This window comes from Zalophus californianus, chromosome 3, assembly GCF_009762305.2.
Source record: "Zalophus californianus isolate mZalCal1 chromosome 3, mZalCal1.pri.v2, whole genome shotgun sequence".
Taxonomy (NCBI): Eukaryota; Metazoa; Chordata; class Mammalia; order Carnivora; family Otariidae; genus Zalophus; species Zalophus californianus.
The window spans coordinates 70,663,034-70,807,212 of NC_045597.1; the positions used below are offsets into that span (position 1 = coordinate 70,663,034).

The following is a 144,179-nucleotide window of genomic DNA, read 5'->3' on the forward strand; positions in this document are numbered from 1 at the left end:
GACCTTCCAGCATCTGAGTTCCTTTGCTACATTTGGGAAATTCCTCATCTTACTATATGCAGAGCCTGATCACTTTCCCACCCTGCATTGCAATTAGGAAGCAGGGGCAACACCTAGAGTCTGCCAACCAGACACCCATGCCCAGGCTCTGAACGTGAAGTTGGGGTGGGGCTGCTGCGGGGTACACTCTGCAGTGAACGGTGGCAGCAGCAACAGGCTCCTCCAGTGTGGGTGCCCCCAGCAGTGGAAGCAGCAACATCTAGGGCCGGCGGCAGATTTGATGGATCAATTTCCAGCACAACTGGGGGATTCATTCTTGGCTTCCTGGCCTCCAAGCCTGGTTCCATGCCCTCACCCCATGTCCATCCCCCAACTCCCCAGATTATTTGAGCTACTCAATACTTTTGTGTCCCCTTTCTTCTTAAATCAGCCAGAGTAACTTCTGTTGCTTGCAACTAGGACCCATGGCGAATATAAGAAGTTGCCCACAATGTCAAGTACTGAAGACTATTGCCTTCAATTTCATGATTTGGTTATTCATGATTTTTAGACAGATACCTAACAATTGGAATAAAATATTATTAACAGTGGAAAAAAGACTGAGTTCAAAGATAATACTTACCTAGCCACATGTCTGAGATCAATAGTGTGCTAACAAACACTATCGATTTGGCTATAGAGTTCTGGAGGACTCATCAGAGTCCAATTGTTAAAAGCCTGAAACCTTCTCTTGTTCAGAGCTATATTTCACGTGTTAGGTGCGGCTAGAGAGTGTTTGATTCTCATTCCTTCTTCCTCCAACAGAGAGACCCACTCTTAGGATCATAGCCGAGAAGAGAATCACACAAATGAGCTAACGGGGCAGTAGAAAGGTCTGATTATCCTTCTTTCCTCCCTCCCTCCTTCCTGTGGGACAAAACACAGGTTCATGAACTTGGCATCCTCAGTTCTTCACACTCTGGTCTCAACCTTTCCGCCATGGGCTCTACCTCTCCCTTCCCTCACATGTCCCACCATGGACGCAGGACTCTCTCAGAGCACATCCCATTCATAAAAGTGACACGTTCTTTCACACATATGAGAAAACACTGCTATATTTTCCTTCTGACTAAGATGGTTCCCCCACCTTTCTGCCTGGCAAACTCACAGGCTTCCTGTATGACTCAGATCGAATATTGCTTATTTGGGGAAGTCGTCCCAAGTTCCACACTTCAGATCAAGTGATTCCTGTTTTTGTTCTCCTTTAGCACCACTCTCTAAACAATTGATTATGCAACATATCTACCTATATCTATTTATAAATTGCATGGGTGTCACCATACCAGTTATATATATCTAAAAGCACACAAAAACAGAAAAATTTTAAATGTGAGATAAAAAATACAAAACAAATTCTAGTATTTTTCCTTGTCCCTACCCCCACCCCCCCAGTCACATCCTTTGTACATAATTCTTTTTTTCCTTTGTACATAATTCTATCACGTTCATAGCATCTATTGCATCCTATTACAATTGTTTCAATACCCTATTGAATTTGCCTTTGTATCTGCACATAAACTGGGTATATATATATATATATATATATATATATATATATATATATATATATCTGCTGAGTTAGCCTAATAACATTATAAGAAACCATTTTTTTATAAATAGTTTCAAGTTCCCATAATTTCTCAGTGGTGACAGATTGCAGAAATTGGTATATTGACTGAGTTATCTCAACAACTGCAGTTTAAAGTCAAGTGAATCACTTTCCTTCACTTAAACTGCCCCCATCTTGTGCTCAGTTAGGTTTTCTTTCTGTCAGTCCTGGATTTTACGCTTTAGAGCACAAATAAATGACAATCCAATCCTGGATCTGGAGCTATTAAAAATTTCAGAATCTGAGTTTGTTTTTGAAATGAAGTATTTGGACATTACCATCACAGCTAGGACTGGGTCATTAATTTGCAAATGTGAAAGTCTTCCCAAACAAGCCAAAAGCCCACTTATTCATGCAAGACTTGAATCAAAGAAAAAAACCAATAGGAATATACTTTAAATAGTCACAATTCCTATTTTTGAAAATTCTATTCATTTTGGGCATTCAAGCCTCAGTGCTTTTTCTTATGAAAATTATCTGACTGTGAAATACTTGTTTAAAAATAGAATCTTTAAAAAGTACTATTATGTTTTGGTCCTCTCCAATGTTCATCCTACTTCTTTAAATTATATGCTGATGGCCAAGCTACATAGGCAACATATTAACATGTTAATAATTAAGTGAGTTCTGTGAGGAAAGCGAGCATGCACCTGCCTGATGGGAAGGTGGCTCAGTGAGTGCATGTTGACTCCACATGGTGTTCTATAGCTTCATTTCCCACCGTCCTTCCAATAACCCCTCCCCCCTCCAAATACTCCCATCCAAAAAAAAAAAAAAAAAAGTTCATTTGGAATAGGCCTATACAGAGTCTTGACTGAGCACTTATTCTTTATTTTGTTTGGAATATTTTTGTTTGAAATGTATTTTATTTGGAAACAGTAATATGGAGTGAGCTGCTGGCAATATTGCTTTTATTTGGGAAATCCTACAGATAAGAAATTGATAGTAGGTTTAGAGAAGTTGTTTAGCGTTTGCGTTGGTGTTTGGGGTAATCACTCATCTCTCCTTTCCTTTGGGGGTTTATTCCTGACTGTCCCACACCTGAGGAACAGTAGCCAAAGTACTGCTTGCACAATAACCCCGTTGCTGGGCTATCGTTAAACCAGACACATACGGCTGAGGCTGTACCCATGGTGAATATGGCTGAATAAAGTTGAGGCCAGGAGGCTTCCCTTCCAAATATTAGATGGCTGGGTCTGTAGAGCAGCGCAAGTCCACTTGCCCAAGCAATTGAATGGGCAGGATTGACATACTCTCCCAGAAGCATGGTTCTGTGGAGGAAGAATGTAAAAAAAGGAAGTGCCTCTTGTCTATCCCGACCTTTAAGACCAGCTCACTAGCAAAGCATAGGCCAGGAAATGCCTTGAATTCTAGTCCACCAGCGCAGCAAGTCCTCTTTCTGTAGAAGTACTAATAGAGTTGAGTATAAGGATAAATATGGGTTAAAGTATTCCATCCACTCTGGGGAAGGAGGCCTAATAGGATGAGAAGGTCTGAAAATTCCTCTTCTCCAATAATGGTAATATTTAGTTCCATGATTTGCTGGTGTTTTCTAAATTTCACGGGTTTGAGGTTATGCATCTGTCAGGTTAGGCCATGTTATGCTGCAGTAAGAAATGACCCCCAAACTCTCAGAGGCTTTACATGATAAAGATTGATTTCTCTCTCACATTACATGTCTATCAAGGGTCAGTTGTACCTCTGCTCTATGTCATTTTGACTCTAGGACCCAAGGTGACAGAACAGCTTCTGCCTGGGACATTAGCAGTTGCCACAGGAGGAGGGGGAAAATATAGCAAACTATACATCACTTTTGCTCATATTTCACTGAGCAAAGGAAGTTGCATAGACACACGTAAGGCACAGGATGTATCATCCTTTCTAGGACAGGTCGCCACAAGCAGGTCACTGAACATGATTAAACTATATTACAGTATAATGCATGCTGTTACAGTCTTATGTTTTATGTTGACCCCAGAGAGCTTTAGAAAAGTAAGACTCAAAGGAGATCTGGAAATGGAGAAATACAACTATGGACATATTCTAGCCCCAGGGATGCTTCATTGTCAAATACTCTAAAAAAAATAGGCTTATTTTGCTCACAATACATGTCCATCTCAAGGGACTCTGATCTATGGTGTCCTCACTAAGAGACAGGGGCCTCCATCTCTTCATCTGCAACATGGTGGACCCATGGCAGGGAAAGAGAAGAATTTGCACATTCTGTCTTAAAGACTTTGACCAAGAGGCAACACATGACACTTCTGCTTCTATTCTGTTGACCAAAGTAGATCACATCACCATGCCCAAATTTAAACAGAAAGCCCGATCCCACAATGTGCTTGGAAGGAGGAGAGCCAAATCACAGTTGAACCCCTCAATGACTACCACATAAGGTACTGAAGGTGGCCTAGGCTGAGCAATGGAAGAAGAATCCAGAATCTACCGACCACCTGTGACTGCTCTGTCCAGATTACAAAGAATAGGGAACAATAAAAAAAGAGTACATCTTTTGTATGTCTCCTCAACTTTAACTTTTCTTTCAGAAAAAATGAAAGGGTTGAAGTTTCATATGTTGATGCAAATTTTGAGTTATTTTATATACTAGCCCTGTATTATCTGGGCTAGGTTCCTATCTGAGCTCACCATATAAACCTGCCAGACAAATTTAGTTAGCCATGGAAATAAACTATGGATGACTCCGCAGCCCATTATAGAGTACGACCCTGGGTATAACATTATCTCACCTTGATCCAGTTTAGAGATGGTGGGAGCCACCTCATTAGGCCTGAGGGGCTCAAATACTCACCTTACAGACTTTGGGGGACATGCAGGGAAGATAGGATAATTCTGTGAAGGGGCCAGAGTAAACTCCATTAAGCACAGCAGGCAACTTCTTTCAGAAAGTTCTCTGAAAATCAGAAGAAAATCGGAAGAAAACAAAAAGATCTTTTATGTTGAAGAAAATGTTTTCACATATAATATTAATAGTCATCTTTTTACCAATGCTTTAGTAAAATAATTCTTATTTTATCATAAGGGAAGGGGCTCATGAAGACAAAAGTGGCTAAGACCCATGAAAGTCATAATGCGATGCTAGAAAGGGCACCCAGAATCCTCCCCTAACCTCTCTGGAGAGCAGTAGAAATATGGTTGATTCAACCCGATCATTGACATTGGGATTAACAAGTCAAGAAGACAAATGAAACTTGTGAAATTTGAAATTATGTATGACTCATTTTTGTGGCTCACATTATATTTCTATCAGGCAACGCTGCTCTAGACTTCATGCAACACCTAGAATCATCCTTTGGGAATCATGAATATCATGTTTCCCTTCTATTCAAAACTCTCCAAAAGCTTTTACATTTCACTCAGAGGCAAGTAACGGATCTTACTGTGGCCTGTAAGGTCTTATGTGATCGTAGATGATCCCAGCTACCTCCCTGACCCCCTCTCCTACTACTTTTGCCTTTGCCACTCCATTCAGGGCACAGTGGCCTCCTTGGTAAACATGCCAACCATGCTTTTACCCCAGGGCCTTTGCATGTGTTTTTCCCTCTGCTCGGAATCCCTTTCCCTAGATATTGGGATGCCACTCCCTCACTTACTTCAGGTCTCTACTCTTTTGTTACCACCCTATTTAAAGTAAAAGTGTGCGTATGCATGCATGCGTGCACACACACATGCACAATCCCCAGAGTCACCTGTTCCCTCCTTATTCTGTTTTAGTTATCCTCAGTACTTACCATAGCCATCAGTTTTTCTTTTTCTGTTAGAATGTAAGCTCCACGAGGGCTAGTTTGTTTGTATGTTGTTTACTGCTGAAGACCAAGTGCCTAGAACAGTGCCCGGCATGTAGTAGACGCTTAATGAGTGTTTGTTGAATGTATGAATATCAGAGCAGTCGATGTGTGTGGATCCAGGGAAGAAAAGCCCAGGATGACCCTCAGGTTTGACACTAGCCTAAGTAAAAGGATCTCCTTCACCTCCAAGAGATTTGTACACTGGGATTTGAGGCAAAAGCCTCTCAGTAATAGTGTCCCCTTCGCCTGACTTTGTTCTCTGTAAAAACTCAAGGACAGGACAGGACCTGGGGGGCTAGGTGCCATCCAAATATTATCAACCCTAACACAGCTCACAAAAATCTCTTGTGTGTGTGTGTCCTTTTTCTTTTCTTTTTTTTTTCCTTTTTCCTTTAAACACAACTAAAACAGAATAGAGTGCTTTAAAATTCTTAGGTAAAATGAAAAGAAAGCTAAGAAATCCAAACAGTATAAAACCAATTACTGTAGGGCTTGGGCTGTGATCCTACAGTAACTAGAGTCAAGTCACAGATTGATTAAATTTTCAGGGGCAAGGCCTGGCTTCCTCCAGCTTCAGCTTTCATCTGTTCCAGCTCATATGTGCTCTGGGCATTACCTCACTTCTGATTACCTAGTACACTCCTGAACATTGCCCTTAATTCAAGGAGAAATTGGAATGCCAACTTTTCTAGCCACAAACCCTTGCTTGCTAGAGACCTCAGTTCATAGTTTACAGTTTCTCCAAATGCAATTAATCCCCGGTTCTTCCAGTCAGCCTCCTCCTTGCCCTCAATGGCTCTGAGATTCACTCCTCTGGGCCCTTCTCACCCCTACCGGACTCAAGGGAGCCTTTCTGGCAAGATTTAGCAGCTTGGTCTCAATTAGCAAGGAAATGGAGTACCTGGAGGCCAAAGGTCTCAGATGGTAGAAGAGCCCCGTTGGAACTCAGCCTCGACATCTGAGAGCTGCTCCAGACCCTATCTGCCCCTTCCCCAGGGGAGGGTTAGGATCTGCTCTGTGTGAGATCAGACAGACGGGAGTACAATCCCGGGCTACACTCCAGAAACCTCACCCCATTCCATCCCCACACACTGCCCAGCACCAGATATTGTAACCTGTGCCTTTAATGGATGAACATTGTTCCATTCTCTGAGACTTGCCTGAGATGGATTTTGTGGCTTAGGCTGTGCTTGAGAGAAGGAATTATTTAGAAGCACCCTGCCCTGTTTCCTCTCATTGCCTGCACCCACACCTGCTACCTCTATCACCCAGGCCTGCCAGCCAATGCCCTCCCCCAACTTCCCCTGGACTTTCCTGCCCCTTTCAATCAAGCAAGGACTTCCATAAGTAACACATAGCTCCACCACTTACCAGCTGTCCTTTGGGAAATCACTTAATCCAGCAGCGCTGCACTCTAACTTGTAAAATGAGGATGAAATAGAAAGTACCTATCTCCGAGGGGCCTTGGGAGCTTATCCCCACTCTTCTCTTCTGAGCTGTTAGTACCTTGTCGACCTGGAGCTGCAGGGCCTGATTTCATCCCCATGACGAAGGAAAGGGACACAGAGCAGAGCCTAGCTGAGAATTGGATAGAGAAAGACAGAACAAGTCCTTGTAAGCTCAGTGGAGTGCCTGGATATGGCTGAGCCTAAACCAGATGCACCCCAAAACTTCCAAGTTGGGTGAATCAACAAATTCCCATTTTTAGTTTTATTTTGTCGGTGGTTGATTGGTTGTTTTGTTGCCTGCAACCGCAAAAGCTCAAACTAAAATACTGCTTTTCTGTGCCCTGGCTCTTAACTTTGGCAGCTTCATATAAGATTTTCATGAGTCTCTGGCTCCCCTGGGTGGCAAAGAGAATAAATTCACCTTTCTAAGATTCTTACTCTCTACATAAGCATTTTCATTTCTACAATTTATTCACACTTTGGTGCCTCTAGTCTCGGATATATTTGGGTTTACTCAGCCCACAGGTGCTTTAACAGAGATTTCTTTTTCATGATTCCCCCCACCCCTCCCTTCTGTGGTGGTGCTGTGTCTGCAGTGAGCCAGTCGAATTCTCACTGGTCCTATCTGGAGTGGCTACTGGGTTTGGGGCAGTTGCACAGTGAATGGCCCAAGTCAGGAGAGCAGAGGGTCACCCGCCTCCAGAAGCAGTCTGGACACAAAGCACCATTTTAGTATTAGTCCAGGTTTCACCAACCAACTATGTGAACCAGCCCAGATTCTGTCATGCTTTCAAAAGCCCCAGCCATGTGAATTGGCCTCATCCAAATTTCTCTGAAGGAGAAGAGTGCAGAACTGAAATTGACTTGCAGTGCAAGTGCAAGCTGATAGTCATTTTCATTATGCAATTTGTAAAGACATATTTAAGAACACAAAGGGTTGGCCATATTGGTATTATTTTACCATGATCAATTTTCTGGAAAGACATTGCTATTAAAAAGTCAACAAGGTTCTTGGAACCCTTACTCACCTTTTAGTATTCCGAGACCATCTGGAAACATGTCATTAGTGTGTGCCACTCTGTTGTTCTTAGGTTTTTTACATAATTGTTGCCCATTCCTTACTTCAACCCTTGCATTTCAGAAACACTAGCCTGCTTGTCCTTACAGGCTGTCATTCATCTCCTGTGTATTTGCATCCTCTGGCAGAGAAATGGAGTACCTTCCCCCCATCCTCCTCACCTCAGCTCAAGTGTGTCTACCTTACCCCCCATTCTTCACCCTTGGCTCAAGTTGGGCTAGGTGTCCCACTTCTATATCCAATAATGATCTATGCATAGTGTTGTCATTATAGCGATTACTTGTTTATTAATTGTGTCCTCAACTAGCTCGTGAAGCTTGAGGTGTGGTCTTTTATCTCTTTTTTTTCTTTAAAAAGTGCTTCGAGCACAGGGCTTGGCCCGAAGTTTATTAACTGAATATATGAATTAGAAGGACAGGAGAAGATAAAATAGCATTTGTTGAGGACCTACTGGCCAGATGACTTAAAGCACTGTGGTAAGAATTTCACAAGAGAGTGTAAGTAAATAACCTGGAGACATACCTAGCACCACATGGACATGCATGTTGAGTGAATGATGGTAGATCCACATTCTGAAGAGGAAAGCTGAGGCTCAGAGAGCCTAAGCTACTTCCCAAAGTCACCCAGTTACAGTGAGAAAGCTAAGATTCGACCAGAGCTCTCTCTGGCCTCCAGACCCTGGCCTCACCTACACCTCCCTGTAACCTTCCACTTCCGCCTCACCATATCCCTCATCCCAGCAGGTAGGCAAATTTTTTTCTGTTGATCATGATCTTTGAATCAACTGTAACACTTTTACGTAATGACTCTCCATGGGAAGAATTCCACAAATACTTGTTGGGTGAATGGGTGAATGACTAGACTGGGGGAAACTTCCAGTGCCGAACAAACACAGGTGGCTGACTAGTCCATTTAAGTGCGTGGTATTAGATTACGCCTTTAGAAAAGGTACACTATCACTGTAGCGATCCGTTAAGCAAAAACATAATGTGTGATAAAATAACAGTGGGTAAAAGGCTTTTAAGGCAATGTGACAGAAGTAAAGGTAAAGAAAATAAAGTCAATCTTTTCAGGACAAGGACAAAGTTAAAAATCTGTGGTATTCAGAATATTCTTAAGAATCTCTCACAACCGGGGCACCTGGGTGGCTCAGATGGTTGGGTGACTGCCTTCAGCTCGGGTCATGATCCCAGAGTCCCGGGATCGAGTCCCACATCGGGCTCCCTGCTCGGTGGTGAGTCTGCTTCTCCCTCTGACCCTCTTCCCTCTCATGCTCTCTATCTCTCATTCTCTCTCTCTCAAATAAATAAATAAAATCTTAAAAAAAAAAAAAAAGAATCTCTCACAACAGAGAGGAGGGATTTTAACCTCCCTGCTAAAATCTGATTCTCTGATTTTGAATTACCTGCAGAGATATTAACACAGATCTATCTAATGTTTTGAAATCTGGATGGTTGATTGTCTAAGCAGTTAAGCAGTATGAAGCAGCACACCGTGAAAGGTGAGGATAAGTAAAGAGTTTCAGGTTCTCTTACTGGGAGAGGATCAGGAGGGGAATGAAGCTAATTGTAGGCATCGTGGGTGACCGAGAGATTAAGTAACCAAAGCAGTAACAATCATAACTGCTGTCCATTATGCTCCCTTTCTGTGGCAGGCGCTTTGCTTATGCTATATGATTGAATTAACTGGTCCCCACAATACCACAATGCGGTAGGATTTCTTATCCACGTTTCACAGGCAAGATTTCAGAGAGGTAATTTGCCCAAGGGATGTTACAGATGAAAAGATTTACACCCAGATCCATCTGACTCCAGACAGAGGCTGGTGGATTATCTTGTGACTCTCACTGTAAAGGCAAATTCACAAACCTGGTGCCCAGGCTGTGAACCTTACCACGCTGGGTTCTAAGAGCTGCGTCCCCTTCAGTTTGCTGAGGACATGGGCTGATCACCAGCATGTCCTCAGTACAAAGTGAAGGCCTTGCACACTCATCCACTGTAGGTGATGACAAGGGCTACTGTAGGTGATGACAAGGGCTCATTCACTGTAGGTGATGACAAGGGCTACTCTGTAATAAGCAAGGTGCAAAGTCAACTTGTTACAAAAAAAGCATATCAAGCTGAAGGCTAATAGGCATTTTAATTACGTAGGACATATTTAAAGCACAAAGTTTTGACCATATTAGTTTTATTTTATTGTGATTAATTTCCTAGACACCCACTGCTATTGAAAAAAATTCAACAAGGTCCTTGTGATCCCTCCTGGAAACAGCCCAATGCTCCTCAATATTACAGTCTTCCTCCCATCATCGCTGCCAAGCCTCCCCACATTTTCTTATGTATAAACTCTGCCCCAGGGAAGAGTTCTGTTCAAGGACAAATGTAATCCTCAAGGACAGGTCATAGGTCACAGTCATAAGGGTAGGGCTTCCTGTACTCCCAAGGAACAAAAATGTCCTCTTCTTTCATCTCTGTCCCCCAAGGGTAACAAGCATAGTTGGCACTTCCTCTTCCATAGGAGGATATCCAGTGATCTTACCTTTGGAAGATCAAGCAAGGCCAGTGCAGGACCAGAGGAAATAATGTTCTGTAGTGGTTTGTTCTAGGAGAAAGAGGCCCTTTTTTCACTGCTTGGCACTTGATGATATAAAACAGGACTGGGGCTGCATTTTACTGGTAGGCCTCTCAGGCCTTGGAAGGTCAAAGAGAAATCAAATAGGAATAGAACATGCATATCTAGAGAACCTTAGCAGAGGCAGGTCAGAGATTTGCATTCTGGGCCACATATGAGACACAACCAATAGTAAATGAGGAGGCCAGAGGCAGGTATAAAAAGTCAGGGGTCAGGAACTATAGACATTCCTGACCTTCTGTTTTGGGTTGACCCTGTTCCTTCCTGTAGAGACAAAAAAGAAGACATTTACATTGTCAAAAAATTAAAAACAGTTGACAAATGGCGAACTTCTCAGAAGGGAGACTCTGCAAGTAGAGAATAAAGTGCAATAACATATTTGTGGAGTGTACTTTTTTCAGTGGAAAATAACAACACACAAACTTCCTCAGGAAAAACAGACTTAATATATCACAATTTAAATAGCTGGTTTCAGGGTGGTTAGTCAGCAATATCAGATTTCTAACCGTAATTATGGGAGGGTGGAGGGATGCATCTTCTCCAATGCTTTACTCATAACATACCTTAAGCCTTATGTTTGTTGATATAGTAAGCAGTTGGAAGGCATGTGTTATTAGTTTGAAGTGCCTCATCGTTCAGAATTGGCAAGAATTTTGGCTCCCGTTTTGCTCTTTCTCCTTTTTTATTGGGGAATTAAAGCAACTTTAATTTGCATGACTCTTAGTTCTCACGTCTCTCTCTTTCAAAATTCTAGCTGTCCACCCTTAGACAACTGGCCTTTTGTGATATATCCATTTTTGCTGAGATCTGACTTTGTAATCAAGTAGCCCGCTCTCCTGAAGGATGTAGAAAGAGGGATTTCATTTCACTCTGCACAGATGGAGTTACAGGTCAACTTGCCCCATGAAAACAAATCCTGAACCTGGTCTTTTTTCCAGCATTCCCACCCTCCTGACTGGGTTATTAATTCATTTGGGAAACTGAATATACATACACTGGTTCCATGAACCTAAGTTGCCATCTAACAATAGCATCCATAAAAATGCTAACATCCCTGGAACTCAGACACATCCTGGTCTCAGAATCTATCTGATTCATAAAAAAACAAAAACAGTAACACTTTGGTGGTTGTTTCCCACTGAAATGAAGATGCTTCCTTTCAACAGGGCAAATCCAAATAGTCTGTGGTGAAATGACTCATCTTTATGTACAAGGACTTTGAATTTACCCCATGATAGCTCAGAAAAGAGAAGACACAGGATACTAATTCTTCTTCCTTTCCTTTTTCTCACATGCGCTGAAGAAACAAAAGAGAAAAAAAAAAAAGAGGAATCTATTTCTGGCCTACAAATTTAGCTCTCAGGATGAAAAATCAGAATATTATGTAGGGCAACAATGATCCCAATTATACAAATATGAAATCTCTTATTTGTACTATCATAGAATGGTTAAGGTAACCATAGATATAAGAATTGCTTAATAATTTTCAGTAACAGAGCAGGAAATCTCATTAATAGTTTATAGGTGAGAAAACTAAGGCAAAGAAGAGTGGTGAGTTACATATATTTGTCCGAATTAATTTATAGTCACAAAAGTACTTCTCAGTCAGAGTCAAAATCAGCTCTTTGGAATGGGCAGGGCAGGCATTCACAGCAACAAGCATGTCCCGTAGCTAAATGGCAGACACACCACCCCTCCTCACCTACTGGAGGGAACACAGGATGGAGCTGGCTGTCTCATTCAGAGTGAGGTTATTGTTCTCCCATCTCTTAGCCTCTGGTTTTGGAATCAAATATCACTCCATTTTCTCTCAAAAACATCTATGCTCTATTTGTGCCAGTTAAGCTTAAATAAAATCTTATAGATATTATAGCAGTGGTTCTCAATCAGGGACACTTTTGCTTTTTTCTGCGACTGGTAAAGGCTTGGGGTGCTGCTAAACACTCTAGGACAGCCCACACACAACAAAGAATTATCTGGCCCAATATGTTAACAGTGTCAAGTGTGAGAAACCCCGTATTAGAGGAAAGCTGACAAATGTCCCTTTTCCCCAATAAGTTTGTGAGATATTTCTACCGTCCAAATCATTCACCAAATATTTATTGACCATCCATTATGGCACTGTGAAGAAAAAAAACAAGGTCACTGCCTTCCTGAGCCATACAATTTAAAGAGAGGAAATAGGTAAATAAACAACTAACTAAATAAACCCTGTAATTTCAGAGTGTGGTATAGATGATAAAGGAAATAAATGGATGACAATAGAGAATAACCAGAAGATGCTTTTGATAATATAGTCAAGGAAGACCTACCTTGCTGAGGAAATGAGGATGGTTTTAGCCGCGAATAACAGAAACTCCCAATTCAACCTGACTTAGACAGTAAGGAGAAATATGGTTTCATTTAAATACAGAGGTAGGGTGAGTCTCAGAATTGGGTTAATGCCTAGGCTCTAATTTCCATCCAAGTGTCTACATCCAGCTTCCTTTCTGGATGGCAGTTAGGTCGGTTGTAATCATGAGGTCTCATAACCTCACATAATGGGGCTTGAGGGAAGGCAAGGGAGATGGAATGGGGCACACAGGTAACAGTCACACCCCAGTGCTCTAAGCAATAGCACTGAGAATCACCTGATTGGACTGTGTAGGTCACGTGCCCACCCCTGAACCAATGACTGTGGCCAAGGGGAATAGAATGTGCTGGTGGGGTTAAGCCAAACAGTGCCCACCCTTGGCACGGGGTCAGGCGTCAGCTTCTCCTTAACAACTAAGCAAACAATGGGAAAAGTGAGGTACTGACTGGGTGACTTTCAGAAACTTTCTCTGTAGAAGATGAGATTCAAGTTGTGCCTTGGAGAATGAGAAGGAGCTGGTAGTGAGGGGCCCAAAGAAGAGCATGGGGATGGGGGAGGGACACAAAGGCTTTGAGATGGGGAAAGTGGTCCTCAGTAAGCTTGGAGGGGCAGATAGGAACATTATCCTCTAATTTGAGTTTTTGCTAACCACATTTGTTATAAAATATGGTGATCCTTTTTAGGTTGGAAAAAAAACAGTATTTCCTTCAGGATTTTTCCCTGCATTCCTACTTTTAAGTAATCATTCTTTCTAATGGCACTTAAAATTAAGGCGAAGTAGGTTTTATCAGAACTAATTAACTTCCAAAGAATAATTTTCAAGTTAATATATGAAAAGAAAAAAATCCTTTAGAAAGCAAATATTGAAAGAAACTCAAGTGGATGAGATTTCAGATATTTGAGCATTCAGATGCATGGGTATTCTAGAGAAGCTATACAAAACTCATCTTGATTTAGAACAAGTTTTACCTACCTCTGTAACCCCCGGCACCTGGCACCGTACTAAATGCAGAGGCGGCCACAATAATACTGATTCACACCAGAAGTTGAAGATCACGAGCACTTTCATGTTCATTATTCTACCTACATATCCACTGTTTTGACCATCTCTTCCTTCCTTGTAAGGAAGCCCATCACAACTTTTTTATATTGACTGCACACTATCTCTCTGAATGACACTCTGGTTTGGGCTTTTCTTCTTTTGTCTTTGCATTTTTGTTTTATTGTACTTTGGGAGCTGTTTCTGCTCCTGATTTTGATGACTCTGTCGTTCTCCAAGACAAATATATGAGGAAAAAATCCCCAGTAACTGCACTGATAGCTGCTAGCAGATTTAGGATAAAGTCACCTTAACTTCTTGTTTACCTTTGACTCCATAATTACATAATAATGATGTGTTGGAATTATGTTTATCATTCTTAGTTTCATCCTAAAATTTCTTACACCATGACAAATAGTGTGAGAAATTATATGTATTAAAAATGTAATAAATAAAATGATAAAATATGATAAAGTAATAAAAACAAGGATTCTAATTAGATAATACATGTAGCATCATCTAATTAGAAAATAAATGTGGTAGTTCATATTCCCTATTCACTTGTCTCAACAATTAATTAAGGTGATATAAAATGTTAAATAAGGTTAAATAAAAGGGGGCTATAAAAATGTACAACTCAGCATTCACAGCAGTGTGAGCTGAGATATAAGTTCTGGTACTGGCTTTTCTTGAATAATATTACTGTTGCTACAATATATTGAGTGCCTGCTACCGTATTAGATGTTTTATTTACACGCAATCCTTCCAAACTCCCAAGGAGATAGTATGATCTCCATTTTTACATATGAGGAAACCGGGGCCCAGATAAGAACTAGAAGATTACACAGCTATCACATAATAATGACATATGTTTGGTGGTTTATAGACATTTTCAGTCCTTATATACAACCTATCGGGCAGAATTCAAGAAAGCTTAATAATTACCTCAAGTTCTCACAGCTGGCAAATTAGTGAGTCTCTAGAGCCAGAATTAAAGCCCATGAAGTCTAACTCTGGGAGGCTGGTACTCTTAGAAGCTGTGCTATAAAATATCTTAGTATTTCCCAGGATTTGAACCTGTCTACTTCTAAAGACCAAGAACTGTTCCTTCCTCCTTTCTGCAGAAGTTTCCTCATATACAAAATGTGAGAAGACCAAAAAATCTCCAAGATCTATTTCTGTTCAAAAATGCTACGATTCCATGGATTTTAATATAGAAAATTTTGTTATGCAAACAACATGGAGGCAAGAGAAGTTTTTTGTAAGGCAAAACAGAAATCATCATAGCTACCAGTAGTTTCAAAGGTAGGAATACCGTCACCTTTAGTTAACTAATGAAGCATTTAAAGGTTAAGTAGCTCATCTCGGTGCCAGGCCAAGGATCATAAAGCACCTACAATTTACTTCACGTATAACAAAAGCCGGCCTCCTAGACTTGCCTCTGATACAACCTTCTAAGAGTTGTCATACTCTTCAGAAGACAGATTTTTTTTTTAATCTTTGGGTCACCACTCCTAACATCCAGTTACACATCTTTGAACTGTGCTTGTATTTCTCTGTGCCTGAGGGAAAGTGAGCAGAAAGCTATCAGGAAAACTTGAAAGACACCCAAGTGTATGAAAGACCTGATGATAGCAGCAGAGTGCCAACTTTTTTTCTTTTCATATTTGTCTCTTTACTGAAAATAAGTTGATAGCAACATCTCTGTTCAGGGAAAGAAACAAAAGCTGTTTTCTGATCAAAGAAGCAAAACTTAATATGGCTAGGAGAGGCAGGGTAGAACAAGGTCCGCTGAAGTTAAGACATCAAAAATAAGCAGCAAGTGATACCACAGCCTCCTGTATTATGCCACATCTAAAAAACGCTTGCCTTAAAAACAAATAACAAAAAACCTTTTACATTTTATTCCACAAAAGAATATTCTGCCGACCGACGAATACAAGAACATTTAACACACACCCTGTGCCTATTAGCGGCTTAAACGGAAATTCCCTCCTCTATTTCGTAATTCCCCAGTTGTGGGGTAATCTGTACAATAAAAAGAACACAAAACAAACAGCAAACAAAATGCCACTGCTAAAGCACTAGAGGGAACCCAGCCTCCTCCGCGAGTCTTCCAAGACAAAGCCGGGTCCCGGCACGCACTGCGGCGGGACCACACATCCCAGCATGCAAGGCGCACTCCATCTCCCAGCTGGACTACGGTTCCCGACATGCTCTGTTGACAGCTGGTGGGCCTCCTCGGGGTCTAGGGTCTCCGAAGAAGTGGGGTTTGTCTCCGCCCGATCAGCCTGTCAGGGCCGGATACCATCACCCAGTAGTAAATTGTGAACATTACGATTTTCCATTCTTCATTGTCCGTTTTATCAGGACAGCAAAGAGCCTGTAGGTGGGTCAGCCTCGCTGGCTTGAGCCAATAGCGCCGGAGCGGCTTTTCTGCCACTATGGCAACCGCGGCCGTCCCCAGAGGGACCAGCCACCCATTGGGTAGAATCTTTCGAGAAGGCTCGAGAAGAAGGAAGCGGAAGTGGCACGTGGAGGGGCCGGTGGAGGCGCCGGTGAGTAAATGCCGCAGATTCTGGAAAGTTCTGATCAGTGCGATACATAAGGCTGAGGAATTGGGACCTCCCCTTCTGGGTCGGTAGTTCAGCGCCGCGCCGGTGAGCTCTGGGTGCAGATCGAGGCGGTCAGCCCGAGCTTGCGGAGCTACCTGCGGAGACCGATCGCCTCTTTACCCCGTGCTTAGTCGTCTGGGAGCTGCCACTGTCCCCAGGAAGCCGGAGGCGCCAGCCAGGCCGACTGTCCGTGTGTCCGTCCGAGTGACAGGGGAGCGGTCGGACTCCGCGGGAGCGGCGCGCGGCCGGGCAAGAAGCGGCTGCGGAAGGAGCGGGCGGGGGGCCGGAGGACGCAGACCCAGACCCAGACCCAGAGCCCAGGCGGAGGCGGACCGCGAGCCGGCCATGTCGGTGGTGGGGCTGGATGTGGGCTCGCAGAGCTGCTACATTGCGGTGGCCCGGGCCGGGGGCATCGAGACCATCGCCAACGAGTTCAGCGACCGGTGCACCCCGTAAGTGGGAGCCTGCGGGGGCGCTAGGAGAGATTGTGGAGTGAGGAAAGAAAGCCGGCGGGGGCTGGGGAATGTGGGGACCCGGGGCTTGCGCGCTGGCTGCGGAGCGCCGGGCCGATCGGAAGGCGATGTGGGGAGCGCCGTAGGGTCTGGGTACCGGCGGCCGGGTAGGGCAGGACGCTTGCCCAAGAGTAGGGGTGGGGGCTTGCCGCCAGGATTGGGGGTGAGGGGGTCTTGGCGATTCACGGGGCCAAGAGAAGTCCTAGAGTGGAGTGGCCCAGGGTCGTCGCTTCGGAGCGGGCTTCTTACTGGGGGCCGGGCTGCGCATAAGCCCGCGACTTCGTTCCTTTTCTTGGCAGGCCTCAGTTCGCTCTTTCCGCGGCCGCCCCCGTTTCCCCACGCGGCTTCTCCTCGCTGCCTGTGCCGCCCCCAGCTTGTCCCCCTCCCGCGGAGCATGTCTTTGCGCACCGCAGTTGCGGGCTGCTGAGCTTTTTCTTCCGCATTGTGAATCTCGAAATGAACTGGAAGCTTCCAGAGCCTGTATGCTGCTGCTTGTCCAGTGAGCGGGCGGTCTGTTGTTAGCGACCGCAGAATCCCTCCTTTCATAGATACCTCTTCGTGCGCACTTTGGTTACTAACGCTGTCCGCCTTAGTGCCTGGGATCATTTGTGAAGATGTAAACGTTCTTTTGCTCATTTTATGAGAGCCATTCAAGGGGAATCCTAAATCGTGTTCTATTAATTTTGCACAATTTAAAGGAGCTAAAATGAGAATTGCACAGTTTTGTGCTAGAACTCGGAGATGAATGTTGTCACTGAATTAAATATTCTACAGCGGCACGGGGTGGGCAAAGGTAACATTTTATTAAAGCAACTTTTTCGAGGGGCTTATTTTCTGAAGATAATACATGCAAACATGCCTGCATGCACATTAATGAAAACAATTTCTTCTCGGGAAAATTAATGTAGGTATTTATTTTTTAAATGCCTTAAACCCAAGATAAAAAGCGTTGAATGAGACATTAAGGCCCAAAGGTAGAATGACTGTGTATGTCACAATTTGAGTACGGATGGCCATTTACTAAAGTGAATGGAAAATCAGAAAATAAGCAAATACTTGACAACGAGTAGCCTTGGGAATACTTATTCCATGATTTTACATATTTGCAAATTTAGTCTGTTCTTTAGCTGTGTAAAGGGCTCTGTAATTGGAGTATAGTAAGAAAGACACTATGTCAGGCTTTCGTGCTTAGGTACGGTTTACATCTTTGTTCTGTTTGATCCAATAAAAGGAAGAAAAGCTGTTCAAATGAGAGTAGGAAAAAATGGGTATGTGGCTGTATTGACCACTGTGAAATAAAGACAACAGATATGTCTCTAAAAAGGGTAAACAAATGGTAGTTTTGGAATTCCCTTTAGTCTTTTGATCTAATAGATGTTTGACTCATTTGCGTTGGCCAGTATTAATTTCAGTGTGGAAAATGAGTTAAGTCATTCTGCAAGTGAATAGTTACTCTGAGCCTAGAATGATACAGTGTTTTTGGAAGGTTCTAGCCTTTGCTTGAACACTCCTCTAGCTTTTAGGATGCTATTTAGCACCTGCCAGATAATTTAGATTTAGGGTGTTTTCCTTACTAGCAAATTTAAAGTTGATTTAGCCTGATGTTTAATGCCCTCAGCATATTCCCATTTTGTTCATCTCACTATTACTCCTACCTGCTCTCTGATTGAAAACCTAATTTGCTTACCTCCTCCTGACAAGATTTTGAGTTTCTCTCTGCTCTGTGCTGCCATTCCATTTCTATTGCTGAGAAGGCTATCTCACAGAAGTCATTTTTCATCTCTTCTGATTTAATGTAACTGATTACTCACTGCTTTCTCTCAACTCTGTTCTGCTGGGGTTCTTGCTCTGTGTCATTTTTAGTTGGCTTCATTAAGTAGAGTCTTCCATGTAAGACCCTCTCTTGTGCTTTTAAGCTCCAAAAACCTAACTTAGGCCCACTTGTTTGGGTTTATATAAACCCTTTGATCCTAAAGAGGCCGATGGTGTATCAGAACAGCAATGGGTATGACAGTGATACTCAGATTTGTACAGAGTTGCTAACTGAGAAGTGGAATTACACCATATATTTTGTTAATTATGTATATAAGGCCAAGTTAATGATACCTTTTATTCAAAGTATTTTCAGAGTTCATGTGCACTTCCTAATGATTGGGGATCTGGAGAATTATACTGGTACTTGAGGTATTGGAAAATGCCCCCTGACCCATGAGCAGACTTTTTTGGGTAAGATGGCCACCTAGATTGGATTCTCAGAGTAGAGATTAAGCAGACTTCCACTGAGTATCTGACCAAAGCTTTAGAGTCCAAAGTTGTGCTATAGTTATGGTGTCCTCCACCGCCCCCATGGGTAAGCAATTTATATTTTCTTGTCAGTTAAAGATGTCCACACCTATGCCTTTTAACAGTTTTGAGACATGTGGTTTGTATATCTTCTAGATCAGTCATATCATTTGGATCAAAAAACAGAACAATTGGAGTTGCAGCCAAAAATCAGGTATGTTCTTTAAGAGAATTCTGGTCATTTTTAAGGGGGAGAATTTCAAGGTAAAATATCAAGGGCATACAAGAGTATGAAATATCTAAGCCTATATATTTTTGAATTTTAGAAGTGTAATGCGAGTATTTTTTATGAGCCCTTAGATGGCTATTTTTCCTTCTTTTCCGTTCTTCTTTTCCCAAGATCTACCTTAGTGTTCTAATCTGCCAACCTTAATATTTAGTAATTTGCTACCTTCTAATTTATCTAATTTTTAAAAATTATAAATAAGACACTTGAAGTTCTTTCATGTGTAATTTCTTATACACGTTTAAGAGTTAAAGATTCCTTCTAGAAGTTCTGTATTTAAAAGCATTTTCAGGTTATTTAATAATTAAGATAAGACTGGGAGAACTTTCTGTATAGACCTGTGCTGTCTTATTAGGGTAGCCGTTAATACACTTGAAATGTACAAATGTGAAGTAAGTATGAAATACACATGAGATTTTGAAGTCTTAAAAGGAAATAAAGTATCTCCTTAGTATTTTATATTGAGTACATGTTGAAATGACAGTATTTTGGATCTATTAGGCTTCAAAATAAGTTACTGAAATTAATTTCGCCTGTTACTTAATGTGACTAGAAAATTTATGTATGCCCCTCCCACGTGGGCCTCACGTTGTAACTGGTGAGCCCTTAGGTTTGGGGAGGAAAAACTAAAGTAAAAGAACATGAAATATGAAATCTCTTCTGAGAGGCTTTTAAAGAGAGACTGAAAAAGTTCTTTCAAATACAGAAAACAGTATTGCTGAAACAGAAACAAAATTCTAAACCCTGGAAGGCTATAATAAGGCTAGTTGGAAGAGATACAAGATAAAAGAAGAAAAAAAAAAACAGAAAAATAGCTGTGTACACTCAAAATAACATACTCAAAAGGAAAGAAACACATTAGTGAAGTAACTATCTTCCGGAATCTGGCCATTTAGAATACTGATAATTCCAGACCTAAAATTCTGTTGAATTTTTGGATATTATATGAGGAGAGTCAGTAGAGGCTCAGATCTAGCCTATAGGTTACTAGATCTACCTCAAGTCAGTTTCAGAATCAGAGGGAATTTTAGTATATAAACATACTTCAATTCTGTGTTGTTTGAAAAACTAGTAGTGCCAACTTGTAGTCCTTCCTTTAAAAGAAGTGGACCAGAGAAAACAGTAAATAGTAAACTGTTTTGGGATTTTCATTATTTCAGAAGTCTCAGTTTTTAGTCTTTGAATTATTTCTGTATTTTAAATAAAGTTCCCATTGCTGACTTCTGTGAGTGAAACATACTGTGGAGTGTGGGACTTTTCAATCCAGAGCCTACTCATCAAAAATATGCAGTTGAAAGCATTAGGTCACTAAGAAACTTCTTGAATTATCCTCGCCTCTTTTGCTTTTTGGTATAGATAATTAACATTCCGTTATTGTCCCAATCCATGTATTTTGTGGCACAAAATGTTTATTCTGACCACTTAGCAATTTATTAAACTGTAACCACTTTTTTTTTTTAAATGTAATTTGCCCTGTAGTGCTTCTAGATCTCCTTATTCATTTATTCATTGGGTATAAAACTTACAAGTTTAGTGGGGGGTAAAAGGAATGAAATAAAGGGATGCAGTTCTTGGTTTGTTCAGGGCTTTAGTGGTAGTTTGACCATCTTTGATTTTATCTTGCAGATTTTGAAATCTTTTTAAAAGTCTGTGATGACAGTATTGCCTTCTGTTCCCTCTCACTGCCTACCTTCTGGTATTTCCCAGGGTTGCAGAGAAAGTTATTTATGTTCTTAATGGTTTGAGTTGTACAATTGACTTTCTATAAAATTGTAATAGCCTGATAGATGTTCCAATTAGGAAAAAAAATTTTTCTAATTTCTTTTGCAGCAAATCACTCATGCAAACAATACAGTGTCTAACTTCAAAAGGTTTCATGGCCGAGCATTCAGTGACCCCTTCATTCAAAAGGAGAAGGAAAACTTAAGTTATGATTTGGTTCCAATGAAAAATGGTGGAGTTGGAATAAAGGTAATATAACTGAGCACCCTTAGAGTCCTTAGTAGGAAATGGAATTCACCTACAGGAAAAAAAAAAAACCCTTAATTCTTAAAAAACATTTAAAGTCCTTAATTAGATGAGATCTTTTTTTTTTTGGTCAAGTTCTTATAAACTGTAAGTATGTTTTAATGTCTAAAAATTATTCAAATGATATATACTGCTATAACTTAAATTGTCTCAACTTTTTTATAATTATTGAAATTTAGGTTTCCTTTAGGGGTGGTTAAAAAAACCTCAGTTGTGTTGTTTTTATCAAACAAAAGCCATGACAACCCAGTTGCAGTTGTTTGGAGAGCAATAGTGTAATAAAACCAGAAATCTGTTTTTAAACTAGCAGAAACGTTCCTGTCTTAGGATCTACACCAAATAATATTTGTCAGTGATTCATCTCCTCAGAGTGGAAATTTACTACTTTCTATAATGTTTTGACTAGTACTCTGGGTAGAGGAAAAATCTGCCTTAGCTTTTTTCCTTCTCTTCATCTCTAAAGAAAAGTTCTTTCTTCTTTTTTTTCCTACTCTTTCCTTTTTTCTTTTCTAACAACTGTAACAATAAAGGTTTTCTGGAAGAGAATACGTAATAATATTTGGAAGTTAGTGTTAGCATGTAGCTTTAAGTACTACAATGTTTAAAACATTTTCTTTTCTCAATATAGGTAATGTACATGGATGAAGAACATCTTTTTAGCGTGGAGCAGATAACAGCCATGCTGTTGACTAAGTTAAAGGAAACTGCTGAAAACAACCTCAAGAAACCAGTAACAGATTGTGTTATTTCAGTAAGTAGAATTCAGCAAGGCAGTGTGTTTTATTTTAATTTGCCTTTTTTGCTACTCTTAAGTATTAAATGTGTGAAAGCTGTTCTATTACTAGAGATCAAAATCCTACTGGACTACATTAGCATAGTGTTTGGGAGCATTTCAGAGTATGTTTGAGTGGTATTTTTAGCCACAAGTTGCAGAGGTTCTTGACTGGAGGTGCAAATCAGAATCTCCTGTGGGGCTCCTTGGAAAAAGAGACTGATTGGTTGAATGGGGGGATGTTCTAATACACTCAGTTAACCATATCCTGTTAGTTTGTATACTTAATGAGAAGGTTTCAGAATTCTGTCAGTTGAGAACCAGTTCATTAGAAGTTTACAATGTCACCTCCCAGTAGTGACAAAACCTAAGATGTTTTAAGATTTTATTTATTTACTTGAGAGACAGAGATAGAGCACAAGTGGGGAGAGAGGCAGAGGGAGAGGGAGAAGCAGACTCTCCGCTGAGCAGGGAGCCCGATGCAGGACTCGATCCCAGGACCCTGGGATCATGACCTGAGCCAAAGGCAGATGCTTAACTGACTAAGCCACCCAGGTGCCCCAAAACTTAAGATTTTTATGGACAGTTGGTAGGTTATCAAGGAGTATTTGAAATGGACAAAAGTCATCTTTTATTTGGACACCAAAAAGGCAGCTGGACATTCTCTCCCAAATGTCTAGGGTCTCTTTTTGATCATCTGTGGTAATGCCCTGGACCAAGACAGTCTATGATGGACTTACCTGCATCATTCATGGTCTTTGCATTATAACCATGGGCAGCATGGCCTGCTCAGACCATTCAGAAGCTTTTATGGCAGTGTGTCCTAGGATATGAAAGAATAGAGGCAGAGGCTTAAAATTTCTCCTATTGCCCTTACAAGACAGAAGGTGTTCTGAAAGAGTATCTGGCTGTCTCTTGGAAAAAAATCTTAATATCTGGTAAAATTAAAGAATTAGGTTATAAGTCAGTGGTTCTTCCTTTTTTTTTTTTTTTTTTAATAAGCAATATAGAAAACTGAGTGAAAGCAGTGTTCCTGATTTGAAAGGTGAGCAGAGACCCACTTTGGCTCTTGCCTCTCTTTCTGAAGCAGCTACAAATACTTTGGGGAAAAAATGAAAGCCGCTGTACTAAGTTTTCTCTTCAGTACTTTCTAGTTAAGTGATTCTATGGCTGTATTGTTAGATGCTCCTCCTGAAGAGTGTCCTAGTTAAAGTGATGTCCTAGAAAGCGATAAAAAGAATTAACCTAGCTGGAAGCATAAGTCAGCACCATAAGAGACTTCATCCCATCCCTTGAGCTTGTTTTTGCTTTTCTTTCTTTTAAGAATATCAACAGGCATTGCCTAAAAATGTTTTTGTAATCTTAACAGGTCTACAGAATTAGAAGGTCCCCCATCATCTATTAACGCTTAAATGCAATGAATAGCAAAACTATAGGGCAGTGGCATATGCTAGAATTAGCTCTGTATTATCTTTCAGTTCCTGAAGTATTTATCTGTAGTGCAATTATAATTGAACATTAAGTGTTGACTTAACGTGATCTCCTGCTGTCAGAAATCTAAGACTGGCTTAGAAATAGTATTCATACGCATAAAGCTTTCTGTTAGATAGAAGTAATTGTCATTGTATCTTAGTGAATACTCCTGATTTTTATTTTGGATTAAAATTTGGTTACAGTAAAGATTACAATTTTGGGGCAATTTTTTTTAAAATAGTTATTCTGAAAGTTAAGGAACTTGCTAGACATTAAGTCTAAAGTTCTATTTATGTTTATGACTTCACTAGGCGCCTATTTAGTTGAACTGTTGTTAATTCATTATAAGTGGTTGTGAGGAATTTGTATGTGTATATTCTAGACAAGTTAAAATTCTTTCCTTTCTTGTTGGTAGGTCCCCTCTTTCTTCACAGATGCTGAGAGGCGATCTGTATTAGATGCTGCACAAATAGTTGGCTTAAACTGCCTGCGACTTATGAATGACATGACAGCTGGTAAGGAAAAAAAAACTGTCTTCATGTAGAAGTGAATATACTATCAAAACTAGAGTTAAGACACATCAGGTATCATAACCGAACACTTTTTCATGTACTTGTAGAAACATAGCCTAGTATAAAAAGTAAGGGTTAGATTTGAAATTAAAGAATTCTAACTTTTCAGATGCTTATGTCTAATGAGAAATTGGCACTTTGTCAGGTTTATGATTCTGTTTTCATTAAGAAATTCTTTTATGTATATATTTTAATCTTTTGAGTTATGTGTGTTGGTTTTGGTTTTTTATTTCCTTACGTAGTTTTAATAGTTAAGTTTTCTCAAAACCTTAAGATTTGGGGTTTCACAACTGCCCTGACTATTAAGCATTGATTAAAAGTTTTTCCCTTCTACATTTCCTGAATACATGCAGTTAGTCATTGATCATTCATCTTCTATCAAATATTGACTTAAACTGTATCATTTGCTAGGCCTTGTGTAGATACAGATATAGTGGTAAACAAAACAATCACTGTTCCTTCCTCCTAGAGCCTTTACTAGTTTTTTATGATTACAGGTGAACAAAAGGTCAGTTACAATTTAGTGTATTCAGACAAAGCAAGTAAGACTTTTTTCCAGTGTATATCTAATATACACGTGTTTTATATCTGATGCATATATGTCTTCCAAATCTAATACGTGTTTTAAAACTCCTAAAGTATTGATAAAGATGTGTTCTTAGGGTATATGTATTTAGAAATACAGTGGTTCCAAAGTTCAGAAAAGGGTAACAGTCTCTTTAAGGTAGATCAGTTATTTGCCTTGGACCTAAGAAGAAATTGGTAGGAACTGCAGTTGCTGTAGTTGTATATTAAATTCTTAATTTTTTTGGATAAGCAGTCTCCTGGCAGGTTGTGGTTCAAATGTAAGTATTGTGTGATGAGCCTGCTACTGTTTGTGGTTACATTTCATCGTATTCGCACCTTGTACATTTTCTCTGTCACATCTCTTCATACATTGAAAAGTGATAGAGCATTGTTCTAAAATCAGAAAGGGAAAAAGTTATTGATGCCATGAAAATTAGTTCGAAGTCAGGAATAAAAGGAATGTGTTCACCTTTAAGTGTTTGATATAGTCCAGTTTCCTGCATGTATAATTATTTTGGTAATGATGAAATTCCTAAGAAAATGTGAACCAAAGAATTAAAACAATTATTTTTTTGTAGTGGCTTTGAATTACGGAATTTATAAGCAGGATCTTCCAGGCCTGGATGAGAAACCTCGAATTGTGGTTTTTGTTGATATGGGACACTCAGCCTTTCAAGTCTCTGCCTGTGCCTTTAACAAGGGAAAATTGAAGGTAAAGTCATAAATTGGAACTCAATGACCAAAACCTATTAATAGTGTTGTATTTGTCATTACTTTAAGCAACTTTGCTTCTTGGCAATGAAGAGTTTTGGGTAACGATATTAATAAGGAATTATTCCCAAGGTTGCTCTCCATAACGATGATGTAATTATCTTAGCATACTCCTAAGTATTCTTGCTTAAGAAAGAGCAGCTTTTTAAGATTATCTTCTGTGTAATCATTAAAAGTAAATCAGAAATTTAGCATTTCGTGTGGCTTTGGTAGTAACATTTCTCTTAACTGGGATTTCATGTAGTAATTTAAGTAGAAGTCTTGATGTCTTTAGTTGTTTGAGTAGCAGTATTTAAGGTTTTAGTTAAAAATATGATGAAAATAACCAGATTATTTGTTTTAACTCAATTAGATACTGGGAACAGCCTTTGATCCTTTCTTAGGAGGAAAAAACTTTGATGAAAAGTTAGTGGAATATTTTTGTGCAGAATTTAAAACTAAGTACAAGTTGGATGCAAAATCCAAAATACGAGCACTTCTTCGTCTGTATCAAGAGTGTGAAAAGTTGAAAAAGCTAATGAGCTCTAACAGCACAGACCTACCACTGAATATCGAGTGCTTTATGAATGACAAAGATGTTTCGGGAAAGATGAACAGGTGCGTCTTGAATTCTGCTAGATTAAATAGAAGAAATTTCTTGCTGATGAAACTATAACCCAGATGTCAGTTTAGCTGTGGTGTTGAGAGTCTTGGCCCACATTTCAAGATTATATGCTACACACTAGGACTGTTCACACCATTAGAAACTAGGATCACTTCTGCAAAGAGGTTGTCTTTTATTTATTTGAGAGTGGGGGTAGGGGCAGAGTGGGAGAGAGAATCTTCAGCAGGCTCCATGCCCTGCAGGGAGCCTGATGTGGGGCTCAATCCCACAATCCTGAGATCATGACCTGAGCCGAAATCAAGAGTTGGATGCTTAACCAACTGAGCCACCCAGGCGGCCCATGCGAAGAGGTTTTTTAAAAAGATCTTTGCTAAGTGCCCTCATGATGGAGTTTTTTTGGTATTTATCATCTCTTAGTCTTTCTAGGCCAGTAATTGAATAATGGTTTCACAAAAAAACTTTTAGGAAGAAAAGAGCAGTCTTTTTTTTTTTTAATTAAAAGATTTTATTTATTTGACAGAGAGAGACACAGAGAGGGAACACAAGCAGGGGGAGTAGGAGAGGGAGAAGCAGGCCTCCTGCAGAGCAGGGAACCTGATGCAGGGCTCGATCCCAGGACTCTGGGATCATGACCTGAGCCAAAGGCAGATGCTTAACGACTGAGCCCCCCAGGTGCCCCTAAAACAGCAATCTTAATTTAAAAGTGATTTTTCCCCCCAGTAATGCCAGTAGAACTAACTTTCTCCCCCATTTCTTTTCTGCACCTGTTTTGTATATTTATATATTTTTTAAAAGTTACAGATTACAGTACAGTTAAACTTGGCCCATGTGGAATCGAGGTTGTCGAAGGAAAAAGAAATTCATTGGATTAATATTATTTAAAAAAAAACAGGCAGGATATTGGCTTTAAGATAATGTTTCTAGAGATTTATAGTGTTCCTCTTACTTGGCAAGGGCACAATTTGAAGAACTCTGTGCTGACCTCCTGCAAAAGATAGAAGTTCCCCTACACTCTCTGATGGAACAAACTCAGCTCAGAGTTGAAGATGTGAGTGCTGTGGAAATAGTTGGAGGCACTACGCGAATTCCAGCCGTGAAAGAAAAAATTGCCAGATTCTTTGGAAAGGATGTTAGCACAACCCTCAACGCAGATGAAGCAGTAGCTAGAGGATGTGCACTACAGGTACTGTTTTCTCAGCCCTTCTTTCTCTTGGTGCTCGTTCCTTAAACCATTTCTGCCGTATTTCATTGTGGTGGGGTTATATAGTAAGCAAAGCCCTGTGTCTAATTAGCTATCACAAGGGAGTTCACTTCCAAACACATCCAGAAGGCTCTGGGGAAACAAGGATCTTCAGATCTGGAGCATCCAGGAAATTTTTGATGAAAGGAAATTTGCAGCTGATGTTTTTAAACCGCAGATCAGGAGCAGGCATGATTCTGAGGGGACACAGGAAACACAACAGTGAAGCACGAATTAGTAATTCCAAAGCACTTAGAGGGGAATTAGAACGGCAGTGTGGTGTAATGAGGAAATGATTTGAGGGAAAATTTGCAGGGCTGACAGTATTAACAAGTCGTTTTAGAAAATAGCTCTTCTTCCTCCTCCAAATGGATTGTAACTTGCTCATCAAGTAAGAAGGCCACTCAGAGGCTTAAGTTTGGCAACGCGAAAGCACCAAAACTAGAAGTTATTGATAAGAGAATTAATCTTTATACTTAGGATAATATTATAGTCACCAAGTAGTTTTAACTAAAGTTTCAAGGTATCTGTGCTTAAATTTTAATCTAGTTAGCACAATTATTTTTAATACAAAACAGCAAGAGTTTCTGTACACAAAGATTTTTAGAAGGACTATATTTAATAGTTTTTTTTTAAGATTTTATTTATTTATTTGACAGAGAGAGAGCACAAGCAGACGGGGAGTGGCAGGCAGAGGGAGAGGGAGAAGCAGTCTCCCCATAGAGCAGGGGGAGCCTGATGTGGGACTCGATCCCAGGACTCCGGGATCATGACCTGAGCCGAAGGCAGTCGCTTAACCAACTGAGCCACCCAGGTGCCCTGGACTATACTTAATACTCTAAAAAGGAAGAATATGTGCTCATTATGGCTGATAATCCATTGTATCCATATGATGCATCATGGGGTTTTTAGTTTTGCTTTTTCCTTGATAATGGAGTGTACCTCCCTAACTAAGTCTCTAATTCCCCAAAACATTGGAAGTTGATCATTTTGTTAGAGAGGTAGAGCTTATTTTGGCCTCTCTCTTTTTTTTTTTTATTTTTAAAGATTTTTATTTATTTGAGAGAGAGAATGAGAGAGAGAGAGCATGAGAGGGTCACAGGGAGAGGCAGACCCCCACTGAGCAGGGAGCCCGATGCGGGACTCGATCCAGGGACTCCAGGATCACGACCTGAGCCGAAGGCAGTCGCTTAACCAACTGAGCCACCCAGGCGCCCTTGGCCTCTCTTTTGAAGGATCCTGTGCTAATCAGAGATTGACCTTTAGTTTAGTCGTGTATTTAGTCAGTTTTATGTGACTAGTCTAAATCTACTTGTCGGTTGGGTGTTTTCCACCTCAAATTTGAATTTACCACTGCTTCCTTCATAAAATTACCTGAAAATAGGAACATTTTGGGTTTTATCCTTTTTCAGTTTCTTAGACATTTGAAAGGTGATGTGGACAGAGCTGTGTGTGGATACATACACAGATTCAAAAGTGATACAGCTTGTAATTGAAATTGCTATCAGGGCATTTCTGGCAGGGCTGGTATTTTTTTTCCTAAGCTCCTATGAAACTTGTTACTAGTCAACAATTGTTGTCCTAAGATTCATTGTATTATCGGTCTATATTTAGCGATTGGCATAGTATTTAGATGTTAAATCCTTTGTACTTAAGAAGACGTATACTATAAGCAATTTTGATTTTGAATTTAAACTTACCATCCAATTTGAATTGAGTTTTATATTAAAAGGTGAGTGCAGTTATTCATGATCTTATGATAATCCTTTCTTTTTTTCTTTTAAAGTGTGCAATTCTTTCCCCGGCATTTAAAGTTAGAGAATTTTCCATCACAGATGCAGTCCCTTTTCCAATATCTCTGGTGTGGAACCATGATTCAGAAGATACTGAAGGGTATGTAGCAGAAGATAACTTTATTCAGATAACTATTTTAATATAAACATGAAAAAATTAACAAATGACTTTTACATTTGAGGGTCTGATTAATTGGGATCTTTGAACAATCAAACCTTTCGAAATACTTCTCTCGTTTTGGTGTTAATAAATGGTGAGATAGAATTGGTGGAGATTTCAGAGCATTTATTGCATTTTGTGTAGCATAGTAAGCTTAAGTGCTTGGAATACTGAATGCCTTTTCCTTTCCTCTAGGGTCCACGAAGTATTTAGTCGAAACCATGCTGCTCCTTTCTCCAAAGTTCTCACTTTCTTGAGAAGGGGACCTTTTGAGCTAGAAGCTTTCTATTCTGATCCTCAAGGAGTTCCATATCCAGAAGCAAAAATAGGTAAGCAATTAATTTTGTGGGTTTACGCTTTTAAAGACTTAGTGTACCAAAGTAAAAATTTTTCTTCTCAGTGACGTTGAGTAGAACATAATTCCATGTAAAGACACTGTCAGTTTACAATAATGGTGATGAAGAAATCTCTTCCTTTTATTGATGAATAAATTGGCCTGTAGAGATGGAATGACTTGCTTAGTGTTGCTGTTATGTCCACGTTATTTGTGTTTAGGAACATGTCAGTCTTTTTTCTCTTCTGATACAGTCTCTACTTAAAGGATTACCACCTGTTTTTAATGTTAACCTTTCTTCTAGATGGAATGTTACTTCTAATTTAAAACCTGGCTTAGAAACCATTGCAGTAGCTTCTCAAATATACCTTTCTATTGTAATCTCTCTCTTTTTTTTTTTTTACTTTTTATTTTATTATGTTAATCACCGTACATTGTAATCTCTTTTAAAAGTACATCTTTTTTGGTACGTTTTTCCTTGAGAGGTTTGGCACTATCCATCTGTTTTTACTCTTACTAACTGGAAATTTATGGGAGAGCTACAGATCCCTTCCTGAGTGGCCTTGTGTCTTTCCCAGGCTGAGGGTAAAGTTTGCCAATATTACAAGATCTGTTCAGGACTCACTGTTGCCCCACACCTTTTCATAACGAAGTTGTTTGAAGAAGTCTAACCTGACCATTTGTGTTTTCTTTCTTACCACTTAAGACTAAAAATGTTTGGCGCAGAAGAGGTTTTTTTGTTGTAGTTTTGTTTTGTTTTAAACAGTTTTTACGAATTTATTGCTAGGAAATTAGCTTGAGAAATTGTTGAATAGAGAGTGAAATTTTAATAGGTTGGATTCTATGCGTTAATTCCCCATTGTGCAAAGGATAAAATCCAAGCTTTTTAGTATGACATCAAATCCATATGTTATCACCAAAACTGAAAAGCTCGCACATACTTAAAGAACGATCTTACATCTCTCTCCGTCCTCTAACTCATCTCGGATACCCCACAGTAAATGCTGTTTCTTTAAATGGGTCTTACAGTAATCATTTCCTGAGCTCCAGTGATTTGATAATTATTGAACGTCTACTCCAACATCTTTCATTGACCTGGTAATTAAATCTGTAACTTTCTGTGTTTGTGTAAACAGCACCTTAAATATAAAAATGTCAAATCCCATATAGTGCTTTACACATACTAGATTCAAAATACTTAATTTTGGTTTAGTGGCCTCTGGAATAAGAAGGCTGTTAGTGGAGATGATATAGCTAACACATAGCACTTGGTACTGCAGTTTTACATGCTCATTGTAAACACCAACTCGGTCCACAGAAGCATAGATAGCTGAAATAACTTGCAGTAGGTTACACGGCCAGGATTCAAGCCCAGAGACTGGGTCAGAGTCCATACTCTTAACTCCTACTCAGTAATGCTCTGGGACTGCTGTATTTTGCATAATAATTTCAGGCTTTGGTAAAAGGTTTTATCAAAACCTCTCCTATTTAAGACCTAGGAAAATGTTTTGATTATTCAGTCAGAAAAACAGTATTCCCTAAAGACCCTGTAGGAGTAAAATGCATCTGGTTCTTGGTATCATTTGAGAACTCTGCCTTATACTTGCTAACAGATTTTCATGTCTAGTTTGTGCTTACCCATCTGGAGAAATAGGGTAGGAGGAGGCAGGGACTTGTCGTCTTATCTTACAGTATCTGTGCTAAATAAAAACAATCACAAGAGTGCTTTGCCTTTGAAGGTTTTACAGCATATTAAGACTAATTCCAAGTATTGAAGTAACACCGTACAACTAAGTTTATTTTATGTCAATAGTATATGTCTTAATTCAGTTAGTAGAGAAAATGGGAAGATTTGGGAACAGCAATACTGTGAAGCTATATTTCTTGGTCTTTGTCTTCTTTACAGACATTTAGATTCACTTCAAAAATTGTCAATTTCTTTTTGTTCTAGGCCGTTTCATAGTTCAGAATGTTTCTGCCCAGAAAGATGGAGAAAAATCTAGAGTGAAAGTCAAAGTGCGAGTCAATACGCATGGCATTTTCACCATCTCTACAGCATCTATGGTGGAGAAAATCCCCGCTGAGGAGAATGAAGGGTCTTCTGTTGAAGCAGACATGGAGTGTCCAAATCAGAGACCAGCAGAAAACTCGGACACTGATGTAAGTGTGTGAATAACAAGCCTTTGAGTTGGAATATATAGTTAACTCTATCGGAAAAGAGTAGGGTAGGGAAGGGTTCAAATACGGTTTTCTTAATTTTATTTAGAATTTTGGGGAATGATGATAGCAGTTGCTAGATGATGATAACATATGGCCCAGAATTTGGTGAATTATGCTTAAATTCTATACAGTTAATTTGAACTGGCACGTTACAAAATAGTAAGAGTGTAATAACTTATTACAAAATAATAAATTGTTTTTTTTTTAAAGGCATTGACCACATATTGAGAAGGCAGTTTTGACTGATGATTAAGAAAAAAAGAAAAAGACTTAAAAATATTAATTTGGAACATATACCAACTATTAAAGCTGATTCTTAAATTACTGCAAAATTGGCTTTGGTATTTCAGGACTTAACTTGCTTTTATTTACATGATTTGTTATATTATGGGAGGGAAGGAAAAGAAGTATCTGCATGGAGTATAGAAAGAAAGTTGTTACTGTGTTCATGTTCTTCCAATTAGCATGAGTGCAGAAGAATTTTAAGAAACTTTAAAATAGATTAGCTGTTACAGTTTACTTCTGGATAATCAGAAATAGCTTAAATGAAGAGGCGAGTGAACAGTGTTTTAGTCAAGATGTGAGAAAGTGTGGTATCCTGTGGTCAGACAACTGTTATCACTATTATTCCTAGAACATTTAAGGAATATTAATATCTGAGCCTTAGCTTTGTTATCATTTTTAAAAATTTCAAAATAATGTGTTAAATGACCAGTGCTGTATACTTTTCCACTTGGCTACGGACACCATTATTCTAATGCCTGTTTTATCAGTCTCTTAGTACCTTTTGGATCTGTTACATCATGAGTGCCTTGTTTCTGAATACTTCTGTGTCTGCCTTAGAATCTTGAAGCTCTGAAAGAAAAATTTGAGAGACTTCAGGGTGGACAGAAAGCAGTTAAATTAGAATGTTTCAGGCTTCTCCCAAAGATGGAAAAAGACTAGCGCAAGCACTGAATTATCGGGGATGGAGAGGTCTACTAACATGTAGCATATATTCTTTATCCTGCTGTCTTCTGAGGTGGAAATAGCTGGATCACAAAAAGGAGGTGGGGACAGGAGTCTTGGGTATCTGTAAGCTGAAATGATGAATCCCTGAACGGCTGACTGAGAGTTGGCTTTTTTATGCAATTGTTCAGGTCATTGAAATGGTGATATGTTGAGATGCTGATGGCTACTGGTGAATTTAAGTTTTGGAATCTTGTTTCTGGGAGAGAGGCCTGGACTAAACCTATTTCTTGTGCTTTTGAGAGTTAATAGCTGTACAAGGCTAGATCAAAATTTCTTAAAGGAGAGTTCTTGATTGTCATCACATCAATCAAAATGCCTACTGCTTGGTTATTTAACAATATTAACTGCTTTCATTGAAAGAATTTCTTACAGGTTTAAGATTTGTAAGGAGTTTTCAAATATTTTGTGTTTATTTTGCTTTTGTCCATTATCTTTTCTCCCCCACCTATTAAGATTTCAAAAATGGAGTGTACTGTCTTTGGTGCCCTGTAACCTTTTAAATTTATATAAGTACACCTGCTTTCTACATCCTTTGTGCCTGGGCTTTCATTTCAGAAAAATATCCAGCAAGACAACAGTGAAGCTGGAACACAGCCCCAGGTACAAACTGATGGTCAACAAACCTCACAGTCTCCCCCTTCACCTGAACTTACCTCAGAAGAAAACAAAATCCCAGATGCTGACAAAGTGAGTGACTCTTCTAGTTCATTCCTTTAGACAATGTTGCAACATGTGATCATTAATGATATCATTAAATCTGCAGTTTCAAGAGCAAGCACCAAGTTATCTTATTCTGTATAGGGTTTTTCTTTTAGTTTTTTGTGTTTTTCAATTAAAATTAGAGGTACTCAAGCTCAACTAAGAGAATTGAATATCCTGCTTTAGACATAAAAGCTTCTCTTGATTAACTGCTACTCCAAGCAACAAGAGGCAAATGCATGGCATTTCTTGTCTTCTGTAGTGCTGGAGGTGTCTGCTAATGTGAGGGGCAGAAATAGATACATCCCAGTGCTGTGTGATGAGTTTTCACTTGAATTAGTCTGATGATAAATACATGGGCTATAGGAGTTTAGTAAAACTTTCTCTCCTCTCAAATCACCTATCAAAATTAAATTAATTATGATGGTCTGCTAATAATCAGATTGTACTTCAAAGTCATTTTTCTTTGCCATGCTTCCACAATATGTATTGGAAGCTTAATTAAATATTTGTGCTTTGTCCCTTGAAAAATGACAGCTTCTAATCAAACCTTTAAAATTCATGGTCAGATAGATATTGGGAAGTTTACATTGTTACTGTAGATCATTCTGTGCTTTTCAGAACTTCACTCTTTGTACACATTGCATGTAAGTTATTAACCTTTCATTAGTGGTTTGGTTTTTTCTTAGCTTTAGATGAATTGCAGAATTGTTCTTTGGCCAAAATACATTTTCCACTTGGTGGTAAAAGTTTCCAGTCCTATGGGGATCCTAATATGAGCTTTAGTTCCTGACTCTGAAAGCTGCCTTTTTCTCCTCTTAAAAGAGTTCTGTGATGATCATGGTGGAGCAGCATGGCTTTCTTAGCGACAACAGCTCCTTAATGTCCCGCCCCTCCCCTCACTTAGTGTTGAGTATTAACAGGCTCGTGCTGTTAGTCTCAGTGCCTGTCTGGAACATGACATTGAGCACCATCTCATGTTCTTCGTTGTAGGTGGGACTGCTAGCGTCAAGCCCTTTGGAACATTCTCACACACCCCTTTGGAGGGTTCTTCATCCATCCCTTGTCGAGTGCCATTTTGTGATATATCGATTTAGTCAGTAGTTGGTTTGATGTTGTACCGTCAGAGTCTTATTCTGACTTTAACTGTCACACGTGTACTGTCATCGATCTGTTTCCCAAATATCTGTTGTATTCCTGTGTTTTGCGAGGTGTGGGTGTCCTCTAATTCATTTTCCTTGTGGTCTGTGCCCCAGGAGCATGCACAGTATAATGGGGGGTTCTCGTGTGTGCTAGAGTGAAGAAGACATGGGGACTGCAGGCTGATTGACTAGATCCTTGCTGGTGAGACAGCTGGCTACACTTCTGAGACATCTGACTTTTCGGAATCCTGAACTAGAAGTCTGGGAAGCATGAGTTCTAGTCCCATCTCTGTCTTTGTCATTTTAGGCAAGCCACTGAACCTTTTTCAAGTCCCAGTTTTTCTGTGAAGTGCCTGGAATTCTAACAACCTTTTAACTTCCCAGAATTACCCAGTGGCGGTGCTCATTGTACCGATGGGCTAGTCCTTCCTATCTGACCATCCCAGCCGGTCAGGGTATATGTTTTATTCCCTTGGTTATTTTCTAATCTGTTCTACAGCTGAGTTTCCTAAATTGTGTTCTTTGTCGTCTCAGCTAATAGGAACCTGTAGAAATGGAAATACATAGAAAAGTCTTGGAAAATTAAAGGCCATAGGAGATACTTACTTCTTTAGCCCTGTATTTACGTATTTTGAAAAACCTGCAGTAAGCTGTTAGCATTTGCTGTGTCATTTCATTTTCTATTTTAAGGTTCTTTTGTCTCTTTTTACCTTATGTTTGCTTTGAAAAGGGGTATGACTCAAAGGCAGATAGTAGGAGTAAGGATATTTATCTGCATATATACATACATGTACGTATGTGTGTATATACATAATCCCCAAATTTAGTAGGAAACTTTAAAAGGCACTCATCAGTATAGTGCTAATTGTAACTGAAGCAGGTATAATAGTGGGCTAGAGGGACTCAAGTATAGAGGAGGAATAGAAAGAGATCCTAATGTGTTTAGCATTGGTCACAGTGTATTTTAGTTACTGTTAGGTTCTAGACTGTTATTTAAAGATGTGGTAATTTAATAATAGTTTTGACTTTTTTTGGAGTCCTAGACATTGCTTACAGGGCTTAAAAATTAAAAGACCTATGAAGAAGAGTTTTAGCAGGAAGGATTGAATTTAAGTTTAATATGCAAAGAGAAAAATATTCTGGTGAATTCTTGAGAGAAAATATGACATGTTCAAGTTGTAATTGCAGCCCGGTTTAAAATGAGTGGGTGGGGAAAATTAGATGATCTTCACTCCTCCAATTTAGGATTTTAGGGATTTTGTTTTTAGTAAGTATGGTAGGGAGATTTTGTTGTTGTTTTCAAGAATTGTTTAGGAATTTTTCCATTTCTTTTTTTACCCCTTCCTAAGGCAAATGAAAAGAAAGTTGACCAGCCTCCAGAAGCCAAAAAGCCCAAAATAAAGGTGGTGAATGTTGAGCTGCCTATTGAAGCCAACTTGGTCTGGCAATTAGGGAAAGACCTTCTTAACATGTATATTGAAACAGAGGTAAGTACTTCAGGTAATTATTTTCCATCCTGGAATGTATTTAGTTGGTTGGCCCTGTTACCCATACCTCTGATAGAGAAATAGCTGTACTTCTTTCCCATACCCCACATTTTATACAGTTTTAGGACTAGGATGAATCTTCAGTTTAATTTTTTTTAACAAGTTTTGTTTACATTTTTGTATCCTTATGAAAGAGATCTATACCCTAGATCATTCTGCTTGGTATATAATTGATTGCCCAAGGTCTTGGAAGAAATTAGATGCCACTATGTCCTAGCACAGGGCACAATACAGTTGGTGTCTCAGGCAACACTAAATATTCCTGTTAAAATATATAGTGCTTCTTTGTAGTCTAGAATATGTGAAAAAATTTGAGATTCGGTTTTATTGTTTTGTTTTATTGAGATGGCAACATTGTGTTTTGAAATTTAATAATAAATTATATCTCATTAATATTTCATAAGTAAGTGGATAAATAAGTTTACCTAAAGCCCTCGATTTCAAATACGGTTGCAGCATCCTATGACGATTACATATTGGCCAATATTAATCCCAATATGAGATAAATGTAGTAAATGAAGAGCTTTGTAAGATTTGTTATAAGCTTTATGACGTATAAATTAGAACTGTTAACACTAATTTTTTTTTTTTTTGTATAATTGTTGATTTTAACACTAGAGTCTAGTTGACATTTAGTTACAAGTAATAGAAGACCAAGACTGAAATTAATCTTTTCTGTTATCTGACAGGGTAAGATGATCATGCAGGATAAATTGGAAAAGGAAAGAAACGATGCTAAAAATGCAGTGGAGGAATATGTGTATGAATTCAGGGACAAGCTGTGTGGCCCATATGAAAAATTCATATGTGAGCAGGTATGTGTAGAGCTCTGTTTTTATTCAGATAATCTCATAAAGTGTTTCATATCAAATTTGACATTTAAGTCTCTACTAGATTATGTAACGAGCTTTTTGAAAACAGAAAACTTGAGGGGTGCCTGGGTGGCTCAGTCATTAAGCGTCTGCCTTCAGCTCAGGTCGTGATCCCAGGGTCCTGGGATCGAGCCCTCCATCGGGCTCCCTGCTCAGTGGGAAGCCTGCTTCTCCCTCTCCCACTTCCCCTGCTTGTGTTCCCTCTCTCACTGTCTCTGTCAAATAAATAAATAAAATCTTAAAAAAAAGGAAGAAAACTTGAAAGAGGAATTATATAAACAGAGTCCTGGAAAGAGGCTCATTAGTAACGTGCAGTTTTATTCTAACTTGTCCCAATGACTTTTTAGTTTTTACCATCCAGAAGAAAGAACCTATCAAACATTTATTTAGAGTCTATGACACTAAATGTATGGGGGCTAGAAAGATAAATAAGAGAAATCCTTGGTTTTAAAGACCTCGGACTTTTTGTTTTTTTTTTTGTTTTGTTATGACTCTGGTTCCCTTGGTTGCTCATGGTCATTGTTTTATCCCCTAAGACTTGTTCATCCAGTCATTCCAGAGTTTATCGGGTACGTTATTCCCCTTAGCCCTTTTCTAAGCTCCCAAAGTCAGTGTGGCTCTGAGTAAATCCCAGAAGCACAACTGTGAAAATGGGGCTTAGAAAACAATTGGCTAGATACAAATCTGGGATGGTTTCGGGATTAATTCTGAAGTTAAAAGAATTTAAACTTAGGGGTCTATTTTAGTTCTAAGATCCCTGGACTACCTTGTAACAAGCATTAGTTTTTGGCTCTGCCCTGACATGTCCTGGATTTCTTATGGGTGGGATTCTGAAGGAGAGATAACCTAAGGAGGGTAGACCTCCTAAGGCTAGAGTAGAAATACATTATGGGAACTGGTTCAGAATGGCTTATTTCAGGTTCAGTGATTGAATTGTCAACTTGTCTATTTCCCTTTGATAGTTGTGGGAGTGAATAGAAAGTTACTTCATGAAGACCTAATTGCTTTGGAGAGTGGAAAGATAATTGCTCTTCCATAACCCCATTTCAGTGTATAGATTGTTCAAAACTGGACTTCTGAGATACATTATTGTTACGGCAGTAAGTGGTTTACCAAAACTTCTCACGTGTCCACATGTAAAAGAGAAGCCCAAAGAATTACTGTTCATCTCTCATGTAAAATCTACTAGTGTTCATTATTCCTTGATACTTTACAGTAAAGAGAATCCAGCTAATCAGAGTGCCTTCCTAGAAATAAGATTGGTGACTTAGTGTTTAACACTTCTGAGGATGACTCTGTTTTGTTGTGAAAACTTTTAAAGTAAAATTGCCCCTGATAGTTTCTCTTGTTTCATATACAGGATCACCAGAATTTTTTGAGACTGCTCACGGAGACCGAAAACTGGCTCTATGAAGAAGGAGAGGACCAAGCTAAACAAGCATATGTTGACAAGTTGGAAGAATTAATGGTAGGTCCTTCTCTCCCCCTAGAAAGTGGTACATGTGTTTTAGACTACAAACTTTCGAAATGCAGTTAGACAAATGTTAATTTATTATGTCTTGTTTTAGAAAATTGGCACTCCAGTTAAAGTTCGGTTTCAAGAAGCTGAGGAACGACCAAAAATGTTTGAAGAACTGGGACAGGGACTGCAGCACTATGCCAAGATAGCTGCAGACTTCAGAAATAACGTAAGTCTGTTTGTATGTTGCGAGGAAGTTACCCTAGATTTTAATAAGCTGATCCTAAGTTGAGGAACCTTCAGTGTGAACACATCTTAAATGAGAAATTTGTTTTTGGTATTTGAGACCACAGATAGATTTGAATTTCATGGAAAATTCAGGCAGGTTAGAGGTTACTGTTAAATACTTTTTTTTTTTTTTAAGACTTTATTTGAGAGTGAGCATGAGTGGGGGTAGGGCAGGGGGGGAGGGAGAAGCAGGTTCCCCGCTGAGCAGGGAGCCTGAAGTGGGGCTCGATCCCAGGACCCTGAGATCATGACCTGAGCCAAAGGCAGTTGCTTCACCGACTGAGCCACCCAGGCGCCCCACTGTTAAACACTTACTTAAGTCTATGGAATGACCGTGCCTTTTTCCATTCAGGATGAGAAATATAATCATATTGATGAGTCTGAGATGAAAAAGGTTGAGAAATCTGTTAATGAAGTGATGGAGTGGATGAATAATATCATGAATGCTCAGGCTAAGAAGAGTCTTGATCAAGATCCAGTTGTACGTGCTCAGGAAATTAAAGCAAAAATAAAGGTAAGTATTACTGTCTGATGTTTGCTGCTGTGTTTTCTTAGGGACTCAAGTTGCAATCCTGTGAACCTTAAACATAGCTTTCTTTGATCAATCTTCTCCCTCATCCTGATTGAGGCCAGATTTCTTAGTTCATTACTGATACTACAACACACAGAAGACCTTATATGTTTCTCTTAAATTTCCATTTCTTCATTATTTATTCAGTTCAGCGAATACATTTGTTGAGTCCCTACCACGTGGCAGCCATTGTTCTCAGGTTAAACTCTGAGTGTACAAAGTCACTGTCCCTGTGGTAGTCACCTGCTGGTTCGAGGAAGGCTTGACAGCAAACAAAGAGGAGAGGAAGTGTATCAGATGGGGTCAGGTGCTGTGGGCAGAAATAAAGTAGTCATCAAAAGGATTAGGGGATTCTGGGCACTGGAGAAGGGCCCAGATTGGTATTTTATCAAGGAAGGCCTTGCTGAGTGCTGTGAGGCTTTGAAGAAAGTTGAGACGAAAACCAAAGAATGTTTTCCCGCTGGAAGAATGTTGAAACACAATGAAGGTTAAAGAATCGTGAGCCTTTTTTTTTTTTTAAGATTTTATTTATTTTGGAGAGAGAGCATGTGGGGGGGAGGGGCAGAAGAAGAGGGGGAGAGAGCATCCCAAGCAGACTCCAAGGTGCGGAGTCCAGTGTGGGGTCAGTCCCAGGACCCTGAGATCGTGACCTGAGCCAAAGAAGGCAAGAACTGGAAGCTCAACCAACCGAGTCACCCAGGTGCCCAAGAATTGTGAGCCTTTGAAGTCAGGGGGCTATAATCTTGAATCCCAGTTCTTTGCTCACTAGTTTTCCTGATCTTGAGGTTAAGTTAACCAACCTCTCTGAACCATCTTTCCTCTTTCCTAGGTGGGGATCATAATTTCTACCTTTTTAATATTGTGAGGATTAAATGAGGTAGTAAGATGTGAGGACTTTTTTAAGTTCCTGACTCATCATAGAAGAATATTCACTGCTCTTTTTTGATTGGGCTTCAAGTCATCGTTTTGGGCAAGTGTAATGAGGAAATTGAATTCCTCGAGATATGTGTAATTGGAGTTGATAGAAAAATAAACAGTTCAGGTGGTGTGTTAGGTAAGTAATTGAAAATGACTGGATGGTTTGGAGTTGACCAGTTTTGTTTCCCTTGCTTAGGAGTTGAATAACACTTGTGAACCCGTCGTAACACAACCTAAGCCAAAAATTGAATCACCCAAGCTGGAAAGAACTCCAAATGGCCCAAATATTGATAAAAAAGAAGAAGATTTAGAAGGCAAAGAAAATTTTGGTGCTGAGCCTCCACATCAGAATGGAGAATGTTACCCGAATGAGAAGAGTTCCATTAATATGGACTTGGACTAGATAACATTGCATTGGCGTAGGCCTTCAATGAATAAAATATTTTTGCCATAGTATGTGATTCTACATAACATACTGAGACTATTTATATTTTCTTTTTTAAGGATGTTTAGAAATTTTGTGTATTATATGGAAAGAGAAAAAAGCTTAAGTCTGTAGTCTTTATGATCCTAAAAGGGAAAATTGCCTTGGTAACTTTCAGATTCCTGTGGAATTGTGAATTCATACTAAGCTTCTGTGCAGTATTACCATTTGCATCACTGAGGATGAAACTGACTTTTGTCTTTTGGAGAAAAGAAAACAAACTGTACTGCTTGTTCAAGAAGGCTGTGATTAAAATCTTGAAGCATTTGCTCCTGCCAAGGTAGTTTTCTTGCATTTTGCTCTCCATTTCAGCATGTGTGTGGGTGTGGATGTTTATAAACAAGACTAAGTCTGATTTCATAAGGGCTTTCTAATATTAATTCTGTCCAATAGAATATGACTTTTTGCTTTGATATTAAAAATCAACGAGTAAAGCAAAAGCTAGTGAAATGTGTTAGCAGCATGCAGAACAAAAACTTTCAACTATATCTCCTGTTATACAGTACATTGTCATGTGAAGGTGTAAATTGGAAGAAATGTTGATTCTGTTTGTAACTGATATTGTGAAGCCTTTTATGAGCTTTAAAATAAAGTTCATCTTATGGTGTCATTTCTAAACGGTTTTGTCATTAACTCAAAAATGGGATTGGGAGGGGGAAGGTGTATAAATGGTAGCAGAAATGAAGTTACTTTGTATGAAAATCCAATTTTCATTTTTTGCTACTCCTTATGTATGATTTCTCCTGATAGAAAAGTGGCATATTTTTATTACATTGAACTTGTTTTTAATATAACGTTGAATATAACTCAAACACTGGGGAAAAAACATTAACTTGTTGCATATCCTTCAAGCCTTGTCCTCCTAATGATGAGGGTGTGTTGGGACAGGTATGCGTGTTATACTGTTGTGTAGGCTGTTTTTTTAAAACTATATAACCAAGGAAAGATGTAAATTTAGTCAGGTGTTGTAACTGCACTGCTCTCCTGAGTTCCAGTATGAAGACATACAAAAAAATATTTTAACCAGTCCCAGTGTCGGTGGAGAGAGGTTTCTGTGGGTTTTGCTATCTAATGCTGCAATGAATCCTATCTATCTGCTTATTTTCTAAGGACAAGAAGTGTTGGGGTATGTGTAGGATAACAAGTAACCACACTACCCTCCAAGGGGCCACAGTTTTACGTTCCTTTAATGAGGACCAGCTTTCCCTCACCAAGGGGCGGAATTCGTGTTTTATCTGTTGCCAGTCTATTATAATACCTACTATTTAGCTACTATGTACCAGGTATTTCAGAGTTTAGTCCTCAAAACATCCTGGGCATCCCAGTCACTCGAATTTTAAAGCCCACACCCCAAACAGCCACTAAGCACTAAGTAACCTGTCTTTGTGTGTGTGGTGTGCAACTCAACATTGTAAGTTTGTTTGCCTGTTCCTATTTCCTAAATACTTTATACTTATTTGTAATGTTTGAGTGTTGATTTTTTTTATAAAATGTTCTTATTAAGGATCTTAACCATTTGCCAACATTCAAACATTTTCCCACTTTGTAATTTCATTTTTTTTTAAACCATTTAGAGTCTGTTTCTTTTGTGGTTTTCCTTAGGTTCTCTTAATGCATGTTAATATATACTCATCGGGTATATGGTCCCCCATTGAGAAGTGAAGATAGGTTAGTGTTCTGTGTACAATTGGGAAGCTCATAAAAAATGAAAGATTTTTAAAAATATGAATGGGAAAACTTTTTTTCTTCTACCCCAAAATAGTACCTGGTGATAATGATAGAATAACTACCAGTCTGGCCTAAGTCTGTTTTTGTCATTAAAGGTTAGAAATTATCTGTAGTATCACTTTTCTGTAAAGATGAAGTATTTTTGAAAATGGCTCAACTGAGGGGCGCCTGGGTGGCTCAATCAGTTAAGCGTCTGTCTTCGGCTCAGGTCATGATCTCAGGGTCCTGGGATCGAGCCCCACGTCGGGCTCCCTGCTCAGCGGGGGACCTACTTCTCCCCCTTCCACTGCTTCTCTCCCTGCTCATATACTCTCTCTCTCTGTGTGTCTCGAATGAATCAAAAAAAAAAAAAAATCTTTAAAGAAATAAAATGGCTCAACTGGGGCACCTGGGTGGTTCAGATGGTTAGGCGTCTGCTCAGGTTATGATCCTGGAGTCCCGGGATCAAGTCCCACATCGTGCTCCCTGCTCAGCAGGGAGTCTGCTTCTCCCTCTGACCCCACCCCCCCTCTCATGCTCTCTATCTCTCTCATTCTCTCTCTCAAATAATCTTTAAAAAAAAATAAAATGGCTCAACTGGCTATAGTTTGCAGACCTCAAGACTGCAGTTTTGGATGTGGGGAAAAAACACACTGTCAACATTGACTACTTTATGATATATCTAATATAGGGTCACACTATATATATATATAGTAATCACCTAGAATTCTCAGGACATGGACTAGTTTGGGTAAGTTCTCTAATAGAGCACTGATTTTTTATATTTAATTTTCACTTAAGTTGTTACTTTAATGACAATTATTTTTAAAAATGTCTACTCACTAGAGAACATAGGCAGTAACCTCTGACATTGGCTGTAGCAACTTCTTGCTAGATAGGTGTGAGGCAAGAAAAACAAAAGCAAAAATAAACTATTGGGACTTCATCAAGATAAAAAGCTTCTGCACAGCATAGGAGGAAAAACTAAAAGGTGACCTTTGGAATGGGAGAAGATATTTGCAAATGACATATCTGATGAGGGGTTAGTATCCAAAATATGTAAAGAACTCAAACTGAACACTTAAAAAACAGTCCAGTTAAAAAATGAGCAGAAGACATGAACATTTTCCCAAAGAAGACTTACAGATGGCTAACAGACGCATGAAAAGATGCTCAACATCAGGGAAGTATAAATCAAAACTACAATGACTTACTACCTCACACCTGTCAGAATAACTAAAATTAACAATACAGGAGACAACAGGTGTTGGTGAGGATGTGGAGAAAGGGGAGACCTCTTGCACTGTCGGTGGGAATGCAAACTAGTGTAGCCACTCTGGAAATAGTATGGAAGTTCCTCAAGAAGTTAAAAATAGGACTCCCCTATGATCCAGCAATCACACTACTAGTTATTTACCCCAAAAATTCAAAAAATACTGATTTGAAGAGATGCGTGCATCCCGATGTTTAAAGCAGCATTATCAACAATAACCAAACTATGGAAAGACCCCACGTGCCCATCGACTGATGAATGGATAAAGAAGATGTGGTATATATAATGGAATATTACTCAACCATCAAAAAAAAATGAAATCAGGCGCCTGGATGGCTCAGTTGGTTAAGCTCCTGCCTTCGGCTCAGGTCATGATCCTGGAGTCCCGGGATCGAGTCCCGCATCAGGCTCCCTGCTCAGCAGGGAGTCTGCTTCTCCCTCTGACCCTCTTCCCTCTCGTGCTCTCTATCATTCTCTCTCTCTCAAATAAATAAATAAAATCTTTAAAAAAAAATGAAATCTTGCTGTTAGCAACAATGTGTATGGAGCTAGAGGGTATTATCCTAAGTGAAATAAGTCAGAGAAAGACAAATACCATGTGATTTCATTCATAGGTGGAATTTAAGAAACAAAGAGATGAACATAAGAAAAACAGACACAAACCAGGAAATAGTTAACTGTAGGAAATAGTTAACTGTAGGAAACAAATGGGGGGGGGCATGGGCTAGATGGGGGATGAGCATTAAGGAGGGCATCTGTTCTGATGAGCACTGGGTGTTGTATGTAAGTGATGAATCACTAAATTCTCCTGAAACCAATATTGCACTGTATGTTAACCAACTGGAATTTAAATAAAAACTTGAAGAAAGAAAAATAAAAATACCTACTGACTTTAGTAATCATTAATGGACTTCTCGAGTCTAGTTCATCATGAACATTGGTTAAGTCTGAGCAATGATTAACTCTCATGGGTAAAATCCCTAATATCTACTTGATTTTTATTGTCTTTGAAAAAGCACAATATGGCTCTTTAAAAATAGCTCTGGAGAGTTACTTTTAGAAAGACCAAAAAGTAAACTTTAGCTGTTGCCAATGACTCACTTTTATCAGCAGTGTTCAATATTTCTATTTTGACATTACTACTTGTCAACTTGTACCCAGACTGTTGTCTTGCCTGTGGTATTTGCTGTGCGAGAGTATCTCACTATCTATATGTAATCAGCACAAAACAACGACGTCATACTTTTCTGGAGAGATTGAGTCCTGATTTAATGATATTTGGAGAGATAGGATTCCCTTTCCCAAAGAACTGAGGAGTTTGGCCATGGTGAAGCTCTTGCAGGGGCTAGGGTGATGGGAAAGTGTCTCCTATGCCTTCGAGGCTAGCTGTGGCAAATGTGCTATGGTTTTCTCTCAGGGGATCCAGCTTCGCTAGCCTTGGCTACTTCTTAAAAGACAACCAGTCAAAATTCGTTATTTCTGAGTCTGTATTTGCATGTGTTTTGTAAATAATATGAGCATGTGTGACATAATTGAAAGCTTTAGAATAATTAGCTGTTCCAGTCTCTGGTGGTTTTATTTTCTCAGAATTGTCACATGGTGCAGGTCCCTTAACAATTACTCTACTTAAGGAGAGGTGGCACTATGATATAGTGGAAGGAGCACCTTTTGGGGTAAAAACGGATTTGGTTTCACATCCAAGGGTCCAAACTGTGCCTCCCTCAGCACCTTCCCCAAGTATACTATGGTTTTTAGACAGATACCCAACTTCCCTGAATCTCCCATTTCCCCATCCAAAGCTGTATCACTCACACTTGGCAGAGTCTCTGATGTTGTACACCCCTTGGTGGCAGGGTTTCTCTACCTCAGCACCACCGACACTCGGGGCAGGATAATACTGTGTCGTGGGGGGCTGCCCTGTGCCGTGTATAATGTTCAACAGCATCCCTCATCCACTAGATGCCACTAGATGCCCCTGTTGTCACAACCAAAAATGACCCCTGCCCCTTGAGATCCGCTCTAGGGAAAGTGGCTGAACTTCAAAATCATACATAAAGAGAAGGTTGGAAATTGGCACCGAACTGCCTTGGAGTGTCCCAGCACTCTGCTAGGTGCTCTTACTCAGGCTTCACAATCCTTCCCAGTTTACAAGTGGAGAAATGGGGCAGAAGACAGTCTGACCTAGTGAAAATGTTGATCAGAACTTAGATCTGACCAACTCCAAAGCCCGTGTTCTCTCTATAGCAGTAGAGTGACAAAAGTTAGCTCTTACTCAGGTGTAAACGTTGGTCAGCGCGGTCAAAATACACCTGTATCATCATTGCAAATAGTTCATGAGAGGACTCAGAATCTGGTTTTTGAAATTATCTGTTGAACTCAACCATATTACGATTTGCTGTTTTTTTTCCACCGGACTGTATGTAGCTTTGTAAACTCATGCTTATATGAAACACCAAAGCTTTTCTTTACCAAATACAGACTCTTAATCCAGTATTTTCAACCTGGGTCAAGAGACAGACAAAGAGAAAAGGAGAGGGGATAGGGGTGAGGGGGCGTTAAGCAAAATATCAGTGTTTGATCAAAAAAGAGTCAAGATGAGTATCAGTCCTGTTAGACAATTGCAATTGTTTATCATGCTTTTGTAAGGCTATTGCAACTGTTCATTAAAAAGCAAAACAGAAAACAAAAACCAAGCTTGCCTTTCCCTTCAACTCTGGCCTAGAAACAGTGATTTGCAACACTGGCTGCAACTTAAAATGTCTCAGAGGCTTTAAAAAAAAAAAAATACACCCACCCTCAGAAGTTCTGATTTAATTGGTCTGGGATGGGATCTGGGCATCAGGATTTTCAGCGCTTCCCAGATAAATCTAACATGCAAGCTCAAGAACCACTGAGCTTAGGCCCCTGGGTGGGTCAGTCCTTAAGCACCTGCCTTTGGCTCAGGTCATGATCCCAGGGTCCTGGGATCGAGCCCTACATCGGGCTCCCTGCTCGGCGGGAAGTCTGCTTCTCCCTCTCCCACTCCCCCTGCTTGTGTTCCCTCTCTCGCTGTGTCTCTCTCTGTCAGATAAATAAATAAAAAATCTTTAAAAAAAAAAAAGAAAAAAGAAAAAAGAACCACTGAGCTGTTGACTCGATATGTGGCATCAGTGATAACTGATTTTTCAGCCCTAAGAATTTGAGGTTTCATTTTCCGAGCATTGATACTATGTTCTGTAAACTGATATATGCTCATCCATTTACCTTTTGCTGCATGTAGCCTTTTCTCGTGGGCTACGGATGTTCAGTTCTGGCTTATAGCTCCCCAATTTCCTTCTACCCTTCCTGTCCGCTTCACACTAGGGGCATTTGGGGACCGATGTGAAATGGTTGCTGCACCTTTCCACAGGTCTGTGTACATCATTTTAATGGCTTCTGTTTTCATCACTTGAGGCTTGAGTCATACTGAGAATGAGCCACTGTGCAGCTCACCGAACGTATGGTAACAGTTATTTGCGCTTGCACTCTTTTTTTTTTATAATTTTTTTTAAAGATTTTATTTATTTATTTGAGAGAGAGAGAATGAGAGATAGAGAGAATGAGAGGGAAGAGGGTCAGAGGGAGAAGCAGACTCCCTGCTGAGCAGGGAGCCCGATGTGGGACTCGATCCAGGGACTCCAGGATCATGACCTGAGCCGAAGGCAGTCGCCTAACCAACTGAGCCACCCAGGTGCCCATGGCGCCGGCACTCTTAGGGGGCCCTTCCCTGCATCACCACCACCCCTCACCCCAGCATCCACTGCATGTTATATTCCTACTCCATCCATCCCAGAGATTTCCTACAAATGTGCTCCTTTTAGATACTTTTGTCTTTTTTATTACTAAAAATAGAATAAGCCATTAGAGAGAATCAGGAAAACAGCCCCCTACATCCCCAGTCCTGGATCTGGCTCCGTTGAGAATTGTGCTGGGTAATAAATTAAGGGCTTGCATAGCTTTTAAGTCAAACATACTGGAGGTTCCATTCTGGCTCCACTTTTTACAATCAGCATGGCTTTGGCATTGACATCCCCCAGCCAATTTCCTCTGTAAGCTCAGTTTCTCCCTCTATAAAGTGGTTGTGAGGTTTAAAGGAGTATATATGCATGAAATGTTTGATGATTTGGGCACAGAGCGGGCGGGCACCCAGGAGGCTTGCCCACCAAGAGGAGGGAGTGGCTTCCTCTTCGCTACTTTTCTTCTCCAATATCAGCATATACTGTTTACTCCTCAGCTGCAATCCCTGCACACACACACAAACACATCAATATTTTTAAATTTCCTCCATTTCATGTTTTCTGTAAAAAGCATGGCTTTTTAAATAGACATAGGCAGTCAAAGCATGCCTGTCTTCCTGCTCAGTGAACCAACCAGCTGCTGTGGGGTTAGTGGAAATTCAGCCTATTTATTATTGCTGGGTGCCCAGGACTACCTCTTTGCTAACCACTTCCAGATTTGGGAATGTTCTAAAAGCCAGATGGTGCCCAAAAATGGCTCTTGGGAATCTGACTTTATAGTCCATAAGTAGAGGACAATATTTTCCCAGTTCCAAAGAAGTGGTGACTGTCAGGATTTGTGAATTTTCCTGTTTACTAGTATAAAAAATGTCCGAAAGAGGAGTGTGCCTGAATGGCTCTGCTGGTTAAGTGTCTGGTTCTTGATCTCAGTTCAGGTCTTGATCTCACGGTCATGAGTTCAAGCCCCACACTGGGGTCCATGCTGGGCATGGAGTCTACTTAAAAACAAAAGAAAAGAAAAACCTCTGAAAGAGTTGCCTTAATAATATCTGTTTCCTTTAAAACAACAACAAATACCAGAGTAGCATTCTTCTTTCTTTAAGTACCCCTACCTTTTTATTGAGAAAAGTTAACAAAATATTGCAGCGAACACTTGACTAGTCATGGCCACACTCACCTCTCTCTTCCCCACATACCTTCTCAGAACAGGGACCTCCTCTTCCCAAACCACAAGTCCATTGCCACATCCAAGGAACGCTTCATTGGCACAGTAGCATTATCAAGTCCACTTGTGCCCTAGATGTCCTTTACAGCTTTTTTTTTTTTTTAGATCTAGACACAATCATGGATTATACACTTCCTTTGGTTGTCTTAATCAGCCCAACCCCTTTTTTTTTTTTACAGATTTTATTTATTTGGCAGAGAGAGACACAGTGAGAGAAGGAACAGAAGCAGGGGCAGTAGGAGAGGGAGAAGCAGGCTCCCCGCAGAGCAGGGAGCCAGATGCGGGGCTCAATCCCAGGACTCTGGGATTATGACCTGAGCCGAAGGCAGACGCTTAACGACTGAGCCACCCAGGCGCCCCAGCCCAACCCTTTTTAAATGATGTAAATTAAGTTTTATTTGAGAATGTTGGACATTTTACAGCATACTATTCGTAAGTGTTTTGCCTAAAGAGAGCTTTATTGAGGAATTAGAAGATGATTCTTTATTAGTCAAATAATTAGACGGTACTTGTATTCACTTAGATCAACTGCATCTTTCTAAAAGCTATGGGGATGATCTCATGATTAGGGTCATAACATTCTTCCATTAGTAGGTAAGACACATCCAAGAGTCAACAGCCCTACTGCTCAACAGCTACAAAAAATCAAATCTAGAATAGCAGATCTCCAGTTTACAATCATTGTTTCAGTGGGACATAGGTGTGTGTCCCGCACACAACTGGTCCCTACATTTTCCACACACAGCTGATGTGTTGTGGTGCTGAGCCCTGCATCCTCAGGAGGAGGCACTGCCTTCGCGGTACTAATCAGGCTCCTCAGCTGTCAAGTGTAAGACACCCGACTTCGAGTACTTTGGTTCAAAGAAGGAATTTACAGGAAGAATGATTGCATGTAATTAAAGAGCACTGGACAACCAGCCTGTGGATAACCTGGGGTGACTGGGCTTCCAGAACGTCGGTACTGGCGTGAGCGCGGCACGCATCTCCTCTGTCCTTGCTGATGTCCGGACCTCCCGCACGCACGCTTGCTTCCTGGGCAGGGTGGGAAGTCCCCCCGCACACTGTGCTGACACATGCCTCCCTGGGTCCAGGAGTCGGAGGCGGGGGACACTTGTGACGGGTGCCCTCCTGGCCACCAAACTGTGCCCGCAGGTGAGCTCTGTAAGAGTATGACCACTTCCATTCAAGCCCGCGGCGACGTGGTGGGAGGAACCCTTCCCAGGGCAGGAGCTTCTGCTCCCCAAAGAGCGGAGGGACGCTTGGCTCACCAGCCGCGCTGTCTGCCAGCTCCGAACTCCGGCTCCCTGGGCTCTCCCCAGCAGCGCAGGGCATCTCCGTGGCACCCTCGCCGGGCGTGGAGGAAAGTGGCTAGGAAGCGATTCTTCAGCGCTTGGTGGGCAGCCTCAGGAGTCCACCTGTCCCTGACCGTCCCGGAGCTGTGCACAGTAAGGACAGGCTGGGATGCTGGGAGGGAAGCTGGCTGTTCTTACTCCTTTCCTGTCCTTGGGAATCAACGCAAATAGCCTAAGCAGTTCACGGCTCCCTTTCTCTGAACTCAGCCCTCGTGGTTTGCCCCAGAAGGCTCGCCTCCCCCGAAACCTCAGCGTGCTCATCTGTCGCTTCAGCTCCTCTCCACCCTGGTGTGCTGGTGGGCTCCCGATGAGCGGCAGGGACGGGGACAGGCTGACTGCCGTGTCTCTGACTTTGGTGTCATTCCTCAAAATGGAGCTCACAGGAGGAAGACCAGGAGACCGGAGGAGGTGAGGAGGTTTGTGCATGTTGAGTTGGAAATGTCTGCCGAGGGCCAGGGCCGGGGGCCGGTGAGCAGGGGGCTCCCAGGTGCGGGACTCAGGTGGGAGGTCTGAGCCAAAACCCACCGCCAGTTAGCATGGGGGCCATGCCACAAGCTCTGGGTGTAGACGAACAAGTGGGCCATACATGGAGCCAGGGTGAAGGGTGGGAGGTTGGAGGGTGGGGTGGGCGGGGCTACTGTGTCCAGTGAAATGGACACAGTAGGGTAAGGGGGGCACAGGGTCCCTGGGAGTCACTCCTTCTCTCCAGGGGAAGCCACCGTCTTGCTCCATCTCCACGTCATCCCCTTCTCCAAGGGGAGGCTGATCACGGTCTTAGGGACCCTCTTCTACAAGCCCCGACTTCCCCAGACAACTACCGGAGAATAGCCTCAGACTGCTCTCCTTGGTTGTCCAAACTGGCTATGACACCCTGACCTCTCCTCCTACAAGGAAGTGAGGATTTATTAGCTTATGTAAGAAATGATGCACCCTGTCAGGAACATGATGATCTGTGTAGGCTTCAGCCTGGAGTCAGTCCCAGTGGCCTGTGAGACCCCTCTGCAGACTTGTTTCCAGGGTCCAGTGGCAGCCCCCTGCCCCCCTGCCTGCCTTCTCCTTGCCCCCATGAGACAAGCCAAAAGCAGGATTGGTCACATGTGGATTTCTGTTTCCAGCTCTGTTATTCCAAAGAGATCTTTGTGTCATGCGACTTTATAGTGTCTGAGGGATGCAGTTTTGAAATGCGCTCTTGGCTAAAACCCTGGATAGCATGTCAAAGGGGGAGAGTCAATTCTCGGCTGCAGTTGAGATTCGGGAGGGTCCCAGGTAGGAAGCGGGCGGAGGCAATGGTGCGAGAACTGGGTGACACCAGATGGACAGAAGGGAAGACCCAGGATGCCCCGGGGTTCTTTCTGGGTTTGACACTGGTGGCAGAAACAGGTGCTTCTGATTTCCAGGGCCTGTTTAGCCAGCGGGACAAAAGGCGTACAGACAGTGGAAATAATTTAGCCTTCTGGTTTACTGCTCACTCTCCGAATTTTACATGTCGGGGAGTGTTCTGCAAACACCGTGTCCACTGTTTCCTTACACCCATTCAGTCCAACTGCTCTGCTCTCAGGAATCACCGGTGAACTTTCTGGAGCTAAGTCTAGTGATCTTTCGTGGCTCTGTAGCACTCATTGCTCTCCTCTCTCATGGGTCTGGTGACCAGAGGTCTGAAATCAAGTTGGAGGCAGGGTCCCCCCCGTCTCCGAGGGCTCTGGGGGGAGGATCCTTCCTTTCCACTCCTAGCTTCTGGTGGCTCCAAGTGTCCACTGGCGTGTGGCCTCATCTCTCTTTGTCACGTCACCTTTCCCCGCCATGTTCACCTTTCCCCCACATTCTCTCCTTTGCCTCTCTTACAACGACACTTGGGATGGCATTTAGGGCCCATCCAAATAATCCAGGGCCATCTCCCCCTCTCGTGATACTGAGGTTAATCACATCTGCAAAGACCCGCTTCCCGGTAAGGTCACATTCACACGGTCTGGGGATGGGAACTTTCTGGGTGTGGGCGGCTGTCATTCAGCCCACTGCCGTGCCCCACAGTGGATGAGAAGAAATAGTGCCTATGTCTTTCTTGCGATGTTTTCCTGTCTGTGTTTCACCGGAGAGAAATCTCCCAGATAAAATGTACTTGCTTTGTCACTGGGTAGGACTATTAAGCCAGTAATTAAAATTTGTAAGCCCTTAGTAATACCTCTGATGATCATAAAGAGGCATGCAAATGACATCTTTCTTCATGAGAGTCACTACAACAGGAGGCAGAAGTGAAAGGGGAGGCTAGAAAGTGTGTCTCAGGATGAGAGGGAGAGGGAAGTGTGATGTATCAAACCGGTCAAATTATTTCAGAGTAGCACCTAAACTATAGAATATTCTCTTTGGGATCTTGGAACTGAGGGTGAGGGGAGGACAGACCCAGGTTTAACCTGATCAGAAAGGGCAGGGGGTGGTATGAGGGATGGAGGGTGGCCTCAGGGAGGGGCCTGGGAGTAGTCCGGATTCAGGTAGAATAGAGTGGCTTCCAGGGTCTAGAAGAATGATCCTGCCCCTGTCTTGAATCTCAGAGGCAGCCCACCAAGCATCTAGGAGCTGTAGCCAGCCTCCCCCGAGCACCCGGAGTGGAGAAAAGACCGTGGTTCTTCTTTGATGGGCCCCTACCTTCTACCAGAGCAGCCTTGGAAGGCAAACAAATTGTGCTCCAAGACTTAGCCAAGTGGTGCTACGGCTGGGTTGTCCCCAACAGAGGAGAGAAGACAGTGCCATCACTCTAATACCACTGGTGAGAGACAGGGATCCTGACTGGGCTTCACCACTCACGGTGGGTCACTCACACCAGAGTCTTCAGCTCACCAAAGTCCAGTGGTAAGATTTGGGTAGGAGAAGGAAAGACCTGCTCAAGCTCTGAGCCTGTCCTAACCCCGGCTCAGCTTCCTGGAGCCGTCCATCCGAGGGACTACCAGGCATCTCAGCTAGCAATAAAATGGCACTTGCTTCCATCTTCCATTGTTCCTTGTTGCGTGTCTCCCTCTGGGATCTCACCAGAAGAAGGGGTTATGGGGGGGGGGGGCAGGTTCGGACTCCCCAGGGCCGCTGCTCGGATGCTGGGCATCATCAGCATCTCAAATCCTATCCAGTCTCACCCTTCCCACCAGCTGCCCAGCACAGCACTTGATAGTCCATGATGCCTCACACTGTCGTTGATGTACAAGGGAAAGAGGACAGATGGAGGAATCCAGAGACATCGGTCTCAGACATGGCTCTTGCCACCTTCTTGCTTATGATCCTGAACAAGTTACTCTCTGTTATGGGCCGAGTGCTGGTAGCACCCCCAAATCCATATGTTGAAGCTCTAACTGCCATGTGGTAGTGGTAGGAGGTGATGCCTTTGGGAGGTGATTAGCTTGAGATGGGGTCAGAGGTAAACAAACCCAGTAAACTGTCTTTAATCCAGCATTTCCCAAACTTATTTCTGCAAGGCCCTGCAGGTAATGGCTGGACTTGTCCCTGTTCCTGCTGTGATGGGCAGCAGGCCTGTGAGAAAGCAGGATTCTAGCAGCAGAGGTAGGAGTGGGAAGGGGCAGAAGGAAGAGCTGGGTCAGCAAAAGGTCTGATTGTTCTTCACCGTTTTGCCCCATTTTCTTCCAACAACAAGGCCAGACCAATTGGAAGTTGCACCTGGAGGGATCTGGAACCCGGCTTGGCATGATTTACAAGATGGGTTTTGTTTTGAATGCTGCTGACTTCAGGTAATGGCATTATTTCCTCAAGGGATAAGTTAATGGAGGGAACACTGCCCTCAGCAAAACAGCATTAATGCAGAGCTCTCGATTCAAAATAGTACCAAGTAGGCAGGCTAGAACCCCGAGGATTAAGCTCTAAATGTTATGGTCCAAAAATAAAGGATTAAAAATGAGTACTTCATTAAAATAAGGAGAGATCCAGTGTTTTAAAGGTTTACATAAAGCAGGGTGGGAAAAGGGGTCTGGCCAAGGTAGGCTGGTTGCTTAGGAGGCTCAAAGACTCAGAAACAGAAGGGTAAAACCTGTGTGGTGAGCAAACTGCTCCCTCTTCCCTTTTTGGCAGCTGAGGATATTAAGGCTTAAGGGATAGAGTAATAATAGGCTCTGGCCCAACAGAGCTGCGAGCAGGTCCTCTCTGTGCCTCTGGGGCCTGGATTCAGTAGGAAGGAGAAAACTCAGGATTTAAACCCATGTCAGGAAGAAGGCCAGGAGAGAGGGAGGGAGGGAGGCGGGGAGGGGAAGGCGAAGGCAGGCAGATAAGCATAGTTTGATAGTCTGAAGTGGTGGGAATCAATAGTCTAGCTTTTGGAGACATGCAGAGGATTGTTTGTGTCCCCAGGCCCCTCCTCTTCTCCAAGGGAGCAGGGCCTTTGCATCACCGTGGCTCTAAGAGACCAGCCATGTTTAAAGGAACCAGTCCCCAGCCCTCATTTAGTTTGAGCCAAGGTAAGTGCTGACCCAAGATACCTCAGCAAGTCTCTTTGCTAGGGATTTGAGACTCGGAACCCAAGAGAACTTGAAGTCAGTCTCTCTGTGGAATTAAAGCTACCGATTAAACCCAGAGACTGTTGTGGCCATGTTTCCAGCAAGGTGGACAGAACTGGTCTGCGGAGAAAGAGAGAACAGGCAGAACCACCGGGACAAGGAAGGAAGGTCAGTCCTGATGAGGTTTGTAAGTTCTTGGTCATCGTTTTTCCCATGGTTCTACGAATCAATACATTTCTCATTTTGCCTAAGCTTGGATTGCCTAACGGGTAAGCAGGGGTCTTCACTGATGGGAGCGTTTTCCACCGGCGCCGGTTGGAGGTACTGCGGTCTGGGCTCCTGCGTGGCTGGGTCAGAAAAATGTCAGAGAACAATCAGGCAACTTAGCCAGAAAGCAGGGCAGCATCTCCCCTGGGGCTGCTGACAATACAGAAACCTGTGGAATGCCCTTCATGGGAGGGGGGGACGGGGGGGGGGGCTCTAAAAAGCGCTCAGTGAGGATCCAACGTTCCTGGCAAGGGTGGAATAGGGAGTAAGGCCACAGGGACCTGGGGGTGTGGGGGACAATAAGAGTCTGAGAGATGAAAGGGAAGTAGGGGCAGGCTCACCCCCCATACTTGGGGGGCCAGGGCAAGAGTACAAATGGAGGCTCAGTCTTTAAAAGTTAAATATCAAGTTAACAAAGTGTTCAGTAAAATCTTAACAGATGGGGAGTGTTCTCTCCTCCTACCTTGGCCACTCAGAAGGCCCCAGAAGGCCAGGATGAATGTAGAATTTTTGGAGTCCTCATAGTTCCATGGGGATGTGGCGATGCAGGGAGGGCAGCCTCTGGTTGCCCCAGCTCACCCTCTTTCTCCCTCCACCTTGAGGGACATATTTCTCCTTCCCACCGTGAGGGACATATATGGGCACCCCCGACCCTGCCACTGTGTATCTGCACCCCAGCAAATACCCATCCCCTTTGCTGCCCTGCTGGGCTGGGACTCTGTGGTCTCTTCACAGATTGACAAATCCCTGAGGACACGGCATGGATCTGGACATGGATTCAGGGCCATCTGGGCATGATATTTCCAGGTCCCAGGACCCGCAGCGTGGTCCGGAAGCGGGACACTTCTCAGTCCTGCAGACTCTTTGCCCGATGGGGAGGGGCGGAATGGCCATGACAGTACCCCTCCTGCCCTTCTGAGAAGGCTACTGCTCATGGGCTGACCAAAGAGCAGGTGAGTGGGTACTGCAAAGTACTGGACTGCGGCGTCAAGAGACTTCCTGTGTTTGCAGTCGTGGGTTCTGTACTGTACTATCCTCATTTGCAACATGATGGCTTTGAATGAGGGGTGGAGATTTATAGCCCTGTGACTGGGGCCAAACTAAGGTTTGAAGCTGGAAGATTTTGGCTTGTGTGACTTTGCGTAAAAAACCCGTAATCTCTGTAAGGACCAGTTTTCTCACCTATAAAGCAGGGATGCACCTTACCTAGGCTGCTTCAAGGTTAAACGATGCCCGTGAAGAGATTGGCATAGCAAGTGCGCTGTAACTGGCAGATGCTTTGTTATTCTTTCTTTACCACGGTTGGGAGCTCTGAGAGGGCCAAAGCTTCAAAATGGCTGCTCTGGGACCCCGCTTGGAAAGGAGAGGGCAATCGGCCTTCTGATTTTATTCCCAGAGCCCGCTTTTCTCAACTCTGATGGTCCACATTGTTGGTAGTTAGGACTGTGGGCTCTGGACTTTCTTCTGCCATTTACTTAACTGATAGCCATTGGCCAGTCATCTCACCTCCCAGAGCCTCAGTTTCCCTGTTGGTGAAAGGGGACACTAACAGTATCTACTCATAGAGGTGTTACTAGGAATAGAGGAGATAATACATTCCAGCTCTTAACCGAGGCTTGCCTGGCACAAAGCGAACTTTCCCCAAATTGTCGGTTTGTTACCAACAGTCTCCCTTTCCTGTCCGCTGTCCCGCCCTACCTGCGGGCGGTGGTTGTTGGTGATATCAGGGGTGTGGGTGGAGCTGTATGCAGGCCGTCAGCTCTGTCCTGGCTCTTCACTCAATGACATCATGGCTTCCAAGGAAGAATAACCCCGAATCCAACTCGGTTGCTTCAATTCAAGCTCTAATTGCTTTGGGAGGAAGCCCACATTGGCTGAAATCATTCCTTGCTCTGTTCTTCCTTATCCCTGTCGGGCAAAGCTTACTCTCCCTCAGACATCTAGGTTAACTGGGGAAGAAGAATTTGCCAAGACAATAGCAACCTGGCCCCTGCAGAGCCCAGACACGGAAACGGCTATGTGATCAGTGCTCCTCCTGGGCAGCTTCACGTCCTTCTTTATCCTGTGCGAGAAAATTTAAATTCAACGAATCTGAGCCAATAATAGACAAGTCTGGCTTCTCCCCAACAGCGGACACACAGGCGACCTCGTGGCACCGGAGGCCCTGGTAGAGGCTGGGCCACCCCAGCTCACACGTTCTCCTGGAAGGCTGGCTCTAGTCAAGCGGCAGCCTGGAGGAAAAGAACCGGGTGAGCATGCGGATTCCTTGGGCACCTGCTGCCGCCTGCTGAAATGTAAGCCCCCCTGCTCAGCCCGGTGGTCCTTCCCATCATCCCCCAGCTTCCATTAGCAAAAGCACGAGCATGTTGGTCTCTTCTACTTGACCCTCTATCACCAGCTCATCTCCCTCTTGTTTATTTCTCAACACCTTGGAAAGCCATCTACTTCCAACCCTCAGAATCTTTTCGTAGTCTAGTCCTTGCCACTGTCACCGCCGCCCCCCCCCCCCCCCCAGACTCTGTGCTGGCGAGCTTCTCACAGTCCCCGGAACTCCTCCACCTTTCTCTCTTGCCTTGGCCCTTGCCTCATGCTCCTCTCTCTCTCCCCCTCCCTCCCTTCCTCCTCCCCCCTCCCTTTAACTTTTAATTGTGGTAAGATTCGCATAACACACAATGCGCCATCTTAGTCATTGTGAACTACAGTGTAGTTTGGTGGCATAAAACCCGTTCACACTGTTGTGCAACCATCACCACCATGCATGTCTGGAACTCTTTGCATCTTGTAAAATGGAAACTATCCCCATTACACGACTCCTTATTCCCCTCTTCCCCCAGCCCCCGGCAACCACCTCTCTGTCTCTGAATCTGACTCCTGCCAGGTCCTCCTGTGAGTGGAGTCCTGCAGTAGTCACCCTTTTGCGTCTGGCTTATTTCACTTAGCTTAATGTCCTCGCGGCCCTCCATGCCTTAGCCGCTCTTCCTTCTCTAAAGGTTCCCTTTCAAATGGCTACGTCCTAGTCAACTTTCAGGTCTGGTTAGGAATTCCATTCTTCCAGGAAGCCCACCCTACTGTTTCCATGATGCTTTGCACCCCTGCTGTCAGGGGGCAGCCAAGCAGTGAAGGGCTGGAGCCTGGAGACCCCCCTGCTTCCCCGAGTGTGAACTCCTTCGGGTCACAGACTCTTTTCTATTCCCACTGTGCCCAGCACAGAGTGGTGCTCAACAAACTGTGTAGCATGAATGCCAAATAAACTCTCTGGAAGTATTCATGGACAATTTCCAGCAAAAATCTTGAGACCAAGCCTAAATGTTCCTGATCTATCAGGGATAGGAGATATACTTCACTGCCCTTTGCTAGAGCAGTTTGTCTCTGTGGTGCTATTCTCCGTCTGCTTACTGGCTTCCATGGTCTCTGTCAGCAGCTCCTCCGTGTCTCTCAGAGTCCAAGTGTATCCTCTCCCTCTCCCTGCTCCATGCACGGCTGCTGGGTCATCCACTCGCCTTCCTGGTACCGAGTCTCCTCCCAGTCTGCCTCTCCCAGCCTCGCTTCGATCTGCACAGCCTGGAAAGCACCTACTCCTGGTCACCTGTTCACCCCTTTCTGTACAAGTGAACCCCAGCTAGTTAACAATAGCGTCATCACTCAGGCCTGCATTTGGGGGAGGGTGTTTGATTCCACCATAACCTGCCCATTGCCAACAGCTTCTACTTCGTATCTGTAGCATTATAAAGCTATACCTCCCTGGGCCGCCTAGGTGGCTCAGTTGGTTAAGCATCCAACTCTTGGTTTCCGCTCAGGTCATGATCTCTGGGTGGTGAGATGGAGCCCCACTTCGGGCTCCGTGCTCAATGGGGAGTCTGCTTGAGGATTCTCTCTCCCTCCCCTGCTGCCCTTTCCCACTGCCTCAAATAAATAAATAATTCTTAAAAAAAAAAAAAAGCTACAACTTCCTTTCTATGCTCATATAAAAGCCCTCCTCTGACGTATGGTCTTTTCACAGAGCAGTGACCACACATCAGTGGTTCGACTTTGGGCAAACTCCTAAGCCTCAGTTCCCTTATCTGTAAGTGTGGATAACACGCAGTACGGCTCCAGGATGTCGTGAGAATGAAACAAAAATCATTTAGGAATTCCTGCCTAAATATCAGAAGGGACCTGGAAGATCCTCAACATTTTTTGGTGTTGGATAATGTGCGTGCTATTTGAGAAGGCTGGGCCCCACTGAGAGAAGGTAGATGAGGTATCTGATGGGTAGACCAATGACAGGGTCGTCCCCCTCCCCCTTCCCGCCTGTGTTCTCTTCTTCTCGTCCTCAGTGCTACAGCCAGGCTGTCCAGGGAAAGCATCAGTTTGATTTGTTTTGATCCCTGCTACTCAAAGGATCACATGTGGCAGACGCCCTCCTAACTGAACGGATGGATTGACAGACTCTGTAAACACCCTGCCCGATGCCCACAGCCTCCCAATGGTCGTGATTGGTAGATGACAAGTCTGATCCCGATGGTTGAGTGTCGAGTTGTATGCTTAACAAGGACCCACTGTGTTTGTTCCCAAACCTATTTATGCCAGTGGTACATTTTATTGCGATTATAAATCAATTTACCAGATATGAAAATTAATGAAATTAGGGTGAAAAAAACTTGTAAAAACCAAGATGAATTCTTTGGAAAGACCAGATGAAGGGTGATATTGAATTGAGGATAGATGGGACAACTTTTAATTTTTTTATTTTTTATTTTTTATTTTTTTAAAGATTTTGTTTATTTATTTGACAGAGAGACACAGCAAGAGAGGGAACACAAGCAGGGGGAGTGGGAGAGGGAGAAGCAGGCTTCCCGCAGAGCAGGGAGCCCGATGTGGGGCTCGATCCCAGGACCCTGGGATCATGACCTGAGCCGAAGGCAGACGCTTAACGACTGAGCCACCCAGGTGCCCTGATGGGACAACTTTTAAAGTATGGGGAAAATTCTAAAAATCTAGGAGGCTACTGCGCTCATATTGCTTTGCAAATATCTTTAAGTTCTTGCCCTACTTAAAAAGAGCAGAAACTGAAAGTCTTATCTAATATATTTATGGAAGACTGTGTTGAACTTGTCTCTTAGTTGAAGAAAAAGTCTTGGCCTAGCATCCAAAGATTGGGTAACGAATGCACATTTTACTGTTGCAAGTTGAAATAAAACATTTACAGTATGTACATGGGTTCCCTGCCTTAAAAAACATGTATTTTTAAGTAGCCCAACAAAGTGGCGTCGATCCAGTTGGAGGAGAGTATTTCCACCGGTTCCCCTCCTGGTTGGGACTCTCTGGCCTCTTTTCTTCACTGCTCACAGCGCCCCCTTTATGTTCCAGTCTTGGATCCATTCAGCAGAGAGCAGTAGAGAATCGGTACTGAGTCCAGAGCCGATTTTCGTGCTGCCCCACTTGGCATGGACCTAACGAGCGTGATGGCATCTTCCTGTGGCTGCCTCCTGCTGTTGGTTTATGTTGTTTGGCAGGCTTGCCCCACCTCACACCCACAGCCATCTCCGGTGATGGACTGAATGGTGTCCCTCAAAACTCAGATGTTAGAGCCCTAACCCCCGGTGTGATGCTCTTTGGAGATGGGGGTCTTTGGGAGGTAATTAGGGTTGATGAGGTCATGAGGTGGGACCCTTACGATAGGATTGGTGTCTTTAGAAAAAGAGGAAGAGAGATCGTTATTGTTTCACCCCATGAGGACACAGTGAGAAGGCCCCCACCTGGAACTGAGTTGTCCAGAACCTTGATCTTGGACTTCCACCCTCCAGAACTCCAAGAATAAATGTCTGTTGTGTAAGCCACCCTGTCTTGCGTTTTGCTACAGCAACCTGAGCAGACTAACACTCTGAGGAGAGGCAACTAAAGGCCAAGCTGGTTCTATGAAGGTGTTTAAAGAATGACATTGATTCTGCTGCTGCCCATGATGACGATGATGAAGACGCTGGTAATGTGAAACCCCAGGTGTCTGTGGATGGAGGCGCCCCCTCCCTTTCCATCTCCAGACCAACACACTGTCATGCTCACCATCTCCTTAGAGTGCAGATCCAGCTGGGAGATCACCAGGTGTACCAACAGGAAGTTTAAATGACTTGCCTGAGGTCACACTGTTTTCAAAGACAGACCTATAACTATAACCTTAGTCCATGTCATTTCTAACCAGCCAAATAGTCTCCCAAGCCAAACTTTAAATTCATGGCTGTCTGCCATGTTCTGGCATGATACACACGGTAGGGTTTCCATGTGTGATGCCCTCTGATTTCAATAGCATCTGAAACATCCTACTATTTGACCCACTCAAACAGAAATTGCTAGTCGTCTCCCAAAAATCCTTTGTTGCTTTCCTCCTTGGTTACAGAACTCTGAACTTCTCTTGTAGCTTGGTGTGGCCTGTGTGACTAAGTTCTGGCCAACAGGATGTAAGAGGAAGTGTGTAGGACATTCTGGAGAAGTCCATAAAGGGATCTGATCTGGCTGGGATGTGCCTCCCTTTTGTCCTGGACCTCTGTTCTCCATGCTCCTGTCTCTTCACACTATCTGGAAGGTGGGAGGCCCTGGCAGCTGTTTGTACCATAAGGTGACAGTGAAGACAGAAACCAGATCTAAGATAGTGGGCAGAAGTACGAAGAAGGGGCCTGGGCTCCTGATGACATGGAGCCACTGCACCAAGGGGACTGGGCAGGTCAGGATGGTGTCATCACTCATGCAGCCCCACAGTCTAGATCTAAATCCCATGATGAAAGGAGCAGCAGGGGACACTATAGGCGGTTTTCAGGCCTCTTGGTGATTGGGACCCATGAAGGCTGGTACAGGGCCTGGGGAACAAAACACCTTACAGAACTGGAGAGAGGCTTTCATTCATCCTACTTCTCTGTAGAACCCAGTCACATCCCAGTGCAGGGAGACTGGAGGGCACACCGGGCCTTTGTGGTACCCTGTGTTATCTGAGCTTTGGACGCCCCAGTGCCTGCCCCCAACCCCATGCCTTCAGGAGATCAGAGCGGCTGCAAGAACAGTGGGGGGGTAGTGCCTCACGTGGCCTTGAGGGCAGCAACATCAGCCATGGAGCTGGGATGGCTAGACAAAACTGGGGCTCAGAGTGTCCAGTCATGCAGGTAGGACATCACACTGGTGAGATCTGAATGGTGACCTCATTATAGTCACAGGCTGGGGGCTTAGGGACAAGGGGCCCATGCTGATGACAGAGTGGCATAGGATGTCTCAGCCAGGAAAGCCTGCCTGACTTTAGGGGGGCCCTCACTTCGCCCTGCCTGCTCCTGTTAGGCTGACCTGCCATTGCGAAATGCACACCATCGATCTATGTCTTCTTTCATTTCAGCTTCAAGGATGGGGTCTTCTGGAGAGCAAGGGTTTGGGGTCTTTTCAGGCTGGAAGAAGAAGGAACAGTTACGGGAATGGGAACCCATGATCATACTGGTGTTGGGGAACAGGGATAACTTGTCAGTTACATGAATTTTCCGTGTTGGAACAAGATCCAGGCTGGCTGAATCTGTTAGAAAACAAGAGCATTTTCCCCAGAGCTTTTACTCAGTTTTCAAACCACCAACTCATATGTGCTATTTTCCAGGTGAATGATTTTCTGCATTCTGTCAACTTATTTTAGTTGTGGTTGTGTTTGATAGTCTGGCATTCTGGAAGAATCGCTACTGACACCCAGAATCCAATCAACACATTCAGCTTTGCAAAACAGACATTCAGAGAAACGTAACATTTTTAGGGCTGGAACAAAACTCACAGATCAGCTAATCCCCCTCTCATTTCAGAGATTAATGGGAGTGATTGCTGAAGGTCACACATCTAGTAAAGGTGAACTTGAGATCAGAACTCAGGTGACCCTACCTTGTAAAGAGTGCTGCAAGCACTTTATTCTGCAATTTCACAGTTTGGATTCCCATTGACTGGCCCAAATACACTATATAAGGGCTCAGATTCTTTTCTTTTTCTCCCCATGTATTTGTCTTGGGAAGAATTTACAGACTGTTTCCTGAGGTACCAGCGGTCAAATTGGACAGAATAATAAACACAGAAGCACCCAGTGGTTTATCTACACAAGACCAAGGTTAATCCTGGAGTCCACTGCCCCACCCCCTTTCACCTCAGAGAACAAACATCATGTAAAATTATCTATTTTGATTTGTTGAACTGAAGAGCCTTCCTCCCCTCCCCGCCTCTCCCTTCCCCTCCCTTCCTTCTTCCTCCTGCTTTGCCCTCCCTCAGCTCCCTCCTTCCTGTTCCTACATTAGACTTGCAGTCGGAATTTCTCTCTAGGACTGCCTTCCAGCCAAACTTCCGCCTGGCTTCTGCGCACGTCAGCACATTTTCCCCCTCCTGGCCTTCCTCTCTTCCCACCTCCCTCTGTGCTTTTGTTTCCAAATTGCGGGTCTATCAAAATTAATGAACTCATTTATTTGCTCTATATCAAATGCACATGGAAATTACTGTATTTCCCAAATAGGCTGATAGTGCTGGGTAGACACTTTCTGATCTCCTGAGAGCCACCGCGGTACCTCTTTATAACCTTGGGAATGCTTATGAGAACACGATCATGGAAATGTGAGAGGCCTCTGACAAGACAGAAGGTTTTCTTGATCTATGCTTGCCTGGTCCCTTTATTTCCTATTTTGAGCATGTTTGTGGCTCTACACAGAAGTCAGTGACGGGGTTATACTGTGTGATCAGTATTCTAGAAGGCTGCCAAGGAAAAACCTGAGACACATTATTTTGCTGCCAGAGCAGGTGTTCTGCTCTGAGCTGTAACATAACCAGTGAGCAATAGCTCATGAAATGACCTTCTTTTCAGCTTATTAAAGGGCAAGCATTTCTTGGAAATCCATATATTTCACTAAGCTCTAAATCAAGACTGCCTCTACCAGCGCCTTCTCAAAATCTCTTGCTCCAATTTTGAGTTTCATAGACTAGGGCACTAACCCGACCATTTCTTCCTTTCACTTGCTAGGAAGCCAAGCTTTTGTGTGTATTTCTTAATGGGGAGTGTGTGCAGTGGGCTGAATTATCAGTCTGTCCTTCTCAGATGTGACAGCGGGGCTGCACATGAGTCTCCTTACATTCCAAGGCCAGGGACAGTCGCCTTTTTGTTGGTCAAAAGGAGGACAAAGTCAAGTGACACTGGGAGAGGAGCTCCAGCTATTCCCACAGACACCAACAACCCTCACCCACACCCCGGCCCCAGCTCTGGTCAGTAGCATGATCTAGGGACACATTTTTAATCCCCATATTTACTTGGTTCTCTGGGTCATTCCTTGACTCTTTCAGGATGCAGTTTCTATTCCATGCTAATCTGCCTGGAAGCCACAAAATCCCAAAATGCAAAAATGTGAATTGGATGTGCCAGGGCCAAACTTAGCCTTTTCCTCCACCACATTGTCTTGCTCCTCCACTTCTGTGTGCATGGCAGCCACATTCCCTTCCAGCACCGGGTAAGCAGGCATGCTCTGGGGATCTGTCAAAATTTCATAGGGCACTCTAGGGTGGCTCCAGGAGGCGGGAGTGAAAATATCCCAGGAGCTATGCTGCCCAAAGGTTCCTGGAAGAATAGAGACAAATAAGCATAGTACGGAAGCTAACCTGGCTTCTAATCGGAGCAAAGCTTACTGCTAAGATTGTTAGGTCAACCTAATCAAATTTAGTTCTGCTTCTGTAGTTCTGTAAGAAACAACTCCAGGGCAGTTGGCTCTGGAGACTCGGGCCTGGTATGCCTTCTACAAAATGCATCACATGGGTGCTTAATCTACTCAGTAATATACTAAGGACTTACAGGACAAATTCTAAACAGTTTTAGCACTTGCTTCAAGGAATATCAGTTAGGGAAACAAGATGACCCGCTGAAACAGGTACAGAGTCTCTCTATGCAGTAAGTCAGGTTAATCTCATTACTTTAGCCTACTCTGGCTAGGCCTTTCCCCATGCACAGCTCCCCCAGTCCTGAAATGTTCCTACCAAGACATGACCCTATGGTAACACGGTTCCTTACCAAACACTGATTTCAGTCTGGCTGAGTTCTCGAAGTCTAAATGTCTTTGATTTTGCTAATTTTTGTGAAAGTAAGCTGAATTTTAAGGTATAGACTGAATTTTGTTTCCCCCCAAAACTCACATGTTAAAGCCCTCACCCCCCAATGTGACTGTATTTGGAGATAAAGCCTTTATGGAAGTAATTAAGGTGAAATTGAGGTCATAAAGGTAGAACCCTGATCTGACAGAGATCTGATAAGAAGAGATACCAGAGGAGTCTCTCTGCCATGTGAGGATACAAGAAGATGGCCCTCTGCAAGCCAGGAAGAGAGCTCTCTCCAGAACCCAACCATGCTAGCACCTGATCTCAGACCTCCAGTCTACAGAACTATTCTCATGTTAGAAATAAATGTCTATTGTCTTAGTCACTCGGTGGATGGTATTTGTTAGGCAGCTTGAGCTGACTAATATACTTGGCCTCAGAGAATTCATGGCTCACCAGAGGCTACATCAGAAGCCCTGAACTGGGACTGAGGCAGCAGCCAGGGGGATGTTCAATACCTATGTACTCCCCGCCCCTGCTCCACAGGCACACGGTGCGGTCCAGGGAGGACGACAGCAGAAGCTTTTCTTCTATCAGCTCCAAACTAATGAGATAAAAAGGGAGAAGAGGTGCTCCAAGGCTGCTCCAGCATGAAAGGGACATTGGATCAATATGTCAATGCTCCATTAATTAGAGTTGGAATTTAGAAGCCAGGTCACTCTCCTGAATTATTCCTGGTACCATTCTTTCCTGGCCTCCTACCACACCACACTCTCCAAAATCTCCAGCTTCAGCCCCAAGATAATCAAACAAGATACACTGGAAACCATCTTATGGATGATGGGTCTGTGGAGCGGGGGAAGCGGGACGGGGGGTGCAGGGGGAGATCAAAAGGTTGTAAAGAACAGCCCTGCCAGAGTTCAGGTCATGCCTTTAGCACTGACTCCTTTCAACTCAGTAAAAAATTAAATGAATAAATATTAATTAATTAATTTACTAAATTTCTAAACTTACAGTAAAATACCAGATCAGAGCTCGTCAAGGAAGACAATCCACCATTTACAAGAAAAATGAAGACTTCCAATCAGTCCTGCCAACAGCAGGACTGTAATACCTTTTTCCTATTTTCACTAATTCTGAGAGGCCTCTGAGAGGGTTGATTTGATCAAAGCTATGAAAAGTATTTTAACGCTTACAAATTCTTGAACTCTAAAAATGGATGGTACTCACGATATCACCACACTGACATGGGCCCGCCAGAACGTCACACCTAAACCGAAAGAAGGAACACACCGGAGGACGGTGGCAGAGTTAACCACCATGATGCCAGGTGCTGAACAAGAGTTCCTACAGGACGGGGTCAGATCTGGATGAGTGACCACAAGGGGAGAGGTAGTGGTGTGGTAGTTGTCGGTTTTGCTATATTAATTGATAAGTGTTTATTGAGCACCTACTATGTGTAAGGCCCTATGCCAGGTCCAAAGACATATAAAATGGGTCCCATGCAAGGTGCTTATGTTATGGTTTCACTCAGTGCTTTGGGTTTAGTAAGCATGCAGGAGTAGACAAGTAATCAGAAATGATTTGTAAAATAGCCAGGTAAGAGCTATGCTCCCAGTACTTGGAGTAAAGGACCCAGGCTAGGCAGGTGGCTTTTATTTCTAAATTCCAGCTTCTCTTACTATAGCATTTAAACTTCCATGGCAAACAGGAAAAGGTGACCAAATGGAAGCATGCAAATATTTACCTCTCTTGGCTTTATAGAAACGTATTTAATGGAATTTCATATAACCATTTAAATATGGTAGATATTAAATATGCTAAATATGCTTAGTTAGAAAGTTGTCTAAGGGATACAAAGAAAAAAAACAAGTCCTGAAAATTATGTCTTGTGTGTATGTAGGTGCCCCTGTATTTATATGGATAGAAACTTTCTGGAAGAAAAATAAAATTCATTAACAGTGTTCCTAGGATGCAGCAATGGCAAATTAGGTGGCAGAAGAGGTCAGAGTAACAGCTATTACTTTTCATTTCCCATTCTTTTGTGCTGTCTGATTTTTTTTTCCCAAACTTGAGCACTTTTACAACTGCATGAAAGGGTTTTAAATTCTTAAACATTTTTCTGACCGCTAATGCAATATGTTTCCGGAAAATTTAGAAAATATGGATTTCCAAAAATAAAAAAAAATAACCTCATCTACAAAGAGCTGACATTTGCTAAAACCTCGGTGTATATCTTTCCAGACATTCGGTCTTCCATGTACTTCTTCGTTTTAACAAAGACTTGTACTTTACTGTTTTGCAATCTGAATTTTTTCATTTAATAATTTACCACGAATATTTTCCCCGTAAATACATTTTCATTTACAGCATTGTTATTTAATGACTAGATGGTATCCCGGTGTATTTGTTATACCATCATGTACTGAATCAATTCTCCTTATGTTAGGTATCTAGGTTGTCTCTATTGTCTTTCTTACAAACAATGTATTGATTCACAACCTGCTAACTAAATCTTTGTGCACTTGTCTTATTATTCCTTTCGGCCAAATGCCTAGACATAGGACTGCTGGTTTGAAGCTTTAGATATGTATTGTCGACTTGCCCTGCAGATAGGGTATACCGATTTGCCTGCTAAGTGTATATACAAGTACCCATTTTCCTGTATCTGTGCCAACCGTGAATATTTTCATGAAAATATTTGTTCCTACGTCCATTCTTAAAGGGTTTAAAAGACCCCTCCCATCCTCACTGGTACAATTTCATTTTACCAATGAGAATATTCAATTAAAACTGAAGCTGTGCTCATCATAGTATTTAACATGAAGAGTTCATTGCCTACTCTTGGGGGACTGCAGCTCAGGTCCTTGCAGGCCATACTCTTTGATGTCATAGATGTGCACAAAGCCTTTCCGGTCAGCCACGTAGGCAAGAGCATCTCCTGCTGTCACCGCGATGCTGCTGACTTGCGCTTTGTCCCTGGACTGAAAGACACATGCACAGGGCCCATTACAGAGACACCCACACGGTGCATTATACATGCACACACACAAGCATAGCCTTCCACAGACAGGGACACACAGGGCCACTCCTAGACAGACAGACACACAGGGCCCGTGACACACACACACACACACACACACACACACACACACACACACACACACACACACACACACGGTCCATCACAGATGCACATGGGGCCATTGCAGATAAAGCTTACCTGTCAGACAATGGCAAGGGGAATGTTGTATCCTATCTATAGCAAGAACGAATCACCTGCGTGTGTTAATCTTTCAGTGAGATAGGAATGCTATATAGAAAAATAAAGCTAAGAACTTGGAGCCCGTAAGGGTTGCTGTGTTTCATAGTCAGGCTAGTGTCAAAAAAGAAAAATACAACAGGGGCACCTGGGTGGCTCAGTTGTTAAAGCGTCTGCCTTCGGCTCAGGTCATGGTCCCAGGGTCCTGGGATCGAGCCCCGCATCAGGCTCCCTGCTCAGCCGGGAGTCTGCTTCTCCCTCTCCCTCTCCCGCTGCTCCTCCCCCCCCCCACCTCGCTCCTGCGCGTACTCTCACATACCCTCTCTCTCTCTCAAATAAATAAATAAATTCTTTTTAAAAAGAAAAAAAAAAAAAGAGACAGAAAACAACAGACCCAAAACACGGAAGCGATTTCCAACCAACTGCCCGACTTACAGGACTGAAGTTTGCAATGGAACAGGCCCCACCGCACAGCCTCCAGAAGGCGACAGAACCTGTGAGGAGGGGACAGCTGGAAGGGCACCTTGGGTGTGCACTCTGCCTGCAGCGCTGTCTCTGAGCCTTTGCTGACAGGCACTGCAGCCTCGCCACACCAGGGCCTTTTTCTTTTTCCCTTGGCTACCCGATCAGTTAGAATTATCAGTAAATATTGGGGCAGGGGTTCCGTTTTATGGCTCAGTAGCCTCTTCTTTCTCCACTAACCTGGGCAGCTTTTCTGATGGGAAGGGCTCCAGCTTTGACTATGGAGGAAAGGTCCAGAAGTTTGGGCTACAGCAATAATCAGCGTGTGTGTGTGTGCCTGTATGTATAAGCACTTACTTCAAATATACTGTGGCACTTGCCTAGTCAAAGGGATTCCTGGGGGCCGGGGCGGGGGGGCTCTTTTTGGCCTACCAGTCACACACAATTCTTGACTGTGTTTTATATATGGGTGTTCATGTAGCAAGCTTTTGTGAAGTGGGGGCGCCATGCGTATTGCTTCCTCTTGGGAGCCCCCTAATGAATGCAGTTTCCTCTTCTTCTCTCAGGGGCAAGGGCACTCTGTGCTCCCACCAGGTAAAGCAGAAGACATGGATGCCTCAGAGTGGAGGGTGGAAAGAAGCTTCCAAGGGCATCTGCAGCTTGGGGACTGCTGGGGCCGTGAGTCTGCAGCGTCCCTTACTACTTAATGAGAAGAACACAAACGACCGAGTACCCTGGGACCAATACACACAACTCGAGCCTCCCCTTGCCACCAGAACACAGGTGGCTGGCTGCTTTCAACTCGTAATTTTAATTAAAATCCTAGAGCTTTGGAGCAGGACTGTGGCCCACTTGTTACATTTTACTAAAGCCCAGGGGGCGGGGTGGAGGGGGTCATGTCATTTGTGTAATGTCACCAAGCTAGTTAGTGGCAGATCTGGACTCAGAAGCTCATCCTCAAGCTCTCGGGAGGGCCCTGGCTTCTTCGTCCTAAAATGAGCAGGCTTCATAGCTGATCTCCACTTAGGATTCTTTGTTTTTCTTCCTCAGGCTCTTTGGTCAGACTGTCTGCGGTTGCTTGTGGCCTTCCCCGTACAGGCTTGCTTGGTGTTTACTCAGCCTGACTAAATGATGTCCTCTGTGGACCACTTCACTTGCAGAGGGCCTCTGAGTGGGCAGCTGGGGCAAGGAAACTTGATTTGGAGGAAGGAGGGTTAGGCCCTCACTCCCCTCGTGACCACCTCACTGGCTGGCAGGACTGGGCCAGAGCAGGCCGGGATGGGGGGCCTTAGTCAGCCTGGGCTCCCAGGAGAGACAGTAGCCAGAGGGAGGGATAGCAGAGGCTGTGGAGGACAGTAATGAATGACTAGGGACCCTCCCTCTCCAAACCTGGGCCTGCAGTGACCAAGTCTTAGAAAAGAGCCGCCCAGCATCTGGGGGATGCCATTCTCACCTCGGGGCCTGTTGGCGATGGAGGGAAGCAGCCACTGATTCAAACTTGGCGGCCCGAGTCTTCAGGAAGGTGAGGCAGGAAACACTCCGGTTTGGGCCTGGTGACCAGGGAGAATTTCGTTGCGCTTCCCATCAGGCTCACAGCCCTATCTTTCCCCCTCTCCTGCGGCTCTGCCCCCTCCACACCCCACTGCGGGCTGAAGCAGGAGTGGGGCACACAGGGGTGCACGAGTGGGCAGGCACCCTCGCTGGTTAAGAACCGACCCAGGTAAAGTCAGGTGTGAAGCCTAACGGCCCTGGCAGCCCAGGAACCCCAGCACCACCCAAGACCCTAGGACTTTAGGAGAGAGGCAAGGATTTGGGAGACTTTGCCTGGGACTTTACAGATGCTTCTCAAGAAGTCCCCACTCTCCAGAAATTCCTGGATTGGAATAATACGATTTAACCTTTATGTCACCTTTGACATTTACCAAGATGGAAAACCATGTGAAATCCCATGGTTTATAGGATTATTAGTCCCATGGCCAGATGAGAAAGTGGAGGCTTAGAAAGGTGAAAAGCTTCACTCAAGCCATAAAGATGTTCATGCTTCTATTCACTTGTTTTTTTTATCAACATCTGTTAAATCTCTGGTATAGCCTAGGCACTGTGCTGAGGGGAAGCAGAGAGCCGAACCAAAGCAGAAGAGCTACCCCTAGGAGTGAACAGGATGCTGATGGCACCGGCAGGATGAAGGCTTCTCAGGGGAAGCAGCATCTGATCTGGAATCTTGAAAGATAGCACGTTCCCGGGGCAGAGAGGGCTCTCCAGGGAGAGACGTCAATCCCCAATGTTCACAGCACAGCCAAGTGTTGGAATAACTTCAAAGCCCACCACCTTGCTTCACCTCGGTCTTCTAGTCCCCCTGCTAGACTTTCAGCAGGGGCTACATCAATCCCCTCACAGTGCTTGGTACACAGAACTCAACTATTTGCTGTTGAACAAAAATCCAGCAACCAACCTTAGATGCAAAGCTGTGAGAGCCACAAAGAACGTTGCTACTTGAGGTTGCGGGCAAGGAATTCTCTTTATGCTTTCCTCCTTGAGTCTGTGGGCTCCAGGGTACAAACGTTGCCCAGACTGGAGGCGCAGTGAATGGTCTCATGTAAAGAAGGGGCCATATAAATAATGTGGTTGGTGCTGGAGTTAAATACAATTGGTGCTGCTCCCAGGACTCACACCATGAGGACACCTGTGTATCAGGCTGTTAATCATTCAGCAATATTGATTTTGGCCTGACTCTGAGCTGGGCCCTGTGCTGTGCACTCAGGAAACCACAGTGGACATGGCAGGCTCAGGCCCTGCCCTCAAGCTGTCATAATCATTGTTACTGAGCTCTCTGGCCTCAGTTTCCTTATCTAGGAAAATGGGTGCAATAGCACCTCTCAGGGTCAATGTGAGCACTAAATGAGATAAAATATTAAAAGCACTCAGGAAAATGATGTAGATGATTAAATATATTATTTTTATAGTATTTATATATTGTTATATTAATTATAATATATTATTATTAAATACTAAATTATTATATTTATTAAATATTATATTGTTATAATAAACAAATATCATTAGTTATAAATAAATATTTTTATATTAGTTTCCTAGTTAAAAAGCCTTAGTATCTTAGAACTAATAAATTAACTCAGTAAATTAGCAGGATACAAAGTCAACCCACAATAATCACTTGCATTTCTATATACAAACAAGGAACCATCCGAAAAAGAAATTACAAAAACAGCCTCATTTCCGGTAGCATCAAAAAGAATAAAATACTTAGGAATTAAGGAAGTTAAAGACTTATACAATGAAAACTACAAAACATTGCTGAAAGAAATTGAAGATGTAAGTAAACGGAAACACATCCATGTTCATGGATTGGCAGATTTAATATTGTTAAATATTTAACATAAAATAAAATAATTAAAATACGCAAAGCAATCTAGGAGCGCCTGGGTGATTCAGTCAGTTAAGTGTCTGCCTTCAGCTCAGGTCATGATCCCAGGACCAGGATCGAGCCCCATGTTGGGCTTCCTGCTCAGAAGGGAGTCTGCTTCTGCCCCTCTCCTCCCCATTCTCTCTCTCAAATAAATAAAATAAAATAAAATAAAACTACACAAAGCAATCTACAGACTCAATGCAATCTAAATGGTGTTTTTTGCAGAATTAGAAAACCCACCCTAAAGTTTGTATGGAATTTCAAGGAACCCCAGATAGCCAAAACAATCTTGAAAAAGAAGAGCAAAACTGGAGGACTCACACTTCTCAACTTTAATACTTTCTATAAAACTACAATAATCAAAACAATTTGGTACTGACATAAAGACAGACATGTAGACAAATGTAATAGCATAGAAAGCCCAAAAATGAACCCTCACATTTATGGTCAAATGATATTTGATAAGGGTGCCAAGACTGTCCAATGGGAAAAGGACAGTCTTTTCAACAAACGGTGTGGGAAAACTGGATATCTACCTGCAAAAGAATGAATTTGGACCCTTATCTAACACTACATATAAAAATTAACTTAAAGTGGATAAAAGACCTAGATTTAAAACCTAAAACAGTAAAACTCTTAGAAGAAAACATAAGACAAAAACATCAGGACATTGGATTAGGCAATGATTTCCGGGATATGACACCAAAGGCACAGGTAACAAAATTTAAAATAGACAAATTGGACTTCAGGAAAATTTTTTAAAATGTGCATCAAAAGACACTACCCAGAGTAAAAAGGCAACCTAGAGAATGAGAGAAAATATTTGCAAATCATATTTCTGATAAGGGATTACAAGCCAGAATATAGAGTGAACTTCTAAAACACAACAACAACAACAACAACAACAACAACAAAACCTGATGCAAAAGTGGGCAAAGGACTTGAACAGATGGTTTTCCAAAAAAGATATACAAATGGCTGATATGCATATGAAGAGATGCCCAACATTGCTCATCATTAGGGAACTACTAATCAAAACCACAATGAGATACTGCCTTACACCCATTAGGATGACTATGAGAGAAAGAAGAAAGAAAGAGAAAGAAAGAAAGAAAGAAAGAAAGAAAGAAAGAAAGAAAGAAAGAAAGAAAGAAAGAAAGAAAGAAAGAAAGAAAGACAGAAAGACAGAAAGAAAGAAAGAAAGAAAGAAAGGAAAGAAAAGAAAGAAAGAAAGAAAGAAAGAAAGAAAGAAAGAAAGAAAGAAAGAAAGAAAGAAAGAAAGAAAGAAAAGAAAGAAAGAAAGAAAGAAAGAAAGAAAGAAAGAAAGAAAGAAAGAAAGAAAGAAAGAAAGAAAGAAAGAAAGAAAGAAAGAAAGAAAAGAAAAGAACAAATGTTAGCAAGGATGTGTAGAAATGGGGACCTTGTGCATTACTGGTGGGAATGCAAACTGGGCAGCCACTGTGGAGAACAGTATGGAGGGTCCTCAAAAAAATAAAAAATAAAACTACCACATGATCGAGCAATTCCACTTCTGGCTATATACCTCCAAATCACTGAAAAGCAGAGCCTTGAAGAAATATTGTACACCTATGTTCATAGCAACATTATTCACAATAGCTAAAATGTGGAAGCAACCTGAGTCGCTACTGATGGGGAAACAGATAAGCAAACTGTGGTATGTCCACACACGGTGGAATATTATTCAGCCTTAAAAAGGAAGTAAATTCTTTAACATGCTACAACATGGATGAAACTTGAGAACATTATGCTAAGTGAAATAAGCCAGTCACAAAAAGAAAAATACTGTATGATTCCACTTACATGAAGGACTTAGAGTAGTCAAATCATAAAGACAGAGGTGTAATGGTGGTTGCACAGGCTGCAGAGAGGGGAGAATGGGGAGTTGGTGTTTAGCAAGGACAGAGTTTTAGGTGGGGATGATGAAAGGTTCTGTAGATGGGCAGTGGTGATGGTTCATGGCCACATACATGTATCTAATACCATTGCATTGTACATTTTGCCATGTGTATTTTACCACGATAAACATGGAAGGAGGAGGAGGGGGTGGGGGGAGGGGAGTAGGAAGAGGAGGGGAATGGGGAGGGGAGGCGGCGGGAGGGCAAAGAAAAAGCCTTAGTCTCTCAGTGTGCCCACTGCTTTCCTGGATTTTAGCCTGGTTGAAATCTCTGTCTCTCTCTTTCACTGTCAAATTCTTTCTCTTTGATGTCAAGAAGATGTGACAATCCCCAATATAAGGAAGACCGAAGCTAAAATGTGGAAAAGTCAGCAGAAAGAATTTGTTTTCAGCTCATTTGGCTTGGCTTACACCATTGCCTTTCTCTCTTAGCTCCCCTCTCTACTAAAGATGACTTCAGAAGAAGTCTGGATAGTTTTCCAAATAAGATGGTGACCTCTTAACCAATCCCATGTGAAAAAGACCCCTGGGTTCTGGTTTGACCTTCAAGAAGAGCCAATACTACTCTTTCCTGGAAGGGTAGGGAACTTTCACATAGTTTCATCTCATTTGTGCAGTGTAGAGATGTGAATTATTGGTAGCTATGGCTGGCTTTGCATTTGGGGAGCAGAAAAGGAGTTTCTCAAAGCCAGCAGTCACATAACTTTAAGCAACAAATGCTGCTGCAAAGAGGGTTTTAAATTAGAGCTGCTAGCTAAAAGGTCAACATTGTATTCTTGGCCAGTAACTTTATTTTCTTTTTAATGGCAATGAAAATAATCATTTAGAAGGAAATGCCACCACTTTTTCTCCAAAGATTTTTAAAAGTCTTAGGCACTGGCAGAAAGAGCCTCATAGAAGAATCTTTTTTATGTTATAGTAAAAGGGGTAGGAAGAGACTAGATAACAAAGCTACAGGTAAGAATTTCTTTTTAATCTGATGTTCAGTTTCTAGCCACTGCCTTCCAGAGTGTCTCTCAAGCACAGCAGTCCAGAGGCTGATTGCATTGCTTTACCATTCTTTTATCTGCTGGGCATAAAAATCTTGTGTCTGAATTTAGACTGTGAACCCTTTGAAGGCAGCATCAAGCCTCACATCTTTCTCTAGTTTTTTCCATGTATCTCCCTCAGGGTTATGCCCAGAGGAATGGCTCAAAGATATTTTCTGATCAAATGAGTCATTAGAGCTCTTCCTTGGCTAATAAGTTATCAGATGCTTCAGGCAGGGGACTGCAGGGTGGGGTTCTCTGAGGGTTTGCTGGCTGGGTTTCAGGAGATGCAAGAACTCCCTGGCCTTAGGTAAAATCACCAGTGCCCTGTGTCTCCCTATTGGGGCTCCATGGGTATGAGGTAGTGGGTCTCTTGGCTGTTCACAGATGAGTGTCTACAGACTGCCACTTGGGAAGGATGAGCCTGGACTCTGGAAGTAGGGCAAGAAGTGGTAGGAAGCCTTTGGCTGTGGGTTCCCATGGTTTTCCATCCAGCACAGCCAGCCATGAATGAAGCTGACAGATAAGTGCTTTTCAAAGCGTTCATGACCTGGAGGGAGAGGGGTGTGTTTACCAGCCCCAACACCTAGCACTGGGCCTGGCACATAGCAGGAACTCAACAATGTGTTTTGAATGAAGACATGAATGAACAGGCCCATGATCACATTAGCAGACAGAGAGGGTCTTGAAGAAATGGAACCAGGGCAGAAAAATTAGGGAGAATGGGGTGGGAGGGTGGAGAAAAGTTTTGCAATAAGATATACAAGTAATACGGGTGCCTGGGTGGCTCAGTCAGTTGAGTGTCTGACTCTTGGTTTCAGCTCAGGTCATGAACTCAGGGTCCTGGGATAGAGCCCCACATCAGGCTCCATGCTCAGTGGGGAGTCTGCTGGAGATCTCTGTCTCCCCCTGTGCCCTGCCCCGCTTGTGTACACTCTCTAAATAAATAAATAAATAAATAAAATCTTTATATATAATAAACAAATCTTTATGTATATTTATATGTATTATAAAATCTTTATAATACTTTGTATTACACACAAGTAACAAGGATTGATCCATGTGGCAGAGCGTAGAGGGTCACGGGCAATGTGAGGACTCTGGGACCCTAGGGGCCACCTGAGGGGGCTGATGGAGAGGATGGCATAAAACCCAAGGGCACATAGCTGAGTAACACATCAGAAGATAATGTTTGAGGTGGGTTGGGAGAGCAGTCTTGCTAGCTGGGCAAAAGGAGCCTGTAAGACAGAGGGGCAAAATCAGCACTATAACAAAGCCCAAGGGGCTCAACAGGGGAGAGAGTCCTTTAGGTGGACAGTGGATGAGAAAAGGCTCCCGGAGGTGGTGGGTTGGTCTGAGACAGCTTCTGATGGATGAGTGCCTGGGGACGTGGACTGAGCTAACTGAACTCTTAAACTCCTTCCCAGCTTTGGGAATCTCCAGCTGACAGGTTAAACCTGAAACCAGGCTAATCCCTTCTAACCGGGAAGCTGTCCAGAACTGAGAACTCTTTAGGACGTGCCAGGAATCCAAGCCTGCTGGGGCCTGTGCAGAGCAGCTGTGGAGCCTACCCCTCACCTACTTTTTCTGTCTTCTGCACCATCAGAGGGGCTGGAAGTATTCAGCTTGCAGTATATGTGGCCTGGGATGACATTCCAAATGATGACCTCCCCATCGTAACTGGAGGTGGCAAGAAGAAAAGGTGGGCATTGAGCCACACAGAGGATGTCCTCCTTGTGCCCACGGTTCTGAGAAAGAGAGAGATGGAGAGGGACAGGGTAAGAAGTCAAATCCCCAATCACACCCAGCTAGCTCCCTTTCATCTGATGCCTACCTAAGACAGAGGATGCAGATGGGTTCCTCCTGTGCTTGCCCACATCGAAGACTCACCTGGAACCTTGTGGCCCAGCCCCAAGGATCAGGGCATCCCTCCATGCAGGAGTCTGTGTACAGTTGAGCCAGAGAGGTGCTGCCTCTCCTTGGGTCAGTTGTATTACCTTCCCCAGGGAAGTGATACTCCTAGGAGCCTCCCGACCTCCCCATAGTGCTGGCAAGCTTAGTATTTGCAAGGAGGCCTATTTGGGGCTGAAATGTTGATGGCAATGGGATAATGGAAACCAGTTCTGGCCAAGGTGGTTTGGCTTCCCAACAACTCAGGTCTAAATTCCAGAGTGTGCTGTCCCTTTACTTGATTCCGACAGGGCTCCCATATGCAGCTTATACATGTGATTAGGAACTGAGATCACCTACTCTCCTCAAGAGGAGGATTTGGATATGGATCCTTAAGAAAGAGGGGAAACAAAAATGAAGTTGTTGTGCCACCATCCTTTCAACTTTCTCTCTGGAGTGCAGTTTCCATGTGAAGAGAATTGGCTTCTTTGGGCACTGTAAAGACATTTTGTTCTCCCTTTCCCTCACCTACTTCCCGCAGAGTGCCCCTTGTGTGTCATCTAAGATGTCTCTTCTGCCAGAAAGTGGCTGGGAAGATGATGGTATAAGACAGTTGGAAAAGAGAAGACAGTTGGAAAAGAGAAGGTCAATGGCTCCCTCTTTCCCACAGTCTTCTGCCAAATCCTGCCTCCTGCTGTGATTTGTGACCATGTAGGTCTGGGATCCTCCTCCCGTGGCCCCCCACTGCCTGCACAGTGAGGCGTACATGCCTTAGCAGGACTGTCAAGCTCTAACTTAACTTGCCAACCTCATTTCCCTCCTCAAACTTTTCATAACCCTCCAAACAACATGTTTTCATGCTTCCTCACTTGGCTCATGCTTTCCCCCTTCGCTTCATCTAGATTGCTTTCCTTACCTTGGCCTTCCGGAAAAATCCTAGCAATCTTTTGATATCCTGTGTGATGTTAGAGCAAAGTTAGTACTTTCCACCTCTGGGCTTCTCCAGCATCTTATACATTATCATATCATCTGTCACATAGTAGAATTTTTATTTCCTTAGTTTGTCTCCTCACTAGTCTTTGAGATTCTAGGCCAGGAATCACATTTTATTCACGTTGTATCTTCTGGACCTATCCACTAAGCATGACACTATGAAAGTGCACAAAAATAGGTGTTGAGTGAATTAATAGTTGAATGAATAAATATTTGAATGAACTAACACTTTGCTGACTTGCATGATGCCCACCCTTGCCATCACTTCCAGGGCATTTTCTGCATAACTTTGTTCTTTCACTCAATAATCACTAATCTGTAAAGCCCAGGAAGGCAGAGATCATGAGATGACCATTTTGCTCATCATTTCATCTTCAGTGAATAAAGCACTTGGCCCACAATAGGCATTTGGCGTATGCTAGTTGAATGAAAACAAAGTAATTGGGCATTGCTATAAATTGGACACTGGGCTAGGTCCTGAGAATACCATGGTGAAGACAGATAAGGTCTGGCTTCATGGGGTTTGTATTCTAGTGACTTGTACCTTTTGGAATATTTATGGGGGTATAAGGTTGGGTTGAACCATGGCAGTTGATGTTGGGGCACAGTAACTTTCTTTCTTAGCACTTGTCTTTTATTGTCTTGGCATCCACGCAATTTTGAGGAAGAATATTCAACCGTGGGAAGCTGTAGAAAATTGGGGGGGGTGGCATTTTGCTAATAAGAATCACAAGAAGTCCCCTGCTTATGGGCCCCCCACAAGTCACAGGGCAGGAATGTCATCTCTTAGGATCCCTGGCTGCCGAAGGATGACACAGTAATTGCATATAATTTTGCATGCCAAGCAGAATCAGGAAGTAGATGCTTCTTGGAGGAAAGTTACACCCACCACATCTTGGGCTGCTATTCCTGCACTACATGAGTCCTGGCTGAGCTCACAGAGAGCTGCATGGATTGGTTTCTGTGGCCCCATGCCCCCGTCTGAACACAAGGCCATCCCTCTTCCTGGAAGGGAAGCAGCTGCTTGGCTCTCAGTGCTCCTGGCTCTACCTGGACACTTCATGAATGCTGCCACAGCAGAGGCAGGCCCAGGAGAGTCAGGGTGAGCCTCTGAATGAAGGGTATCCTCATCATGTGCCACTGTTTGGGTTGAGAGCCAGACAGTGGACCAGGGCTCACCAGGTCATCCTGCCAGTGTGGCTGTGGCTTCCAGAAGTGATGAAAGTCACATGGTGCATCCTGTGTGCAAAGCCAAAAAGGAGATGTTGTACAAGCAGTAAAATGAGCTGCCAACACACTCACAACTTCAGAGAGAAGGTGTTGGCACACTTTATAACCTTACCCCTCACCCCACCAGTGATGTAAATTTTCAAAATGTCAAAGCAAATTCCCCTAGTGCTAGTGGGAATAAAAAGCAATCCACTTCTGACGTTTGGGTGATTGCATTTCAACAAATCATATGTCAACTGACAAACTCTGCTTGGATGGTCTACATAGCTTCGCCTTCATAATAAGACCCATAGCTGTTGCATGTGTTAAAACATAAGCCTTCAGCTTAGGAACCTATAATACCAAAGGACGGATTCAACGCCAGGGCTTCTCAGGTAGTCATCTTTCAAATCATCTGGGGATGCAAGGCTTAGGCTATGAAATATGGCACACCTTCAAATGAATAAAGAACTTACAATGTTTAAAGACCGTCAGAAATCCATGACCATCCAGCATAACAAGCAGGGGAAATAAAATGTCACAGGTAGATTTAAAACTTAGTTTCAGTCAGCATTTTCAGCTTCCCCTGTCTCTGAATCCCTTCCCTATCTCTAAGCCATAACAAAAAGAATTTTTTTTTTCCCTATAGAGCTGCTTATGGATGGCATTTCATCTCCTCTTTCCACTTAGGGAGGGACCAGGGCATAAAGACAAAGTGGGAGGAAGAAGGGAGAAAGTAAAAGGCTGGACAGTTGATAGAGAGGTTAACCCTCAGTTAGGGATGAGGGTATGTGAGATAGAGCTGAAGCCCCTGCATCCTGGGGAGGAGAGCGCACGCCAGCCTGTATAAGGGGTAAGACCAAGAGGCAAGGTGTGGAGAACTACGCGTTCCAGGCACGGTCTGCTTTGGATTTCCAGGGATGCCCTCTCTGCCTCTGATAGCTCTTCTAGCTAACACTTTGTGGTATTGCGATTTATGATAAGAAATAGATATTTGGTCTTGGTCCCCATTTTTGGCAGATAGCTCCTAAAAGCTTTGGAATTTCTTTAGTGATGAGAGCATGGGAGGTGTCTGAAGTTGGGGAGCAAGAAGGGCGGGCTTGTGGGACCTGTGATCCCACAACCTGTGGGACCTGATGCCATCTCTGGGTAGATGGTGTCAGGATTGAGCTGAATTATAAGACACCAGCTGGTGTCAGAGAGTTGCTTGTTGACGTGGGAACCACGCCCCTCCCAGAATTGGGTGCAGTGATTACACTTCTTCCCATAAAAGAGAACTAGAGGGAAGAGACTGAAACAAACAAACAAACAAACAAACAAACAAAAAAAAACAAAAACAAAGTAGAAAAGGTTTTTTAAAGGGAGAAAGGGAGGGAGGGAGGAAATTCTTCTGTCTATATCATGGCTTGTCTTGTACTAGAGAGAAGAAGCATGAAGAAAATTACTACAAATGTTTTTAGTGGGAAAAGAATCCATGGGTGGGGTGAGGATAGCAATCTGAAGCAGGGTTTTGAATACCTAATTTTGTACATTTCACTTACAAAATACACATTTATTCTCTTGTCCCATCCAACAGCTATGATATACCTAGAACAGTAAAAGCGTAGTACATTTCAATACTTAAGCTTATCGTCTCTTTAATTTTTGCCTGCAGTCAAGACTGTGGTTTAATTTTGCCATGTCTATGTGATAAATGGAGAGAGCCAGAGCATTCTATCTTATGAAGAACAAGATAAAATGTGATCGGATAAATTAGGGTCAGTGTTTTCACTGGTGCTTAAGGGATCTATAATTTTTAAGATCTACAGATGCTGCTCCATGAGCAGCTGCCCTCCTGAGGGTTACTCGATCCTAAGAGCATGGTTGAACCATGGAGGCAAGGGCACAAACAGAAACTGATCAGGAATTGTTTTTACCCTTAGTGTTCAGGAGAGAATTTATGGGATTTTTATTCTTTGACTTGTGGGTGCTGAATTTCATTACTCTAGCAATCTAGTCTGTGCTTTATTCCTTAAGAAAGCATTTGGTGGAAAGATACAGTACTCCCTATCTCTACCTCTAAGCAGTTATTGAAATGGGCAGAGAATTGCTTCCAATATTCTAGAAGAGCCTAGTTGCCTAAATTACCATCAGGGAGCAAATGGGAGCCTTGAAAATTCTTTGACACATTTCCTTCTGGAAAATTCCCTTCACTGTCTTGGTGTCCTCCTCCAGAATAGATTTTGTATCAAAAAGATACCTCTCTATAGCCAAGCTGACTATAACTCACTTATGTTGGTTCATTTCCAAGTAGGTACAATCACAGACTTCATTTTCCTTTTCATCTAGAAAGATCACATTATCAAAGTATATTAGACATTTTTCTTTACATTTTCTTTACTTAGACTTTTCTTTACATTCTCCTTTTCTTTTCTTTATTGGTTCTTGAAATCAGCTTGAACATATTGACTCAACTGAACTGATGACTGGGGAGAACTTCAGTACCGACTTTCTAGTTTTTAGACCATAAATAGCTATCTTTCAAGGCACCACAGCACTGTTGGTTTCCGGCTACACTCATTGCCCTAAAAGGCTGGCCCTGCCTTTGCTCAGCTCTGGGAAGAGGCTCACAGAGTCCTGTCTGCTGACAGGACCCTTCATGGTGCCCGGCACTTGCTGCGCGAGTGAGTGAACAGTGAATGCATGCAGGTCAAAAGCAGACCTGGGAATCACAAACTCATTACCCTGAGTGATTTCTGTCTTTTTTTACTTCAACTTCATTTATATTCTCTGATAGTTGAACACTGTCTGCCTCTTCTCTCCCTCATACAAGGGTGACAGGCCAGAATTGTGGAAATTCTACCAAGATCAGGCACACCACGTGAACAAGTGGAAGAAAGTTGCCTTGGGGAAAAAAATCACAATAATGCACAAAACAGACTAGCTTTTAGTTTGTCCATCTAGAGTTTGACTTATATGATGTTTAAAATGTCTAGAAAAAGTTAAGCTCGTTCAAGAACTCAGACAAATAGACCAGGTAATAAAGGACCGAGTGACGAGGCTTGGCTGGGAGCACATACATTTATGTAAAGTATGGCTCTCCGCAATAGAAGTTTAGAGTCATTGGTAAAATGAAGTGCCAAGGAAAAAGGATGTAGGACTGTTGCATGCATTCTAGACTCTGTCTCATTTGTTTCATCTACACTGACAACAAATGCCCAATCTTGCATCATTATTTGATGGGGACCCTTGGTAGGAAGTGACTTGCCGTGTTGCAGTGTGTGCAAACAATGTCCGTTGCTGTAGCTCCATATTTTCAGACAGCCGTCTCTGCCCCCGGTGATTAGCCTAGGAAACAGTCTCCTGTCAGGAAATCATGTCAGGGATCTCACTGCCTAATGGTTGAAGATATACACCTTCTTCCACTGATGTCAAAGGTCAGACATGTGATTCCAGCATTTCCATGAGCCCCAATGAATCCAGACAACAGCCTTCCTGTTTCAAAGTCCCACACTTTTACCACCTGTATCAGGAAGTTGAAAAAAAAAAGTGACCCAGAGATTACGGTTATCAAATTAAAGGGAATTTGCATTTAGAAGTCTAGTGTCTTGGATATGAGAGATGAAAATTTACCCTGAAAGTATCCATCTGTACATCCAATGCAAGTTGGCTTACCCCGATGTATTCATCTGCTGGGGCTGCACAACAAAATACCACAGAATGGAGAACCTAAACAACGGACACTTAGTTTCTCACAGTTCTGGAGGCTGGAAGTCCAAGATCAAGTTGCTGGCAAGTTTGGTTTCTTTTGAGATGCCTCTTCTTGGCTCACAAATGGCCACCTTCTTGTTGTGTCCTCACATGGTCTTTTCCCCACACGTGCACACTCAGGGTCTCTCTCTGTGTCCAAATTTCCTCTTGTTATAGAGACACCAGTCAGGTTGGATCAGGGCCCACCCTAACATCCTCCTTTTAATTTAATCCCCTCTTTAAAGGCTCTATCTCCAAATACAGTCACAATCTTAGGACTTCCACATACGAATTTGGGGGGAACACAATTTATCCTGTAACACTCAGTGAGAAGATTAAAAAATTTAGAAATCTTTGGATAAAAATCTCCTGACTACGTAGGCTCAAAGAATAGGTGTGATTGAATTTTGAGCAGCAAAATTTATTCAGCACCAAGACAAAGCTGAGTGAGGAAGACGGCCTGTTTGGCGGGGAAGAACGTATCTTCTAAACCCTCAGCTTTAAGATTTTGCTCAGTCCAGCTAGTTCCAGTCTTGAAATTGCTTTCTTTCAGCCCCATCCCTTGAGCAACCTTTGAATGAGAATCATCTGTAAAGGGAGTGGAGTGGCATCTCTCGTGACTTCGGATAAGTAAGTGCCTACACTGAGGAGAACATCCTCTGGGGCAGGCTTTCTGGAGCTTGCACCCAAAGGCAGTGACAGTGTGGGAGGAGAAATGCTTGAGGACACCACTCTTTCCCTGAACTACTGAATGTTCCTTTTAGTCTTTTACTTTGTAAAAGAGGCTGCTCCATCGACATAGAGAAACTTCCAGATCTCCAATCCAGAAACCAGAAGGCATCGCCCCACTGTTGTTGATTTCAAATACCTGAGACCAGATTTTTCATAGTGTACACTTCGCTTCCTTCCCCACTGTCCTCTCACAATGTCTGGGTTCGTGGGGGTGTCTACAGCTCAGGTGCATCCATTTGTTCTCCTCCATATTGCAATAGACCCTTAGCATTACTGGGTTTTACTTTAGTTACCCCAACCTTTGCAAACCTCCCCAAATTTCACAGCAAGCAGTGATTTGTAATATGGTTGAGGTCCAGAATTGAATGGAGTACCAGTTGGCATGGAAGAATGAGCAGAAGGGCCCAGAGTGGGGCAGATAGCCCCAGATGGACACCCAAAGGAAACATCCTCTCTGTGGACCTGTCTTCCCATTAAGTGATTAAACAGTCACACATTTGTTTCCATAAAAAGAAATTCCCCCAAGAATGCCACAGGCTACTGCAGGTAATGAAAGGGAAAAGTTTGAAGTGAACAATTGAAGTATCTTTAAAAACGACCTTAGGGTTCTATTTGTAGAACCAAGAAAAGTCTAAACGTGCTATTTATACTTTTTAGGTGCATTTTGTAGAGGGGATTTCGTGCCCTAGCAGGGCTCCCCTAAGAACTTCCTTGCCCCAAGCAATTCTTCCTTTTGAAGTTCCCATTCAATTTAACATATTAAAATGCAATGATATCCCCAAATGAAATATAATCTTGCTATTAAATTTTAAAATATTTACAAAATATTTCTAGTTTTAAGCTTTGTTGAAAAATTATTCACTATTCTTAAAAAATAAACTTCCATATTACATATAACTGGATGTGTGGATGTGGATGTGTGTAAGTTGCAGTTCCTATGTCACACATTGTAAACATTTAATTGAGTATTTATTAGTTTACATGGTGCCATTTTCAAGCATTTTCAGAGGCATTGAAAGTTGGTGGTCCCTAGCACTCTGCTAAGCAACTCGAAGAATAAAATGTGGTATAGTGGTATTAATAACTTCAGGCATCATGAAGATCTTGGGCTACATTCTCTCCTCCACAAATATAGACTGCAATGTGGCTTAGATGCTGTGGATCGTGACAGTGGGCATGTGTTATAAAGATTTCACACAGATCTGCAAGGTGAGCAAATACGCAAATCAATAACTCAATTCAGTAAGTATCCAAGAGTTTATTACCAGCGTGTACCTAATACAGTAAGAGTTGAGAGTATTTATATTCCAATTCAACATCTCCTTACCACCCACAGGCAGGGAAGATATGCATATCAAAAGTAATGCTATTGAAGGAGGCTGACTGTGTTAGCATAGAATTAGGAGCCCAAATGCTAATGGAGCCTGTCATTCTGCCTGGATGTGGGAGTGATCTAGAAACTTTTCTTGGAGGAGCTGATATCCAGAATTGCGCATTGAAGAATAAGAAGGGTTTTGACAGATTAAGAAGGAAGAAGAGGGAAACACAGATGAGCTGCTCGTTGCCCTAAGTGCCTACTGAATAATTAGAGACACAAGGTTCACCAGTATGAAACAAAGCAGGACAAGTGAGAACTGAATCCAGCACCACATGGGAGGCACCATTTTGGGTGGTCAGGAAGAGGGAGGTGCCTGTATGAGTCCAAAGCCGTGAAGACAAGATTTGTGGAAGAGATAGCACTTGAGTTGGACCTTGAAGGATTGCTGAGGTATGTAAGAGAAGAGCAGGAAGCAGGAAATTCCAGGGTGGAGATGGGAAAAAGTTGAACAGCACCAAGAACAGGCCTGTGCACGATGCTGAGACCAGAAGGTTGGTGTCCTTGGAGTCACAGGTGATTCTGATAAATCTGGAGGAAAAATGCTTCTTTATAAGTATGAGCCCAAATGATACAGGAATCTACCTTCTTTGAGATGATTTGAGACTGAGTCATCATAAAAATTTTTTGATCAACAGACCAAATAATTTATTTCTTTCAATACTTAATAAAACCATGGTGATGACTAATCTCTAGAGCAGGGACCGGCAAGAACATATGCAAAGACAACTGTCTCACTGGGCGTGAAGCCGAAGTGAGTGTGAACATGAAGAGGACAGGTCCAGACAGTGGTGCCCACCGGGCTTGAAAACCTAAACACAGGGTGTGCCAGGCAATGGCAGGAAGAAGGAAAGAGGGTGTAGCCAGATGGCCTAGGGCACTGGCTTGTGATGCCAGAGCCTACCAGTGATTCAGAAAGTGATTGAACTGATAATTTAGGAGATTTCAGAACACTTAAGTATCTTGAGTGTACTTGGGATGTGGCCCCCACCCCACCCCCCACCCCCCGGCCCAGTTAGCTCAAGGACAGAAGTACATGAGTTAGGAGATGTGTTCTCTGCTCTCGCTCCTTATTCAAAGAGCACTGGTTATGTCCCCTCCTGTGGACCAAACACTGTGTCACTCATCTAGGAGGGGGCCAGCATGATCCTGGCGAGCCCTAGTGGAAGGGGAAATGGACGTGGAATGCTCCATACCCTCAGCTCCAGACTAGGATTACAAGGTAGGTAATAGGGTGGTATTAATTGTCCTACACCACCATGAAATAATACCATTCCTTAGTACCGGATGGGCCTTCCAAAGAGCTCACACTAGAAGCCCCTGGGGAAACTGTGAGCTCTTCCATCCCGCTTTCAAAGAAGGGTGTCCAAACAATACTTGATAAATACTAGAGTTGAAGAATTCTAGTAGAATTCTTAACCTCCAGGGACAGAATGTTCTCAGAACATTCTGCTCGGCTCTAATGCGAGGACGTTGGGGCTGGGCCCACACTCACAAATACATCATTGCTAAAGAAAGCAAGAGTTGATACTTACAGATGCTTCAGAGCAGTTGACCACCTGCCAGAAGGCCGGATTGTAGCGGCAGCACACCATGGGTTCTTGGTGGGAGACCACCAGGTAAGGCTCCGGCGGAGATCTTGCTCATGAAAAACAGAAAGGATGATAACCTGAACCGAATGTATGACATGGATACTGTGGATGAGGCATCTATTGCTTTATTAAGAAAAGTTAAGAGGACAGGGGTGCCTGGGTGGCTCAGTCGGTTAAGCTTATGACTCTTGGTTTCGGTTCAGGTCATGATCTCAGGGTCATGAGATTGAGGCTCCCTACCCCACCCCCTCCTGGGCTTCAGGCTCAGCATGGAGTCTGCTCAAGATTCTCTCTCTCTCCCTCTCCCTCCCCCTCTGCCCCTCCTCCTGCACTCACGTGCTCTCTCTCTCTCTCTCTCTCTCTCTCTTTCAAATAAAGAAAGAAATAAAAATCCTTAAAGAAAAAAAGGTTAAGAGGATAAAAATGGGTGTGTGACTTTGGGCAAGTTGTTTAACTGCTGAAAACTCTAACTTTCTTATCTCTTAAATGGGGATAATGGTAGCTAGGGTTGTTTTGAGGATTCGATGAGAAAACCTCTATAATGTCCTTCCCACAGACCCCCACATAGCATAATTGGCATTCAGTGAGCATGATACTGCCTGTCTCCTATTTAGGGCAGGAGGAGTGTGATTTCGTATGACTACACAGTGGACCTTCTTCCCTATGTGTTTACATCTTCCCTCACAAACAAACACAAACTGTATCATCCCATCCCGAGTCTTCAAGCCTGGAAGGCTGTGTTTCTCATTCACAGCAGGGACAGGACCCTGCAAAGTGCCTCCCACGGGCACCCTGGGGCCAAGGGTGCCCCTGTGTACTCGGGCATTGCCCCAGGTGCCCGCTCTTCGAGGGCAGCGCCCAGAAGGGATAGCTCTAGGAGTTACGCAATCCAATTGCTTTGTGCTCATTTCCTCATCTGTAAAATGGAACACTTTATAGAAATTTTGTGAGGAGTAAGTGAGGAAAGTGATGTCAAATGTCTGGAGAAGCCTGGTGAGTGGAAGACACTTAATAAATGAATGTTGGTTCTCAGTCCCACCGCTCTGTCCTCTCTTTTGACGGTCCCTCCAGTGCTTGGCCCCAAAGCTGGGCCACTAATAAAGGTTCAGTGGATCTGGAACCTCCAACTTAGCGCCAGATGATTCCCCGTGGGTGGAATCCTTTTCAAGGAAGGCAGAAGGATGATGAGCACTTTACCATGAATGGTCTCTGGACTGCTCTGAGGGGAAGTCTGGCCTGTAGGGGAGGAGGAAGGAAGGGTGTGGGGATAGAAAATGCTAGGCCTGGACCAGAGCCTCCTGGTGTTACCTACACCCCTTCCCCAGCTTGGGGAGGGAAGTGCTGAGTCTCCCCACCTCACAGATGAGGACACTCCCAGAAGGCTAAGAAGGACCAGGTGACCTTGATTATGGTCACAAAATTCCATGCGACAGAGCAGGGACAGGCAGACTTCATCTGTCACCTAAGTGTTGGCCCTAGAGTTTGGGGCTGTTCTTGCCGCGAGGTGGAATTTTAGTCACTTTGCTTAAAAAAAAAAAAAAGAAAATCAGTCCACCAGGCTGTTTTTCTACACACGGATGCCACGTCGAACAAACAGCCTTTGGACTGACCAGAGTCCCATCTTTCAGCAGGTTGCTTTGGCATCCTGAGCCGAGAGCACGCACTTGCAGGCCTGGCGGTACCACCGATGACTGGGGTCGTTCTGCCGGCGCTCCCCATCCACGCGAGCCTTTCCCAGGGCCTCAAGGGAAACATTAGGAAGGGTGGGTCTAAGCACAGGCAGCAGCCTTCCGTTCTGGACTTCTCAGTAGAGTTTTGATGCTGTGAAATCTGATCACTTTTCTATAAAGTTAATTCTTGACCTGTGATTTATCACTGAACATAATAAATATATTTAAGGTTTTTCGCATACATATGTTCACAATTTTTTTTAAAGATATTATTTATTTATTTGACAGAGAGAGAGAGCACAAGCAAGGGGAAGCGGCAGAGGGGGAGAGAGAGGGAGAAGCAGGCTCCTCACTGAGCAGGGAGCCTGATGTGGGGCTCGATCCCAGGACCCTGAGATCACAACCTGAGCTGAAGGCAGACACTTAACCAACTGAGCCACCCAGGAGCCCAAACTCAATTTTTTTTTTTTTTTTTAAACCCACCTTTTGAGACGGTATGCCATCATTTTTGGCTCAGGAAATCCGGTTGCCATTATCATATAGATGGGATGTGAACCCTGCAAACCACAATATTCAGCCTAATCCTTCTCCGCCTCCTTTCCTTAGTTTTCAAATACTACGGATTTGGGATCCGTCATCTTGCTGAACAGTGAGGGGGAAAAAGTCGCAGGCTGGAAATGAGGAATGGATTTATGTCAGGGCAGCAAGTGGGGGTAACGGGGTGGGTGAATAATCATGGGCCATGTTTGAACCATGAGGCTATAGTGATGCTCCTAGTTTTAGTATGCAGAGGGTCTGAAAGTTCTCAAAGCGGAGGTGATGCGCCCTGCCAGCCCTGCCAAGACCAGGGGCATGGGTGTGACTTAGCCCAAGGCCACTGGGCCCAGGGAGGCAGAGCCCGATCTCTCTACCGCTCACAGGTGCCCCTTAGGAGCTCTGCAGGCTTTGGAGAAGGAAGACCAGACAATGTGCCTCCCATTGTCTAGTTAAACAAACGAACAAAAAACAAACAAATTAAGCTCTCTTTCTCCTTCCACCTCTCAGACAGACTTTTGGCCTTCCAGGGGGAGGAGCACCACACTGGGAGAAGGCAGGGGGCCAGGCATCCTGGATGCCCCCTCCTCATCTCAGGAGAGAGACGTTCTAGCCCCAGCTCTGCTCCTGACTCCCTGCTTGACCTTGGGCAATTCATTCCCTTCTCCAGGCCTCTGTTTGCTCATCTGTAAAACCGCAGCATTGTACTGGATGACTTGTGGGTGCCTGGGAGGCAGGATTTAAATTCTTCAGTAAGACCAGGCCTTCTCAGCCTAGCAGAACAGGGACAGGCACTGAAGTGGACATTCATGCTAAGGGGACGAACGTCTCCATGACCTCCCTGAGTGTGGAAAAGGCAACCAGGCCCCCATTTTCTTTTATTTTTTAATTTTTTTTTTTTAGATTTTATTTATTTATTTGAGAGAGAGAGAGAGAGCACAAGTGGGGAGGAGAGGGAGAAGCAGGCTCCCCGCAGAGCAAGGACCCTGATACGGCACTCAGTCCCAGGACCCCGGGATCATGACCTGAGCCGAAGGCAGACGCTTAACCAACTGAGCCACCCAGGTATCCCAGGCCCCCATTTTCCTGGCCATGGAGGACATGAAATGTGGCCCGGCGAAGGTGTGCCAAGGAAATCCAGGGGGACTCATTGCAGAGGAATCTGGGAGATGGGTCTTGAAGGCATTCAAACTCCCTGACACTGAGGCCCTGGGCAGGGAAAGCCCACTAAGGGACGCTCCCTAAGGACCTGTCCAGCACCGGGGCTCGTGCTGTCCCTGAATGGCTACCCTGCTGGAGGGACAAAGTCTCACATTAGGCCACTGCCGCGGCAAGTGGCGTTGATGCTTTCAGACCGAATTGAAAGCCCCCAGGCTCTACCTTCACTAGAGAGGTAGGGCCAGTGGGTCTGTAAGGGCTCAAGAGGTAGATTCCAGATTTTCAATAATCTAAGGAGGTGGTGCTGGAGTAATTAACGGGAAATGTTCAAGGGAGCTCAGCAAATACATACTGCGAGATAAAGACATGGGGGCATATAGCTCGGGAGCTCACCCAGAGATTGAACTGTGGACGGTTCCATAGGAGGTTGCAAGCAGCTACGCTGGGCCCTGCTCTACCCTCCAGAGAGCTGAGAGCTGGGGGCCAAGAGGGTAACCTCATACCTCAGTCTTAGGTGTGGGAGTGCAGCCGTGTCAGTGGCCACACACAAGGCTCTGGAGTGGGGGAGATAGAGGCAGGCTGTGAACTCCCCCTTAATTCCACTGGCTTTGGAGGAGGCAGTAAACAAGCAGCTGTCGGTCTCTAGATCCCAGATCTGAGGGAATGAGGGAAAGAGGAATTGGAGGTCTTGAACAGACTGCTTTGCTGTGTTTGCAAAGCTGTCACCTGTTGGGGGGTCTGGTTAGGACTGACCAAAATTTAAATACTGCCCCACTCCCCCCCTCACCAAAAGGGAAATGTTAACAAAGGGCTTCCTTCGCCTCTGCATTTGTAAAGGAAGGAGAAAGCGGGGCCCTTTTTCCTGAGCCCCTCTGCCATGCTGAAGCTGCCCAAGGAGAGGAGATAGCTGTGGCCAAGCTACCCTGGAGCTGAGCTTCACCCCCCACCACAGGGAGTGGCCAGCGACTTCTCCACTCCGGACCGTCTATCACAGTGGAGGTTTGATACCGTGGGTCTGATGTGTGCACAGAGCTACTTCTATCCCCTAGATATGTTCCCATTTCTTCATACAGTTCCTCAAAATCCACCATGGGGGAGATATTTGGAGGGTTCAGGGAACAAACCTCAGTGTGGCTATTGGTTAAGAACATGGAGGTCCAGAACCCCCCTGTGTGGGTTGGAATCCCAGCTCTACCACCTAATGGCTCTGTGGCCTTGGCCAAATTACCATACTCCCTTTCCCTCAGTTTCATCTGTAAAATAAGGAGACTAATAATAATGCCTTTCTTATAGGATTTAAAATCTTAGAGATTTTTGGGGCACGTGGGTGGCTCAGTCATTACTGCCTCCGGCTCCGGTCATGATCCCAGGGTCCTGGGATTGAGCCCCACATCGGGCTCCCTGCTCGGCCAGAAGCCTGCTTCTCCCTCTCCCACTCCCCTCGCTTGTGTTCCTGCTCTCACTCTTTCTCTCTCTCTCTCTCTCTCTCTCTCTTAAATAAATAAATAAAACTTTTAAAAATAAATAAATAAAAATAAAAATAAAAATAAATAAAATCTTAGAGATTTTTAAAATTAATACAAAATAGTGTTTAGCGTCGCAGCTAAGCCATAGTGTAATGGTATATGATTAGAATGATAATATTATTGTTAATCATTTGTTAGGATTATTATGTAAGCCATGCCACAGCTCTTGTATTATTTTAAGGTACTGTGATCTGATGAGAGCTGCAAGGGATGGCCACATCCCTGGGGAAGAGCAGATGGGCCAAGTGTAAAACTGGGAAGATCGAATAATCACGAAGACAGCTGTCGTTTAGTAAGCTGACATGCGCCAGGCATTGTGTTAGATGCTTTCCATGCATTATTTCATTTACTCTGTTATGGGTTGAATTGTGTACCCACCCCTGCTCGCCCAATTTGTATGTTGAATAACCCCCAGTATTTCAGAGTGTGCCCTTCTTTGGAAATAGGGTTGTTGCAAGTGCAATTAGTTAAGAAGAGGTCAAGCTGGAGTAGGGTAGATCCCCAGACAATATGACTGGTGTCCTTGTAAGAAGGGGAAATTCAGAGACAGACACAGAGAGAGGGAGAAGACCATGCGAAGATGAAGGCAGGTGTCAAGGTGATGTTTCTATAAGCCAAAAAATGCCAAAGGCTGCCAGCAAACCACCAGAAGCTAGGACTGAGGCATGGAACAGACTCTCCTTCAGCTTCAGAAGGAACCAACCTTGCTGACTCCTTGATTTTAGACTTCCAGCCTCTAGAACCGTGAGACATAAATTTTCATTCTTTAAGTCACCCCGTTTGAGGCATTTTGTTACAAACAAATACGATCTTAAACCAAGGTTGGGAGGTAGGCATAATCCATTGAGTTCCGGCGGGCTTCCATGACTCTCCCCTTACAGATGCAGGGAGCAGCTAAAGAGTCCTTCTCAGGCTTATCTCCCTCCAGAGCTGCACTAGAAAATCTGACTAAACTGGGTGGGATGTACTTGGATGGGGCTTCTTTCCCCTCCTCCACATCTCCTGGAAGCAAAACAGTGATCAGGAAATTTGAAGCCTTTACCCATAAGCCAGACTCTTATTTGTTTTATTTATACTGTTTATTTTCCTGAGTTCTCCCCAGTAGGTAGCAAAGTCATTTTGAAAGTTCTAGTGTGCTTTTCCATCTGTGACTTTAGGTCATGGTGTAAAAGGCAGGAAGCAATACACTCTGGGAGGTCAGTATGGGGGTGACAGCAGTGATCAGAGTAAAATAATCCCATGGAAAGGTGACCCCAAGGACTACTTATTTAAGGGGCATCTCCCACTCCTTTCTGGAGTATTGAATTGTTTGAAAATGCTCATTTTCCTGGATAGAAAGGTAACACACACAGTTTTTTATCAGTCACTTATACCACAAGGGGAATCCATTCATCTGGTAATTTCTTCTTAATTTATGCAATAATGTTACTGAAAGAGAGGAAGGGTTTTGTTTGTTTGTTTGTTTTTAAAGAGAGGAAGTTTTGATGAGGAGGAAGATGAGGTAATTCCGGAGGTTGGAGAGTGATCTTAGTTGGGGTGCTATCAAGGGACCTTTACGAGGTCTGGGAAAGGGAAAAGTAGGAAGCAACTCTTCCTACTATTGTTGAGGTTGAATCAGCAAGTTGGCGTTAAATCACCAAAGTAAAAGTAGCTACAACAAATTATCATCACTGACTTAATCTCTGGTCTGTCCAGCACCCTCCTGTCTTCTGTTAGAATTGCCTCTCTGATTGCAAGCAGTAGACAGGACAGCAAAATCTGGTCAATCTGTGTCTTCCCTTAGATTTTTCTGGCTGGAGTTGACAGTGAAGCTGGAGTTGGGTTGTGAGTTCAGACTGGGCATCAGTGGTCCCAGCCATTTGGAAGGAGATAGCCTTGCTGCACTAGGAGTCAATATCAGTGTGCACCAAGGAAGTGTAGGCAGAGAGCATGGGAAAAACAGTGCCATCTTTGAACCCAGCTGTCCATGAGGCCATCTGTCTGTTGATCTGGTTTCAATAACCAATAAATTCTCCCTCTTTAGCTTAAACTACTTGAGTTATATTTTTGTCTCTTTGGCTCAAAAGAGTCTTACCTAGTAAAACTACTCTGTGATGAGCACAGTTCATACATTACCTTTTATGAGCACAACTAATCTACAAGGTGGGTCTTTCTTCCGTTTTACAGAAGAGTGATCAATGTTCAAGAGAATTAAGTCACTGAATTCAGAAGGATTGAATACTTCTCCCTAAGTCATCTAGTTTCTGGTAGTTTCAGAGTTTAAACTCAAGTCTGTATTTCTCCAAAATGCTGTACCCCAACCCCCAAATGCACACTCTTCTGTCCACAGTGTAAAGGTGTTGCTGGGGAGTGGCCACCAAACTAAGGCATTTCCTGGTTTCCCTTCACCCAGAGTTATGAATTCAGTTGGTGGAGTGAGAGAAAGTGATGGTCATTTATGGCTGGGATTTTTAAGAAGAAGACATCCCATTGTCCTGGGATGACGAAGACTCTGAGAACCTAGGGACCTTGCATGAAGACAGCGTGGTTCTTGAATGGGAGAAAAAAAATGCCCCTCCCCAGGAGCACCAGCCTTGGGTATGACAGCAAATAGAACTAAATTTCTATTGTCTCAACTCATGGAAGATATAGGGTTTATTTGTTACAGTGGCAAGCCGTACCTTAACTAATACACCATGCTGTATTCCTTCAGGAAATAACTTTCTTTCTATGCTAATTTCTGTTGACACAAAACAGCCCTCTTTGTAGTGTGCAATATTAAACTCACAGAAAATAACAAGTGAAAACAGAAAACCGAACCTGTCACTTTATTCTCCTTTAGGGTAATGCCAGAAACTAGCAGACTCCTGAAACGTTTCATGTGTCCCCATGATTTAGAAAAGTGAAATATTTGGGCTGAAAAATCAATTCAAAGAACGAAGACTATCTGATCAGGCATGCTAGAAATTTAGCTGTTTGGTTCCTGGTTGATTACTTTTTATTTGATAGGAATAATATATTCTGAAATAAATTACACACCATATTTCCAAGATAGGATTTCAATATATTTTAAACACATTTTGGGAAGTGATTCAATATGCCTGAATCATCACAGGCAAGATGCTAATCTTGTAATCATGATTTTAGATTGGAAGAAAATGGAGAGGCACTAGGAAAAGAAAATAGGATAGGAGACGTGTCCTCACATACAGAATTATGATTATCTGATGGTGCCAGGTTTTGAGGGAAAAAAAAGCTCATTAAAAATATGAAGTCTCCAACTTTGTGGCTTTGGAGGATACCTTAGGATAGATTCGATTTTCAAAATAAATCAAATACTGAAGTCCATGAATCTTCTCATTTTAATCAAATTTGCTTGGAGGACTGAATTGAGTTTGGGTCCTGACTGCATCACTGACTGTGATCTCAACACCTAATTTTGTGTAAAATGTCCTCATGGTTGCCATGACATGAACTCTGAGTTCACTCTACAGGAGCCATGTCGGACCCCACACACAGTGAGAGCGCAGTCTTTGAGGCTTTTCTCCCCATTCCTCACTATTGCTCTCTTTTCCATCTCATCCCCTCCATGGTTTAAAATTCCATCTAAATGCTAATGACTTCCAAATTTATATCTCCAGCCCTGACATCTCCCCTCAACTCAGGATGACTCTACCCAACACATCCAGAACTGAGCTCCTGGTCTTATGCTCCTCTTCCCCACCATCTGCCCTGTCTCAGTGGGCTCTGGCCCAAAGTCTTGGCATCATCTCCCTTGACTTCTCTATCTCTCCCCTCCCCCTCCTTTACAAAATAACAGTTTTATTGAGATATAATTCACATCCCACAAAATTCGCATTTTTAAAGTGTACAATTCAGTGGGTTTTAGCATATTCACAGAGTTGTACAACCATCACCGCTGTCTAACTTCAAAACATTTTCATTATTTCAGAAAGAACCCCCATACCCATTAGTGGCCACTCCCTATCCCACCTTACTGCAACCCCCCAACAACGACTAAACTAGTTTCTCTCTCTGTGGATTTGCCTATTCTGGACATTTCATATAAATGGAATCCTCCAATACATGGCCTTTTGTGACTGGCTTTCATGTAACATAAGCTTTTTCAACACGTATTACTGCTTCATTTCTTTTTGTTGCTGCCTAGTATTTCATTGTATGGATATACCACATTTTGTTTATCCATTTATTTGTTCATGGACACTTGAGTTATTTCTACTTTTTGGCTGTTATGAATAACGTTGCTCTGAATATTCATATGTAAGAGTTTATGTGAACGTAAGTTTCCAATTTTCTTGGGTTTAAATCTGGAAGCAGAATTGGTGGGTCATATGGTAACTCCATGGTAAGCACTTAAAGAACCGCCAAAATATTTCCCAAAGTGGCTGCACTATTTTAAATTCCCCCTAGCAAGGTATGGAGAGCTTCAATTTCTCCACATCCTTGCTAATGCTTCTTATCATCTATCTTCTGATTTTAGCCATCCTAATGGGTGTGAAGTAGTAACTCATGGTGGTTTTGTTTTGCATTTACATAATGACGAATGATGTGGAAGATCTTGTCCTGTGTTTATTGGCCATTTGAATATTTTCTTTGAGGCAATTTCTATTTAAGTCCTTTGCCCAGGATAATTGTGTTTTATTGTTGAGCATACAGATTGTTTTGTATTGTAGACGCAAGTCCTTTATCAGATGTGTGATTGGCAACATTTTCTCCCATCCTGTAGGTGGTCTGACCACTTTCTTAATGGTGTCTTCTGAGGCACAAGGTTTTAATTTTGATGACATCCAACTCATTTATTTTCTCCTTTTGTCTCTTGTGGTTTTGATGTCGTATCTAAGAAATCATTCCCTAGTCCAAGGTCATGAAGATTTACTCCTATGTTTTCTCCAGAGAATTTTGAAATTGGAGCTCTTTTTACATTTAGGTCTATTGCCTTTGAGTTAACTTTCGTATATGTGTGAAGTAAGGGATTGAAGTCCTTGATGGAGGTGTAGGCAGGTTTGCTTTCTGCTGAGGCCTTTCTCCTTGGCTTGCAGATGACCCCCTTCCTGCCATGTCTTCACATGGTTGCCCCTCCATCTAAATGTGCTGATTTCCTCTTATTATAAGGATACCAATCATATTGGATTAGGGCCCCACCAATATGACCTCATTTAACCTTAATTAATTCTTTTTTTTAAAGATTTTATTGATTTGACAGAGAGAGACACAGCGAGAGAGGGAACACAGCAAGGGGAGTGGGAGAGGGATAAGCAGGCTTCCCGCGGAGCAGGGAGCCCGATGTGAGGCTTGATCCCAGGACCCTGGGATCATGACCTGAGCCGAAGGCAGATGCTTAACGACTGAGCCACCCAGGTGCCCCTAATTAATTCTTTATAGGCCCTGTCTCCAGATACAGCCACATTGTAAGCTACTGGTGGTTCAGACTCCAACATATGAATTTTGAAGGGACATGATTCAGCCCATAGCATCTATAAATCATTTATTATGTGTGTAGTCAGTAAGCTGGTTTATGTATCTATGCAAAGCAATGATACTGATCTGCCTGAGGCTTCAGCATTCCTTTGATTCAGACTTCTCTAAACTCCCACCCTCCGGCCCCATGACAGTTGAGAAAGAAAGATGGATGAAATCATGAAAACTTTTCATATTCACTGGAAAAGCACACGAAATGATGGATAAAGCAAATCAATAAAATTTCTAATTTTTTTTTTGGTATAAAAATAGTGCAATACAAAGGTCACAGGGCAGCTGAATTTTAGAATTGGGTAGGACCCTACGTATAAAAAGAGGTGTGAAGGCAAACAAAATGAAGGTGATGTTACCACGACCTCTACCAGGGCCAGAAGTGTTTAAATTCTAAGCCTTACAGACAACATTTCAGAAAGGGCCCACATGCCCTATGTGTATTGCAAAATAAGCACTAGTAGCAAGGGACAGTTACCTCCCCCATGTCCCCATTCCATCCCTTGCTCCCCCTCTTCATCCTCCAACACACGTTCTCCCAGGGGAATCAGGACAGCATGCAAACAGGGGCTGAGATGCTTCAAGGTTTACTCATCCCAATGAAACACCAGGTATAGAAAATTCTCTAAGACACTACCCTTCAGTTGACCCCTTACCTTCTTTTTCCAAAGCAAACCCTCAAATGTAACTACCATTTGAGTATCTGCTAATGCAGAGACCTCTAGAGCTGCAAAGAGGGGAAAGAAAACACCAAACAAACACATTCTCTATCCGAAACTGTTGGGCAATGCATCCAAAATGTGAAAGGGCAAAGACCTTAATAATGTTGTCGGTGGACATGGAAAATATTTTGTTATCCTCAGCAGATACATGGATGTAGATCATGGGAGCTGTGTGGCTTTTCAGCATACCTGTTGGTTTTCTAGAATGGAAAAAGAACAGATGAACACCAAGCAGTTTTAAGTGCTATTTCTAAATAAAAAATGCAAGACTAAACTTGGCCCGGATCTGGCAGTTCTATTCAGCCGGAGGAGGGTTATGTCTCCTTCTGAAATCACACAAGTATATATCTTGTGTGATAAAAGGACTGAAGCAAATAATACCCAGTTATAGCAGCACAACTCAGTGTGAGATGAAGCTCTGGGCTTTGTTTCTCCAACTGCTGACAATATCACTATAAAAGGAATAAACGAGGAAGAGCACAGGGTGGTGTGGGAATAGATTCTATGGCAGGTTGTTGCTTTATGCAGTTCAGAGTTAACAGTATTCAGATCTGGGGGGAATGTTTTTTTAATATAAGTTTATTTTAAGGAGTTCTGAGGGGTCACAATGCCCTCAGGGTCACAGGGCTGCCTGTGTAGGGAGAGGGTGGGGAGGTGGGGAGAAGGGAGGCAGGGCTGAGGTTGAAGGGGAGAGCCCAGTGTCATTTTATAACCACGTCACTGGAAGGTAAGCGAACTGTTCTCCATCATCAGACAAATGGGAGTCTAAGGTAATAGAAGTGGGTAGAAAATCATTTTTCTTTCTTTTTAGGCATCCGACGTTGTATTGAGAGCTATACGTGGATGACCTCATTTGTGATCTTTCTTATTACCAGAAGGGTAGGTACTCCTGTGAGCACCATTATCAAGGTGGACACTGGCGGCAACCCTTGCACAGGATCACTGGGCTAGAAGGTGACAGGGGCAGCATCCGATCCCACGTGCCCCCCGGGGTTCCTGGCACTGCCTCCGCAGCTGTCTGCTCCCGCTGAGGGGCCTGGGTCCCCTTGCAGGTCCTCCACTGTTGCCTAGTACAGAGACTCAGCGAGGAAGCTGGGCGCACCCTAGGTGACTTGCTCTTGTCCCCAAGTCCCCACTATCAGTGCACAGAAGACTACTCCCCATTTTCCACTCTCCTGCTGTCTTCAACACTGACCAACGGAAATGGCATAGGCTTTTAGAAGCAGCCCAAATTAGCCAATTCTGGCCTTACGTCCAAAAAGCTATTTACCTCCTCTAAGCTTCAGTTCCTTCATTGGTAAATGGGGCCAATGACTTGCTTATTAACCCCAAATAAAGAGTCTTTTGTGGCCACCAACAGAAGTTTCCCAGGCTGTGTGTACAGGAGATCGATTTTGGACAGGGCTTCTTAAATTAGCCTAAAAGGGAATTAGCGATCCCCTGTGTTGCTCTCATTATACTTTACTAGATCAGTGGCACTTTTGGTTGGAGAGAGAAAGAAACCTCACCCAGGCAGGTAAGGATTCCAGACTCGAATGATTCGATCCATTCCCCCTGTCAGCGGCAAGTTCTTTCTCTTACAGAATGAAAATGCCTTGACTCCTTTGCAGGTGCGAAAAACAGTTTGATCACATTCCGCCCGCCTTTGGGGCAAACTAAGGAATGCTTGTTCTCTTCTTGCCTCGACATCTTTTCTAACAGCCCTTGTCTCTTTCATCTTTTGCTTGACATTTGTTGTTCCCATAGTGCACCCTAAAAATATTCACAGGAAAACAAAACACAGCTTCTTAATATGATCAGTCAATTTTCTGACAAGTTGCTGATTTTTTAAAGGGCCTGGTTTTGCTTTCAGCGAGGACTACTTTTTTCTTTCTCTTTCACCCCCTGGTGTTACACCATGGATAGTCCGTAGGATGAAAACGGTTTCGGTAAGAACAGCAAGACTCATTTCCCCTCCTTCTCTAGAAAGAGGCAGAAAGGTGATCTGGGGAAAGGAGGAAAAGTGAAGAAGGCCAACTCATTCTGAGGAACCTGGCTTCTAATAAATCTTTACTGAGCATCAGGAACTCTGCCAGGGTCTCGCTGTACACGATTTTGTTTGAATCTCCCAGAAACTCAGTGAGGCAAGCACCTTTACCTCCATGGGACAGGTAAGAAAATATGCACTACGGGGGTTAAAAAACTTGTCATTAACAAGGCAAAGAAGTCATGTCTCAAACCCTAAATGAGGGCTCATTGAATTGACCTATCAGTTTCATCCACTGACTACTAACCAGCCAACTTTCTGCTACAATTATTTTGACATATATTTTTAGCCAAATGACTTTTTGGCTTATGAACCTACTGAACAGTAAAATCAAAACAGTAGCAGCATACTGAAGCAATCAAAGCTCTTCCTGTAGGTGTCAGACATAGTCTCACCAGATGATCATGAAGGAAATCCCCATCTAGCTTACCCTGACCTCCGACCTCAGCTGTGTCCAAGGTGGCTGAAGGGCCTCAGATGAAGAAGATGGAAGAATATTTCATCTTCCAGCCTCCCCCTGCCCCCACGCCCAAATAAGAATTCTCTTTCATGGTGTGTGATGTCAGCGATTACTTGAGGGATGATTGGTATTGTCTGGATGTCGTGGGTGTTATCACAAGTTACTAATTCAACTGTTTTCCAGGAGCAAGGAGAAAAGTTTGCTATTCGGGAAAGTTGGACCAAAGCCAGTGCATGCTTCAATTCATCTCAGGGGGTGGTGCTTCTTCAATCCAGCAGACTCTCCTGAAGTAGGACTCTGATGCAGATCTGCTGAGTTTCAGGAGAAGTGGGAAGTGTCTATTTTCATTGGAAACTGTCAGAATTTTAAAGTTTGGTGCACAGTTTCAAAACAGGATCCTGTTTTAGATCTCTCTGTGGCTGTTTGGCCCACCGCTGCCTCTGAAGATCTCTGGTTTGGGAGTGTGTTGTTGTGGGGGAGGACAGGAAGGTGTCTGGGAAGGGAAAGGGGGCCATCATCTTTCTACTTCTTCCGAACGTTTTTTCCTCAGAGTCACCTGACTGTTCTCCAGTCCATGAGTTCCATTTCCTAATGACTGGGTATGTGATTTCCACCTTATTTTGGGCTACAGTCTGAGTGCTGGGACAGTTTACTGATGGTGAGTTGACTTGACAACCCGCTGTCCACAGTTTCTCCCGGCAGTGGTGAAGGACTGGCTTGGGTAGGGCAGCTAGCTGGTCTCTCTGGCCGTGTCCTTCCCTTCCTCCTTTGGTATGCAGCAGGAAGGTAAACAGCCTTGAACTCGGAGCTCTTTCATCTGCTAGACAGAGGGGAGGGGAGGGTAAGCACTGAGTGCAGATAATTACTTAATACGGTGGAGTGAACCTGTGTATCTGGGTGAGCACTTGAAGTATCAAAGCAATGCAGCAAACCCTCCTCAAACACCAGTTTGACACCTTCACCCTTCTTGTTAGGAGCAAAGATCGGAACCTTCTAAGCAGGTGTGTCACTTTAATTTTTTTTTTTTTTAATTAGAGGGAGAACAGCCAGTTGATTTGCATGTATCTCTAGCAGTTCTCTTCCAACAGAGCCAGACAGAGATACATGTTTAAATGGTTGTCATGGAAACCAGAGAGCATGGTTCTCCCCCAAGGTCTGAAGGAAGGATGATGAAAAGTTTAAAGCAATCACCATGGAAACCTAGAGCAGATTCAAGGCAGGTTCTGATCCCCAGCACACTAACTAGCAGAGATTCTGTGGCTGCTAGCACCAGAGCTGACCCAGAAGCCACGTCCACAGTTCTGGGCTCCAAGAATCCCATGGGGTTGGCAGCGAGGTGGGTGTGTTTCCTCAAAGCTCAGACTTTGACTCTTCCTCTTTTGGGGTGGATCTTGGAGCCTGTCCTGCCCATCCTTCCTTTTATCTTATTCCTCCCTTCCATCAGTTTCCTCAGTGTGGCAGGAACCCACAGATCTGCTGTGACAAATGGAGCCCTGCCCAGGTCTACAGAGGGAAGACATTCAAGGCCCAGCCTTGGTTTCTCCATGGCCTCAACCAAGATGTATCTCCCTTTGATGTTCATTAATAACCAAAACGAAGTCAGAGATTCCAGTCTTCCATCACCTTGAGTCAACGACTGTGATTGAAAGCACGTCCTACAGAGGGCTCTGTATAAATCCCATTTAGGAGGGGCCCCTGGGTGGCTCAGTTGGTTAAGCGACTGCCTTCGGCTCAGGTCATGATCCTGGAGTCCTGGGATCGAGTCCCGCATCGGGCTCCCTGCTCAGCGGGGAGTCTGCTTCTCCCTCTGCCCCTCTTCCCTCTCATGCTCTCTGTCTCTCATTCTCTCTCTCTCAAATAAATAAATAAAATCTTAAAAAAAAATCCCATTTAGGGGTGGGGAGCTGGTGCTATAGCACCCTGTGGACGAGTGTGTGTGTGTGTGAATACATGGATACCTGACGAAAGCAGTGATGTGATTGTAGGACACTGTGGGGTCATGCTTGGGGGCCAGTAGATAGATAGATGCTATCTATTGATAGCACAGGAGGAAAATACTTGTCACCACAGAATTCTACTTTTCCTGGAAGGCAATGCTTCAGAAGACCGCTTGGGGAGAGAGAGGTATGTGGTGTGAATTCTAACCACAGGTCAGTCCATTCAATAAATATTTATTGAGCACTTGTTATGTACCAGGCACTCTTCCTAGCACTTGAGACACAACAGTGAACAAAACAGAAACCTCTACCTTTGTGGGGCTCACCTTCTGTTGGGCGAGGGCAGACCATAAACGACAAACAAGAGATCAGTTATATAGTCTATGAGAAGGTGATTGGATTTATGGATTTAGAGAAGAATAGAACAAGGTAAGGAAGGTTAGGAACGCCAGGATCAGGGGCTGGGCTCTTCCAGGATATGTATAATGAAATGGGCAAGGAGGGCCTCACCGAGAAGTGAAGCCTGAGCAAAGACTTCAAGGAGATGAGGGAGTGAACGATGTAGACATTTGCAGGGAAAACCTCCCAGGCAGAGGGAGGATCTGGTGGAAAGATCTTAAATATATTCCAGGAGATTGGTGTGAGTGGGATGGAGTGCCTGAGGGAGAGAAGTAGGAAACCAGGCCAGAAATATAAGGGCTGGGTTGACACACAGGGCCCTGGAGGACTTTGGCTTTTACTGTGAAGGAGATGGGGGCCAGATGGAGGATTTGGATGGGTCTGACTTCTAATTTTCCAGCATTTTTGGCGGCTGTGTGGAAAAGAGACCATAGGCAAGGGATGGAAGCAGGGAGAATGGCAAGGCTCTTGCGGTAATCCAGGGGAGAGAAGAGAGTGACTCCCACTAGATGGTATGGGGGTGGGGGTAGGGCAAAATGGCCAGATCCTAGATGCATCATGAAGGCAAAGCCAGCAGGTTGGACATGGGCTGTGGAAGAGAGAGTCAAGGTGACTAGTAGGTTTTGGCCAGAGCAACTGGAAGGATGGACTTAGAACCAACCAAGCTGGGGAGGATGGTGTGAGGGAGAAGATGTGGATCCGGGTTTGGATTAAATTTTGATGCCTATGAGACATCCAAATGGAGAGGTCTTGTAGAGAGAGACTCATGGCGGTTGGAGATGCCAGACTGAAATTTGGGGGCAGAGCTGGGCTAGACACCTGAGTTTGGGAACGGATGGCAATGGTGCTGGAGGGGTTCACTGAGGGGCTGATGGAAGAGAAGAAGAACAAGGACAGAACTCTGGGGCTCCAGCAGCAAGTCACGGAGACACGCAGGAACAAAGACCAGCTTTCAGTGGGTCGCAGACAGACTGCGAGGTGAGGCGTTGGAAAGAACAACGGCCGGCAGCTCTTTCCAAAGGTCTGGCGGCAAAGGCTCTCAGAGGCCCACTAGTCTCATGTTAGCACCATGCCTGAGAAACTACAGAGATGCTAACTGGGCTGGGGAAAGTGCTGACTCTTCCCATGATAGACTTGTCTAGATCTCTGGAGACCATTAATAGCGGCTCAGAGTACGAGCAGCTTTAGTGGCCCTTGCTTTCTGGAATGTGAGAAGGAAGAAGGGATGGACAGGAGACTCCTGGCAAAATTAAGGATCAGGGAGTATGAGTTGGACGGATCCTTAGAGCTCATATCCAGCATTTTTATTGAACTAGAAAGGAAATGGAGGCCTGAAGCCACAGCTGTTAGCTGCAGAGCCGGTTCTAGAACTCAGAGATCCTCATTCTGGGTTCATTGCTTCTGTTCTGCACAAACACTGAATTTTGAGCTGCTTCAGTTTCTGAAGGCTGAATTTTAGTTTCTTAGGATTCATATCCATGATCATTTCAGAAAACCACAATTTCCCAATTCCAAGAACGTCTAATGAAAATTCCCAAGAAATTTCTTAGCCATTGCATATCTCTTTCTAACGCTTTGGTGACTTAAATGTCAGTGAATCAGAAATGTATAAAGGAAGATTTCCTTGAAAGACAACGTGAGCTCGAAGGCTGTGAATCAGAGGTGGAAGGGGCCTCGGGGAAGCAAGATGGTATTTGATGGGAGGCTGAGATCTGAGGCATGACTCATGACTGATTTTCCATGATGTTCAATGGCAATTGGGACAAGATTCTAAAGGAAAGGAGGGGGGAAAAAAAGAAAGAAAGAAAAAGAAACTCCTAGGATTTCAGCCTTTCCAAATCTCAGAAATGCTCAGGCACAGCTAGATGGAAAGGCATCATGAAAGAAATGGCTGTCGTCATTATGTGGGTGGTTGACTTCTGAGTCGTTTAAAAAAGTGTTAACTTTTTTATTCATTACAAATGCCCTGCTTGGCGAGTTCTAAGCAGGCCCTGAAAATCCAGGGGGTGAAGCTGCAGGAAGGGAAAGAAGAGGTGAGGGCCATTTAGAAAGGCCAAGAGAAAAAGGTGAAGATCATTCCAGCAAAGGAAATACCTTGCAAATGAAATGAAATGCCCCAAGTCATGCCTCTCCTCTCAGTGATGAACACACACCTCCTGCCTCCCAGCCTTCCCCTTCTCTTTGCAGCGAGTCTGGCTGGGCAGCAGACATGAGTGTCTGTGTCTGGGCTCTTCGCGGGTTCCTTTCTCAGGCTGCTGCCGCCGCCGAGCCAACATACACTAGGAGCCCATCCAGAGAGCACAAAGATGTTCGAAGGTGGCTTTCATCGGCCACAACTTTCTCAGTACGCCGGGGTGAACGAGAACATGTCTTTTCTCTGCAATCAGAGGTTTATTCTGCTCCAGGGTCAGAATCTTCCTTTTGAAACCAGGCTGTCCTAAAACAAGTTCCAGGAGCAGAGGGATAAGACTTTCCCAGCCCAACTCTAGGGGATGGCAGGTGGACTCCCGGCCTTGGGGTCAGAAAAACTGGACTTGAGTCCCAATTCCACCTCTTCTAGCTAAGTGACCCAATGGGCAAACTTTAGCTTATGTGTCCTCACTGGTAAAATGGAGTTATGTCCACAATTCATACCTCACCCAGCTATCATGAATATCAAATAAGAAATTTAATGCTGGTGAGTGGTTCTTGCCCTTGCCCACAAATTAAAGTCACTGTGAAGTGTCCAAAAAATACAGATGCCTGGGCCATACCTCCTCAAACCGGTGGTTTTAAATCTTTAGAATCACTGGGCGGCGGGGGGGGGGGGGGGGGGGGGGGGGGGGGGGCTTTTAAAAGTCCTGATGCTCAGGTTTTATTCCAGACCAAATAGATCAGAATATCTGAGGATAAGACCCAGGCAACCAGCTTTTATAAAGTCCCCAGATGATCCAATAGGCAACCAAGACTGAGAGCCACTAATGAATGTGAAAGTTCTTTATAAATTCGTAAGTGCTAAACACATGGAAGGAATCACCGTCAGTATCAACTTGAAAATTAAGTATGGTGATGGTGATGCTGAATACTTGGATGGGGCTTTCTAGCATACTCTTAAGGGCTTCACAGGTAAATATGAAGTTTAAAAAAGTAAATGTGAGGAATTGAGAAGATCTTCAAAGGGCAAATTATTAGAAAAAATTATAAAAATATTACTGTAATATAAAAAAGAGGGAAATATTTATGTTATCATGATTAAAGGGTGCTTCTCAGACTGGACATGTACACAAGTCACCCTCAGTTCTTTTTCAAGTGCAGACTGATTCCATTGTTCCAAGGAGAGCCTGGGACTCTGCAATTCTAGTGAACACCCAGGGGACACCGTTGCTGCGGGTCCAAGGATGACAAGCACGGGCCTTGAAGACACAGGACCTGGATTCCAGTCCTTGGTCTTCCATTTCTGAGTTGTGTGACTCAGTGCAGTGTCACTCTTCCCTTTTTTGTCATTAGTAAACCTCCGCCTCCCATCCCCACTTCCAGAAAGCGTACCTCCTCATACACCATGTGGTTGAATGGGCACTACCAGGTTCTTATTGTCCCTGCCTTTCCTAGGTCAGTCGGCTTGCAATTAGTTGTCCAACAGATGGGCCAAACTGGTCAGGTGGGAACCTTCCCAGGGTCAGCCGGACGGGGGACCAAGAGTGGCAGCCAGTCTCTCTTGGTGGCAAAGTGACATGTGAGATGGGCTCTTCACCCTCTGAGGGAACTGCTGTGCAGTGGAGAGAGGGAGAGACAGAGTCGGAGTAGCGTCTGAGTCCCTGCTTCTAGGACTTTCTAACACTGGGTTGTGCCTCTGCCCTTCTCATGTTATATGAGCCATCCAAAAAATTCTCCTTTTGCTTGCCCACTTGAATGACATTTCTTTCAATACCGCAAAAAATAAAAGCCCTGAACAATACCCCAGGACAAGTTAATGAATGACTCTGTGCTTCACTTACTCAAGTGTAAGATGGAGCTAATAGTGGGACTTAAACCATAAGGTTGTTAATGAAGATTAAATAAAATAATACATGGAAGGAGCTTAGTACAGTGTCTGATACTTAGCGTTCAGGACCAGAGATTGCAACAACTTTTGACCATGAGCTGTTATCCAGGGAATGATCCATTATAAAGGGATTGGATTCCTGGTTCAAACCTAGACCAGTCCTTCACCCAGTACCAGGATGTCTGTCCTCCATCTGGTCCAGACAAAATGATTCCCATGAGAATAACACAGACTTGTTCTGCCATATTCCCTACTTCATGGACCTACGATCAGCTTGGCCTAGCCTATGTCCGGACTAGCTGAGCATTTGAGGATGTAAAAGTGAGGGATGGATTGGGATCTGGGTTCTCCCTTGGCCTTTCTCTGAATGCACTTGGTCAAAGTCCAGCTTCCAGAAAATGCAAAGGTCTTCAGGTTCTGGGTCTTCCTGTTGCCAACACTAAAAACTGTTACTTCCAGCATGCCTTTTGAATTTGTAGAAATTCCCCAATCCCACTTCACACAAATGCCCCAAGACCACTGTCCTGTGTTGATATTACTGTATATTTAATATCTTGTAACACATTAGGGGTGCTCAAAGGGTGTAGCCTGAGGTTGCCTGAAGTGGATTTTGCTCTTATTTCAAATCAACAAATATTGATCGAGCTCTCAGTATGTGTGAAGCCCTGTGATAGGACTGCCCTCCCTCATTCTGCCTCTCCAGCAGCCTAGTGTGAGGCTTATAAAGCAAACTGAACAGTGGAGAATGTCACATTTTGAGCTGCAGAGTGTGGGATGCCTGTTGCAATGCAGAAATTATAAAGGTGGGAGACATCCAAGGATCTGGCATACAGAGAACATTACAAACGTAAGGGGAGTGTAAGCAGTACCTATCACTAGAGCAGTGGGCTCATGGTTGGAGCTCGAAATGACGGCTTTGATAGAATCGTAGTAGTTCAGCTAGAAAAGACGGAGAAAATGCTAATTAATATGAAGATCACACACCAGGTCAAGAAAGTGTTTGTAACAATATCTAAAGCATTCTCTTGACACCCATTTTGAGAAGGAGAAAGGAACCACTTGCTCACAGGATAGGCACGTTTTAAAAACCCCACTTTTGCGAGTGGGCAGACGTGCGTAGGTGGCCTGGCGGAGTGCGAGTGTGTGGGGGTTCTCTCTCCTTGACGCTTGCTCTAGGCTAACACCAGAACAACAATTCCTGGGTATCCTGTCTGGCAGTCTGTGCTGAAGTTTCTACTATGCATTTTAGATATTTCTGAGAAAATCGGAATGCTGCCTGCATAGCTGCAGGGGGTTCACAGAGAAAACGGCTTCTCCTTCACTATAAATCACATTTAAATTGGAATGATATGCTGAGCATCATACTGGGAAGGGTAAAAGACTCTCTTCCCCTGTCTTTGAAAATCGAGAGCCAGGGGGCACGTGGGTGGCTCACACAGTCAAGCGTGTGTTTTCAGCTCAGGTCATGATCCCAGGGTCCTGGGATCCAGACCCACATCAGGCTCGCTGCTCAGCGGGGGAGCCTGCTTCTCCCTCTCCCTCTGCCCCTCCCCCCCACCCCCAGCTCCTTCTCTCACCCTCTCTCTCTCTCAAATAAATAAAATCTTAAAAAAAAAAAAAATGGAGAGCCAGGCTCTGAAGGAGCTGTGCCGGGATTAGGGAACCAGGGCTTTCAGGCAGGCGCCAGGGCTGGTCTCAGGTTCAAGGAACAGGAGTCGGTGGGATTTGCGAAGTTTTCTCTGCTCTTAGGACACCTCCTCCCTGGAGGAAGTCCTTTTTAAGAATATAAACATGTAAAATGGATAAAGCCATAGAAATGTTGGAAGAGCACCATGTTAGCTACAAGGGATGATTGGTTTCTCTTTTAGACCTTGCAGGCACTATGCTAGGCTCAGAGGGGCATGCACAGAAGATAACCCTTGGTTCTAACCCCCACAGTGGGCAGACACCAGAAAGCCAAAGACACAGGAAGACAGAGGGTAAGTCTGGGGGGTGAAGAGAGGGTTTCTGGAGCTTGGGACCTGACCCAGCACAATAGGATTCCGTGTCCTGAGCAACCAACAGAGCTCAGAACTGTCGATGTCTTTTCTCTGTTGGAACAGGCTCCCTCAAGAGGCTCAGGTGGCCCACCTCTGGGTGGGGAGATCATGAACACGTCTGCCCACTCCCCCAGGTGGTGGGAGAATTCTCCTATCGTACAGCCCCTCTCTGTTAGCTCCCTTTCTATGCAGCCAGTGCCAAGGCCTGGCTTTGTTTTCCCCCACCCCACCCCACCTCTCCGTGTGTGGTCATCCCTCGGATGGCACTGACTCTGGAGTTTGGTATTGTTCCTTCCACCTTCCCAGGCAAGGGGGGCTGGCAGTTCAGCGGGACAAAATGTCCACACGCTAAGCATGGCTCCATTTTGTGAAGTAAAAGAAGCCAGGCACAAAAGACCACATAGTGTATGGTTTTATGTACATGACATGGCCAGAAAAGGCAAATCAACAGAGACAGAAAGTAGATTAATGGTTGCCTGGCAGTGGGGGTAGAAAAGGGATTAACTGCACATGGTTAACGGAGGTCTTATTGGGGTGATGGAAATGTTCTGAAACTGCATCATGGTGATAATTGCATAACTCAGTAAACTTATCAACAATCATTAATTGTACACTTAAAATGGGTAAATTTATGATACGTAGATAGCTCAAAAAAGTTGAAGAAAAAAAGGATCTTGTGCTAATCACCTTCAAGAAACATATAGGTATTACATATGGCAATTTTACATGTGGTTGTTTAGTTGGATTGTTTCCTTTTTGTATTCTTAATTAATTCACATTTCCTTCCTACTCCAGAGTTGCTATTTTATTTTCTTCTCTTTGTGTTTGAAAATTTGTCGGTGTTAATCTTTCAGACAAATGCTGTTTTCTTGGCCCAATTTTTCTTCCTCTTGAATCTCCCTTTTCACTTAGCAAATAAATTTGGTTGTTTTTCTAGTTTTCCTTTCACCCGATAATATTTTCTTTCTTTTCTTGCCTTAAGCCTGCTGTGTTTAGGAATAGACAAGAGGTATTGGCAGGAGTCTCTCCTCCCCTAACTGGTGCTCTATCAGCCCTGAAAACTCCTTCTTCTCTTTCTAATCCTCTGGACAGTGTGTCCACTCTGTATATGGTTTCTGCGCTGCCTTAATGTAAAGAACAACGTCTTGCTTATTTATGTGTTTAAGAAACACTAATTTAGCTTCTCAGAGCCAGGAGAAATCTCAGGGAAAGGACTGTCATGTCCAAAGTCATATTATGGGTCCTAAACACTTGGGCCATTTGAGTTGGCTTCCCCCCACAAAAGAGGAAGGAAAACACACCTATGGCCTTCAGACCCAAAAGATGGCTGAATGGGAACCCCAAAAACAGGCATGCCAGGAAGTTCGAACTGAACAATTTCATTAGTTTCTAGAAACCAGATGTTTATTTCTTTGTACTATTCTGGGTATTTCATGCAACATTTATTTTTATTTGTTTTCAGCTAAATTAATAAAGTTATCTCAAGAACAGTGCTCACTCATTAAAAAATTTATATGTTTATTTGATTGTTTGGCTGTTACACCTGGAGAGAGACATCAGGCTGGCAAATTCCAATTTACTTTTACTTAAACATTTCTTTCTTTTCCTTTCCCTTTCCCTTTCTGCCTTCTACTTCCCTCCCTCTCTTACTTCTTCCCTCCCATCCTTCCCTCCCTCCCTTCCCTCCCTCCCTCCCTCTCTCCCTTCCCTCCTTCCCTCCTTCCTTCCTTCCTTCCTTCCTTCCTTCCTTCCTTCCTTCCTTCCTCCTTTTACCTGAGTAATCCAGTCTCCATGCACTTTCCAGCGGATATAGTTTACATTTGGAGAGGTCACAGCATTATTAATGTTAATGTTTGGCATGTTCTCAACTTGGGGCAGCTTCTTCCAAGTTCTAAGGAGAAAGATACAAAAATCTCAAATGGGTAGGAATGAATGTCCCTCCCACATCCTGCTTATTCTAACCAGGAGCCCTTTCTCAGATTATCCTTCTGGTAAGGAATTCCCTCCCATCCTCTGAGGCCTCTCCAATTCCCCCGCGGGAACCTTGCTGACCATTACGCTAGACCATTTGACCACTCCCTTTTCTGGACTCCAGGATACGCCTGTATGTGTGCCGCTCTTGATATCTCACCTACCGCGTGTACAACCAGAAGGCTTTCAGAGCCGCACAGGGCCCGGCAGAGAATAAGGACTCAAACAGTATTGACTGGTTGAGGACTCTGAGTATCCTTGTGTGTCCCAGTAGAAGTTTGAGCAGTTTTTTTAGAAGAGGATAGGGTTTTTGAAGTCAGTCCCACAAAGGAGTGGACCTTGCTTATAGGTATCACGCATGAAGAAAAATGGGAAGAACTTGGAAATGGCATCAGTGGCCTCCCATGTTATAAAAGCTCTTTAATTATTAATTCACATGAATGTTCCAGGAGGCAGATTGTCCTTCTACAGCTGAAGCAGGAACAAAGCATTTGGAACCAAACAGAGGAATGATTCACTGTGGAGGACCCATGTCTGCCCAACAGGTATTCTCCTACTTCTTCCCTGCCAACAAAACCAAGGCACAGATCCCTTGATTTCAGGAGTCTCCTGTGACTCAGTTCTGGCCAACTGGATAAGGTAAAATCAGCAAGGGGCTCTGGGAAAATATTTTGCTTCTTCAGAAAATATGAAAATAATGTGAGGCAGTGTCTCTCTCTCTCTCTCTCTCATTTTTCTTTCTCATTTTTCCTCTTCCTTGGCTAGCATTCTTTCGGATTTTTAAACACAGTCCGTATGTGAGATGATGTCTAGAGCTATGGCAGCCATTGAGAGACTATGGGGCATAGGATGAAGGACAAGAAGCCAACATGCTAAAGATGGTGAAGTGACATAATAGAGATCGAAGGCTCTTCACGACACCACTGATAAGCTAAACCAATGCAGCAACCACCCATATCCTGACATTTTTGTTAATGAAAGAAAGACAAATTCCTTTATCCTTAGCTAGTCATTTGTTCCTGTTATTTAAAAATAGCAAACATTTAACTTTTTACTATGTGTTAAGCACTGTTCCAAGCACCTTATACATATTAACCCATTTACTCCTCAGCATAAACCTATGAGATAAGCACTACTATTGTCCCGTTTTTAAAGACAAGGAATATGAGGCACGGAAAGAGTAGATAACTTGCCAAAATTCGCAAGTAGAAGACTTGGGATTCAAACCCAAGCAGCCTGGATGCAGCTTAAAGCATTCTTAGTGGATCGACTAACTGTACACAATAGTCTACAAGTGATGCTCAGGTTTTTCAACAAGTCACAGAGTTATGGACTGTTTTAAAGCTTCAAGGGATCCTTTGAGATGACCTTGAAAATATTTGAGTTAGATATAACCCGGATTGGTGATCTCCATATCGCTGAAGCCTGTAAGTAAGCCATTTTTATACATACCACCAGCAAGCATAGACGTGCAGTAGCTTCCCCAAAAACAGTCTCCATATTGGATTTTTTTCCCCATAGTAATTGTGTTTTTTCCATTTTATTCGTTACATCATAATAAAGTTCTCTTACTCTGCACTTTTTATTTTTTAATTTTTTTAATTGATCTTACTCTGTACTTTTTAATTGCTAGCATAGCAGTTTTTTCATTTAAATAGTTCATTGCTTTTGATTACTTTCAAGTAGCACATTTGTATGTTTCGATCCACTCAAAAGTTATTCTTTGAGATTCTTCTGTGAGTAGTGGTTCTATCAGACTGATAAGAGACCCTCTAAATTGGCAGTCACTCAGCATTGCCTCTCAGTTTGGTTGTAACCCTTGCTGTACTGTCTCACGTCATAGAGGGGTGAGGGAGAGTCTACGTGAGGACTCACCTTCTCTCCAAATTTCCTGTCAGGTTACCTCACCTCGTGCACATGCTTTCCCATCCATCCTTACCTGATGAAGCTCTTTACTGCTGTGTTTTCTTGAACTTTCCCCCAAGACCCCTCATCCCCTACCCACCTAAGCCAAAGAGTACAGAAAATACAGTTTTGAGTAGATATCAGTTCCCAAATTCAGAACTCAGGACGCATTACTTGTCTTGTTTCTACTTTCAGATTATGGCACCTCAGAAACCAAAGCTGGCTATTTGACAACCCCCATTTTACCTGTGGAGTTGTCCTTTTAAAATTTATTTTATGTTCTAGGTTGGCTTGGCTTCCATAACAATACCCCCAATGAATCTGATCTCACTGGTTAAATGGAACATATTTTTTTCAAAGCAATTTTCAAGAAGCAGTTTAAAATGTCTGGTATTGCTACTTTATGAAGTGTCTATTCTCTAACAATAGAGCAAATAACAAGTATGTCTCCTCAGCCTGCACCTTCCTTTGTGGTACTTTAAGAATCCCTCAAATCACTTTTTCTGTCAATTAATCTCTTGTTTAAATTTCTCTCACATAAAAACTTTTCTGACCTTCTTCCATTAACCTCTCCTTCATACCATTCATCATCTGTGTTACTTTTCTCTGGATACATTTAATTTCTTGGAAGGAATTTTCATGACAGAAATGGGGCAGAAGAGAAAAACTGGCCAAGTTTACAGACTTGGCGAGATTAAGGAGATGGTGATGGTTCTCAGTACTCAAAGGTAACCGATTGGAACCTGCATTCATATTTCAAGAGATAAACTCTAGAAAAAAAACCCTTTAAATTCTGCTGGGTTTTTTTGACTGAACATGGGTTCAGTCTCTTGTGCTGAATTAACTGGTGGGGACAGTCTCTAAAATAAGGAATAAGGACTTGATTTTAACTTATATTTCATTCTGATAATAGTTTCTGTGTGGTCCATCAATATTTTTTTTAATTCAGACAAGATTCATAATCTGTTTTTTTAATCTCCACTGGGCATAAAGTAGATAGATTTCCTGGGATACTTTTTTTTTTTTAAGATTTTATTTATTTATTTAACTGACAGAGAGAGAGCGACGGCGAGAGAGGGAACACAAGCAGGGGGAGTGGGAGAGGGAGAAGCAGGCTTCCCGTGGAGCAGGGAGCCCGATGTGGGGCTCGATCCCAGGACCCTGGGATCATGACCTGAGCCGAAGGCAGTCACTTAACCAACTGAGCCACCCAGGTGCCCCAGATTTCCTGGGATACTTATGACAAAAGCTGTTCTTGTTTGAAGGTGCCTACAGGAGAGAATTAAATAATCTTTCCTGTATCAATTTTTCATCCACTCTGAAGAACTGTTCTCCACAGCGCTGGCTTGATGAGTTCAAATATGTTTGTCATCAGGAGTCAATTGTTCACCTTGAACTTTATCTTTCAGCTTTAAAAAAAAAACAAAAAACCACTATCCAAGCACCAGCATGAATCTCCAAGGAAGCAGAGATTGGAGGAACTGGAACCTCAAGTCCCCGGCCGCCCCATCCAGGACCCTTTAAGAAGCAGTGTGGGGCTCTCCACGTTGACCCATGAGAACCCTTCCCACACTCCCACGCTGTAGAAGGCCAATATCCCCTAGGACTCTGGTTTTCTGGTTCCCAGCAGGTACACTGAGAAGTTGTTTCACCCTGTGTGCGCTTGTGTGTGTGTGTGTGTGTGTGTGTGTGTGTGTGTGTGTGTGTGTGTGTTGGGGGAGACGTCTCTTCCATTATAGGGCAAAGCTCCAGCAGATTCATTCTTTCTCACCCAAATGCAACTGAAGAATACTGTGAATTGTCCTGCTGTGACTCGAGAGAACCAAATATTCCTGGAATTGTTATTACCAGTACTCTTTCTTTTCCATTCTTCCCCCAAAGGTGTCCTTGGATTATATCTTTTGAGCAAATGAGTAAACACCTTAGTCAAAACGAAATGAATAGTATTAGGTGAATCCCACCCCATGGGGAGGTTTTAGTGACATGCCCTAGGCCTCGGCTCTCATTGTGCCCTGTTCCACAGTCTCCTCTAGGACCTGGATGAATACACTGAAGTACTGTTTCATTTATTGACTACACAAAGCTGAGAGAAAGAGAGAACCTACTGGATGTCAATGTCAGCATTTAAAATTGTTTTAACCAAATAGATTAAGGATGTAAAAAATCAATAAGATGAAATTTAGTAAGAAGGAAAGCTCTGGATTTAGGTTCAAAGCATCAATTTATAAGAAAAGGATGAGGAATACATGGCTTGAATGTGGAAGGTAATGTGCTGGCAGGTAAAGCCTTGGTGAGCCATATGGTGCCTTGTGGTGTCCAGTCCTGAGTACTCCAGACAGGGAAATCATATTTTGTTTTTCTTTTCCTTTTAAAAAATTATTGCTTCTATCTAAGCTATATGTACTTTCTTAAAAGGTAAAATAGTTCTGCAAATTTGAGAAGCTTGACCCCTCTCCTCATTTCCATCCCCGAGAGTCTCCACATTAATTTTGATGATTATTTGGTATCTATTCCTTCTAGATGATCATTTGGTATCCATTCCATGTCTTTAAATTCCATGCCTACATTGCTTCTTTTGGTTTCTCAGACTGGGATATTATCTTTTGACTCTCTACTTTCACTTGCTTAGATTTCTGAGTACTGAGTGTTTTTTACCCACCATCTCAATCTCCTCTCAAGACATCCAGCTCCACAAAACATTCATTTCATTGGTTTCATCTTCTGACTTGCTCTGACTGCCCTAACCTGGATCCACAACTGTCATCTCAGCCCCCTTTTTCCTGTCACCCTGGGGACACCATTTGCTCCTCTTCTTTTTTTTTTTTTTTTTAAGATTTTATTTATTCATGACAGACACAGAGAGAGAGAGAGAGAAGCAGAGGGAGAAGCAGACTCCCAAGGAGCAGGGAGCCCGATGCGGGACCCGATCCCGGGACCCCGGGATCATGACCTGAGCCGAAGGCAGACGCCCAACCATCTGAGCCACCCAGGCGCCCTGCTCCTCTTCTTGTTTGTTATCTCCTGTTTGATGTATCCCGGTTCTTCCTCTTTTCAGTTTTCTCCCCCACTTCATTTTTGTTCTTGTTTCTATTTTTTTTAATTTTATTTTTTTATATTATGTTAGTCACCATACATTACATCATTGGTTTTTGATGTAGTGACAATCCTCCAGAACTTTTCTGAAAAGTATACATTTATGGGAAGTATATTTTGAAACTTTGCATCTTTGAAAATGACTTTGTTCTATTCCCACGTTTCAGTAATAGTTTATCTGGGTGTAGAATTCAACACTGGAGATAATTTTCCTTTGAATTTTTTAAAAGATTTTATTTTTAAGTAATTTTTACCTCCAACATGGGACTTGAACTCACAACCTCAAGATAAAGAGTCACAAGCTCTACCGACTGAGCCAGCCCGGTGACCCCTTCAGAGTTTTGAAGAGATTGCTCCATTGCCTTCTGGCTTCCAGTACTGCTGTGGTAAAACTCAAACCCATTGTCAGTATTAATCCTATGCATAGCAAACTGACTTTTTCCTCCTCTCCACACTTCTAGGATCTTCTCTTTGCTTTTAATGTTTTGGGAAGTGTTCTCAAACTGTTTACTTGATTATTTTCTCCCCTTTCTTTTCTCTTCTTTGTGTGCCCAGTACTTGGATATTGTACTTCCTGGACTGATCCTACGGTTTTCTTATCTTGTCTCTTTTATTTCACATTTTTTTGTCTTTTTGTTCTGTTTTGGGAGAATATTATCTTCTAACCACTTTATTGAGTTAAAAAATGTTTATCATAATTTTAAATTCCAAGAACTTTTATTCCCCAAATTTTCCTCTGTAATGGCACCTTCTTGTTTAATGGATTTTATCCTGTCTCTCCAAAGGTAAGAATGACATTGGATTGCTCTTTCCTGCCTAAAAGGAGAAAGTATGGGGTCAGTGATCTAGCCGGTAGTGTTGCCAATTCTGGGGCCCATGGAGGGGGCATGGGGTTCTTCCTTGCTAAATGGTTTTTTGGCTCTCAGCTTTTCCCACGGCTGACCTAAAGATTTAGTTTTTGGGGGTCTCCTAAGTAACTTACCATGTGTTTATCTGCTTTCCAAATTCCACATTTTGCTGCTGCTGTTTCCATTCACCCTATCCTTGTGGGGTTGTGCCTTCAGAGGGGAAAAAAATCCCGTGTTTTTCAGCCGAATTTTGTTTATCTGGGAATGAAAGTGTTCAACCTATCCTGTTTTGCAGAAGGGTGGAAAGTCTATTTGGAGTCATGAAGGGTTTGCCTTCTAATATTTAGAAATAATCCACATTTTGGGGGGCTGCCTTGAGATAGAAGCTCCCTTTTTCTGGAGGGGCCAACCCAATTTGGAATGTCTACCTCTCAGGAATGTGGTAGAGAGGCTTTTAGTTCCACTGACTTGGTCACAAATTAAATATGGTGCCTACCTGAGACCTCACTCAGAATCCTTCACATTTATTATTTAAACCTCTGACTACATTACAGTTACTCCCGGCTTGGAATAATGTTCAAATGTTCAAATCTGAGAAAATGTATTATTGTTTCGTTTCATTTTCCATACAGCCTACAATGTACTTTTGTGGAGGGATGGCCTTGGTGAAGAAGTGACACTTGGAGGGAGAGTTTGCTCCTTCTGGTTCTGTCCTCCAGAGATTACAGAGGATGAGAAATACGTCTCTAGCCACCGTCAGGGAATTGTTTCCTCTGCCTTCCTGAAGCAGTAAGTAGAGAAGGAATCCGCTTCCAGTATGACCCTTACAATCAACATGATACAGTGTTTCTCAAGATAAGAAGACCCTGAAGCCCTAACTGGGCAATGACAACACTAGAAAAACAGATGAACTAAGAGATGCTTATGTGTTGGAAAAAGACTCCTCCTGTTCTAAAAGGGTTTTTGCCAAACAGAAATCAATTCCTTTCAGCTGGCAGGGAAAGCTGAATATCAAGGAACATAAAGTTACAGTGTGAACCACTGCTAATTGAATAGCATGTCAAGAAAATAAAGCATGACTGAAATTATATTTGGTCAATGGACAAACAAGAGGCCATTTATCAAAATTCCTCTTATATTCAACTTCCCAGCAACACAGCTGTCACTTGCAGTTGATGAGTACATATGCTTACAAGTAGTTACCTGAGCACACTCCTTCAGCCATCTCTTCAACAATGAAGAACTTAATGTCTTATAATTAGTTTTTATGCATTTACCAACGCTTAACTAATTTTATTTTTTTATTTTTTTAAATTTTTTATTGTTATGTTAATCACCAGCTTAACTAATTTTAAACTAAAAACAAAATCCCTTGAATTCAAGATCTGATGAAGAGCCAGCAACCATCCATCCATGCATCCATCATCCATGCATCTATCCATCCATCCATTTAATGTCTACTAAAGACTCAGAAATAAATTATTACCCTGTAGGAGTTCCCAGTTTAGTGAAAGAGACAGATTGTGAATAGAACATTTTGTCTCAGAGCTATAATCCCAAACATTGAAGTATGCACGGACTGCTTTGGGATGCATGGTATGGAGACAAGAGAAAGGCTTCCTTGTGGAAAAGAGGCTTCGTGAAGGCCCAGAAGGGCACTGTGGTTGAGGCAGAGGAAGCCATCTACACAGACTCATGGGACCATGAGAGGAAAGAAGAGGATGCTTATTAAAAGCCCACCTGCTTTACAACATGGGGGCCATTGGGAGTGTGAAAATACCAGGAAGAGATGAATTTGAATAAATAAGCAGGGCCCAAATCCTGAAGTGTTTTGTGGGCTACACTGACACATTCAGATTCTATCTGTAGGCTAAGGAAAGTCACTGAAGGATTTTCTGCAGAACAGAGACTTTACCATCTCTCACCGTCTCCTCTGCTTCCCCCTGGTCTGAGTCACCAACAACAGTAGAGCGATCATTCAGCATAGAAGTCAGAGTCTGTCTCCCACTGCTTAAAACCCTGCCATGGCTCCATCCTGCTGGAAGACCTCAAGTAACTTCCCTTAATTCTGACCTCATACCTTCCACTCCCTGCACCTATTCTGTTCCAGCCACACAGGCACGCGTGCTGTGCCACCTTAGAGCACTTCTCTGGATGTTCTGTCTGAAGGAATGTTCTTCCCCACCAATATCCTTGTGGCTCACTCCCTCACCTCCTTTGAGCAAATACCAGACTTTCAAAGAGGACTACTCTGGTTACCCTCTTTTAACCCATACTCACGTGTACGCACGCACGCACACACACACACACACACACACACACACACACACGCCCTTGGCACTGATGATACCCTGTGCCTTGCTCTGTTTTTTCCTTTTTTCCACAGCACTTATTGCCTTCAAAGGTATCATATAATTTATTATGTTTATTGTTTTTCTCTTCCCACTATACTCTGGACTAGGTATCTAGTAGACGTCTTCGTTGTGTTCACTGCTGTGTCCCAAACAACTAGGATGAAGACTGGCACACAGTAGACGCTCAATAAATACTTGTCAAATGAGTGAAAGATTTTACAAAAAGATATAGAAAATGATCTGTGGGGACTTGATATTGGAGGCTGGGGAGGTCGGTGGGAAGTTTGTTTCTGTGATGGTGATGATAGGTTGGAGGCGAGAAGTGGCTGAGGGGAGAGAAAGGAGGACACAGGTGATAATTACTAAGGAGAGAGAATTTTCAGGACTTGGTGACCAATTATTTGAATGTAGAGCTGAGTGACTGGGATGACTGGCCTGGAGCGGGCATGTAGGGCTAGTGGCACCATTCACAGAGGCAGAGGAAGAGAGAAGAGATGCTAACTTTTGGTGGATGGCAAAGACGTCACTAGCTGAGTTTCAGACATGCCATCCTTAAGTTCTCTGCGGGACAGGTGAGCGGATGCTTGCTGTCTCTACGTACTATGGCGTATATATATCGGTTTTACTGTCTCTCTCTCCCCTCTGCACAGCCCCGAAGCAAACACACAGTTTATCTTCAATTTTTATCAAAATCAAAATAACTGATGATAATAATTTAGTGTTTATCCTATAGCTAGTGGCCTTCCCCATGTTCTTATCTGAGGCTTTATTTTTTAAAAAAATAAAATTTTTAATTTTATTCATTTATTTGAGAGAGAGAACAAGCTGGGGGGAGGGACAGAGGGAGAAGCAAGCTCCCCGCTGAGCAGGGAGCCTCCCATGGGACTCATGGGATCATGACCTGAGCCGAAGGCAGACGCTTAACCGACTGAGCCACCCAGGCGCCCTTTATCTGAGGCTTTAAAAACAACCTCCGTATGAAGCACAGCTGAGTACCTTTCTCATTTCCCTATTGTCCATTTTCACCTTGACACCCAGAGGTTAATTCTCGATTTCTCTCCACCTTCAGACACCCTCTAACTTTCCCTGAAATGATCATGTCCTTAGCTAGTTGACTTGAGACAGAAGCAAATTCACTGTAATCCAGTCCTTAGGGAAACCACTAGACTTTTTTTTTTTTTTTTTTTTTTTTTAATGGCTGGCAAGGCTCTGGCTTCTCTCCAGTTCCTCAAAGCAGTAACCTCCTCTCATGATAAAATTGTACCCACTTGCTAGAAACTCAACAACTTTGTTCTTCCCTTTCTTCGTAGCTCCCAGATGGCCACCAGCTGGTCTGGGCTATTTCTTGCCTTCTAATCCCTTTATCCATCCCTCCTGGTTTTCTTTTTGATCTCTGTGTCTTGCCCCTCCTCTTTCTGACAGCCACCATACTATTATACCCCTCTTTGGAAGCACCTATTTTCTAAGAGAATTTGAGGATTTTTTGGAGCATTATTATTATTATTATTATTATTTTGCTTTTGTATGGTAAGGAAAACCAGCTGCAGGGACGTGTGGGAAGAAGAGCTATCTCCAAGGGGAGGACAACAACCTCCTGCATGAAAGGGGTCAGAGCCAACTTTGTTCCCTGACAGGGCTGTAGGGGGACCAATGCACCCAACATGACCCGGAAGCCGCACCTCGGTCTTCCAGCTGTGCTTGGCACTCTTCATGGGCACGGCCAGATGTCTGGCCCCCCTTCCTGGCTTTCTAACTGGCTGGCCAGGGTAATGGAAAAAGGCACCATTTGATCTCATTTAAGTGTTTTTCTGTTCCAATTCCCCATGACCAGAGAGTGGTGCACCCTATCCCCCAGTTGTCTGCAATATAGACCTTTTATTGATTTGCGAGATTACAGCTAGCAGATTGTCTGAACTTACAAATCAAGGAAGTGAAGCTAATGTGCCTGTGTCTTCATTTGTGTTTGTTAGGCCTGTGAGGGTCTGTGTTACATGTGTTTGGGGGAGAGTTTCCGTGAGGTCTTGGAAAAGGCCTCTGCAGGTGACGAGTCCCTGTGTGAGTCTGTCTGTGTGGGTGGTATTGCCGTTGCAAGGAGAGGGGTGGACATATTTGCATGTCTGGCTTATGTTTATCTCTGTGTGCCCACAAGGACCTGTGCAGGGTGACTGATTATGTGTGTGTGCACAGCCATGTGTGTGGCTGCGTGTGTGTGTGTGTGTATGTGCAGGACCCACATGCGTGGCTGCGTGTGCGCACAGGACCCGCGTGCGTGGCTGCATGTGCGCACAGGATCTGTGTGTGGCTGCATGTGTGTGTGTACGTGCAGGATCCGCGTGCGTGGCTGCGTGTGCGCACAGGACCCGCGTGCGTGGCTGCGTGTGCGCATCTGGATCTCTAAATGGTGTTTGGAAGTGACATGTCATGCCTGTGTGTGTGTCAGAGGGTAATGTGCGGTGCTCTGTAGGGGTAGCTGGGAGTGTCTGGGTGGGAGATTGTGGGGTGTGAAATATAGGAGATGCGTGTGGCTGAGTGTTGCAAGGGAAATCTGTGGAAGACACGTGGAGGGGTGTCTGCAAGGGCTTGGCGGGTATATTTTGAGACGTTTGTGGAGGATGCTGGGGGTGTTAGCACAAGTGTCTGTGTGGTGTCAGTGGGGTGTGTGGGGGGTTGTGGGGTGTGTGAGAGTGACTGGAGAGTGTCTATAGGGTATCTATGGGGGTGAATATGAGTATGTAGGCGTGTGTAGGGGTATTCTACTCTGGAGCATGTAGGATGTAGGGGTATTTGTGGGGCGTTTGTGAAGAGTCTGTACATTTGCCTTTTTTTAAAAAAGATTTTATTTATTTATTTGAGAGAGAGAGAATGAGAGGCAGAGAGCACGAGAGGGAAGAGGGTCAGAGGGAGAAGCAGACTCCCTGCTGAGCAGGGAGCCCGATGCGGGACTCGATCCCGGGACTCCAGGATCATGACCTGAGCCGAAGGCAGTCGCTTAACCAACTGAGCCACCCAGGCGCCCCTGTACATTTGCCTTTGGGGATATTTGTGGGGATGTCTGTGGGCAAGTTTCTGGGTGTGGGGGTGCCTACAGATCCCTGTGCCTGTCTCCATGGGTCTGTGTGTCTGGGAGATATGGTACATGAAGGCAAAACGACCTCAGAAAATTCCCGCAGACACACACCTTACCCTGCGTTAGTGCCTCGTCCCCAGAGTGTGACTGAGACAAGCCCAGTTCCCTGGCCACCGCAGGCGGCTCTCTCATTGGGAGGCCCTGGTCACCAATGTTGATTTGCCAACCCCTCTGCTGCACAGTGCTGTCCTCTGAGGGCACAACGTGACTTGGGCTTCCCTCTCTCCTGAGGGGAGTGGCGACGAGTTCCTGCTCTCACCTATGGGGTGTGCAGAGCTGTGCGTTCCTCACTCCATTCCCAGGGCACCCCCCCAACGGACCGGGGGAGGCCTCAGCTGGTAACAGCACAAACTCGTCATCTCCAGGACTAACTGGACAGACAGAAGAGAGACCATGTCCAGCATCCTTCCTTTCAGCCAGCTTCCAAAAATGACGTAAAAGTGCAATTGAATTTCAATCCGCTTTTCTCCAAAGGGAGAAAACGAGATGTCCTACAGAGATTGTGCTTTTCACTTTATCCAGTCAGCTTCAAATTCACCAATGATACGTCCATTCAGAGGAATCCCGCATCTCCTTATCAAGAGGCCATTGTTGGTAAAGCGGTATTTGTGTTTAATGTGTGTCGTGTTGGTGTTCAGTATTAACAATTAAGTCCTTTCAGTATCTCCATGATGCGGCTTGTATTTGCTCCCAGGTTTGCAAATGGGGAAAGCAAAGCAGAAGGAGGTCACAGTCCTGCCTGAGCCCCTGCGTGGCCCGGATTCCAGAGATGTGCTGCTAACGTAGGACTTACCAGGTCCTCCTGTGGTCACTCCGGCTACAGAGGGGAACATTGCGGGAGTGAACCCAGAGGACCCAAGCAAAAGCCAAAACTCGCAGGGAGGCAGGTGAATGGGCTTATTTACACAGAGGTCCCGAGTGGTACACCATGCTTATAATGAGGGGTGTTAAATGTCCTTTAAGTAGAGCTCAGAGTTGCCACCACAGAGTGATTTTAGCCAGCTAATTCTTTTGTCTGAAGAAAGGTATTTTATTAATGTCAAAGCCAAAAGTCAGGGGTGTTCAGTCCTGACATACCCCTTCCCATTCACTTTTGATAAAACTTCTCCAGTTTCCAAGAAACACCCCAGGTGGCCATTCCTTCCCCTCTCGGTCTGGCTGACACAACGAGGGCTTTGTTGGCCCCTTGTCAGGTGCTGAGACGCCACCTGAGCCCCATTCCCAGGACACCCTCATTGCTGCCTCTCAGTCAGATGAACCTGGTGACTAATCTTCCTTGTCCTCCTTCTGGATACACCTGAATTACCTCACTCGAATCGCAAAACCCTTTGGGGAGGAAAGAAGGGGAGGGTGTTGCTGTTTTCAGGTCATGAGTGGGGACACGGGAGCAGACGTAAGGACCTGGAGACAGCCACAGGGAAACACACTGACAGGGACCAGAGCTGCGGGCCGGCATCGCCTATTACCTCAGCGTCCTTTCCCAGCAATCATGTCTGGATGACAGGTGCTGCCCTCTCTAACAGCATCCGTTCTATTGAAAGATGAGGCATCGCTCTAAAGCCTCCCAACTAGGTGGTGAGTGAGAAAGCCCCAGGGGTGGTGCAGACAGTGAGACTTACAGAAGGAGGGCTGTGTGCTGTGATCGGGCAGACTCTGGAAGGCAGAGGATAGGAGATGGGTTCAGCAGGCTGGGCAGGGCAAAGAGGAATGTAAAGAAGGGGCAAAAGGGAGAGGTGACAGGGAGAAAGAATTCCCCTGGTGTGTGTGGGGGAGTCCATGCCACCAACAGACATATCATAGGAGACATATGGTGTGTTGGGTTTTTGGTACCTTAGTTTCAGGCTTTGTGGCAAAGCCTGGCTAGTCATTCACCATACACACTTCCATCCTGGTGACTGTTCACCTGTCCCAGCTTCCATTGCAATTAAGGTGACCATGTGACTGACTTCCAGAATATGGGCAGAAGCGATCCAAGCACTTCCAGGCATGGTCCCCAAATCCGCCTGTATGACCCCTCACTCAGCTTTCTTCCTTTATCTGTTGCCTGGATGCAGAGGGTCCAAGGCCTTAGGGGAGCCTGGTCCTTGAATCACCACATAGAGGCCACGCACCAAATGCATGCCGTGAACTGTTACGTGAGCAGGAAATAAATTTCTATTGTGAGAAGCCACTAAATTCGGGGGGCTGTCTGTTGCAGCAGCTTGCCTACGCAGTGCAGACTGATTGTGTTTCATCTGATTCTCTGAATGTTTTATGTTCAGTTGAACTGTTCATCCTGGCTTTGTGACTAGTTTGGGTTTCACCGCTCTCTACCCTGAACCAAGCAGAATGACTGCACATACCCTCAGGAAACATCTCTTGAGTGAATGAATAAATGTACCAACCCATGATTGCAGCAGGGAAATTGAGTATATCCGGGGGCGGGAAAGTAAAGACACAATCTAAGAAAGGAGAAGGGAAGGCTAACCCAAACCCTAAGCTATGTTAAGAACATTTTCTCCGTTTATTATTTTACCCCCTGTCAATAGTTACATAAAGAGGCTATGTCCTTGCTTAAAAATGTATTATTCCCCTTCTTTCAAAATTAGATTTAAACTTCAATATTTACCTTAATAGTTCACCTACAGAAGCCAAAGACAGAATGTTCATGCATCCCTGCAACACAGTTTAAAAAAAGAAAAGAAAAAAATTCCCTTCCCAAGTAAAGAGCAACACATTCACTTATTTCCCATGCTCTAATAAATAGCTTGTGCTCTCTTGGCAGAATCAACATGCAATGTTTTTCCAGTTAAAAGGGAATAGTTTTCTAGGCTTCTCTATTTCTCCCTGAGCAGATGGGCTTTCATATTTAGCAAGTGGAACCGCCATAACCTTGAATGGGACATGAGCGTGGCCAGACCGCACGGTCCAAATGCCCAGACCTAGGTCACAGGGGGCGCTCCCCGTTGCGAGTGACTGCACACAGAGGACCTTGATCACTCCAGGCCATTTCTCACAGTGACCTGCACTTGGAACAGCATTAGATACAGAGGAAAACACTAGCATTATAGCAGGTATGCTTGGTAGCAAAGCGTGCCCTCTCTTGTATGAACTGCTGCGGGTTTGTGGATGGGAGCTTGCTGCAGTATTTTCTGATATCAATATGACCAAAGGATAGCTCCTCGAATAAGTAGCAGGCCCTGCACTAACTGCTTAGTATGCATCATCTCACTGAATCTTCACAATAATCCTGGGGGGTAGGCACTTTGATTCTTTCCATGATACAGACGGAGGCAGAAAGAGGTTGAACAGTGTACCCAGGTTACCAGAAGTAGAAGCCCTAGGTGGCAAAGACACTGGACTTGCTAAATTTCATGTGGTTTCTGAGCTCAGGTGAATCAGCAGTGGAACCAGCTATGGTCTTAGTTGGGGTCACAGTATGTGGCGTGCGTAAGTCTGTAATGTCATTTTTTTGCTTGGTCTCTGGATACACATCTCTAGAAATCTCTGGACTCTCACTGTGCTGTTTTTTTAACCTTGGTATGACATACACCAAAAATTCTGTGGCATGTGTCTTATGTAGTATTTTTCCAGTGCGTAATCTATTAGTGAGAATTCCACTCGCGTCCTTGAATTCTGTCACTTTCCATGCAATTACAGTACCGTTTAGAACCTCATTTTATTTCAAGAAACCACCATATACAGTTCCCCTCTCTCCACATTTCTCCTAGTTAATGTGTTGTTTTCTCACTCCACACTCCCTCCTTAGAGCCCTGCAATCTGTCTCCCTGTTCCTCTGCTGACATTTTTCTCACCACTGGTTCCATTTCTAATAAATCGAATGGAATTCTGCCGGGCTCTCATCTTCCTCGAGTTCCCTGGATGTTCGGCTGCTAAGCAGCTCTTTCCTCTGAGACATCCCCTCTCCCTCGGCTCCTGCTAGCACCTTGTCCCTCTTGGCAACTCCTGGGCACCTGCTATGACTCTAAGCCTGCGTGCCTCACAGCTGCCCTGAGCTGAATACTCCTGTATGTGTTGCTTTCTGTCCGCCAAAGGATTTAATGGCAAAGATCATTTATTGTACTACTTAGTTTCTCTTCCCTTGGGCCTAGCTAAGGGCTGATCAGATATTTAATTTAATTAACACTCACTTATTCTGGCTTCCGGCTTCCAGACTTAATGATACCGTGACCCCAATTAAGTTAAGCAGTTGATGAAGTCAGTGGTCATATCAGGATTCTTTGCCCGATAAATAACAGATCATAATCAGTACCCGGCCACGGTGACCAGTGACAACCTGACAATAAACTGCTTCACCTCGGGAGTAACTTTTCTACCATTTCCTTCAGAAAAAAAAAGGAAGCCGAAGTAAAAAACCAAACCAAACGAAACAAAAACCCGAGAGCTCATTGCTAGTCTGAAATCATTTTGCTTCCAAGTCTTATCAAATCATCTCAGAGGCTTTGTTGACATTATCTGCTAACGACTGTAATCCATCTTTCCAAATGGAGAGAGGCAGCAGGCGGCCAAACATCACCCTCTGTCCAGAGAGCTGAGGTCCGAGGTCAGACTGTCGTGGCAAGCACGTGGGACCAGGCCAGCTGCCTGCACAGGGGCCTCTGGTGCGTTTCTCAAGGGTATATTTACAGTGTTGGAGAGCTGGGCGCCGTGGAGCTTAATGGCATTCTTAATAAAGGCAGCTTTCATCAAGACAGAGAGCACAGGCAAGTGCCCTTGCTTTTGAGGGAAGGACAAGCCGGCACAAGACCGATGCTCCTCCTCGGTTTGGAAATCATGCGGGTCAAGTGCCTTGTCACGCATTAACAGTCTTTTTGAGTTCCTGGCAGATTGAGAGGAACAGCTTAGATAAATGAAGGGAGAGGAATCATGCGATCTGTCTTGGTGGTATAAACGCCGAGACACAGCAGCTGCATTTAAACAGAGCAATTTGCTAAATGAGTGGTTGGCTCCTTTCCAGATGGCCAATGTGGCACAGGGCTTGGATGACTCCTTCATTCAATCATGCATCTGTCTAGACTGCAACAGGAAAGGCCAGGCTGTGGCTGCTGCTACAGAGACCCACAGCCACCGAAGCTCCGAACCCCTTAGATAAAACCCGCTCAGTCTGGCCCCGGAGGCGGCTCGGCCAGAGACCCGCCGGGGAGGCCGCGGCAGCAGGGCGTGCAGGAGGATGACCAGCTCGGAACAGGGGCCGGCCCTGTGCACGTCTGCCTGCTGGACCACTTTGCCCACCTACCAGGGACACTCGGCCAGGTGATTCTCAGAGGCCGAAGCAGCTAAGCTTCAAAAGCAGAAATATGGGCTGCATTCTATGTGTTTCCTTTATGTGCGCTTTTAAAGCATTTCACACGTGTTCTGTCTTGATTCTTCCAGTTAGGTTGTAACATTCCCCAGGCAGATGAAAGAATATTCTTAGCTTTCACCCACGACCCCGCTCTGCTGCCCCTTCTCTCTGCCTCTGAAACTTAATTCAGCCCCAACTCGAGCACCTCTTTAGAGATGATATCTCAGAGAGGCAGGCTGGGGAGGCCAGGGGGTAGAGCCGATGATCACTCTGTTCGGGGTGCTTCGGGGTCTATGACACATGTTGATTGACCGAGGAAAACCAGGTCAGGTAAAATGAAGCCACTCCATGGGCAGCCTGCCCAACTTTAATAAAATCGGCAGTCATAGGACTTTCATTGGGCTGTAATGGGGACTTACAGGAAGGCAGATCTACTGACCTATTTCTCTCTGGTTAAGTTATCCCCCAAGCCTATTTAATTTTTATAATTGTATTGAAACTTTCCACGGTGAGAGTTGCACTGTATTCTTTAGCAGGCTAGTTGAGTTTCATGGCTAGGAATTCTGACCAGTTGGTAAACAAGCCTCCCCCGCCCCCACCCAAGCCCTCTAAGCCTCCACCACCGTGGACAGCAGTTTCTGCTTACTTCGGACTCGGGAGGAAAAGTTTAACCTGGTGAATCACCAGCAGCACTTCCTGTGTTAGTCTGAGGAAAACTACAGTCTGCTTAGGAAGAACTCTGAAGCATTTCGTTTCCTGCTATTTCTGATCTGCGCGGGGTGGAAAAATTTGAGTTCTGGTGTGTGCTGATCCGCCAAAGCTTTCTCACCAATATTTTTCTCTCTTGGAAGTTTCCTCTCATTAGGGCTCTGCCGACCCTACAGTCAGCCTGAAATAAATGCATCAAATGAACAGGGCTGTCCCATAGGGGGGTATGGCATCATCCCTCTGCCCGTGTCACCCAGATTCCACTTCTTCTGTAACCATCTGAGCCTCGTTTCTTCATCTGTACCACAAAGCACAGAAAATGATTTGTGGGATGACTGTGTCAATTCTCCTAAGGATGGTATGTAATAGCATCACTCTAGATGCATAAGTGAGAAGCTAATCCATACGCAAGGGATGACTTTGGGTGTGGCTGCCCTAGACTCTATCAGTGGAGGTCTTTACGGCAAGAGTCCAGGCTATGGAAAGGGAGTTATTCTAATATCTAGAATATTCTAGTAGTAGGTATACCAAAAGGTCAGAGCAATGAAGTCACTGAATTTGGAGATAATTACAAGTTTGTTCTAGTCCTTAAAATGAGGAAATAGCTCAGAAAGGTTATAAAAGTAGATTATTAATTTTAAGAAACTGGTCTCTCAGTATGCTGAATGTAAGTAACACTGATGAATATTATCAAATGCTCTTGAAGTGCATGATCCTGGGCTAGATGCAATCATCTAACAAAGTCCAAGGATAATCACTCATCAAGAGAGCCTTTGCGGTATGACGTTGGTGAACGAAGTTCCCCTTGCCTTTGTCAGCATATTGCAAATGTAGCTTCCCTTCTGCTGAGTGTGACTGGGTCCTCAATTCCAGGTCTTCAATGTGTGACCTCCAAGAAGCATGCAAATTGTGAAGACCTTGAAGCCTGCCAGGGGATGATTAGGTGACAAGACAAGCACAGCCAGACTTTCTGCCTTATAATGCCCTTATTTCTCTCTCAGGCACAAATGATGGCTTTGCCGGGTGGCAACATGAACTCTTTGATGCTACATTCACTGTAAGCCTTTTTCTAGCCCAAAGAAAATTTGATTTTTAAAAATAAACATCAAATGAGGACTCAAACACTGTTTGAAAATGTCGTGCCTTTTTAATATTCAAATACAGCTCCACAAAGAGTCCCCCCCACGATTGACATTTTATCTTATTAAAGTGCTGTTAAGTAAAAACTACAGACACCAGCAATAACGACTAAGGCAAGACTCTGGCAAACTCTTCCTGACATAAAATGCAACTCTGATTTGTTTAGAAGCTAAATTAAAAGAACACAGGGTATTGGCTCATTCACATTTAGTCCACTAGGGGGCAGTGAATGATCGAGTTTCCAGCCGGCGGGCTTCAACGCCGGTTGGCTGCTATATATACACCTGAAGTGTGGCAGGCCTTTTATACAAAGTGAGCAGCGCCGCGGCGATGACAGGTGTAGGGAGCAGCCAGTTATTGCTACCAGCACAGGCTGTCAGAAGGGTGAAGTGAAACGAATCATTTGCATTTTTACCAATGAACCCGCATTATAATGAACAGGCAGTGTCGCCCGGATCGGCCCTGGCTTCGCCTTCCTGGCTTCTGTGGGACCGCTGCCGCAAGCACCAGGCTCGACCGCACCCAGGACTGCAGCAAGGAGACAGGCAGAGCCAGGGAGCCCGATTTACCAGGCGCCTGGGGCTGGTGACCACAGGGGCACGGCTGACCCGCGGCGGGGGTGGGGGGGGGGTGGGGATGCTTCCCTCTTCCGTCGCATCCCGGGGCCAGCATGCATTTGAGAAATTCCAGGCCGGGAAGCTGTGCAGCATAAATCCAAGGACACCATTCGCTTCGTAGTCTGTGTGAATAGCGCCCCCTCCAGTTGAGAAGTGCGCAGGTCATTCCCTGCTCCCACCTCGTAGGGCCTCTGGGCTCCAGGTCTCTGCACAAGTACCCATCTGCTCTTTCCTCGGCTCCTCGGGTTTGTTTGTTTGTTTGTTTGTTTGTTTTTAATCTGCATTAAAAGGCTTTAGGGGAAGTAGAGTAAGGCAACACCTGAGCAAAATTAGAAATTAGGACCTATTGGATTTCAGTGTCTGCGATGGTTCCATCTTCCTTCTTCCTCTATCCAGCTTTCTCTATTCCACTGTGGAGCTAGCGCCCTCCTGGTGGCCTGTTTTTGCCCTGTGCTAAAACTTTCTTCAGGCAGATCCTAGGATACCAGACCATTCCACTTTGGTTGTGTTTACAGCACTCTGTCTCCCCTCCCACTGGAATCTGTATTTAAACCTTATTTGTAACTGGGAAACAGAGTACAGAGAAGGGAATCCTCCCTTCTGGCCCTGATTTGCAAGAGCCTCCCCTGTCTAATGGGAGACAAACCAGATGTGCCATTTCCCCCTGTGATCCGATGTCAGTGCTTTCAGACTGAATTTCTTCGTTCTGGCCCTGTTTCTTCACACATTGACCTAGAACATCCCTTCTGTTTTATTTCGAAGCCAGTAAAGCATAGTGGTTAAATGCACAGACCTGCATCAAACTGCTTGGGTTACAGTCCCAGTCTGTTACCTCCCAGTAGCATGTACACTTAAAAAGGGCATGACTGCTCCATGCCTCAGTTTCCCCATTCTCACAAATGGCAGTCGTAACATCACCTTGTGTTTGTTTGAATTGGATGGATCAAATGGAAAGCACTAAGCACAACACCAGGCATGTGAACAAGCACTTCATACATGTTACCTCTTAGTATTTTATTTTATTTGACATAATGTATTTCTTCTTTGTCTCCGCTTTAAGACACAGATGCTCTCACCCTCCTTTTCTCCCCCTTGCTTCTCCCTGAAAGAATGGCAGATGGTCTTCTGGCCCCTGAATAAATGCCTACCGCTCTCCTTCCACCCTCCACACCTACCTGATCATCGCCGTAGAGAATCAGGCACTTGTCAGGATCCTCGTAACTAAAACAAAGAACATGAAGAGAAAACATCTTCAGACGTCAAGAACAAGCTCGAGGAAGTGGGGGGGGGGGCTGGGGAGAATCTGACAAATGTCCTTTATGTCATGCCCGTGTTCTATTTGTAGAACTGTCTTGGAAATAAGCACTTGTTTACTTCGCCCAGATCAGAAGTGATTTCAGATTCTCTTCATTTAATTGTCTACTTCCCCTGTGCAGCTTCGTAATTAAAATAAGAAACTTATTTATAAAGCCAGTGCCAGAGCTGAGAGATAACTGTAAGGAGGAGCTCCTCTGTGAAGCTGGTTCTAAACCATGTTGGCTAGCTTGGAAGGAGTGGCAGGCACATCCCGCGTGGCAGGGATTCCTCCTGTCAGGTGGGAGTTGGGGAAAGTATGGAGGGACCACTGGCTCCCCAACCCAAGTGTGTAAGATGAAGAGTGAGGACATTCCTTTTACAGAGCAGCCAGATTTTTATGGGGAAATGCGGCAACTTCCTGCTTTGAGTAAATGGCTCGTTCCAAGCGTTTGGGTGACACTGGCTGGTACCAGGACTGGCAAAGGGAAATGACTGCCCCAATGGAGGGTGAGCTTGGGTGGTGTTGGGAGGAGGGGCAGGGGAAGGCTGGGAGGAGGGATGAAGAGACTGAGCAGGATTAGATGGTGAGGAGAATGGGCAACAAAGCAGCAAGACCCCCAGGGTACACTTTCCCCCTGCGACGAATCTTCAGTATCATCTGCAAAAATCACAAAATGCTTGGTACAGTTGGATTTCCCGTTAAAACCAGTGAAGTGGCTATGTGGATGCAGGAAGTGGACACCCACCGATATCTGGGAAGCATCAACATTACAACTGCTAGGCTTGTTTGACATTATGTGGCCACATTAAATCTGGCAAATGATTCGTCCATTTATATTGGATTTATTTATTGTTCTTTTATTTCCAAAGACAAGAAGGGACCTACTAGAGACATTTCTTTTTTTGTGTCAGTACCAGAAATCCGTGTGTCTCTTAAACACCTTAATTGTTTTCTTATAGACAATATGAAGCTGCTAATGGATGTTGTTTCCCTCTTTTTTCTGGCTTCTAGGAAGTCCAAAAAGAAATGTGTTATTCATTTCTAAAAATTGTTTAGGGTATTGTAGAATATATTTTGCTCATTGACTTTATCTTTCTATATATGTGTTTTGTCTTCACCCCCATTCATATACGTGCATGTGCATTATCTTTTATCCTATTCTACACTCATTGCTGTAAGTGTTCCCAAATCCTTTTTCAGACAATGTGGTTTTTAATAAACAAAAACACCAATAAATGCATTTTTGTCTCCCCTGAAGTTTTTATACTTTAATCTGTAGTAAAAGAAATGTTCTTCGAGTTCTGTTGTCAAGACTTTCTTGACTTTTATCTCTAGAGTTCTGCTTTTGCAAAAGACTTTTTTTTAAAAGATTTTATTTGTAAGTAATTTCTATACCCAACATGGGGCTCAAACTCATGACCCCAAGATCAAGAGTCACATGCTCTTCCTACTGAGTCAGCCAGGCACCCCACAATAGATTTTTTTAACCCTAATTATTGTTAAGATGTTCTCTTATATTTTCTTCGATCTTTATCTGGAATTTATTTTTATATATATTGTGATATAAGGACTTAATTTTTCCCCTAAATAAATAGCCAATAGTTTTCTGTTAAACTATTCTCCCACTAATTTGAAATGCTTGTTTTTCAAATACTATTTCCCACATAAACATAGGTCTAACACCAATCCATTTGTCTCTTCTTCGCACCAGTATCTTAATCTCTTTCATTTGCTGTAACTTAATAGCATACTTTGATATCTGGTAGCACGTCATTACCCTTTTCAACATTTCTTGGCCATTTTCACATAGTTACTCTTCCAGATGAACTTTAGAATCAACCTGTTGAGGTCCAAAACAATCTCATAGAGATTTTGATTGGAATTCCTTTGAATTTGACATTTAATTTGGAGCAAGGTGACATCTTCACAATACTGAATTTTCTCATCCAAGAACCTAGTCACTTCCCATTTATTTGGGCTTTCTTTCATGTTTTTAGAAAGGTTATCTAAACATTTCTATCTAAACATTTCTTGTTAAGGTTATTTCTGGAAATATTGAATTATGTACCAGTCAATTTCTTCCTCGGAGAAGAAATGAGAAAGGTAGTATGGAGTCAAGTTCCCCATGGCCAAGGTATTCTTATTATGCAGCCATATTCACCTGTAAAGACATGACATACCTTTTCCCGGCAAAGACCAGTTCAGTCCACATACAATGTTGAGAATACTGGCTAAGAACAGTTGGCCAGCAAAGTAAATTACAAAAAGAAAAAAAAAAAAGTTCGTACAGGTCCCTCAAGAAGACGAAGATCTAAGTCTCTCTGCTAAGCTATCAAAAAGATCCATTTTGGGGCACCTGGATGGCACAGTTAAGCATCCAACTCTTGGTTTCAGCTCAGGTCATCATTTCAGAGATTGAGCCCCATGTCGGGCTCCACATTCAGTGCAGAGTCAGCTGGAGATTCTCTCTCCCTCTTCCTCTGTCCCTCCCCCTGCTCTCTCTCTCTCAAATAAATAAATAAATCTAAAAAAAAAAAAAAAAGACCTGTTTGGACCAAAAAAAAAATTTCTCTCTCCCTCATATTTATATAAAAGATTTAAAATATAGAATTTAGTTCCTTGCACATTGTCACTCTCCCGAACACTACTCTTTTCATAATTCTTGGGATTTAATATCAATCATAAATAATCCATCCAGTCTACCGGTTTCTCATTTCCTTACAATGGTTTTGTCTTCTACCATACTGCAGCCACTCACTGCCACAGTCACAACCTTGATTTCGTCATTAGTAATAACTGCAACCTTCAGCTGAGAACCTCAATCTCAAACATTCTGCTTCCCATCTTTCCACCTTATTCACACTGTACTACAGATTTAACTCCAGGACTTTCCATCCGTTGATCCGAACACATTTTCACCGTTCATGACCCTTTTGTGCCTCACTTTCCTTCCTATGTGGCTTAGATTCCACGGTCAGTTATAACCACTTCCTCATGCATGCCCTCAACTTTCTCTTTTGTTGTTGTTCTTTCTTGGCACAAGCATACCCCTGATTCTTTTTGATTTTCCATCTACCCCATGCATGAAAATGTGGCTGGAGACAAACCACACAACTGTGCTGAGTGGTCTGACTTCAACTTCATGACCACAAACCACAAGTAAGTTCTCAGTGCTTCCTGGCAGCCATCCCTCATCTCCCACTCTCCAACACCATTTCCACTTCCTCCTTTGTCTGAAAATCTCCGACAGCTCCCAATTCTCATTCTCAGATCAAGATCTTGCTTTCTAAGTCACTGAGAAAATGGAAACTCTCTATAGAGGCCCTCAACCGAATCCCACCAGATCCCCCTGCTTTACCAATGTTCTGGATCATTCCCATCAGCACACAAACATGCTCTTATTTCTCTCATTGGGGAAAAATTTTTTAAATTGTCTTGATCGCTTTGCCCCTCCATTTATAACCCCCATTTTCTCCTTTACAGAAGAGTTGCTTGAGACAAGGGTTCATGCTGCTGCCTCCGTTTCCCTTCCTGTTCCCACGTGAAGGCAGTCCCATCAGGCTTTTGCCCCACCTCGCACAAGACTGCAGTGGCCTCCAGCGGAAATTCTGGGTCCTCATCTTTCCAGCGGCTGCACGTGACACTGGTCACCCCGGGTCTGAGTACCCCGAACTCACTACCTACTTGTGTGCCAGCAGCGAGCACGCCCATCAGCCTCAGGGCTTTACCTCTTTATGCTAATGACCTAAGTCCACACAACACACACACATGCAACCTCCCTGAATTTCTGATGCCCTTACCTGGTCTGTTTTCTTCATAGCACTTACCACTTTCTAGCATCCTACGTAATCATATATTGACTGTTTATTGTCTAAAAGTCAGGCTCTGCTAGAGCAAGGGTTCTTGCCTGTTTTAGTCATTAACATATCCCAACTGCCCAGAACAGTGTTAGGCCCAAAATGAGCGACACTGATCTTTGTTGTTGATGCATTCATACACTTCCAGGATGACCACACAATCTCCTTGCACACACCAGATGAGTCCCACTGCACAGCCTCGCCTGGAAAATTTTGTGGCTCACTGTTGTGCTCCCTTCAAGTCCTCGCCCCACTGGTTCCTGGCGAGCTTTGCCCTACCGCTGCCCCATGTTTTAGTCCCCTCTGTGCTACATTTGCTCTCTTTCATCCTTATTCCCTAACATACTACCCATTGATTTTGTATATTGCCTGTGTCTTCCACTAGGATGGAAGTTCGCTGAGAACGTAGCTTGTATCTGCCTCTTTCACTGTCCTGGCACCCCGAACAGTGCCTTGCATCGATCTGTGGAAGTACTAACTTAGAATGCATCCTTTATAGAGTTCTCTGGGATCCATGTCCATACTCATCACTGTGAGTGTGGACTGAAGACAGTTCCCACTACCTGGATGCACTGTTTCTAGCTTGCATGCTGCATCCAGATTCCTCAGGGTGGCCCTCATCCACCCTTGGCTGCTTGGCCTCCAAGCCCCATGCCGTGACCAGCCCCAGCCAATACCACAGCTTCCCTTTTCAGTTCCAGTGCTCCCATTACGTGTGACCTCTTTGATTTCTGAGCCTCAGCCAAACTCAGGGACCACCTTGCCACTCTGGGCTTTGTCTTCCAGTTGAATGAATGTTGGTGTCGAGGACAGTGTCTGTCATAGTTTAAGTACTCCCCCAAACCCATTCATTCCTTCATTCTTCAAATATAAATATATATTAAATATATACCATATGCCCAGCACTGTTCTAGGCCAATGGGATGTAATAGATAAAGTTCTTGTCATCATGGTGCTTGTATTCTAATCAGGAGGCAGATAACAAATAAATAACCAAATAAATACATCGTATGTCAGGTGATGACAATTGCTCTGAAGGGCAATAAGGAATTCTGGGTCTGGGGGTGGGGTGGTATGGAGAGTGTGTTTTCATGTAGGGTGGTCAGAGAGGCCTCTCTGAGTGGGTGACACTGGATTGAGCCACATGGATTTCAGGAGGGAAGAATGCTTCAGGAGGAGATAATGAGGAAGGCCCTGAGGCACAAGTGTTTGGGCTTGTCAAAGAACAACCAGGAGTCCAGTGGTCTGGAGCAGGTGAGCAAGCGGGAGCGTCAGAGTAGGGATGGAATGGTGTGGAGGAAGCAGGAAAGGGAGGATTTCTCCCACAGCCGAAAGAGAGCCTCCATAGGCTGGGGAAAGAGTAGGAAAAGGAGAAGAACCATGAGGCAGGGGAGGAAGAGGAGAGTTGAGGGTTCCATAGTGGGTACTCAGGCCCCACTTCCCAGAAGGGCTGCCAGGGAGAGTAGCGGTTCCCCATGAGAGAAGTGGTCTTGGGCGGCCTCCTGCAGGGTCTTGCATCCAAGACAACCAACCACAGGGCCTGAGGGGCCTTGAGGGCACTTCCCACCGATGGGCCCCCCAACTGTGCCACGATGTCAGTGTGGGAACCCCTGAAGTGACTGATATTATGGTGGGTGGTAGGAAGTCAAAATAGAACTGAACTCAAGTTTTGGAAAATAAAATAAGTGATGTTTCTTGCACACTCAAAGCTACGGACTGAGATTCACACATGCTACGTTATTCCAAGTACATCAAAATAAGGGGAAACATACTGTGGGTGCATCCCCGGCTTATCTTTCACAATCTTTGCTCCTGGATATCGGCCTATTTTTCTTACATCAAGACTGTTGAAAAAAATGGGAAGAGTTGCCTTGAGTGGAGATCTCTGCTCTGCTGTTGCTCACCCTGAAGGGAGCCTCTGAGCCTGCCTCGTGGCATGAAATCGCTGACTTCTCTAAGAGAGATAGACTCTGGCGGTATTTCTGCCAAAAAAATCCCAGAAACACATCCATCCTGAGTATCAGAGCCCAGAAATTATTCATATCACTCTGCAGCTCTGGCAAGAGACCAGATTCCTGGAATTCAAGGCATCTGAAGCATTTCATTGTTGCAGTAACAGCAACAGACATGGGCGATAACAATCTAGAAAGATGGAGTTTTCCAAAGAGAGTATCTTTGATTTCTTTTTAAGATGCAAAAAGGTCCGATTTAAGACTGATAATTTCCTTCCTTCTTCAGAAATTTCTCTGGCTAATCGCTGGGTATCCGAGTCTCCATAAAGGAAGCAAAGGTTCTCATCTCTTTTGGGAGTTAGAGGTGACAGAGAAGAGTTTTATCGAACTAGCTGCAGCTGAGAGATTCATGAGAGCATTTTGTCACATCTACTAACCTGCAGCTTTCATATGGTGCTTAGGACAGGGCCCCAGACCCAGGGCAAGCTCAGCATATGCCCCTGGAAAAAACAGGGGAGCCAGGAAATTGGAAGTACCCCGCATTTTTGGGATTGGCTCCAGATTTCTGTTCTTTGAACTTTTCTAAATTGCAAAGTATTATGGTAAGTGAGTCTATTTCTGACAAGTCTTGGTATTCTAAATCCTAATGATCTTACCAACTCCATATATTTTTCTGTCTGGAGTACAGTAGGATAAAGCATAGAACAAATCTGGTTTTCCCCCTTAGAATGGAGAGAATCATTGACTCCCAGTTATGAAAGGTGATCTGGGAGATTGATACTGGTGACAACTGTTCACAAGGGGCCAACTAGTGCCTTCCTTTAGGTGGCAAAATGTGTCTCTAGTTATGATGTTGGATTCTTCTCCTCTAGACATCAGCCTTCCAGAAATACAGTGAATGGATGAGCAGTGCTCCCAATTCATAACCCTGCTAAGAAAAGAATGCAGGTCATTTTTACTTAGCACATACTTGACCTGAAGCAAATTGATTATGTTAAAGCCCTGAAGGGTAGCTGGGATTCTGCCACTTCTGTGAGAAGGTTCATCTGGGGCATCATGGAGATTGCTGTTACGGGACGAACCATATCTTGAGAGCACCAGCCAGAGTCTTAATGTCATTTTGGAAGAGAACCTGAAAACAATAGTGATGTTCATCACTTTTGTGCCTTGAGGAAGCTGTATAGAGAGTTCAGATCATATGGCAAGCATCAGTGTCCCAAAAGGCCTTGACCTATAGGATAGGAGCCAAATACTATTGAGGTTTGTTCAAGATTGAGCAAAGTGTAATCCAATCTGCCCAGAGTGTGGGGGCCAAGTTGCAAAGAGGAGAGACTGCAGGCCATGGGCCAATTAACTGCACACGTAAGAAACTGGGAGAACTCACACTGGGCAGTGATCACAGAAGTGAGAGGAGAAAACGGACAAGATCTGGTCAGTGATTGCAAGTGGAAGGTGAGGAGGAGAAGAAGTAACCACAGGAAATCCCAAGGTTCTCAGTTTGAGTGATGAAATGAAGCCAGAAGTCAAGACTGAACACATAGGAAGCACTGGAGAATTTGAATGGAGTGCCCTTGTCTTTTGACACTTCAAGTTTGAAAGGCCTACAGGTTATCCTCATGGAAATGAATCTAGCATTTCGAAAGCAGGTGTCAAGAAGTAGATTCTAAACAATAGCCAAACCCAGTAAAGGAAAGAAATTACTTAAAGAGGGCATGTGGTACAAGGAGAAGGCCGAGGGTAGCACCTGAGAGACTCTCAGCATGTGAGTGAGGTGAGGATGAAGAAGGGAGAAGGAGGAGCAGTTAGAAGAAGGGAACCAGAGACAGGGCACTATTGCAGAGGTCAAGGAGAGTGAAATGGTCTATGTCACAGAGTGTGATATAATAAAGACTCAAAAGAGGGAAAAGATTCACCTCTTAGGAGGTCATTGCATTAGGACCAGTGAGAAATAGTGAAGTTGTGAAGCCTGGTAGTGGTGGTGTCATGGGCACATAGCAGAGGACCAGGGATAGGCTGCTGTGAGTCCCTGAACATGCAGGGCAAGGGGGTGCGCCCCACTTCAGGCCTTTGCTCTGGCTGTTCCATTGTCTGGGCTGCTGTCTTCCAGGTATCCCCTTGGCTTCCTTGGCTCACTGCCTTGCTTCTTTTGGGTGCTTGTTTGAATGGCACCTTCTCACTGAAGCTGTCCCTGACCACCTTACTTAATACTGCAACTGACAGCCCCTCTAGTCCCATCACTACATACACATATATCCTTGGCATTACCTTTTCTTTTGTCCATAGTGCTTATCACCTTCTAATAATACTCTATCATTTGTATATTTATAATATTTATTATTTATTATCAATTCACCCCCCCCACTTGAATGGATACATCTTTTTTAAAAACATATTTTATTTATTTATTTGAGAGAGAGAGAGAGAGTGAAAGTTGGGGAAGGGGCAGAGGCAGAAAATCTCAAGCAGACTCCGTGCCAAGCATGGAGCCCAACACAGGGCTCAACCTCATGACCCTGAGACCACAACCTGAGCCAGAACCAAGATTTGGACACCCAAATGACTGCACCACCAAGGTGCTGCTTGAATGGATACATCTTAAGGGCAGAAAATCTTACTTATTTTGTACACTGAAGGGTTCCCTGTACCCACAATAGTGTCTGGCCCACAGCAGTCCTTCTATAGGATTTGTTGAGTGAATGAATACAGTGGACTATAAAAAAGGACAGAGGATGATAAGGCCTAGAATAGACATATAAATAAAGTACTGTGGAAGCCCAGAAGAAGAAATTAATTCTGGTTCAGAGGATTGGTAAAGGCTTTGTGAAGAGTGATACCTGAGTTGTATCCTGGGGATTGGCAGGATATCAGCAGGCATAAGTGGACACTGAATGGGTATGTAGGTGAAGAAAACTGTGATGGGGTTCCTAGGTGGGAAATAGCTCACCCATGTAGGAAAAAGAAAGCCACCCAGTGGGCTAGAACATGATGTGTAAGAGAAGGGCTGTGGGAGAGTTGGGTATGGGTAGTCACATGCTCTGGTGTCTGCATGTGCCTACCAGATTTCAAGGTGGAGACATTGAGTAGGTAGTTGGATGTAAGACTCTAGAGTTTGATAGGAAGATCTGCTCTGAAGATACAAATTTGAGCCATTAACATATTGGTGGTTTTGAAAGCCAAGAGACCGAAGATCACCAAAGGGAATGAGTGTAGATAGAGAAAAGGACCAAGGATGGAAGTTGGGGATGCTCCAAGTATAAGAGCTGAGGGAGAAGGATAGGAACCAGCAAAGGAGACTGAAAAGAATTACCAGTAAAATAGAAGAAAAATCAAAAGTATGGTGTCCAGGAAGGCAAGTGAAGAAAATATATCAATGATCAGCTAGATCAAGTATAGCTGATGGGTTATGTCAGATGTGCTCAAAAGGATGAATTGAGCTGACTAAAGGATTTTCAATGTGGGTATTATTGGTAACCTTGGTAACAGCTTGGTGGAAGAGGGAGGGAGAAGAAAGCCTGGTCTGAGTAGGTTGATTCTTTTAAGAAGTTCTGCTGCAACGTCCACAATAGCCAAACTGTGGAAAGAGCCGAGATGTCCATTGACAGATGAATGGATAAAGAAGATGTGGTATATATACAGAATGGAATATTATGCAGCCATCAAAAGGAATGAGAGCTTGCCATTTGCAACAGCGTGGCTGGAACTGGAGGGTGTTATGCTGAGTGAAACAAGTCAATCAGAGAAAGACATGTATCATATGACCTCACTGATATGAGGAATTCTTAATCTCAGGAAACAAACTGAGGGTTGCTGGAGTGGGGGTGGGGTGGGAGGGATGGGGTGGCTGGGTGATAGACATTGGGGAGGGTATGTGCTATGGTGAGCGCTGTGAAATGTGCAAGACTGTTGAATCACAGACCTGTACCTCTGAAACAAATATTTCAATATATGTTAAGAATAAAAAGAAAAAGAAGAAGATAGCAGGAGGGGAAGAATGAAGGGGGGTAAATCGGAGGGGGAGACGAACCATCAGAGACGATGGACTCTGAAAAACAAACTGAGGGTTCTAGAGGGGAGGAGAGTGGGGGGATGGGTTAGCTTGGTGATGGGTATTAAAGAGGGCACGTTCTGCGTGGAGCACTGGGTGTTATGCACAAACAATGAATCATGGAACACTACATCAAAAACTAATGATGTAATGTATGGTGATTAACATAACAATAAAAAATTAAAGAAAAAAAAGAAGTTCTGCGGCAAAGAAATGGGATATGAGCTGGCAGTACCAGTGGGACATAGAGCAGAACATTGTTTGCTTACAATGGGAGAAATAATATTTTTATTACTTAATGGGAAGGATCCAGTGGAGAATGAAAAGTTGTTGGAAAAAGGAGGCAGATGGGTAGGAGGGATATCTTGAGAAAGGGGTCAGATTGTTACTTGAATAGAGAGATTTGCTTTTGATGGAGCATGGAAAGTTTATTTGGATAGCAAGTGAGAAGGCAGAATATGTGGTACAGATGCTGGTAGGGGATGTGATGGGATGGAAGGTGGTGGAAGCTATTTCCTAGTTGCTTCAGTTTTTACAGTAAGGTAAGAAACAAAGGTCATTAGCTGAGATGAGGATAAGGGATGGGCTGATGGGGATTTGAGGAGAGAGGAGAAAGAATGAAATTACAGACTTGGAACAAGGTTAGAGTGAGTGCACTTGGGATGTGCAGATGACTGCCTGGGATCTCAAGGGATCACTTGAGCTTCATGGTCATGAATTTAAAGTGAGCTCCATTGGAGTGTGTTTTTCTTCACTATGCTCATATCTATCTCCTTCACTTCCTTTAATCTTCATTCTTTACCCATCATTTGACTTCTGTAAGGACTGGTGCATACAACAAGCTTAATCAATGTTTGCTATTTGCAACTGAGATCTTCAGTACTTAAGGAAAGTACTTAGAGGAAAGTCTGACAGGCAAAGGCAGGATATCTGAGACTCCCAAGTAGGCTGAGAGGTAAAGCAGGGGGCACTTTTGAGATCCTCTCCTCTGTCCCTCTCCTTTATCTTGGTTCTTCTCTATTATTGTGACAGATAGGATGTTGGAGAGTGGGTGAGGAGGAGAGAATGGTCCTCTTCCCTAAACTGTGTAAAACCAAAGGACTGAATTAATTCCTGAGTGATGAAAGTCTCCATCATCTACCCAGACTTGGATTGACCGCTCTGCTCAGGTGTTCTCAGGCCTGCACCTCCAACCAGTAACAAGCCCAGTTTACATCGTCTTCTGAAAACCTGGCGTCATTTTCTTCTCCACCGCATCTGTTGTTTCAGCTTCTGTTGGTTACCTTTAGCATTTGTCATATGGATAATAATAATAATTGCTACTATTTATTGAGTACTTATTGTATGCCAGTCCCTAGTTCAAGGGCTCTGTACTTATTCATTCATTTAATTCTCAAAAGAAACCCATTTTACAGATGATTATCTTGAGGCACCTGAATTTCTGCCATACTCTATCAGTCTCTCTGAACCCAGTCTAATCCATCCCTCATTTCTCTATGAGTCTCCTTAGACATTGATTTAAAATATGCATTGGGGGTGCCTGCATGGTTCAGTCCGTTAAGAGTTCAACACTTGATTTCGGCTCAGGTCATGATCTCAGGGTCACGAGACGGAGTCCCACATTGGGATCAGCGCTCAGCGCAGAGCCTGCTTATCCCTCTCCCTCTGCTCCCCGCCCCCCCCCGCTCACTCACTCTTTCTCTCTCTCTCTCACATAAATAAATAAAATCTTAAAAAACAGAATAAAATAAAATATGCATTGAAGGGATGCCAGCAAAATGGTGGAGTAGGAAGCCCTGGGCCCTCCTTCTCCCACAAACACACTAGTTCAGCAGCAATCCACAGAAATATTTCCTTTGTGAGAAATCCAGAAAGTAACTGAAAGCTTCCAGCACCCTGGAAGGGTATGAAACAAGCCTCACTGAAGCTGGTAGGGAGGTTTAAGACATCTTCTCACAAGAACCCCTGACAGGCTCAGTACCTTATGATCAGGAAGAGTCCCCCTTGCTCACAGCTTCATCCAAGGGAGGAAAGGGTTGGTTTGTGTCTCCAGCATCCCAACTTTTCAGCTCTCAGCTTCCCCCTAGGGAGTCAGAATCCCTGGCTGAGCTGATTAATGGGGATCTTCTCCTATGAAGACAGTCTATAAAGAATGGGAAAGAAGCCTGCTTTGTCTAATGAGCAGACACCAACACAAAGAGCCAAGGAAAATAAGATTCAAGCAAAGATATTCCCAATAAAGGAACAAGATAAATCCCAGAAACCAACCCTAATAAAGTGGAATTATATGATTTACCTGATAGAGAATTCAAAATAGCTATCATAAAGATGCTCACAAGTCAAGAGACCAATGTGAAAATCTAAACAAAGAGACAGAAAATATTTAAAAGTACCAAACAGAAATCATGGAGCCGAAGAGAACAAAACTAAACTGAAAAATTTACTAGAGGTATTCAAAAACAGACTAGCTCAAGCAGAAGAAAAGATCAGCAAACTCAAAGATAGGTCATTGGAAATAATTCAGGCAGGGGAGCAAAAATTTAAAAAAATGAAGAAAGCTTACGGGACTTATACCATCAAGTGGACCAATATACAAATTATAGGAGTTCCAGAAAGAGAAGTGAGAGAGAGAAACAGAGAGACAGAGAGAAAGGGACAAAAAGGAAGCTTATTTAAAGAAACAATGGCTAAAAACTTCTCAAATCTAGAGAAGGGGATGGACATCCTGATCCAGGAAATGGAAATTTGTTGATAAAGGTAAATATGTAGACAAATGCAGAATACTGAGTTACTATAATAGTGGTGAGTAAATCACTTTTAATTCTAATATAAAAGTAAAAGACAGGGGTGCCTGGGTGGCTCAGTCAGTTAAGCATCTGCCTTTGGCTCAGGTCATGATCCCAGGGGCCTGGGATCGAGCCCCGTGATCAGGCTTTCTGCTCAGTGGGGAGCCTGCTTCTCCCTCTGTCTGCCACTCCCCCTGCTTGTGCTCTCTCCCTCTGTCAAATAAATAAATAAAATATTTTAAAAAGTAAAAGACAAAGTATTAAAATAACTATAACTAAA

General features: G+C 43.6%; 2 protein-coding genes and 1 long non-coding RNA gene across 4 annotated transcripts; 1 reads left to right on the plus strand and 2 right to left on the minus strand.

Moving 5' to 3' along the window:
- Positions 1-10,095: 10,095 nt before the first annotated feature.
- Positions 10,096-13,664, minus strand: LOC113920524. 2 transcript variants are annotated; one of them, XR_003519301.1, is made up of 4 exons: positions 12,924-13,664; positions 11,840-11,908; positions 11,175-11,447; positions 10,096-10,875 (listed from the first exon to the last, which is right to left on the minus strand). It is a non-coding gene; the product is annotated as an uncharacterized LOC113920524 (long non-coding RNA). The 2 variants fall into 2 exon arrangements; XR_003519302.1 differs by lacking the exon at positions 11,840-11,908.
- Positions 13,665-16,517: 2,853 nt separating this feature from the next.
- Positions 16,518-41,842, plus strand: HSPH1 (heat shock protein family H (Hsp110) member 1). The gene is made up of 18 exons (XM_027590366.2): positions 16,518-17,070; positions 19,570-19,627; positions 21,530-21,670; positions 22,356-22,478; positions 24,388-24,487; positions 25,690-25,823; positions 26,235-26,479; positions 27,441-27,669; positions 29,513-29,619; positions 29,875-30,008; positions 31,965-32,173; positions 33,800-33,931; positions 36,435-36,572; positions 37,322-37,447; positions 38,865-38,972; positions 39,073-39,192; positions 39,604-39,765; positions 40,937-41,842. Exons 1-18 carry the CDS (start codon positions 16,964-16,966, stop codon positions 41,141-41,143), a joined length of 2,580 nt encoding a protein of 859 aa, XP_027446167.1. The 5' UTR covers positions 16,518-16,963; the 3' UTR covers positions 41,144-41,842.
- A 15,380-nt stretch (positions 41,843-57,222) lies between these two features.
- On the minus strand, positions 57,223-99,777 carry LOC113920429 (WD repeat-containing protein 49-like). The gene is given in 19 exon segments (XM_027590681.1): positions 57,223-57,352; positions 62,596-62,815; positions 64,676-64,870; positions 65,859-65,944; positions 66,571-66,610; positions 68,183-68,324; positions 69,038-69,096; positions 70,518-70,536; positions 70,538-70,614; positions 77,017-77,182; positions 79,497-79,556; positions 81,068-81,113; positions 81,796-81,850; positions 82,774-82,853; positions 82,922-83,028; positions 86,898-87,000; positions 90,820-90,971; positions 98,128-98,233; positions 99,542-99,777. Coding segments are annotated over 19 exon segments (2,079 nt in total).
- Positions 99,778-144,179: the final 44,402 nt, after the last annotated feature.

Excerpts from the sequence above, each read along its gene's own strand:
- HSPH1 (XM_027590366.2), top strand. The coding sequence starts at position 16,964 with ATGTCGGTGGTGGGGCTGGATGTGGGCTCGCAGAGCTGCTACATTGCG. Across the intron at positions 21,671-22,355 it reads ATGGTGGAGTTGGAATAAAG|GTAATGTACATGGATGAAGA; the intron begins GTAATATAACTG and ends TTCTCAATATAG. Across the intron at positions 24,488-25,689 it reads TATGAATGACATGACAGCTG|TGGCTTTGAATTACGGAATT; the intron begins GTAAGGAAAAAA and ends ATTTTTTTGTAG.